Genomic DNA, 144179 nt, shown 5'->3' on the forward strand with positions numbered 1-144179 from the left:
GGAAGGATAGTCGTTGATTGTTGCAACCTTCCGTTTGGCAGCCAGCGGCATGGAGGCATGGCTTTGGCGTGGCCAAATTAGGGCTTTGGCACCGTGGCCAAATTAGGGTTTTGGCACCGTAACCAAGAGATTGCCACAAGTCGTTTGGTGGCAAGTTTGTACGGCTGAGATATGCATCTCAGGAGGGGGATAGTCGTTGATTGTTGCAACCTTCCGTTTGGCAGCCAGCGGCATAGAGGCATGGCTAGCATGGCTTTGGCGTGGCCAAATTAGGACTTTGGCACCGTGGCCAAGAGTTGGCTCCGTATCCAAGAGATTGCCACAAGTCGTTTAGTGGCAAGTTTGTATGGCTGAGATCTGTATCTCAGGAGGAAGGATAGCCGTTGATTGTTGCAACCTTCCGTTTGGCAGCCAGCGGCATGGTTGCATGGCCTGCATGGCTTTGGCGTGAAGTAGAGCCGCTGGAAGCGTGCGGCTTGGAAGAGAGATGCTGGAAGCGTGCAGCTTGGAAGGGAGTCGCTTGCGGCTTGTAAAGTAAGCGCTTTCGGCTTGGAAGGGAATCACTTGCGTCTTGGAAGGGAGCCGCTGGCAGCGTGCGGCTTTGTCTAAATTAGGGTTTGACATGCCGAAACCCTAATTAGCGCCGTTTACTAGAATCGTTGTAGAATTCCCGTACAGACTTGGATTTTGACGGTCCGCCCCTCCATTCTGATCGGAAAAGAATTATATATCTCTCCGCGCTAGAATATTTAGGTATAAGTCCTATTCCTTGAACCAAAGTTTGCGAACTTTGTTGATCAAGAGAACCGGAAGAATGGCATGAGCCAAGTCCGTGAACTCAGTCCGCGAACTGCCGAAGTTCTCAAACCCGAGAATTTCTGTTGGAGTTGACAAACTACTTGCGTGAGCCAAGTCCGCGAACTCAGTCTGCGAACCCAGTCCGCGAACCAGCGAAGTTCTAAAACCCGAGAATTTCTGCTGGAGTTTGTAAATTCTGCCTGGTAACTTAAGTCCGCGAACCTAGTCTGCGAACTTGAGAAGTTTATATATCTGAAGATGATTTCTGAACTTGAACTTAAAAAGACTAAGGAATGTAGTTTGTAAACAGTGGCTATAAAAGTTCATGAACCGATTCAAGTGAATCAAATCATCTTTGCTTCAATTGTGTCTTGTGTATTTGATGTAGGACATCTCTGGTTCTCTGCCTTAGTCTACAAGTTATCTTCATTTCTTTTTTAGTATTCCTCTTTATTTAGAACTCTTGTTATTTTAGTTATCTAGTAGCCTAAATAATCATGCATATGATTGTCTTAGGGTGATGATCTTATTTTTATCAATCAGTATTATTATCGTTTAAACACGATTCTTTTTTATCTCTTATATCTTTTTCTTTGATCTCGTGATTAATATCGTCAATTCTTATCCTTTCCGTCTCTTCGCATCCCTGGAAATTTCCGTATTGCGTTCTTTTCTTATCGTTCTATATTAGTTGGTACCACAACCAGCGTTTCTAGATCCTTATCTAGAAACCGATCCATAATCGCTTCCGCAAACTCAAAACCCTATCCCATATATATAACAAAAAAAAAACTAGTTTTCTTATTCTCGTTTATGATCATGGAAGAAGTACCTGTGAAAGATCTTCTGCAGTATAAACTAGAATTATCAACAAGAATTCAAAGATACACCGAAAAATAACTGCCTCACTCTTATGAGACTTTCATGTACCGGGTGTAGTGTATGTCGTACGTTGTAACCCGCCAGACCAATACCCTGATGAGCATCCTCCAGTTTGTGACATGTTTTGATGTCTCGAGTGTTTTAGTGGAAAACATGTAGCATGTTTCTATTTTTTGGAAAGTTAAGATTGAGAGGCTTGTCGGTTAGGTGGTGACCTTCGACGGCCGAGATTTTGCATCTTGAGAGGAAGGTTAGTCGTTGATTGTGGTTACCTTCCGTTGGTAGCCAGTGGCGTGGCCATGGTGCTGGCATGGCTTGCGCATTCTCTTGGCGTGGCTAATTAGGGTTTGGTGCCGTGACCAAAGAATTGGCATAAGTAAGTGTGTGTCGTGGCTAAAGAGTTGGAAGCGTAGCCAAAGGTTGCCATAAGTCGTTTGGTTTAGTGCCGAGCTTGTACGGATAAGATTTGGCGTGGACAAATTAGGGCTTTGGCACCGTGGCCAAATTAGGGTGTTGGCACCGTGGCCAAGAGTTGACACCGTAGCCAAGATATTTCCATAAGTAATTTGGTGGCAAGTTTGTACGGCTGAGATCTGCATCTCAGGAGGAAGGATGGTCGTTGATTGTTGCAACCTTCCGTTTGGCCGCCAGCGTCATGGTTGCATGGCCGACATGGCTTTGGCGTGAAGTGGAGCCGCTGGAAGTGTGCGGCTTGGAAGAGAAACGCTGGCAGCGTGGAACTTGGAAGGGAGTCGCTTGCGGCTTGGAAGGGAGCCGCTGGCAGCGTGCGGCTTTGTCTAAATTAGGGTTTGACATGCTGAAACCCTAATTAGCGCCCTTTACTAGAATCGCTGTATAATTCCCGTACGGACTCGGATTTTGACGGTCCCCCCTCCATTCTGATCGAAAAAGAATTCTCTATTTCCCCACGCGAGAATATTTAGGTTTTGGGCTCGTTTAGGGGGTGAAAATAGCCCGACAGTAAAACTCAGGAAGAATTCAGGAGGGATGGCGGCGTGGCCAAAGGTAGGTTTTGGTGGCACAAGCCAAAGAATTTGGCGTTGTGGACAAAAAAGTCGTCACAAGTCTTTTAGTTCGGTGGCGTACTTGGACGGATGAGATTTATATCTCAGGAGGAAGGGTAGCCGTTGATTGTGGCTACCTTCCGTTTGGCAGCCAGCGACATGGAGGCGTGGCCGTCATGGCTTTGGCATGTTTTAGGCGCGTCCAAATTAGGGTTTTTGCATAAACCGTGTAATTTGGCATTGGGCCAGAAGTTGCCACGCATTTGGTGGAGAACTTGTACGGTTGATATTTGCATCTCAGAGGGAAGAGTAGCCGTTGATTGTTGCAACCTTCCATTTGGCAGCTAGCGGCATGGAGGCATAGCCAAATCAGGGTTTTGGCATAAACCGTGGAATTCGGCATTGGGCCAGAAGTTTCCACGCGTTTGGTGGCGAACTTGTACGGCTGAGATTTGCATCTCAGAGGGAAGGGTAGCCGTTGATTGTTGCAACCCTCCGTTTTGCAGCCAGCGGCATGGAGGCATGGGCAGCATGGCTTTGACATGTTTTAAGCGCGGCCAAATTAGGGGTTTTGGCATAAACCGTGGAATTTGTCATTGGGCCAGAAGTTTCCACGCGTTTGTTGGTGAACTTGTACGGCTGAGATTTGCATCTCAGAGGGAAGGGTAGCCGTTGATTGTTGCAACCCTCCGTTTTGGCAGCCAGCGGCATGGAGGCATGGCCGACATGGATTTGGCATACCGTTGGCATGGTGGTGCGGCTGGCATGGTTGGGCCTTTGGCGCGTGAGGTGTGGCTGGCATGGTTGGCATGTCGTTGGCACGGTGGTGCGGCTAGCATAGTTGGCATGCCTTTGGCGCGGAGGTGTGAATGGCATGGTCGACATGTCTTTGGCACGGTGGTGCGGCTGGCATGGTTGGCATGCCTTTGGCGCGGAAATGTGGCTGGAATGGTTGGCATGCCGTTGGCACAGTGGTGCGGCTGGCATGGTTGGCATTCCTTTGGCGCGGAGGTGTGGCTGGCATGCCGTTGGCACGGTGGTGCGGCTGGCATGCCTTTGGCGCTGTGATGCGGCTGGCATGGTTGGCATCCCTTTGGCGCGGAGATATGGCTGGCATGGCATGCCATCGGCACGGTGGTGGGGCTGGCATGGTTGACATGCCTTTGGCCCGGAGATATGGCTATTAGGGTTTAGCATGTCGAAACCCTAGTTTAAAATATGTGGCACGCGTGATTGGCACGTTTGGATAGCATGCGCGGCTTGCATGTGCAGAGATGATGCCAGTCAGTACCGAGGGCTCTCCCGTGGAGCATGGCATATAAAAAAGGTACCCCGATAATTTTACACAGACATGTTGAATGGTTCAATAAATGTGCTAGTGGCGACATTATTACTCAAGTGTGACGTCACTGTCTGACTAAGATTTTACGATTTAACCCTAAGCTAAAAACCACCATCAACATTAAGTCCCTTGCTTAGCTCGGAACATGGGAATTGTTGCGAGGTAAGCATAAGATGGTGACAGACAATGACAAAATCGAAATGGCAAGTTATGAAAAAACGGTCAGGAAGATCCGGCTAACCTTTTTCGAGAGGTTAGGAGAATTCGTGATTCTTGTGTTGGTGGATTTGCGTAGATTCTTCTCGTGGTGCTGCTAGCTAGGCCGCGGAGTGGTATAGGTGGAAACTGTCTTCGGTCCAGGTGGAAACTGGCTTCAGTCCGCGGAATTGTGGAAACTGGCTTCAGTCTCGTGGAAGGATGACGACTGGCTTCAGTTCCGTGGAAGGATGGCGACTGGCTTCAGTTCCGTGAAAGGATGATGACTGGATTCAGATCCGTGGAAGGATGGGAACTGATTTCGGAACTTCGGATACCAAATGGTGGTGATGGCGCCTGACAACTTTGTCTAAATCAGGGTTTGGCATGCCGAAACCCTAACTAGCGCTCCTTACTAAAGTCGTTGTAGAATTCTCGTACAACCTCGGATTTTGAAGGTCCGCCACTCCATTCTTAACGGAAAAGAGTTTCCTATCTTCTTACGCGAGAATATTTAGGTTTTGAGCTCGTTTAGGAGGTGAAAACAGTCCGACAGCAAAACTCAGGAAGAATTCAGGAGGGATGTTGCGGGCCCGAGGTGGCATAGTCGCGCCCAGTCATCTATTCCCGTTCATGGAGAAAGAAGGAATCTTTTTTTTTGTTCAAAGTCTAGAAACTCCATCCGCACGAAAAGAGGTATCGACCCTCTTCTATTTTCTGTTGCTCGTCTGGATCCGTGCTTTCGCCTGTAGTGTCTCTCCAGTGGATTCCAAAATTTGACGAACTCCATTGCATTCTTGGGATGGATGGATGGATGAAATATATGCTCGGTAACGATCATGTCAGGGCTAATCTTGGGGATTGTGGTTGCATTATCGGTCCATCCTTGACTTTAGGTTGTTCAATGTCTGGACTTTCTGATCGCGATGATGATATGTTGTGGATGATTGTATGGTAGAAATCTTCCGAAGCCATAGGATGAAATAGATGAGTTGGGAGACATTATGTTGCCGATGTGCTGTTATCAAGTCTTCAAGGACTTTGTTCCAAGAGACATCCTTCGAACCAGCTTCTGAATCTTGGACTATCGCATGGAATGGGATACGGTGAGTAGTCCCCATTTATATTTCTGTTAGATCCGATGGTATGGCCGAATATGTGAATGTATCTTTGTGGCGAGATTTTGGAGTCTTCGATGCACATGTACGGTTTCATGTTGAGAAATTCCTGCGGCTCGTAAAACTTCGGCAGTGATTATGTTGAAATCAGAAATAACCAGGTTGAGGGGAGTGAAAGCGTCCCATGCTGGTAGTCCCCATGTGTATCCTACTTTCATTGCATCTCCTTGAATCCATGTTCACGGGATTTGATACAAGCTTATTATACTCTTATGGATGTGACACTGGGATGCTCAGGATATCACATGGACGAAATATTCTGGATAGCGACGAGGTAGGAGTGAGAGAGTTATGTTGTTTATTGTGGCTCCCTCTGTTTCTTCAAGAAAATGTTTCAGCCGCGTCTCTGGAGTTATCTCACGAGTCTTTGATGGTCTTCGGGATGGACTGGGATGAGCAGTCCCCAGTCGCATTTTTCTTTAGTTTCTGAAGTTGTTTTCCTCTGAGCAGGCTTGGGATCCACCGCGGACTCGTAAAGTGTTGAAGGCGTCTTATAGACAGAGAGGTGATGATATTCTTGCGCTACACCCTTGAATAGTAGATGACCTTGTTGTGGCCATGGCCTTTGGTTGACTGTGTCTTCTGAGCTTTGACAATGAAAGGATTCCGTGTAGATCCTCAGTCCCCAAGTATGGTTTACATGTTTCCATATTGTATGGTCAGTGGGTTGACCATGATAAAGAAATCACCATCATGCATTCTTACTGGTGATTTTGTTACTTCTTCCACATGAAACTAAAATACGGAGGAGTACGGGTTACCTTTGTAGTGATTGCTGCTGCGGTGAAGCTCTGGCTGGTATCAAAAAATGAGCGGCAACAGTTCTTGGTAGCAGATGTAATCAGAAGAGACTACATTGTCATGGGAACAAAGTAGGTTGGCTGGAATTGTATGGGCATCCATGGAAGTAAAAGGATTGGCTGGATGTGTAAGCGAGCAAACTGTCCGTGATCACAAGTTTTGGCGGAATTGATCAAAAGGTAGCCATGAATACGAAGATTGGCTGGATGCCATCATGATCCTTGACATGGGGAGTGTGGTGGCACGACCCTTTGCAGGAAGGAGTGGCGTCCACGGTACGATCCTTGGAAGGAGGGAGCGGCGTTGAAGCGGCATCAGCTCTTGGAGAGGACGTTGAAACTTAAGGAGCCAAACGCTGAAGCTTCGGCTTCGGATCCTGGAGCATCTTATGGAGAGAATGCTGAAGCGGAGCGGCTGCTGGAGCGAACGTTGAAGCGGAGACGCTGCTGGAGGACGTTTAAGCGGAGCGGCTGCGTCAATCAGCGTGTTGTCAAACTGGACACCCTTCAAGCGAACATTGGTTAGGAGTCCCCAGTTCCATCTATCAATCGTGCTTTCCAGGAGAGGTTGGGGTTTGAGAACGACTTCTCTGGCTGGAAACAGCTTCTTTACTGATGTAGTGCGGTTTAGGGTTTAAATATGTCTTGACGCTGCACCTTGGGGAAATATAGAATCTCATATAAGTGTTTCATCATAGACAGCACGATTTTGTGGGCAAAGTCCCCAGAAATCATGCAGCTCCTGACATGAAGAGAGTCTTTGTGAACTCAGGAGGGCTGCTGATTTTCTTTGCCTAGACTTTGGAGAACTCGTTCCTATCACGTGTGATGAAATTGGATTGCTGACTCCCTTATACTTGATGTTCAAGAGCAAAGCGAGCCTCTTCGTCTATAAATGCACATCCTGCTGAAGTGCCTGCACTGGATGTTAACAGTATTCCTTGCCATCTCCATCTGTGGTTGACGTGACTCTTGTGGTGGACGCTCCGTTAGTGTCTTGAGGAAAATAGGTATCTCTTTCTGAGTTGTAGCCATGTCTGTCTGAGCCTTACGAGATCCTTTCATCTTTCCATCAAAACAACAACGGTAAAAGGAGGTCGGCTTCTTCTGGCTCCTCCAATCTCTCGCCCTGATGGTGGAGTAGCAGCGGCTCTGGTGACAGTTGGAGCTGTCACACTTGAAGAAACGTTGGGGGTGGCGGAAGCGGCTCTGGCTCTGGTGATCGGAGGTGTAACGCCTGAAGGGATATTTTCTGCGTCGCTGGTGTTGACAGGTGGCATATTAATGTCACTTTGTTAGGAGGCATGAAGAATTTGTGATCCTTGCATTCACGGCTTTTCATAAATTTGGTTTGGCCACTGAGTGTTGGCGTCAGCGCCGCAACTTTGGCTATTGATCGGTACCGGTGGCACTGCAACTTGTTCCGTGAGACGGTGCTCTAGCTGGCTATGGAAAGGAGGATGGCGCTGTCCCGTCCGGCTAAAGAATGGCCCATGGCGCTGCTGGCTAGGACGCGAGCTATTGGCGTCGGCTTGACATGGAGCCTCCGGTGTTGGTTTTGAAGTGGAGCCGCTAGCATTGGCTCGGCGTGCGCCATCTTGGATTGGTAAGACGTCAACGTCATTGGCTCGGCTTGGACGCGGATCTGTTGGTGCAATCGGCTATGGACGGAGAAGTTGCACTGGAAGGGTGCAAGTTGCTGGCGCTGGAAAGATGTAAGTTATTAGTGCTGGAAAAGATGCAAGCTGCCGGCGCTGGAATGACACAAGTTGTTAGCGCTGGAAGAGATGCAAGCTGCCGGCGCTGGAATGACACAAGTTGTTAGCGCTCGAAAAGATGCAAGTTGCCGGCACTGGAAGGACGCAAGCTGTTAGCGCTGGAAAAGATGCAAGTTGCCGGCGCTGGAAGGACGCAAGCTGTTAGCGCTGGAAAAGATGCAAGCTGCCGGCGCTGGAAGGACGCAATCTGTTAGCGCTCGTATTATTGGCTTCGTTTCTATGTCTTGGTGCTAGAGGTAGAGTGGTAGCAATAAATCAGGCAGACATATTCCAGGTACGTATCTCCATGTTTCTTCTTTATGTTTGATCTTCTATTGTTGGTGCAAACCCTAGCCATAGGCATGTCCGCCATAGTTTTATGGCGACGCCGTCCTGACCGCGAGAAGTCCCTAGTCACTCCTTGTCGTGTGATAACTGGTAACTGAGTCGTTTGGTGACTGAGCCATTGATCCCCGAGCGGATCGTTTTCTTTCACCATCTTAGAAGTCCCCAGTCACCCCTTGTCGTGTGATGATTGATAACTGAGCCATTGATCCCCAAGGGGATCATTTTCTTTCACCATATTAGAAGTCTCCAGTCACCTCTTGTCGTGTGATAACTGGTAACTGAGCCGTTGATTAATGATTTTTTATTGTGATTGTAGTAAATAGGATTCGTTTCAGACTTGTGAAGGAAATTGAATTTTTAGATTTAATAAAAATATATATACAAAAATATTAACAATGGGCGAGAGGTACTGGGACTAAGAAATTGGCCGAATTCACTACACAGGGTTCATTCATATATTCTTTGAAAAATAAAACTCAATAAGATTAACATGGACTCTGATTTTGCCAAGATAGATTCTTAAAACATTGATTGTAAGTCCTAAGCATGATGTATCAAAACAACTAAGCTAAGCATACATCATCAAATTAAATAACAACCAATTAATTCAAATCATATTTCAATTTTAGATTAATGCAAAAGTCATAAAAAAGAATAAAATAAATTACCCCAAGGATGAAATTCAGCCTCATCCATCGTCCCAGTGTTGGGTTTTAGCTCCTCATGATGAAAACACGCTCGAAATATATTTTTATAGCTCAAATGGTGTTTACAATAGAGAGAAAAGGAGAAAATGGTGTAAAACTGTAATCTGCGACGCACAAAAAGCGTCACAGAATGAACGATAAAATACAAGTGATGCTGATGTTTAGACTGCACTGCGACCCACGGATGTGCGTCATAGACACTGTTGATAAACCACTGTCCTTGCGAGTCTGTTCTTCGTGTTCTTGGTGTTCTTCATCATCAGCAGCAGCAGAAACAGAGTTTCATCAACTCTTGATTTCTGCTTCTCTGGACCTTCTCTCGACCCCAAACTCTCGACACACATTCTCTGTGATACCAGAAATCTATTTATACTCCTCAGCCTCATTTAATCACGCCATAACTCAAGATAATTCTCTCTTTACTCGGCTTAAAGAGAAAATATTTTTTGGATATTTTTTTCCTTTAATTAGCTCTCCACGCGCTGAAATGATGTATAAACACTCCAAACATGATCTTACACGCTGTAGAATTGATTCAACACTCTCCAAACACATGAGTACACGTCTAAATTTGATGTGATCGTGTGATATTCATTTCTTGAACGTGCTTCCTGATTTCTTGATTGCGATGATTCCAGCCAATTATGATCGATCCTAACACCCAAAATGTCTTCCTCTATCCATATCACAAATACCCATTGAAAATCAGAGGTTTAGTCGAACTCTAACCCCTCCAAAAATCGATCGACCCAACTGCCAGTGAGAAGAAATATTTTCCCGCCTTTTTCCAAAATTTGAATTATGAGAAGAAAAGTGTCCTCCCCCTAATCATGTACGGGTGTCCCTTTAGCAATTGGGGTGGAAATAGTAATTTTTCTGGGTTCCTCCGGTACATTTCTGGGACGCTTCCGGTGCATTTCTGAGGTTCCTCCGGTACATTATCCTGGGGTGTAAAACACTACTTTTCGAGCTCATTTCGCCGCAGAGGCTTATTTCTCTAAAAAAATCTACAAAAACAAAAAAATAACACAATAAGTACTTAATCGAGTCTAACAATACATAATATTGAAAACAAAATAGACACATAAATGCGTCTATCAGCCGTTTGGTGACTGAGCCCTTGATCCCCGAGCGGATCATTTGCTTTCACCATCATAGAATATGGGTTGAAGAATGAAATCGGGAATTGGAAATTGATATTGTAATCGAGAGATTAATCTCCAACCGTGGTCGCCAATTGTTCGAGAGTGAAAACAGTTTCTGTTGATTTTGGTAATTTCGAGTGTGTGGGTGAGAAACGAGTCTAAACCCTAAACAATGTACTGCAAGGGAGTACTTTGATTCGAGAAAACAATCTGTACAAATCCGGCCTAAACCAAGAAATGGCCGTTCCAGACTTGCTTCGATCAAAAAGTGAAGGAGAAGGTTGGTCTAGGGAGGGAAGCGAAGAGAGTGTTGAGACCAGAATAGTTTATTCGGAAAGAGTAGTTGTTTGAAGATTTGTATCAGAAAGTGGAAATCTAACAGATGGCAAAGCTAACAAGTGATTTCTGAGTGTTGTATTCTCTTGACCAAAACTTATCTTTGGTGGAAATAAGTGAGGCCTATTTATACAAGTCGCAACGAAACGTACCCCGGTCTCGTAAGAAGTGGAAACGGTTGAGTAAATGGAAGAAAGCGGTAACGGGTAACGCCTGGAATTGATGTTTCCATAATGAAGGAAACGTTTCACCATTACTCTTTGTATTTACTAACCGCCTCACTCTTATGACACTTTCTTGTAATGGGCGTAGTGTACGTCGTACGCTGTAAACCGCCAGACCAATACCCTGATGAGCATCTCCCAGTTTGTGACATGTTTTGATGTCTCGAGTGTTTTCGTGGAAAACGTGTAGCATGTTGCTATTTTTTGGCAAGTTAAGATTGAGAGGCTTGCTGGGTCAGTGGTGACCTTGGACGACCGAGATTTTGCATCTTGAGAGGAAGGTTAGCCGTTGATTGTGGTTATTTTCCGTTGGTAGCCAGTGGCGTGGCCACGGTGCTGGCATGGATTGCGCATGCTCTTGGAATGGCTAATTAGGGTTTGGTGCCGTGACCAAAGAATTGGCATAGCTAAGTGTGTGCCAGGGCCAAAGAGTTGGCAGCATAGCCAAAGGTTGCCACAAGTCGTTTGGTTTAGTGGCGAGCTTGTACGGCTGAGATTTGCATCTCAGAAGGAAGGATAGACGTTGATTGTTGCAACCTTCCGTTTGGCAGCCAGCGACATGGAGGCATGGCTTTGGCGTGGCCAAATTAGGGCTTTGGCACCGTGGCCAAGAAATGGCATAGTTAAGTGTGTGCTGGGGCTTTGGCATCTTGAGAGGAAGGTTAATCGTTGATTGTGGTTACCTTCCGTTGGTAGCCAGTGGCGTGGGCACGGTGCTGGAATGGCTTGCGCATGCTCTTGGCATGGCTAATTAGGGTTTGGTGCCGTGACCAAAGAAATGGCATAGTTAAGTGTGTGATGGGGCCAAAGAGTTGGCAGTGTAGCCAAAGGTTGCCACAAGTCGGTTGGTTTAGTGACGAGCTTGTACGGCTGAGATTTGCATCTCAGAAGGAAGGATGGACATTGATTGTTGCAACCTTCCGTTTGGAAGCCAGCGGCATGGATGCATGGCCAGCATGGCTTTGGCGTGGCCAAATTAGGGCTTTGGCACCGTGGCCAAGAGTTGGCACCGTAACCAAGAGATTGCTACAAGTCGTTCGGTGGAAAGTTTGTACGGATGAGATATGCATCTGAGGAGGGGGGATAGCCGTTGATTGTTGCAACCTTCCGTTTGGCAGCCAGCGGCATGGAGGCATGGCTAGCATGGATTTGGCGTGGCCAAATTAGGCCTTTGGCACCGTGGCCAAATTAGGGTTTTGGCACCATGGAAAAGAGTTGGCACCGTAGCCAAGAGATTTCCACAAGTCGTTTAGTGGCAAGTTTGTACGGTTGAGATCTGCATCTCAGGAGGAAGGATATCCATTGATTGTTGCAACCTTCCGTTTGGCAGGCAGCGACATGGTTGCATGGCCGGCATGGCTTTGGCGTGAAGTGGAGCCACTGGCAGTGTGCGTCTTGGAAGGGAGCCGCTGGCAGCGTGCGGCTTTGTCTAAATTAGGGTTTGACATGCCGAAACCCTAATTAGCGCCCTTTACTAGAATCGCTGTAGAATTTCCGTACGAACTCGGATTTTTACGGTCCGCCCCTCCATTCTGATCGGAAAAGAATTCTCTATCTCTCCGCGCGGGAATATTTAGGTATAAGTCCTATTCCTTGAACCAAAGTTTGCAAACTTTATTGATCAAGAGAACCAGAAGAATATCATGAGCCAAGTCCGCGAACTCAGTCCGCGAACTGCCAAAGTTCTCAAACGCGAGAATTTCTGTTAGAGTTGACAAAGTACTTGCGTGAGCCAAGTCCGCGAACCCAGTCCACGAACCAGCGAAGTTCTCAAACCCGAGAACTTCTACTGGAGTTTGTAAACTCTGCCCGGTAACTTAAGTCCGCGAACCTAGTCTGCGAACTTGAGAAGGTTACATATCTGAAGATGATTTCTAAACTGAAACTTCAAAAGACTAAGGAATGTAGTTTGTAAATAGTAGCTATAAAAGTTCATGAACCGATTCAAGTGAATCAAATCATCTTTGCTTCAATTGTGTCTGGTGTAGTTGATGTAGGACATCTCTGGTTCTCTGCCTTAGTCTACAATTTATCTTATTTCCTTTTTTAGTATTCATGTTTATTTAGAACTCTTGTTATTTTAGTTATCTAGTAGCCTACATAATCAGGCATACGATTTTCTTAGGGTGATGATTTTATTTTTATCAATCAGTATTATTATCGTTTAAACACGATTTTTTTTATCTCTTTTATCTTTTTCTTTGATCTCGTGATTAATATCGTCAATTCTCATCCTTTTCGTCTCTTCGCATCCCTAGCAATTTCCGTATTGCGTTCTTTTCTTATCGTTCTACATTAGTTGGTACCACAACCAACATTTTTAGATCCTTATCTAGAAACCGATCCATAATCCCTTCCGCAAACTCAAAACCCTATTCCATATATATAACAAAAAAAACAAAAAAAACCTAGTTTTCTTATTCTCGTTTTTGATCATGGAAGAAGTACCTGTGAAAGATCTTCTGCAGTATAAACTAGAATTATCAACAAGAATTCAAAGATACACCGAGAAAATAATGAGGCTTCGTTCTAAGTTTTATTTTGGCGAAGAAGATAGAAGGGAAATAAAAAAACTTCGTCTTGCCAGAGAAGAGAAAAAGCAAATATTGGACGAGCTTGAAGAATATATAGGGAAGAAGTTTCAAGAATTTCTGAAAAGAAAGAAGTCTCAAGAAATTCCGAGTATTATCGCTAAAGCTAAATGTGTCAGTAAAGAAGTTCAAGAGAATTCATCATCGTCTAAAGGTGTTGAGAATGTTTCGGCTACATATGTTCGTAGCGTTGTTCCTAAAGAAGAAGAAGAACATCAGGTTAAACAAGTCTCGTCTTCAACTCAAAAAGTGTTGTTGTCATCTAAAGGTGCCGGGGCTGTTCTAGCTGCATCAGTTGATGAAAATATGAAAACTACATCACAGAAGGACGAAGGGAACGTTAATTCTCAAAAAGAGGATGAAAATCAGCTCAAGGTTTCACATGAGTCACAAGAGTTTATTGATTCATCGTTGACTCAAGAGGATTCTTCTTCAACTGAAAATAATATTGTTATTTCTGTTGGCCTGGACAGTATTGAATCAACTTATGAGAAGGACGAATTAAATCATGTTCATAAGAAAGGAAATCAGGTCAGCGTAGTCTTGCATGAATCGCATGATTTTTCAGAGAATGGTAAGTCATCGAATCTCAGTTTAATAGCTTCTGATATACCTGTTTTGTCTAGGGTTGAAAATAATCAAGTTATTATTCATGAGAAAGCACGAATGATATCTTATGTAAACCCTAACAAGGTTCATCTTGTTGAGTTAACTTGTGAGAAGTCTTTTGTGGTATATCCGACTAGAGAAGTAATTTATAAACCATTCTTTTATACTATGTCTATAAGTTTGATTACATATCTCAAGAAGACGTAACACTGGAAAATTATTCCGGAAAGATTCGTGGTCGTATGTTCTCAAAATCCGAGAGAGTATCGTTGGCACAAGGTTCAGAAAAATATTTTGTAAGAAGCAACATGCCTTTCAATCAAGACGTTACTCTATTGCGACCAACAAGAAGTATAGGTTGGACAGCTGCACCTCTAGCCCTTTCGGTTTCAAATGGAATTCATTCATCTCTGTTTGAGCCTGCACTTTTAACACAAAATGATGAATACGATGCTAACACTAAGTTAGATTTAGTGGACTGTAACTATGAGAATTATGCTCTTCTTTTAGCAAATATTCCTGGAATTATTGTGCACATACACGATGTTGTTTCTTATTACAATGAAGAATTTTACAAGGAAAAGTCTTGAAATTACACGAATGTACTGGTAGAAGCCAACAAAGTTGGTTGTCAAAAATTGGTGATGGACATGCATTCAGTACTATATTCGGAACCATTTCTTTCATATGCAAGTTTTGAGAAGAACAACAGACATAATTATGTTGGACAGGAGCCCGCTAACTCACTGATTACACTACAAGTACTGCAATTACAAACAGCTGCTCAGAGTTCTGGAATTTCTCTTTATATAAAAGATCCATATATGAATTTTTCAGCTATAAAATGTGCAGATAGTAACATAGCTTTTGAGTAGAAGGCATATGAACCTGATATTTGGAAGTCAGTTTTATGTGGCATCGTGAGTCAAGAGTTTCCAAACCTTAATTATGATATAAAAGGAAAAGTTGAATTCCTTCTTGGCGAAATTTTTATTGCTCAAGACAGAATGGTGAGAAATGTTATCTTCGTTATTGGAGTTGCTACAAAGAATGATGGTAACATGGATATTCCTAACCGTATTTTCGGCAAATATTACTTGAAGGGACTCCAAAGACGAACTGTAAGGAATATCGACAGATTACACTTGATAAAATTTTGAAAATAAATACAACATCTAAGTCATCTTTGGCTCAAGCCGGGGTTCCATACAGTCTTCATACAAATTGCACTCTTCTGCATCCTAAGTATGTAAACAATTATCACGAGAGAGGGAAAGTAATTTCAATGATAACCAAGAAACTAGTTCGGCTTTTCGCAGAGAGAGTCACCAAACATTTTAAACCCAGTGAGAGGTTGTTTGGAAAACAAGTTTTGATGCATACAGAGGTTGCTAATCAAGATGTTGATAATTTTACGGACCTCTTGAACTTTTCTATCTAGTCCGTTAAATAAGTTAGCCCGCTATGCTCCCGAGGGATTAACATTAATTCTATAAGAAGTGATGACGTTGTAATGGATTTATACTCAAAAGGAATTTATGCAGTCAGATATATGGGTACTTCACATTCTTCTCAATATCAACGAGGATGCCAGTGTGAATGCCATGCAAACCTCAGGGGAATTACCATATTACTACATCAAAAGTTTGGAAACATTTCCATGGATGGTGCTCAGCTTCGTATCAAGACTGCCTATTCACAACTTCATAATAAGAATGGTGCCAGGATCGTTATAGGAATATTGGTATTCGGTCTTAACACAAACATAGAACTCAAATGTGATGAGTTTACAAGGAAATGTGTTCTAGCAGATGGTGATGTTGTAAAGAAGAGATTTCCAAGCTTTGATAGAAGCTATGTAGTGCAGATCTGCATGTCGACAACTGTTGTTGCGGATATTCAAGAATGGAGTTTTAGAGATGCTTATGCTGATCACCTGTAGAAAGAACAAGGGTTGGCTGGAAGAGAATTTGCATTGCAAAGTTCATGTTACTCTCACGATATTTCCCAGTTTCGCAAAATTGAGAAGTACCCTTGGGTACATTATTCTTTAATGACTGGGTTATTTAGTTCTCACGCTACTAGCTCGTATATTTGTCACTTTGAGAGTGTTGATTCACCTAGCACCGTGGATAATAATAAACTACGGAATTTGTTCTCCATAATGGGACCTGCTAGTGAACTTCACGTGGAATACGAGAAAATATTTCTAGAGTTTGTGAACTCATGTAGTGGGTATACAATTTGCACCTAGATGGAATACGAGAAGATGTTACGGACGAATTAATTAAACGTGCTTCCAAAGGTGTCACTCCGAATTTTGGAGAAACATTTTTGTGTGCTCGTGTGATTGACTCTGTCACTATTATTATTGATATAACTTTTGTGTTTGATCGCGGGAAGTCTAAACAAATATCTCATAATGATTCGAGAAGCATTTCTGCCTTCCTACTTCGATTTATGATCTCAATAGCTGTGACATTGTGTTTGATCATGGTAAGCTGTTGAATGTTGAATACTCGGTTTTCATGGAAGAAAAGAATTCATGATTTCTATGATGAAAACTCGAGGTCGAGTTTTTCTCAAGAAGGGTGGACTGATGTAGGACATCTCTGGTTCTTTGCCTTAGTCTACAAGTTATCTTATTTCCTTTTTTAGTATTCCTCTTTATTTGGAACTTTTGTTATTTTAGTTATCTAGTAGCCTATATAATCAGGCATACGATTATCTTAGGGTGATGATCTTATTTTTATCAATCAATATTATTATCGTTTAAACACGATTCTTTTTATCTCTTTTATCTTTTTCTTTGATCTCGTGATTAATATCGTCAATTCTCATCCTTTTCGTCTCTTCGCATCCCTAGTAATTACCCTATTGCATTCTTCTCTTATCGTTCTATATTAGTAGTACATGAGATTTCCTTTCAATTGAACAACTCTCTAACTAGTTCATTTTGAAGTCATTTGAACTAGTTATGGTGAAGAAGAACATGGTTGATATGAAATGCTCATATGGATAACCTTTTGGTTAACTATTGTTGAACCAACAAGTGCATACGTTTGGGTACGGTTAACAAACCTAGAAGCGTGCATTGTCAAGTGTGTATAACAAGCTAAGTTTTTGATCTAACGGTTGAGAGATATTAGCTTGAATCTAAATCAAGTTTTCATCTAACGATGGATATTGATTGCTTTGTTACCAAGGTAACCTATTTGCAAACCCTGATTTGAAAGACTATATAAAGGAGACATCTAGTATTGTGCAAAACTAATCCCCACACCTCACGTGTGATACTAGTTTGCATACTAGAGTCGATTCTCCTTTAACCTTTGGTTTTCTTCTTCTAAAACCAGGTTGACGACTTAAAAACTTCATTGGGATTGTGAAGCCAGACCGTAACTACTTTTATCGTAGTTGTGTGATCTGATCTTGCATCTTCTATCGTACGAGTACAATCAGATTGATTGGCTTGAGATTGGTATCTCTGATAGGCAAGATATAAAAAGTAATCACAAACATCTTCGTCTCATTGTCTGTGATTCAGCAACATCTTGTTTCGCTACCATACGATTAAGATTGTTGTGAGGTGATTGATAACTCTAGGCTGTTCTTCGGGAATATAAGACCGGATTATCAATTGGTTCCTGTTCACCTTGATTATTATCAAAAGACGTAACAAAGCCTTTAGGGTTTATCCGTTGGAGACAGATTGATCCTTTGATATACTTGTCTGTGGGAGACAGATTTGTTTATTGTCAAAGCCTGCGATTTTGGGTCGTAGCAACTCTTAGTTGTGGGTGAGATCAACTAAGGGAATCAAGTGCGCAGTATCCTGCTGGGATCAGAGGCGTAGGGAGTACAACTGTACCTTGGATCAGTGAGAGATTGATTGGGGTTCAACTACAGTCCAGTCCGAAGTTAGCTTGGAGTAGGCTAGTGTCTGTAGCGGCTTAATACAGTATGTGTTCAATCTGGACTAGGTCCCGGGGTTTTTATGCATTTGCGGTTTCCTCGTTAACAAAATTTCTGGTGTCCGTGTTATTTCAATTTCCGCATTATATTGTTTTATCTTTATAATTGAATTAATACAGGTTGTGCGTTAGATCATCAATTAGAGTAATCCAACCTTTGGTTCTTGATTGTCATTGATTGATCCTTGGATATTGGTCTTTGGTACCATCCAGGTTATTCCTTGTGTTTGATTAAAGACTCGCCGATTTCTATTAGCTTGAGTAAATCAAAACAAGAGAGAGATATTAACTCCTTGAGATACTTATACCTAGATTGAGTCTGACTGTCTAGTTGATTCTCTAGAAAGTATTTTGGAGTTAGTCCATACAGATTGCTAAGCGAAATATTGGGTGGTGTTGTTAGACCCCCGCTTTTTAAATTGGTATCAGAGTGCGCAAACACGTTTAAGACCTTACAAGTCTGTGTTTGTAGCGATCTGACTCTATGGATGGTAGTGCTATCTCAATAAATGCACCACCAGATCCAGGGATTTCAGAATTCTCTTCCATGAATGATTTAATAAAATATGTAGAAGAAATTCTATCTAAACCTCCACCAGGTTTAAAATCCCATGAAGTGTTTTCAGGGCTTGAAAAGAAGCTTGAAAGCTTATCTCTAGATGTTGAGTTATACCTCCAGAAAGAACAAGAATATCTTGACAGGCTAAATCAAGTTATGATGAATAATATTCATGTTGAGGTTGATATTGATTTACTAATCAGTGAGAGTAATGCTCCTCCTCTGCGTAATCCAATTAGTTGTGATAAACTAAACGAATTATAAGAGGAGTTTAATTCTCAGTCATCTGAGTGTATCACCTCAAAGCATGCATTGATTCGTTGCTCAATTCCTGGTACTTCATATCAAGATAGTAGTATTGTCTTCTTTTATGAAGAATCTTGGACGTCTCTTTTTATCAAAAGGTTTCCCTTCACAGTACTAAAAACTATCTGCAGAAACTGTTTTTTATAAGTTGGAAAACAAGAAATCAGAAACACAAATCTCTTTGGGTTCTCTTGAAGTTCTTTGATAGACTTATAAAAACAGTTCCTTGGGTGTTTCTCAACACTACAAGATTTAAGAGTTGTTGGAAAGAAACTCTTTCTTGGTGCCATGGTGAGCAAGAGATTGTTCACCTCAACACAACTTGTTTGTGTTGAAAGTGCATCCTCACCAAGAAATGTGCTGCTATGTATAAGGTGAGGGAAGCACAACAAGGTATGTCTATAAACTTGAGCAAGTTTTATGTTTTTATTACTTGTTTGAGTACTTATAATGATCCATGTACCTTGATTGTCGTTCATTTCTACCTAACTTGATCCGTGTTTAAGGTTCTTAAATGTTTAGGTTTGAAAATAGTAGTTTGGGATGTTTGGACTTCATGGTACACCTACCAGGTATGCATAACATCTTTTATCCAGGGGTTCAAGTTCGTGGACTTGAAAATTCGTTTGCAAACCCGTATGCATACTTGACGACGATATTCGGTAAACTTGTTCTGGCCGTAACTTCTTCGTCCAAACTTGGAATGACCTCGTTCTTTTTGCAGTCTCTTCCTCTTTGAATTCTCTTTAAAATGGAGGTGATAATTATTTAATTTGGATGATTTAAGATTGGTATTTGTCATGTCTCTTTTTTTTTGAGTGTTTTGCTCCATTTCGTTGCACTTGTTCCACTTCTCTTGAACTTGGGCACTTGGATTCATGGAGTAGTACTCTTCTAAGCTCATTTGTAGCTTTTACAAGAATGTTGTTGGTTAATCACAAAGAAGGAAGTTCAAAAATGGGCAGTAGTACGCATTACTATGGGATTCTTGAATGTTCGCAATCATTTTATGTGAACTATGGTGCATGGTTTTTAATGACTTTGTATGTTCTTCTTTGAAAATAATTTTATACGCCTTTGGTAGCTATTCTTGGTATAAATCCAGGAGAAAAGGATTGATTCTACTCTCATAAGGACAAATCATCTTATATGTGCATTACGAGTTTGTCTTGATGCCTAGGAAACTTCTTGTGAGAATTTATTCTTGCTTTTGATAAGGATTACTAGAGTTTGGAATAGCAATTATTGTGATTACACATATCTATGTCCATTATTTTCATCTTCATGTCTTAAGATTTATTGGTTTAAATTCTAAAAACTATTTGGAAGATGATGTCTTTGCAGTATTAATCTTTATGATTTGTTATATTGCAATTTGTTATGGGATATTGGTGTTTACGTCCGTGAACTATGTTTGTCCCATACTTTGTCAAAGTAAAGTCATTCGTGATCGGTATTCACGTATTGATAAAAGAATGAATGTACTTTTGACAAATACAAAAGTTAAGCCTATATTGTCAAATATTTGATGGAAGATAGGTTAAAATCTTTTGTTTTCAAGGATTATGTCTATTAAATATCCTTATACAAATAGTGATGGAAAAAATAGAATGAATCCTTGTGTATTCCGCAGTATTGATCATCCCTGATCCATATTTTTATGTATTACTGTGAGGTTCTGTAATGTATCTTATGTTGAGCACTATACAACCAAGTTGATTTATTAACTTAGTTGGTGTTCCGTGAGATATGTTATGTCGAGCATATTAAACTAAATTAATCATCTTGTTTGGTTATTTAGTTATCGCTCCGTAAGTTTTCTTATGTCGAGCAAAATAAAGGACAATTAAATTGATTACTTTTGTGATTAGTTTGGTTGTGTATTCCAATTAGATTAATTATGGGATCTCTTGTAATTAATCTAGTTGAGTATTTTCGTGTCTCCATAAGTTCTCTTATGTTGAGCATAATCAATTGAATTGATCACTTTGTATGTTTAATTTGATTGCATGTTCTGATTAAATTAATCATGAGTTTACTTGTGATTAATTTGATTGAGTTTTTGGATATAGAAAATCATTCTTATGGTTTTTGGTGTCCAATAAAAATCCTCATTTTCTTTTGAAATTAAGGTCGCTCTTGTTGTTCTTTCGGGAATGACATCAAATGGGGGAGAGCTCTTTTGAACTTGTGCTTAATGGTCATATATTGAGGGGTGTGCGGCTATGGAATTTTAGAGGGGTTATCTTGTATATTTAAACTCCTTGATGAATGCATTTAGCTTCGGCTTTATGATTGCATTTAAATTAGTTGGTATATATTTATTTTTTTTAGTCATGAAAGTCTCTTTCGGAAATTTCATTATGATCCCATTCTTGTACCTTTGCCTATTTTATTGACAAAAAGGGGGAGAATTAATATGTAGTTCACACTACAAATACATATAGTTTTCGGATCATTGTGTAAGGGGGAGTGGTTTCCATGTGAGATGGAGTATTGACTAAGGGGGAGTGATACATATCACCATAGTATTATTGTTGTATTTGTGATACAATTGGACTTTGACATTGTGTAATAATACTATGACTTTGTATAACAATGATCGAGACCGATGATTTCTCATTGTTATATCTACGGATCTTCAACAGCGGTGATGCTAAACTTACAACCTTTGGGATCATTGGAGTACTTGGAAGTGACGAAGATTTCGAGGAATGTTGAAGATTATACATGTGGAATGGGAGCTACTAAAGTTTCTTTATCTTTTTTTGTATTCCGTATGTATTGATAGTTTTGTCACTAAAATTGACAAAGGGGGAGATTGTTAGAGCATTGTTGGGTCGAACTCGCATGCGTTGCTATCTCAAGCATGTTTGTCAATGTTAGTGATCAAAACTATAAGTCTTGATTTCTAGTCTATTATAGCTAAGTCTCGGACTAGGATAGAAAGCATAGTTGAGCTCAAGGACTTCATGGAAATTCATCATACAAGTAGAAGAACTACTCATGGAACCGGTGGAACTTCTCGACAAAAAGGCATGTGAAGACTTGAACTTATATGTCACTCAAAAGTCTATCTACTCTATCTCCTACTCTTTGAGACAAGAAGTCGTATGCTATATATATAGACTTGGATTATACACACTTGGTATTTCGAGCCGAGTATACCTAGCCTATCCATATCTAGAAATATGTGTTGGTAAGATTTTCGCTTCGATCAAGTTTATCTTTACCATGTGACAAAAGTCATGATATGTTTCAATCATCTTTAAATTGCTTTGACGAGAAATGATGTAACAACTGTATAACGTCCTCTAAGAATGTTTCAATGATTGAAATGAGAGTTTAGATTACATAACCAATGGTGGACATAAGCATTGTTGTGGAAACACATTTATGTATAAGTCCTATTCCTTGAACAAAAGTTTGCGAACTTTGTTGATCAAGAGAACCGGAAGAATGGCATGAGCCAAGTCCGCGAACTGCTGAATTTCTCAAACCCGAGAATTTCTGCTGGAGTTGAAAAAATACTTGCGTGAGCCAAGTCCTCGAACTCAGTCCGCGAACCGGCGAAGTTCTCAAACCCGAGAATTTTTGCTGGAGTTTGTAAACTCTGCCCGGTAACTTAAGCCTGCGAACCGAGTCTGCGAACTTGAGAAGGTTATATATCTGAAGATGATTTCTGAACTTAAACTTAAAAGGACTAAGGAATGCAGTTTGAAAACCGTGGCTATAAAAGTTCATGAACCGATTCAAGTGAATCAAATCATCTTTGCTTCAATTGTGTCTTGTGTAGTACGTGAGATTTCCTTGCAATTGAACAACTCTCTAAATAGTTTATTTTGAAGTCATTTGAACTAGTTAAGGTGAAGAATAACATGGTTGATATGAAATGCTCATATGGCTAACCTTTTGGTTAACTGTTGTTGAACCAACAAGTGCATACATTTGGGTACGGTTAACAAAACTAGAAGCGTGCATTGTCAATTGTGTATAACAAGCTAAGTTTTCGATCTAATGGTTGAGAAATATTAGCTTGAATCTAAATCAGGTTTTCATCTAACAGTGGATATTGATTGCTTTGTTACCAAGGTAACCTAATTGCAAACCCTGATTTGAAAGACTATATAAAGGAGACATCTAGTATTGTGAAAAACTAATCACCACACCTCGCGTGTGATACTAGTTTGCATACTAGAGTCGGTTCTCCTTTAACCTTTGGTTTTATTCTTCTAAAACCAAGTTAACGACTTAAAGACTTCATTGGGATTGTGAAGCCAGACCGATACTACTTTTATCGTAGTTGTGTGATCTGATCTTGCATCTTCTATCGTACGAGTACAATCAGATTGATTGGCTTGAGATTGATATCTCCGATAAGCAAGATATAAAAAGTAATCACAAACATCTTCGTCTCATTTTTTATGATTCCGCAACATCTTGCATCGCTACCATACGATTACGATTGTTGTGAGGTGGTTGATAACTCTAGGCTGTTCTTCGGGAATATAAGACCGGATTATCAATTGGTTCGGTTCACCTTGATTATTATCAAAAGACGGAACAAAACCTTTAGGGTTTATCTGTGGGAGACAGATTGATCCTTTGATAGACTTGTCTGTGGGAGACATATTTGTTTATTGTCAAATCCTGCGATTTTGGGTCGTAGCAACTCTTAGTTGTGGGTGAGATCAGCTAAGGGAATCAAGTGCGCAGTATCCTTCTAGGATCAGAGGCGTAGGGAGTACAACTGTACCTTGGATCAGTGAGAGATTGAGTGGGGTTCAACTACAGTCCAGTCCGAAGTTAGCTTGGAGTAGGCTAGTGTCTGTAGCGGCTTAATAAAGTGTGTGTTCAATCTGGACTAGGTCCCGGGGTTTTTCTGCATTTGCGGTTTCCTCGTTAACAAAATTTCTGGTGTCTGTGTTATTTCAATTTCCGCATTATATTGTTTTATCTTTATAATTGAAATAATACAGATTGTGCGTTAGATCATCAATTAGAGTAATCCAATCTTTGGTTCTTGATTGTCATTGATTGATCCTTGGATATTGGTCTTTGGTACCATCCAAGTTATTCCTTGTGTTTGATTAAAGACTCGCTAATTTCTTTCAGCTTGAGTAAATCAAAACAATAGAGAGATATTAACTCCTTGAGATACTTTCTGACTGTCTAGTTGATTCTATAGAAAGTATTTCGGAGTTAGTCCATAAAGATTGATAAGCGAAATATTGGGTGGTGTTGTTAGAACCCTACTTTTTCACTTTGGCATGTTTTAGGCGCGGCCAAATTAGGATTTTTGCATAAACTGTGGAATTTGGCATTGGGCCAGAAGTTGCCACGCGTTTGGTGGCGAACTTGTACGGCTGAGATTTGCATCTCAGAGGGAAGGGTAGCCGTTAATTGTTGCAACCCTCCGTTTGGCAGCCAGCGGCATGGAGGCATGGCCGACATGTTTGAGGCGCGGCCAAATTAGGGTTTTGGCATAAACCGTGGAATTTGGCATTGTGCCAGAAGTTTCCACGCATTTGGTGGCGAACTTGTACGGCTGAGATTTGCATCTCATAGGGAAGGGTAGTCGTTGATTGTTGCAACCCTCCGTTTTGGCAGCCAGCGGCATGGAGGCATGGACGACATCGCTTTGGCATGCCGTTGGCACGGCGGTGCGGCTGGCATGGTTGGGCCTTTGCCGCGTGAGGTGTGTCTAGCATGGTTGGCATGCCGTTGGCACGGTGGTTGATTATTGATTTAATGGGGGTTGTAGTAGTAGTGGTAAGGATGGTTCGAACTCTAAGACTTGTGAAGGTGAAGGATTTTTAGATTTATAAAAATTATATACAAAAATATTGACGAATTGGTAGAGAGGTACTGGGACTAGGATTCCGCCAAATTCATTTCTTAAGGTTCAAATAATAATTCTTTTATAAATAATAGCTCGAAAAATATATTAAATATATCGACTCTAATTTATTGCCAGGATAGATTCTCAAAATATTAGGTGTAAATGTTAAGCATGGGACATCAAATCATCTAAGCTAAGCATGACCCATCAAATCAAATCACAACTAATTAATTTAAATCATAATTTCAATTAAAATTAATGCAAAAATCATGAAAAGAATTAAATATAATTACCCAAGTGTGAAATAAGGCTTCATCCATCGCCCCAGTGTTGGGGTTTAGCTCCTCATATTAATCATAATCTCAAAATACATGTATAAAGCTCAAAAGTTGATTAAAGGGAGTAAAAAAATTGAACAGAAAAATCGCAATAGAAATAACTGTTGCAAAGGTGTTGTTCAACCGTTACAAAAGGAACGATAAAAAGCTGAAGTGTCGTTGTCGCGCGTTGTAACTACGACTGTCAATAAACGACGGTTCTTGCAAGTCTGTTCTTCGTATTCTTCATCTTCATCACGAACAGCAGCAGCAGCAGAGAGAATTGGTGATTCTTCCTCTGCAGCTTCCTCTCTTCTCCTCCCCACTCTCGACACCCCCTCTAGTAGACCCAAAGAGCCTATTTATACCCAACAACAGCTCCAAATCTCGCCAATAACTCCAATATAATTCTTCATTATGCGGGCAGTGAATAAGAATATTTTCCGAATATTTTCTTACCAAACTTGGAATTTCTTGCGTAAACTTCCTCCCTCCACGCTCCAAATCGATTCTTCACGACCCAAAGTGATGCTCGAGCCATTCCACATCATCAGAACACGTCCATAACTCTCCATGACGCGTGATTATCATCCTCCAGTGCATGCTTGCCCTGTTTTGAACTCGAGAATCAAAACACGTATTCCAGCCAAATTTGATCGAAACCACCACCCAAACTTTGTTCCTTATGCCAAATCACATATTTCTGCCAATTTTCAGCGATTGAATCGCACTCTAACCCATTCATTTTGACAATCAAAATTCTGCCAGTTGAAAACTTCATTTCCCCCCAAAAACACAAATTCAAATTGTTGAAGAAGGTTCCCCTTATCCAGAGTGCTGGGGTGCGAATATCAATTGGGGTGGAAATAGTAATTTTTCTGGGTTCCTCCGGGACATTTCTGGGACGCTTCCGGTGCATTTCTGGGGTGCCTACGGTACATTTCTCTGGGGTGTAAAACACTGCTTTTTGAGCCCATTTCGCCGCAAGGGCTTATTTCTCTAAAATTTCCTACAAGAACACAAAATAACACAATAAGTACTTAATCGAGTCTAACAATACAGAACATTGAGAACAAAATAGACACATAAATGCGTCTATCAAATACCCCCAAACTTATTATTTGCTAGTCCCGAGCAAATCAAAACTACAAAATAAAATGACTACACTTAGCACGTGCAGCAAGCCGTTAAACCACTAGGTGGACCTAGTGGCGGAGTGTTGTCTCCGGAGGGTTTACCAGAGGTGTACCCACAAAACCTTTACTCCAGACCCTAGCTATCTACAACGAACCTTGGAAAGCACTAAAGAATCTCCTTGGTTGGCATACTTATTGACTACAAGAGGAAGTACCCTGATGCGAAATTCCAATTGATGTACACGAGTTTGCACTTAAGCATACTAAAATTCATATATAAGTGACAGATCTCTACTCAGATAGTTGCACTATGGACATCATATTCAGAGTCATACTAATCACATGGAAAGATTAAGAGATGGATATATAGAAAAACATAGATGGTTTTGATGTTTACTAAGTGAACGGCGTTTCCCATATCTGTCTGAAGGCCTCTGTCAAAATGAACCTATCCTAATGGATTGAGATACTAGTCTGACTAATATCAACAAACTGGCATATACAAGGGTACCAGTGGTCGATAACCTAACTCTAGGTCAACACAACTGGCATATACAAGGGTACCAGTGGTCGACTTTATTGAATTTATTCCTTTTGGTCAAATGGTCTGGTCTCAATATTTTTTTATGGTATCTCAATCACTCTAATTCACCCTAGCATCGGTAACAACTTGAATCGTGAGCCCCACCTATCACTTAGAGAAACATAGTTTAAAAACAAAATAAAAATAGAAGTGAAAAGGACTCAACGAGATATGGTGAAACTATCATGTTATTTCTAACACCTGAGCTCTGTGCTTTTATGAATAGAGTCTATAGATGTTTCCATCTAATCAGATTGGTTCCTCAACTCCTAAAACCAAAATGCTTCCATCCACTTAGATTGGTTAATGCCATCCTAAATAAGCATAAATTTCTAGGCTCTGGAGTTTATTTATTATGCAACTAAAAAGTTTCTCCCATACCCCTAAACTTAAACCTAACAATGTCCTCAATGTTCTAAAGATAAAATTAAAAACATGAACAAGGAGAAACTGTTACCATTTGAAGCAAAAGAGTTAAGGAAGGATATTACCGTGTTGCATGAGATTGGGTTACCTCCCAAGAAGTGTTAAGTTTAAAGTCTTCAGCCAGACTTAGAAAATGATTGGTCAACTCGAACCATAAAGTAACAGTCGAAATAACTGTTGGTCTTCAAAATCAAATAGAGCTGACCATGGAAACTGCAGTGAACCAAGAAAATGGACAAGAATAGCATGCCCTTACCTAGTTTCCTGATTAAGAAATTTATATCTAATTGTGGTTCAGGTTCAGGTTCTATGAAAGGGTCTAAATAGAAAATTTTCAATGGCTGCGTTTCTTCATAGGTGGGATCCGAATCATTAGGTCCTAGAGTCTGGAAAAACTCAAATATGATCTTAGAAGCGCACAATAATAACCTAAATAACTGAGGATCCTCTAAGTCAATAAGATTTGACTTACATAATTGACCACAATGAAAGAGGTGGTCTTCCTTAAGAAAATGTGTCGACCCTAATATCCTAAAGTGATTAGGTTTAGTCTCAAAACTTAATAACCGACACATCTTAAAATCAAAAGTTCCCACAATTGGTTGAAAAGTTTTTGGTGGGAAAACAAATTCAATCTTGGTATCATAGCCTGGGTTAACCACATCAACCAGAGGATGGGTTTCTAACAACTGAGCTTCTTTCTGGACATCATTAGGTTCGGGAAAACGTGTATGAAGATAATCTTGTAAGATGGTTGAGGCACAAATGTCAAGTCCTACAGGAGGGTACTTAAGAGTTAAAGCAAACGGAGAATGATAATCACCCCCAAACTTAGAGTTTTCTATGTCTCTAGAAAGACTAGTCACAACTTCCCTAATTTCTAGGTCATCAGATTCCTGGAAATGGTCAATAGATTCTTCTAAGTTAGGTTCATCCTCACTCATTTCTACGAGTTTATCATCTTCTAAGACTAATGTTTCTAAATCTCTAGATTCTAAAACAGTATTCTCAGGGTAGACTCTTTCCTCTAAATCATCATCACAATCATATAAAGGATTATCAGAGAAAGTTTCATATAAAGGCTCATTAACTAAGGTGTTAATCAAAGTTACTTCCTCCGATCCATTAATAAGTTCATCAAATAATGGATTGTCCAATACTCTGTAGGCTAAAGGATCATGAACTATATCGTCTAAAACGGTGGTATCTCTAGTCAGATCCACATCCTTTTGAATAGGTGAATAATCATTAAAATTATTGGGATCTGAACCAGAAATAATATTATCATTATGAAGCTCAAATGGAGTAACTAGTTCCGGATCACTATGCCTACAAATGTATGATTCTTCATCAATATTATCTTCATCATAATCATCATGAACCTCATCTAAAGTAGTGTCTTTTATTCTAACCTCGTCTTCTAGATTGAGAAAATATTCACTATTGATATCAAGGGTAGAATTGGAAACACTATTTTGGAAATTTAGATTATTTCGAGCAGCATTAGCTAACTGTTCATTTTCTGCCTCTAAACGTGCTTGAATTTCACTGAGCGTAACACTTATACGTTCACAAGTCTCATTGAATATCTTAGACCGTTGTCTACTCTTTTTTCTTGAACTAACTCTACGTTCATACTCCCTTCGAACTTGTTGGTAGGTTTCTTCTAGATATTGAACAGGTTTAGAAATGTCATAATCAGGACTAGTTTTTAAGTAATTTTCCAAAAACGCATGACTAGTACTATAATATTCCTGATTTCTTCCTCGTAAGACCAATTCGTGTGTGGATAGTAATTGGGCTCACTATGGTATGAACCATAACCTTGAAAAGGTTGGCGTTCCTAACTACTATTCCCACCATGGTCATAAAGCTGATGATGTCCATATTCAAATTCAGGTCGATACTCATTGTATTGGCTTTTATCATACCAGTTCGACATTCTTAATTGCAAGGGAATTCTACACAACCACAAACAAGGCCGACTCGACTCCACCAAAACAAACCTAAAGATTTCTAGCAAACAAAAAGCATGATGGCTCCACCTAGATTGTTTTCTAGACCAGCTTCTATTCCTTCGAAAAGGAATTCGTTACAATTTGAGCAAACCCCTCTGGAATCAATTTGAGTCAAAGTAAGTTGAATTGAGGCGAGGGAAGCTCAGTGGAGCTTTGATACCCAAGGCCTCACCGCATTAGAAGGCGGCGCAGTCACGCATTCAACTCACAGAAACCATCATGAACTTTGAAGTGTGCTTAAAGAGCAACCAATATTTTTCGAACAAGTTTCCTATTAAGCTCGTTACCCTATCGGTCTCGTTCCACTATCGGTCTCGTTCTATTCCAAATTTTAAAGATTGGGTTCGCGTTAGGTTTCTTTTTCCTAAAGCGGGCAAGAAGGGAGCGGTGATGAAATCCGAACCCTTATCTTGTATTGGCCAGGCCTTGCCCTTTACTAGGAATTTAAAAACAGTCCAAATTCGTCCTCAATCAATGAATCACCTTAAGGAATACAGTAAACCCGCTGACAGGATATTCGCGAGTGTTTCGATGGACTTACCTCCCGTACCATACGGGGGATGAACCGTTGAAGTCGACTCGGGCCACGAATCCTATGTCATGTACGAACCCGAGGGGCCGAGACGATATAGTAATCGTCGTCCTTCCCTGCACACAGTTTATATAATTTTTTTTTTTAATAATACCCTTCCGTAGGGTTAAAAAAAGAATAAAGTCCAATTGTCCAGAATAAAGTCCAAATAAAAAGTCCAAAAATTATAAAAATTATGAAAAATAAAGCCTATTTACAAATCCTAAAAAAAAAAATTATGTCTTTTTTTTTTCTTCTCTTTTAGCTTTTATCTTTAAGCTTTTTGTTCCCAAGTCCTTAGTATTCCACTTCGAACCTGTAAATCAAAGACACAAAAAGAAACGTAAAAAGGAACAAATAATAGTAAAAAAAATAATAAAAACCTAAAAATTCTACCTAAGCACAAATCCGCGTCGGCGGCGCCAAAATGATTATTGATTTAATGGGGGTTGTAGTAGTAGTGGTAAGGATGGTTCGAACTCTAATACTTGTGAAGGTGAAGGATTTTTAGATTTATAAAAATTATATACAAAAATATTGACAAATTGGTAGAGAGGTACTGGGACTAGGATTCCGCCAAATTCATTTCTTAAGGTTCAAATAATAATTCTTTTATCAATAATAGCTCGAAAAATATATTAAATATATCGACTCTAATTTATTGCCAGGACAGATTCTCAAAATATTAGGTGTAAATGTTAAGCATGGGACATCAAATCATCTAAGCTAAGCATGACCCATCAAATCAAATCACAACTAATTAATTTAAATCATAATTTCAATTAAAATTAATGCAAAACTCATGAAAAGAATTAAATATAATTACCCAAGTGTGAAATAAGGCTTCCTCCATCGCCCCAGTGTTGGGGTTTAGCTCCTCATATTAATCATAATCTCAAAATACATGTATAAAGCTCAAAAGTTGATTAAAGGGAGTAAAACAATTGAACAGAAAAATCGCAACAGAAATAACTGTTGCAAAGGTGCTTTTCAACCGTTACAAAAGGAACGATAAAAAGCTGAAGTGTCGTTGTCGCGCGTTGTAACTACGACTGTCAATAAACGACGGTTCTTGCAAGTCTGTTCTTCGTGTTCTTCATCTTCATCACGAACAGCAGCAACAACAGAGAGAATTGGTGATTCTTCCTCTGCAGCTTCCTCTCTTCTCCTCCCCACTCTCGACACTCTCTCTAGTAGACCCAAAGAGCCTATTTATACCCAACAATAGCTCCAAATCTCGCCAATAACTCCAATATAATTTTTCATTATGCGGGCAGTGAATAAGAATATTTTCCGAATATTTTCTTACCAAACTTGGAATTTCTTGCGTAAACTTCCTCCCTCCACGCTCCAAATCGATTCTTCACGACCCAAAGTGATGCTCGAGCCATTCCACATCATCAGGACACGTCCATAACTCTCCATGACGCGTGATTATCATCCTCCAGTGCATGCTTGCCCTGTTTTGAACTCGAGAATCAAAACACGTATTCCAGCCAAATTTGATCGAAACCACCACCCAAACTTTGTTCCTTATGCCAAATCACATCTTTCTGCCAATTTTCAGCGGTTGAATCGCACTCTAACCCATTCATTTTGACAATCAAAATTCTGCCAGTTGAAAACTTCATTTCCCGCCAAAAACACAAATTCAAATTGTTGAAGAAGGTGCCCCTTATCCAGAGTGCTGGGGTGTGAATATCAATTGGGGTGGAAATAGTAATTTTTCTGGGTTCCTCCGGGACATTTCTGGGACGCTTCCGGTGCATTTCTGGGGTGCCTACGGTACATTTCTCTTGGGTGTAAAACACTGCTTTTTGAGCCCATTTCGCCGCAAGGGCTTATTTCTCTAAAATTTCCTACAAGAACACAAATAACACAATAAGTACTTAATCGAGTCTAACAATACAGAACATTGAGAACAAAATAGACACATAAATGCGTCTATCAGTGGTGTGGCTGGCATAGTTGGCATGCCTTTGGCGCGGAGGTGTGGGTGGCATGTCGTTGGCACGGTGGTGCGGCTAGCATGGTTGGCATGCATTTGGCGCGGAGATGTGGCTGACATGTCGTTGGCACGGTGGTGCGCTGGCATGGTTGGCATGCCTTTGGCGCGGAGGTGTAAGCTGGCATGCCGTTGGCACGGTGGTGCGGTTGGCAGGCCTTTGGCGTGGATCTGTGGCTGGCATGCCGTTGGCACGGTGGTGCGTCTGGCATGGTTGGCATGCATTTGGCGCGGAGGTGTGGCTGGCATGACGTTGGCACGGTGGTGCGCCTGGCATGGTTGGCATTCCTTTCGCACGGTGATGCGGCTAGTATGGTTGGCATGCCTTTGGCGCGGAGATGTGGCTGGCATGGCATGCCATTGACACGGTGGTGCGGCTGGCATGGTATGCATGCCTTTGGCGCGGAGATATGGCTATTAGGGTTTAGCGTGTCGAAACCCTAGTTTAAAATATGTGGCACGCGTGATTGGCATGTTTGGCTAGCATGCGCGGCTGGCATGTGCAGAGATGATGCCAGTCAGTACCGAGGGCTCTGCCGTGGAGCATGACGTATAAAAAGGTACCCCGATGATTTTACGCAGACATGTTGAATGTTTCAATAAATGTGCTAGTGGCGACATTATTACTCAAGTGTGACATCACTGTCTGACTAAGGTTTTACGATTTTAACCCTAAGCTAAAAACTACCATCAACACTTGTATTCTTCTTACACATTCAAATAGCAATAATTGTTTTCTCTTCATCTATTTCTTCTCTGAAAACATTCTTCAATATCATGAGAAGTATATCAATTCTCATGGGAGGAATATGTAGCCTTTCATCTACTCATCAGTTGTGATCATTCTAGAGCTGTTGATTGACATAAGTCTTCAGACATTGTGATATATATATATATGTAACAATGCTCTAAATAAGTCTTCAGACATTGTGATATATACATATATATATATACATTCAGAGGAATCTCATCATTCATATGATCTGACTATTTGAGATGTTGATAAAATAACCAATTAATTTCGAAGCAGAATATGAAAAGAGTCCATGCAGTAGATTGACGACGAACGTAGAGAGTATACAAATGTAAACCAACAAGCTTACAGATTCCTTCAACATTAAACAATCAAATGTATTATAATTGCAAAAACAATAATTTCATGCAGTCATAAGTATAATAGAACCAGATCCTCTTCAAATGAAAAAATCATATCAGGCTCACAAGAAAATTAAATCTTTTAGATGATTTTTTGAATGAAGATGCAATGTTAGATGATTATGATTGAACTTTTGTTGGTATTCAAAATTCATCAGCAGATTCTAGTTCTGTTAGTCGGCATTTTTCTTTGTATTGTTCTTGGAGGATTTTACTTTGGCTTCCGTTTTTATAATTTTGAGCTAGCTTTTGTGGTTTGCTGAATGTTGGTCGGCATTTTACATGAGTGGACAAACTGGAACAATAAGGATAAATGATAATTTTGGGTGTGGAACATTTGCGGCATGAGTTCTTGTTGTATGTTTGTATGTACATATAGAAATTATGTTATAGGATGTTATGCAACGTTAAGATGTTTTTACGTAAATCTTTTTATCCTCTCCCTAGATTCTCGCTTTCAAATGATATTGGTTTTCGCCAGATTGTGAGGAGTATGTTGGTAGGATGGTCAAGGACTAGATTAGGAAATCTAGTTGGTTTGGGAAACCAATTACTAGTGTCCTAAGTATAACAACTTAAGAGGTTTGTCTCTTAAAGTTAAGTTAGGAAACGCTATACTTGTAGGAAAATAATCCTTGTTAAGGAATGTGTCCAGCCCTATTGATATGTATAAATAGCCATAGAGAGAACTAGAGAAAACATACCAGAACTAAGTAAAAAGTTCTCTTCTTCTCGTCTAAGGCTTTCTATATTCCAACCTATACGGTGATATATAAAATTGCTTATTTCTTCCCGAGGATTCAACCTCGTTAAATACTTGTTCTTCTTGTGTGTGTGATTGTGTTCTTGGCGATATTGAGATACCTCGTAGTAGTGCAAACCTAACGCTTCCGCAGGCTTTGGCGCTATAATTGGTATCAGAGCAAGGAAACGCTCTTGGATACGGGTACTCAGATTGAAGTTGAAGTGAAGGTATTTTTTATGAAGATTACTTGAGGTAATTCTAATCTCAAAGGTTATGTTTTTTATCTATATTAGGTTGTTTAAGAACAATGGTTGACGGGGATAAACCAGTTGATCCGAAAGATCCTTCAGGAGAACATTCGGAGTCCACAAGTAAAGATAAAGAAACAAAAGAAGAAATATTTCATTCCCATAGATCACAACTCAAGGTAGAAAAGTTTACATGAACCATTAACTTTGGTTTATGGAGAACGAATATAATGGATGCTCTTGTTCATCTTGACCTAGAAGAAGCTTTAGAAGATCATCCAGTTGAGATGTCTGATAAGCAGTGGAACAAGATGAATAGATTATGTCTTGCTTCGATACGAGGGTGTTTAGCAACTGCAGTAAGAGTTAATTATCAGCACGAGACTTCAGCTAAGGATCTCTGGGAAAAACTAGAGAAAGAATACCTTGTGAAGAACTTGGCCAATAGAATACATCTTAAAAGGAATTTGTATCGCTATAACATGAAGAAAGGTGCAACCCTAACTGAGCACCTAGATTCATATAATAAACTTCTTGCTAAGTTGGTTAACTACGATGAGAAGATCAACGACGAGGAACAAGCTTTCTGTCTGATAAATTCTCTTCCTGAAAAGTATGAACTCGTGATTAAAACATTAATGAACGACAAGGATAAGATGACATACGCTGATGACACTACAGTATTGCGTAGTGAGGAGTTCAGGAAGATGGACCGTGAAGACCTTGCAAGTGAAGCTAATAATGATGTGCTTCTTGCAAGAGGTCGTTCAACAAATAGGAGAAACAAGACTGGTGGTTATAAAGGTAGAGGGCATTCTAAGAGTAGAACACGTCTGCGTAAATATGAGTGTGCTTGGTGCCATGATTTAGGTCATTGGGCTAAGGATTGTACCAAGCATAAGGCAAGAGAAGAAGATAATAGTAATACCAAGGTGAACATTGCTAAAGGTAATGAAGAATCAGATGATGCTTCTGGTTTCTCGCTGACTGTGACACCATCAGCTTGTACTATTACGGATAGTACATGGGTATTAGATACTGGAGCAACGTATCATATATGTCCATATCGGGACTGGTTCTCAAGTTTTGAAGAGCTTGATGGATAAGTATGTATGGGAAACAATCATACCTGCAGGGTGATTGGAATTGGTAGTGTTCGTATCAAGATATATGATGGTATGGTTAGAGAGCTTAAGGAGGTAAGATTTGTACCTTCCATAAAGAAGAATATGATTTCACTCGGAACTTTAGAAGCTAAGGGCTATAAGATAGTTGCTGAAAATAGTGTTCTAAAGGTAATCTCTAGATCGTTGGTAATTATGAAGGGAACACGTCATCATAACTTTTACTACTTGATTGGGAGTACAACAACAGGGGATGTGTCTTTTTCTGAACACATCGAGAGTGCAGCTCCAGAGAAGACGAAACTATGGCACATGAGACTTGCACAACCAGGTGAGAAGTCGTTGCATAGGTTGATTCAACAAGACTTGTTAAAAGGTGCTATTGCCTGCAAGTTAGCATTTTGTGAACATTGTGTTAAGGGCAAGAAAACAAGAACAAGATTTGGCACAGCTATCCACAATACTAGTGGAGTTCTTCACTATGTTCACTCAGATGTTTGGGGTCCTTCCAAGAATACATCATTGGGAGGGAAACATTGGTTTGTGTCGTTCATTGATGATTATTATAGGCACGTATGGGCGTACACCATGAGGCATAAGGATGAAGTCCTAGAAATCTTTATGAGGTGGAAAAAGGCAACTGAGACTCAAACTGGCAGAAAGATCAAAATACTACGTTCGGACAATGGTGGAGAGTACAAGAGTGATCCATTCTTGCAAGTATGTCAGGATGAGGGGATAAAGAGGCACTTCACAGTTAAGAAGACACCGCAACATAATGGGGTAGCTGAACGCATGAATCATACTTTGGTGGAGAAAGTACGATGTATGTTATCTAATGCTGGATTAGATAAGGTGTTTTGGGCTGCGACAGTTACGTATGCGTGATTCCTCATTAATAGGTTGCCATCAACTGCATTAGAAGGTAAAACTCCTATGGAGAAGTGGTTTGGTAAACCAACTTATGATTATGACTCAATTCATATCTTTGGTTGTCCTGCGTGGTATCATGTTAGTGAAAATAATCTTGATAGCCGTGCTGTGAAAGGAATATTTGTGGGTATGAAGAGTGGAGTAAAAGGGTTCAAGATTTGGAATCCAGTTGAGAAGAATATAGTCATGAGTAGAGATGTCACATTTGATGAGATGTCTATGGTAAAGTCTTGGGGTTCTCGGCAGGTGGAGAACAGAAGCACCAATACTAATGAGCCTTTGCAGCAGGTGGATATTGATGCAACTCCACCACTTACAATTAAGTTTGTATCTGTTCAGAATACATCTGAAGACAATGGGTATGCAAGAGAATTAGCTACTGAATTTCCAAATGATAGTGACGCTGTTGAGGAAGAGGAACAAGAGTCAGTAGAAGATACGGAAGCTACGGTCACGGAGACCATAGCAACCAGCAAACCAAGAAAATCAAACAGGAATCCTGGTTGGATGAATGATTACATTGCTTATGCATTACCAGTTGTAGAAGATGGTACTCCTACTTCCTATTTAGAAGTTGTACGTAGTTCATAGTGTAAAGAATAGGAAGGTGCAACGCAAGACGATACTGAGTCTCTTTACAAGAATGGCACATGGATTCTTATGAGGCTTCCGAATGGTAAGAATGCCATAGGGTGAAAGTGGGTATATGCTAAGAAAGAAGGATCTTTGGTGAATCAAGTACGCTACAAGGAAAGGTTAGTTGCAAAAGGTTATGCCCAAAGAAAAGGGAATGACTACAATGAGGTGTTCTCTCCGGTGGTAAAACACTCATCAATCTGTATTTTGTTAGCCTTGGTAGCACAATATGATTTAGACCTAGTTCATCTAGATGTTAAGACAACATTCTTACATGGTGATCTAGAAGAGGAGATCTATATGACTCAGCCGAGTGGGTTTAAGGTTGCTGGAAAAGAATATTGTGTATGTAAACTGAAGAGATCGTTGTACGGGCTGAAGCACTCTCCAAGACAATGGTACAAGCGATTTGACCAGTTTATGATAGGCCAAACATACACAAGAAGTCACTATGACCATTGTGTATACTTAAGGAAACTACGTGATGGGTCTTTCATATATTTGCTATTGTATGTCGATGATATGCTGATAGCATCGAATAACAAGAAAGAGATTGATAATTTAAAGCACAAGTTGTCATCTGAGTTTGAGATGAAATATCTGGGAGAAGTTAAGAAGATTCTTGGTATGGAGATTCAACGTAACAGAGAGAAGGGTAAGGTTTGTTTGTCTCAAAAGGCATATTTGAAGAAAGTGTTACAGAAGTTTGGTGTCTACAAAGGAACTAAATTTGTAAGTACTCCCCTTGCTGCTCATTTTAAGTTGAATGCACGTATGTCTCCCATTACTGAAGAAGAGCGAACGTATATGGCCCAAGTCCCATATGCTGAGGTTGTTGGTAGCTTGATGTATACGATGGTGTGTACAAGGCCGGATATTTCCCATGTTGTTAGTATGGTTAGCCGTTATATGCATTGTCCTGGTAAGGAACATTGGAAATCTGTGAAATGGATTTTGAGGTATCTTTACGGTACGGTTGATGTTGGCTTGGAGTTTGTGAAGGATAGAAGTAATAATCAGTTGTACGTTGGATATGTAGATTCTGACTATGCTGGTGATTTGGACAAGAGACGTTCAACTACAGGGTATGTATTTACTGTAGCAGGGGCACCAGTAAGTTGGAGATCAATCTTGCAGTCTACTGTGGCGCTTTCAACTACGGAGGCGGAGTATATGGCATTGACTGAGGCATTCAAGGAGGCTATATGGCTACAAGGTTTGCTAGATGACTTAGGAGTTGTGCAAGACCAACTGCCTGCGCATTGTGATAGTCTAAGTGCAATTTATTTGGTTAAGAATCAAGTGCATCATGCTAGAACCAAACTTATAGACGTACGATTTCACTTTGTGAGAGAAATTCTTGAAGAAGAAGACATTCTACTTGTGAAGATCGATAACAAACACAATCCAGCTGATATGTTGACTAAAGTAGTATCTGGGATCAAGTTTCGACATTGTTCGAAATTGATCCACATCCTTCCGGTTTGGTGAAAGGTCGTTTTGGGGTAGAGGTTCTTCAGAACCTGGTGGAGGTCTTCTAGCAAGGCCATTTGAGAGAACTACGGTCGGGTTTGATTCCTATTGAGGATACGTAGGCATCCAGTGATGGTTCAATCGACGTTGGAAGATGGAGGTGATTTTATCTATTAATCGTCTCATGCATGAATGCATGATCCTAGGTGGATAATTGTTGGTAGGATGGTCAAGGACTAGATTAGGAAATCTAGTTGGTTTGGGAAACCAATTACTAGTGTCCTAAGTATAGCAACTTAAGAGGTTTGTCTCTTAGAGTTAAGTTAGGAAACGCTATACTTGTAGGAAAATAATCCTTATTAAGGAATGTGTCGATCCCTATTGATATGTGTAAATACCCATAGAGAGAACTAGAGAAAACACACCAGAACTAAGTAAAAAGTTCTCTTCTTCTCGTCTAAGGCTTTGTATATTCCAACCTATATGGTGGTATATAAAATTGCTTATTTCTTCCCGAGGATTCAACCTCGTTAAATACTTGTTCTTCTTGTGTGTGTCATTGTGTTCTTGGCGATATTGAGATACCTCATAGTAGTGCGAACCTAACGCTTCCGCCGGCTTTGACGATATTGCAGTTATCTCCTCATCGTGGTTCCATAACCCGTTCAACTATGTCATTACAACCGGGAGGAATGTGCTGAATTCGCCTGTAAAGATTTGCAAGAACCTTTTACAACATGAAAGTAAATTTAGCAAGTATTAGAGATACGAAGATTTAAGTTTTTTTTTTTTCTTTTTTCTTTTGGCGGAATCAAACGCCAAGATGGAAATCTCTATCGCCATGTTTGAGAAGGCGTGGAGAAGTACCGGTGTTTGGTGTTTTGTTTACCCACTTCTTCTTCTTCTTTTTTTTTTTTTGGCTCCTTTCCCTTTTTCTTTGGGCAGCCGTTGTATTTTATTAGGCTGAGAGCAACTGCAGTGGTGCGAGTATAACCAAAGACCAAAGAGGGAAAAAAAGATCAAATTTTGGGTTTAGTATGGTGTGTGACGCTACGGTGGAAAGACTAAATTTGGTCAGACGTACATTATACGTTCGCCTGGTGTGGGGCGTAGACTATACCAACGCCTGATTGGGTAGATTCTAAAAAAAAAAAAAAAAAAAATGAAAGAAGTGGGCGGAGGTATAAAGCCCGCCCCACTAAAATGGTTTTGAAAACAAAGAATGGGGCGGGGTATAATGCCCGCCCCATACAAAAATTAAAAAAAAAAAATGGGGCGTAGACTTTACGTACGCCCCATGTGGAGCGTAGACTATACCAACGCCTGATGTGGGACGTGAAATATACGTCCGCCTGATGTGGGACGTACACTATATGTCCGCCTGGTGGTGGGGCATGAAGTATACCAATGCTCGACTATATTTAGGTTTAGTCTTGGTCCCAGACCAAATATACTCTGGGTTTTAATCGTTGATCAAAATTTGATCGATAGTACGTTCCACTACGTCTGTTCAAAAGACCAAATATTTAGGTTTACTCTCCCACTATGGACGCTCAGAGAACTTGAAACATTCCTTTAAACTTTCTATAATAAATTCTCATACCGTCTTGCCCCCCTAAGCACAACCAAATACTTCCATGCAAATCCAGAAAAAAATAACCCAAATCCTACTTGGGCAATGTTCCGTACATTTGTGCTATTATGCAGTGATTAGTCACCGATCAGCTCAACTGGTTTTCTCATTGCTTGCTGTTTGTAGCTACAGAGCTACTTATCAAGTCTTCAATGGAGACCTATTTTTTTTCAATCCAGATTTTGTAGCTACAGAGCTACTCATCATGTCTGTAATGGTCCCAAATCTAGCTTTCTGGTGAACGTTGGACTCATTTCGAATTTTAAATCACTGTATGATGAGCCTAATTAACCACCTATGTCAATATTCGTTGGTTGAGATCAGACAACGTACGTACTCGAGTCGATTCCGGCTGCACTGGTAATGAATACTGACCATTTCTCTTAGTCTCTGAGTGTGAATTCGACACCTTGATGCCGAGCACAGTTAACAAAGATGAGTAAAAAACTAAAAAATATTAATGTTAAGGTTTATTCACAATTACATTTTGGTTACTTATTACATTTCCATATGATAACTACTAAGACACTGCAAAATCTGTAAATTCACCAACTTCTGTTACAACTTCTTGCAGAAGACGGTCGAGAATTTCTTGTCCAAACTCGGCTGCAATCTCTACCCATTCTTCCATTCTCTGTACTTGCTTTTTTAGCAGCCAACTTGTTGTTTCCATGTCATCTTCTGTCAACTTGCATACTTGTTGCCACATTTCTTTGCAGTTACCAGTAGCACTGAATTCCGCCTTTGTTAATTCAACACTACCATTTGTTCTGAACTCCAAAATGTCGGTCACCGGAAAATGCTGCGACGTGGAGTCTGAACTTGCAGTATCCGTCGACAGTTTCCATCTCGAATTTGAATTCCTCTCCTTCAATTCTTCTTCTGTTAGAACATCACATGAAATTGCTTAAAAAGATTGAATTTTTATAAGTTAAAGATTTGAATTCTGAAAAAAAGTAAAAGAAAAGAAAAGTTACCTGAGAGGGAAGAAGAATCATTGTCAAGTTGGAATTCGTCGAGATTAAGAACAGAATTGGGACTCCAATTTTCCAACTCTGGCACTACTTCATCAACATTCTTCTGTAAACCACTCTTTCGGTTTTTCGCTTTCGTTGAATTCGATCCGTTGTTATCAGATATGATTTCCTTGAGTGGATGAACTAAACCCAAATCGTTTCTAATCTTATTCCTTCTCTGCAATCTTTCATTCTTGTTGACATCACATTTCACCCTCTCCTTATGTTCTTCCTCATCATTTTCGAACGTAAGGAGCAAGAATTCATCATTCTCAAGCTCAAAACATTCCGGCATTTCTAGAAACGACAACGAAGACTTAACCCGCCGGTGTTTCCGATGATGATTCTGGTCTATTTTAGCCGAGAAATCGACTGAGTTTGTCGACCGGCTTCGTCCAATCGACTCTGGATTCTTTTTCTTCTTCTCAGTCATCATCAAATCCAACTCTGGCATTGTTTCTAAACCCATTAGTCTAGCAATCAACCCTGGTGTTGATGGAGTCTTCTTCTGATCAAGCAATGTGAATTCATCATCGTCACGTTGGACTTGGTTCGGTTCTTTAATGCAGTCGAACGGGTGCGTTCGGAAACCGCCGACGCCGAGAAAACGTCGTATAATACTAGAGAAACACTTGGTTGTGACATTCTGAGAGTTGCTCAAGTTTGTATCTGAAGAATTTGAAGTTGAAGGAGAAGATGACAGGGAAAAAGATATCTTCATTTGGAAACAGAGTGAATGTGAAAGAAAAAGAGTGGAATGGGGTTTTTTTGGGGTTTAAATTGTTGTGAATACCAAGGGATGATAAAAAGGTAAGCAACAGAGATTTGAATTAAAGAGACACTGAGGAAAAGCATGCCATCACTGTTTTGTCATGGAAAATGAGTGTCTAGGACAGTTGAGCGGGCTTTTACTATCCCAATACAATTTGAATGTCATTAACTAGTACTAGTACAAGACGGACTACTCTTGGTGTTGCTAATAATTTAGCTAAATCTGCTCGTAAAGAGTGTGGTCGGGAAGGAGATCCTCCTATTTTCCTATCGAATGCGCACGATTGTGATTATCATCATATAATATTTTTGCATCAGGAAATAGAAATTAATTAAACCATAACAAAAACTACTAAAAGGGAAGATATTCGAGCCTATAACTACATAATGAACATCTGCTTTTAAACCAATCATCAAATTTTACGTTTATTTATCCTCACTTGATTGGGGATACCCAAATTAATTGGAGTATATTTAATGAGACAAAACCCAGATCATTTTGAAGTAAAAGAAGCTATCCTTTAATCATGTTTTTTCTAAATGGTTAACATAAACTTGTTTAATTAACACTAAAAAAATCGATTAGTGTAATTAATTGAGTTTAGATTGATTAATCGAGTAGATTAAAATTTATGAATTTAATTTATGAAATTTTGTTTTTGATTGAACTCATGTCGGAAGATTTTTGATGAAAATAATTGTTTTGAGAATTCTTTTTGCAACAGAAATGAAAACATATTATCCAAACACTTCTAAAAAGGGGATTGTAAAGCTGATGTATGAATCATACTCAAAACTAAAGAATTTAATCAATACTTTCAATTCTGAAATTATGAAAAGTCGGCAGGGTCAACGAATGAAGAAGATGCCGACTAACTTTGGCCGGCATGCTTATTGATTTCTTACCTTGCCGGCTAACTTATAGTCGACAAGATCGACAAAAAATACCATGTCGACCATAGGCTCTTTGACATACAGAGAAAGGTGTTACAAATGCATGATTAGTCGGCAAGGTATAAGGATGAATACCGTGCCGACCCTGTAAATGCTAATTCAGAGATGAAAAGTCGGCAAGGTATAAGGATGAATACCGTGCCGACCCTGTAAATGCTATTTTCAGATATGAAAAGTCGGCAAGGTCGACAAAAAAACACCCTGTCGACTGATATTAGTCGGCAAGGTCGACAAATAAATACCCTGCCGGCTGTTTGATAAGAATATGAAATCATACCCAATCTCAAATTCCGTAGCCAATTTTTTTTCTTTTTAGTTTCGTTTTGATTTTTAATTTCTAAAGCATTTGAGAAAAAAATTTGTTTTGGACTGATTAGGCAGGGTATCAATATAAGGGTGATTTCGTATTTTAACATCTTTTAAACATCTCTTAGCACACTGTTTTGGATGGGAACAAAATGAATATACCCCAATTAATTTGGGTATAGCCCAATCTCGCCAGGTTATTTATGTATATCTCAATAATAATAAATTTGACGACTTAGAATGTGTTTTCTTTTTCCCTTCTGAAGGATATGTTTTTGTCCATTGTGCATGTGGATAAGTGATAGCGCTAGTCTTTTATATTTTTATTTTCTAGTAATAGAAAATATTATAAAAATAAATAGTTTTGCCGAAAAAGATATTAGGAAGCTTCAACGGGAAAGAAAAGTGACATAGAGGGGTTTTGAGTAAGGTCCAGCCATCTATCTTCAATGTGGTGGCCTCCAACTTACTGGTTTTGTTTGAATTTTCCACGTAGTACCATCAAGGCACTTGGGGGTAAAATTTAATAAGTGAGGCGACCAACTTTTGTAGGTGTCAGGGAGTAGGGGTAGGACCGTGTTTTGTTCGATTGAAATAGAGATAGAGAAAGCGGGTAATCAAGGCCGGATTTGCTGACTTTCCTAAGGCTTTGTGTTGGTTATTCAAAGTATTAATGTTGGATTCTCTTCTCTTCTTCTTCTCTGACTAGAAAAACTGTTAAGAGTCAGGTCCTGTTCTAAAATTCTAAAACACACAATAATTACTGAATAGGCATGCATGCCTGCGTCACTGTGGTCTACTGTTTTAGGGAGAGAAATGCTGAGCTACAGTTATAGACCGACCATCCACTGTATGTTTAGTCGTTTTTATTAAGACCAGTTACCAAATTGTGTTGTTGGGCGTCAACAGTAACTTCAAAACTTTGACCAAACATTTTCTGTTTTCGAATCAATTGCAAGTTGCGTTCCAGAACCAAACTAGAAAGCATGCCTGATGCATTTACTGATGTGTTTTACGTTCGTTCACTACCGAATCCAGTGAGAGACAAAACGTAAGAGTGTTTTTTGCATTATGAAAGGAGAAGAAAATAAACTAAAGGCAGCTTAAAAAAAATAATCACTTAGACGGCGTTTCTTTAGCCGTTTTAGATTTATTTAGTGATTTTTATTAATAAAATTAGTGTGGGACCTGTTTTCAGAATTTAAAATAAATAACAAAGCTAAAAAAATGTTTGATAGGATGATCATTAGCTTGTTCAAGGTGTTTTTTTTCCCTTCAACCGGCTGATTTTCAGCCGCTTAGTGTCCACTGTGGCCCACTCCTTCGATCCAGTGAGTGTGTGAATGATTACTGAGGAATGAGTGAGTGTTCTCACTCCATCGTAGCACCTAATTTGGTCAAATCCAGTGACACTCATTTATATTGAATGAGAACCCTCACTCCATAGCCTTTGCTCTTATGAGTTCAATTTTGTGCACACTCTTCGAGTGTGCAAGTAACAAACCAATTATGTTGGCTGGGTTTAAAGCCAATCACTTTTCTTTGAAGACAATAGGAATTTCATAATTACTTGGGACCTTTTTAGCTTTTAAAATTGAGGATTCGTCTTTGAGGATTCATAATTACTTGTAATTTCATTCTTGCATTTCTGAATGTCGCCACGTTCATCTTTTTCTACATTTTATAATGGTGGCTGGCTTGATAAACTGTTAAAATACTCGCTTTCAATATGCCGAAAGAAAGATACAACATATTATAAAGATAAAAATATAATGCGGAAAAGGAAAAACACAAGAAGTTTTGTTAACGAGGAAACCGCAACTGCAGAAAAACCTCGGGACCTTGTCCAGATTTGAAGACCGAGTTGCATTAACCAACTACAGACACTAGACTACTATCAGGCTTCTGGATGGAATGTAGATGATACCAAATCAACCCTTCAAGCGATTCAGTTACAACCGCGCTCTTTACGTCTCTTGAACCTCGCAAGGCTCTACGCACTTGATTCCCTTAGCTGATAAGCCTATTTAATTTCCAGTTAGATCGAGAGATCAAGGTGCGGAAATATGTTGCAATAGACAAGCTAGTAAACCTCACAAATCCGGAACTTACGACTCCCGAAGAGCAGCCTAGATTCTTAACCACCTCTCAAGTAAAATCTTCAAAAGATCACTTAAGGCCAATTTTCAAATATCAATCTCGAGGAATCACAAAATCTGAGACGAAGAGAACTTTGCAATTTCTATCTATCTTGCCTTAAAGAGATTACGAAAACCTCGATAGCAGAAAAGCAAGATTAGGATACACGAACTATCAAGGTAGAACATAGTCCGACCTGGATCCACAAATCCCCAAAGCGAAGTCTTTTAGTCGCATACCTAATTATATTTCTCAGAGGAAACCTAGGTTTATAGAGGACGACTCTAGGTCAACTAGGACACAAAGTGTCAGGGATTGAATTTCCTAGTTGAAAGAGCATCTCTATTTATATATTTTAAAGACTGAGGGTTGCTTAGAATTCAAGCTAAGATAACTTGGGAATCAAGCAAACACTTTAGGCCTTGAAAATACAATATAAGAGTATACTCAGTGGTCAGGTTCTGGAACCGTGTATAATGACTTGTTCGGACTGGCAAATATGCCATGTGAACAATAAGCAATATGATGTTCATCAAAACACTAAAGAGTTTAATCATGATGCACACACATAAGTGTTTAAGTGATTTATGAAGTCTTAAAAGTGTTTAAGAGAGTCATAGCAATTCTAAACATATTTGAAAAATAATTCTTTGGCATCTGCTAGATTTTAGTGGCGCAGTTGGCGAGACTATTCGAGAACCGTAAGGCTAGTGTACGAGTCATGCAGCTACGGTTCGTGAACCAGGTTCGCAAATCCTTACTCGACTCGAGAACTCGATGGACACATTTTGCGAACTTGGTTCGCCAACTGTACTTGGCTTATGAAATCAGATGGACACAGTTCGCCAACCAGGTTCACCAACCTTAAGCCTTATATACCAACATTAAAAAATCAGTTCACTACGATTTTCCAATCGGGTTCGTGAACCGTTCCCAATTAGGGATGACAATTTTCCCCACCCAAACCCATCCCCGTGAGGACCCGCCCCTATGGGTTAGGGTTTTACCCGTATAGACGGGGAACGGGGCGGGGTATGGTGAATCCCCGAAGTAGTGATGCTGGGATGGGGTGGGGATGGGATTCAAGGTCCCCACCCCATACCCGCCCCATACCATAACCTATTATATCTGAACGGGAAATATACAGTTAGATTCATGACATTAATATAGTTTGTAGAAAACATATAGATAATTTAGGAATTTTTGAGGTGTTTGGTTGGAGTGTTGTCCATGCCACTTTTATATTTATATACGTATACAAAATGTGTAGGCCCTATAAGAAGTCCTCTATGTCGGTTTTATTTTTGGATTATGATTTTAACTAAAACAATCTATTGGATTATCCGTACTCAATCCGTTTATCCGTGAATCCATTGGATGCAAATCCGTTGGATGTTGGATTGGATGCAGATGCAAAATTTTAAATCCGTAATTAATTGGATTGGATGCGGATGGACTAAAAACGGGTCCATACCGGCCCATGCTCACCCCTAAAATAATAACTTGCCCAATTCAGTTTGAAACTCGCACATGAACTCAAAATTAGGCCCATATCACCTTCTTCCTCCTCTATTTCCTCTCTGTAAGAAAGAAAACCATAGCAAACTTCTCAGTGTATCAAAAGGAGAAGAGTTGCCCTAAAATTGTAGCAAAGATGATGCTTAAAGGCAAGTACCCCATCTCTATTCATCCTATTTCTATACTTAAAATATTTCGCTGATAATTTGAGTTCTTCAAATACATTATCCTCATAGTAGGAAATGAGGTTGAGAAAATAGTTGAACGTTAACTGTTTGATAAATTGCTTCTTAGAAAGCTTTAACGGCGCATACCACTTCTACAATTCGATGATGTGAAGCTAATATATCTGTTTGATATTGCTTCACATATCATGGTTGTTTTCTGGAGAATTGTGTGACTAATTGATTCTTTTGGAAACTCTTAATAATTTGGTATTGTGAGCTTGATTATGTGGTAAGCTTACTCTTGTTTGGATTGCTTTTCAGGATCGATATTAGCAAATCATGTTCAACCCAACATTCTTAACTTCCAAAAAACACCAAAAAATGGTATTGTTGATTTCCTTGATTCATTATTATTATCTATGCAAATGTGCTAAAGAGTCGAACAGTTTATTGATGCTTGTTATAATTCGTTGTGTATATAGTAGTATAGAAGAAGAACTCCTTATCCCTACACCAATGCATTAAACTCGCCAAATTACTCATGGAATGCGGCAATTTTGCAGGTTATCATGTGAGACAGTTGGGCTTCTCAACAAACAAGTTGAGATTAGGTATAATAAGATCAGGGATATCCGAGTCTTCCAGTATTTCACCTGTTCAAGAAAACTGCAGACGCGATCTACCATTAGTGAAGATGTGTGGAATCACATCTGCTAGAGATGCTGCTATGGCTGCAGAAGCTGGTGCAAATCTTATTGGAATGATCATTTGGCCCAAGTCAAAACGTTCAGTGTCACTATCTGTTGCTAAAGAGATTTCAAAAGTTGCAAAGACTTATGGGGCAGAGGCTGTTGGTGTATTTGTAGATGACGACGCAAACACGATTTTAAGGGCATCTGATGCAGCAGAACTTGACCTTGTGCAGGTAAAAAACCGTCAAAGTTAAAAGAAGGTGTTGCATATATGAATAAATTAAGATTATGACTATGTGAAAGATATGCAGCTTCATGGAAATTGTTCTAGAGAGGCTTTTCCGATTCTGCAGCAAGAAAGACGAATTGTCTATGTGCTTCATGCTAATGAAGATGGAGATCTTCTAAACCAGATTGCTGATGAAGATTGTACTTTAGCAGATTGGATCCTGGTTGATTCTGCCAAAGGTGGCAGGTGAGAAATAATTCTCGTGCTTGTAGTTTTTCCCCCCTTTCATTCATCAACCAATTTGTGCATAGGAGAGAATACTATTTATGAAAAAACAATAGCGAATGCCATTCTATGTTCTCTCTTCCAACTAATTAAAAGTACATTTTCTCTGGCGGCTCCCTGTGAATACTATGTATCATCAAGTTCAATACAGATTCAATAGGTGGATTATACCATTAGTTTTCTTGGTTTGGTGATGTGTGTTCAGGTATCCAGATGGGTAGTCTAAATTGTGGTTATGACGATTTTGTGGGCTATTTCACTTCATTATTTAGATCCTATAGTATGTGGTTGTTCTACCTAGAAACAATCCTATAGTATGTGTTCAGGATAATACTTTTGAATTTCTTTTTGGTCTTCCATTCTTTATAATCTTCCAATGAACTGAGTGTTGATTGTTGTGTTTACAGTGGCAAAGGATTCAATTGGACTAAGTTTCAGCTACCACATATTACAAGTAAACATGGATGGCTCTTAGCTGGAGGGATTCATCCAGAAAATGTCTGTGAAGCCCTTGTTACTCTTAAACCGCATGGAATTGATGTCAGCAGTGGCATTTGCGGCTCCGATGGCATCCAAAAGGATCCATCTCGGATATCATCATTCATGTCTGCAGTGAATTCTGTGAGATATTGATCTCACTGAGAGAACCAGTAGTAATATATCTCCATTCATTGCAAACTAAAAGGATATCAACAATCTGAGGTTCAAGCAGATAATCCACTGATGATGAGCTCCTAATGCAATTCGGGCACAAATATGGCAATATGTTGTTGTCCCATTGTAGTAACTTTCTGATGAGCTCATAAAATGCTTAAATCCTAAACTACCCAATCTAATCGTGTCAACAGACCAAGAATTGCAAATTTCAATTACTTATCCCCCTTTGTTCGTTGCGTATTTCTTCACAATTTTTATCCTACATTTATTGATAGGCTCCAGATGAAATGATACATGCACCTCCGCCGTTGCCTAGAGTTTGCATAAGTCTGCCCCAAGAACCTATCAGTCTTGGATATCATCACCGGTGCATGTTACAAACGAATAAGAAGACAGAAATCCAGTTGTTGATACTGTCCATCGCTGAAGAGCTTCATATTTCAGTTGGGGTACAAAGATGTGACCAAGTATTATCCTTTTCCTATTGATTTTTTCCGGGAGGTTATTGTCGTTGTGGTTGTGGAGGCTCAAGAATGAAAGTGAATCTCCTCCACAACATTTACATACTGAGATGGAGACATTCTCTGAATATTGTAATTGATGTCTTTATCTAAAGAAGAAATACAAACAATAACGATTTGCTGTAAAACACCCATTTTGTTAAAATACCACTTAGCATATGCTCTAATAGATAGTATTACAAAGATTTGCTCTAATCTGAACAGAAGTATATGTATTACAAAGATTGGTAGATTGATCAACCCTAGTCACATTTATACGAAACAATTACTTTCTCCTGTCCATGTTTTGGAAGGAAAATGACTTATTTCGGACTACCGGGGTAGAAGAACAGGAGCTTCCTCATCGAAGAATTTCATCCATAACTGTTGAAAAGGATTTTGATACATAATGTACGAACAGGAGCTTCCTCATTGAAAAATCTTGCTTGTCTTTGCAGCTTTAAGCAGACTTCTCTTCTGAAGTACCAGCAATTTGAGGGTCAGTCTGGTAGAATAGGATATCCCCTGTGTCACTAACATAGTGATCTTTTTTCAAACTTTCTACTAAAGTATCGACTAAATGAAATGGTATGGGTCCAGATTTCTTCGGTTCTCGGTAGTACTTCCCGAGCACTGGTTTAGCTGCCTCTGTCTACAGTGTCAAGAATAAAGGAACATCTTAGTATTATAAAACTCAAATTTTCGTTCAGCATTCATTTTGTGTTTCAGAAATGATACTCACTGCTTCTATAAGGTTATAATGTGGTATTTGTGGGAAGAGGTGATGTATCACATGAGTTCCAATATCATGGTGGATGTTGTTAATCCAACCATAATCACGATCAATTGTTGTAAGGCCTCCTCTCAAGTAACTCCATGCCTGTTCAGTGCAAATTCAAATATTACTGACACTTTTCAAACAAAATTCCACAAACGCTGCAAGCATGCATTTATCCACTGCCTAAAACTGTAAGTTCTTCCACAATTTATGTATACAATTCTTGGTATTTCAGTTCCATAAGTTGGTAATTCTCAGCAAACTTCGGTTATTTAAGAGAAATTCTGAAAATAAATAAATAAATAAATACCTTTCCACGATACCATGGAAGCTTTTCCTCATGGCCATGGTGATGTAAGTAAGTTACGAAATCCAACCACATGACAAAGATCTGCATTTGAAATAAAATCAAAGTGAGATCATTTAATAACCATGCATAAACACTAGCAGAAGTAAGAAGGAAGCCTCTAAACTTCAAATATACAACAAGGAGCCGAGAAGGCGAGCATACCCAGTAGGGAACCCCGTAGAGCTTAAGCACTTGCATAGGACCAATTGTACAAGATAAACCCACAAGCAAACCAACCATAGCTGTCCAACACGCTGTGGAGGTGATAATATCTTTCCTCTCATTTGGAACAAATAAATCGCTGTTAGGGTTATAGTGAGAACCCGTCTTTCCAGGACTTCTACTCCACTGCATCAAACAACAAGAATAATCAAACTTTATCCATTTAATTTCACCGCTGAACATCCGTAATCCACATTCATCCATGCAACAATAAACTCACCAAGTAGAATGGATAAGCAAGGAGGGGAAAAGGCACTGTAAACCGCAAACTCTTTGTAGCTGCGTTTAGGCTCCTATAGATCTTCTGAGGCAACTGAGACAGAACAAGAAAAAAAGGTTACACAAGGCATTTTCATTAAGCAGAATTCATTTTCATAAGAGCAATAATAGACAACAAAGTACTAACCGGGTGCCATGATTCATCATTCTCGACGTGACCGTGGTTTTGATGGTGAGTCCTATGACTAATTCTCCTGTATGTAGACGAATACGCATTTGGTTAACACCATACTTTCTAAATTTCCTAATCCTAGACACTACAGCATGCGCTAACAACAAATACATGAATAATACTAGAATTGAACATACCATCCATTGTATGGTACTAGAATTGACGAGTGAAGAATATGCCCCACCACGCTATTTAACTTGTGGTTGTTAGAAAAGCTTCCATGACCACTGCAAAAATAGATTTCAAACCAATCCTTTTCAATCAAAACCAAGAAATGAGAATTCAAAATTCAACATCTAAAAAAAACAAGAACTCATCCTAAATTAAGGTTACGAGTAATCAAAATTCAACATCGGAAAACAAAAGATAAGTATTAAGGAATTCAATCTTACCAGTCATGACCAAGAACAAATAATGCCCAAAACATAGTTCCCTGAGCCGCCCAATAGAGCGGCCAAACAATCCAATTATTAAGAGCAGCGGCAGTAGCAGCCAAACCAAAGACAATAACAACATCTCTAAGTACATAACTCATAGACTTCCATGTATTCTTAACCCAACAATGTTTAGGAATAGCCGCCCTTATATCAGCTAATCCAAATGGTGGTGGTGCACTTGGGTCAAATTCTGAATTCTTCATAAACCCATTCACCTTTTCTTCTTCTTCTTCGCCATCTAAAGATGCAACCTGTAATGGCACACTAACTTTCAATCCCCAATCTTTACTTCTGCTTCCATTATTATTAGATACTGCTGCCCCATTGAACCAAATCTGATTAAGATCTCTTGAACCAACTGATTCAATCTTTTTATTAACAATACCCAAAGGCAGCTTAATACTACTTCTGTTGCTGTTTGATAACAATCCTGTTCTGGGTTTTGGTATTAGACGAGGCAAAGGTCTTAAACCACATTCTGATAAGACCCAAGTTGCCATTTTTATCTTATTTTTTCAAGAGAGAACAGAAAACAAGTTTTGTTTTGGGTTCTCTCCTTCTCACCAAACCCCCAGAAACAGAAAAAAAAAAAAAAGGTGAAGAGGGTAAATGAAGAAACCAAAGAATCTATCTTTATACTAATAACTAATGAATATGAATTCAAGAAGAGAAGAAGAAGAAGATAATGTTAGAGAGATTCTCTTAAATTCTCCTCCTCTTCTTCTTTTCTGTGACCCCTAAACCCCCCTCTCTCTTTCTATCTTTTCTTTCTGCGATATAAATATGGTTGGATTTACCAGCAGCCGTCTGATTATGGAAACTCCTCGTGTAAAACTATTAACTAGACATTTTGCAAGACTATGGTGGTGGGACCTACGGGTGAAAAGGGCCTACGTGGTCAAATGTGGAACGTCTATAACTTTGTGGAGCTTTTTGGGGAGTCTTTTTTTTATGTATAGTAAGTTTTGGTGCTAGAAAATCTCTCTTTGGTCTGTTTGTTTGGTGTAGGGGTGTAAATAATACCCGAAAATACTCGGTCTGTTTATACCCGCCTGACTCCGTATGTACCCGAATTAGTCCAAAGTCTGTTATGATCCGTCATGGGCCACTCGGCCTGGCCTGGATTAATTTATTGGATGATATCGGGCTTTGCAATTAGTTATGATGTCCGGCCTGGTGCCCGGCCAGAAAGCCTTCTATGTGCCCTTAATCATTTAATATCCTCTTAAAAAGACTTAAAAGTTACCATTTTATAATTGTCAATTTTCTATCAAGAAAAATAAAATATATAGTTGTTTTTACTTATAATTAGCATTTTAAAAACATTAATGGTAATAAATTTTCTTATTAGAAAGTTTATTGTAATTAATTATTTATTGTAGGCTAAAATTAAAAGTTTGTCATTGTAATTTAAATATAAAATAATACTATCATTTACAGTATGCAATGTTAGAAAGGAAAGGATATTGTATTAAAAATAAATACATTTAATACCATTCATTTGAAAATTTAAACTTAAAATAAAAGAAAAAAAATTCAAAATAGTGGCCTATCCGGCCCGATCTGACCTGCCTGTATAAAAAACGGACTTTGGACGGTCTTTGGATAGCAAATTATCTACTTTTACCCGACCTGCCCGGCCTGAATTTGTTTACGGGCTCACAAATGTTAAGCCTGGCCTGGCCGGCCTGTCTTAATTTTTGGGCTGGGCGGCTTGGCCTGCCCGAATTTACACCCCTAGTTTGGTGTGTAAGGGACTGAGGGTGGTGTTCTTCTTATATAGAGTCAATGGTACCGACCATGGACGAGGCTTGGGTAGGTTGAGTCAACCTAAGTCAAGTTTTATTCAGATGTTAATATGGACGGTGTCTCGTGATATTGAGTTTCATTTGACGTGTGTTCGTTGGAGTTTGGCAGGCTGAAACTGAGTCAGTAAGGCCGTCCATATGTACTTGATGATTTTTAAGACAAGTTTTCGTTTTTCATCTCATCATTTTGCCATCTTATAATCATGGGAAATGAAAATTTGGTATAATCACGTTTTCCCTAGCTGAAAGTGGATTCGTTTAATGTCTTATGGTGTGACCCAAGTGGGGACGTATTCCGGAACCCATATTCAGGAATTCCCCACTGCTAGATTTTTTTTTCGTTGTTATTGAAAAATCAAGCTGATTGCAATAAAACCTAGCAAATTTAACGTTTGTAGGTTTTATTTTAGGCATGTCAATTTCTTCTCACAACTTATGTAAATGGCTATGGGGTGTCTAAATTTGACAAAAAAAACTAATCTAGTCTCAGATTATCCCTAATTCTAACTCATGTATATAAATACAAATCATTTTTATTTCAGCCAAAAACTTAAACTTTTAAAATAAAATAAAACTTTTATATATTTTTCTAATCTTACCAAATCTATAAACCCGAATTAGAAAGATTCAATCTTTTTGTCCAACTATTAGTGATCCATCAAATGTAATGCAAATCCCCATCGAACCCGTCATATTATTAACATTTATTCATTGTTTTACACATTTAATTTATTCATTGTTTTACATATTTAAAACAAAATCTTTGATCTCTACCCAGAATCTAGCTCAGTGGATTCTAGGTAATGTTATTCACCCCATGATGAAGCTGCAGCAGAATCGGTTTATAAGATGCTTATCGTAGACCGATGCTGCGTAGAAATCAGAATTTATAATAACATAACACGAATCGTTTTATAATTGCATGAACATAAACCGATTCTGGGTAAAAAAAAATTTTATGCTTCTACAATCGGTTTTTATATTCACGGTTCTTTTATCGATTGTTTAACTTGTCTTTTGAGATTCTCCTATCAGAATCGGGGTTATATTTATATGTCTTATCCACCGATTCCTATGGTTTTGTTTTTTTGTGAAGTTTTCTAGACATAATCGGGTTACATATATTGTCTTATGCACCAATTACCTAACTAGATTTTTGTTTTGATTTTGCTTTTCGTAGTTATGGATTTTAGTCACTTGAGGGTTTTTTTTACCGTAGATTTTCCAGAAAAAGAAGGGATGCAATTGCAAGTGGAGGGCACACGACAAAGAGATGAATATTATTTATGCAGAAATGGATGAAGCTTTAGCAGAAGTTGTTGTTGCTTCCAATGCAGGTGATGTCATTGCTCCAAATATTGCAGCTTCCTGATGTTGATGCTCCCTGGTGCTTAGTGATGATCTAATTATAAGTTTAAGTTTTTAAGGCTTTCAATGGTTTTGTAATTATCGGAAAAGTTGTTTTGATGATGGTTTTCTTTATTTAGGGCACAATGAACTTATGGGTTTTGTTTATAATTATTGTATGTAATAGGTTTATGGTACAATGAATTTATGCATGCTTCAAACTATGTTTTATAAATAAAAGCACACAATCAGTCTATATGACTATACCTATGAACCGATCTTTAGGTTTCATCATTGAATCGGTGTATGTAGGTGTCCGTATAATCATATTATTCAAGCCTTAGAATTTTCAGTTTTATGTATCTTTTTCTAGACAGAATCAGATTAGTGTGCAACAATATGAACCGATTATGGTCGGTGGAAAGTGCATTTTTTTATTATTCTCAGAGCTACAACAGGTAAGTGTTGACAATGACCGATTCTATTTGGCATCAATCCATAATCGGTTTTCATGGGCTTTTACGAGGGGGAATTGTGATCAATTATTTCACTTTTTAAAAAGAAAAACTAGTCGTTCGGGTCTTTCGCTATGTAAAGAGACCTCATTTACGGACCCAATTTGCGTCAAACTTGCATCTTCAATTCACTCCTACTGCATCCACTACTCAAACAACACACACCTACTTTCATATACTCTACAAGCATGGCATCATTTGATTCAAGTGAAGGTTTGGACATCATTAAAATATGGTATGCCGAAAGTCAAGTTGTATATGTCTCTTCCATAAGGGTAGATACCGAAACCTTTTGGGCGAAGATATATATCAAATATTTACAAGAGTATGGGAATACAAACAAAAGAACTCTTCCACGAATTCATGATAGGTACGTAGTATCCAAAATGCGATATATGCTTTTATAGCTATCCAACAACGAATCTTTAGAAATATCCATTTAAGGTTGTCGCTGCAACTATTTGCAAGTATTTTTAGAATTTATTTTACATAACTTAAGTTATTTGATCTTCTAAATGAAAAACATTGACAAGGTAAGTTTGTTTTGTGTTATTGTAGGAGGAAGTCGTAAAAGCACAATACTTGGAGGAAAGAGGAGAAGCATTCATATTTGATGAAAGCTATCACTTTGCAGCGTGTTTGTAAAATCATATAGAAATTCCTCTGATTCCTCTGATAATAGATTTAGAAGTTTTGTGTAGATTTTGCAGGTAGATCTCTTGTATACCTCACGAGACTACAACTCATCCATTATGGTCGCCTAGGGGTTCAAAGGATTGATGGAGTTAGATTGATTTGAAATGAATAAATATATGAATGCATTTTTTCTATGAAAAAGCATAAATTGGCTTATATATGACTAATAAGAAACCGGTTATCGTAATCGGATTTTATGTATACATACATCAACCGATTTTTTGTGTCCTTCATGACTGAAGAACATCAATCCATAATCGGTCCACGAATGCGTCCATCGATTCTTGTTGGTGTTTCGGAATAAAAATCAATTTTTTTCGACTGTTTAATGTTTTGAAGCTTGATTAACATTAGTTGATTTTACATCTAACACGGTTAATTAATACCTAAAAAAATTAATTAACACTAACTAGTCAAGGATAAACTAGACATTTTTTAAAATTATTGGCTAAGGGGTTTTTGGAATTACGTCCTAATGATCCCTTTAGTCTTTTAGTAATATGTCTCAAATAAAACCTATAAGCCCCAAATTCCCCACCATATTTTGGAGATAATACCAGTTTAATCAATTTTGAGTATTCTGAATCATAATCTATCTTAAAGTGACGATGTAGATCCGATTCGTGGGAGATAATTTTAGCGGCGGATTTGATCATAACAAAATATTTTAGATCACCAAGTAAATTTTAGATAGCATCGACATATTTTAAGTTTTTTTTTTTAATATAGTAGCTTGGGAACCAGAGCCGAAGACCCAATATAATTTTAAAACTGGTTACAACTCATAAAAACCTCTCAATTGAGAACTAAGTCTCAAAATGAATATGTATGAAATCAATTTTAAAGTGATATCCATTAATAAATCAGTCTTTTGACCTCATTTATAATTGTCTTCATCTCCTTGTGTCTCTTCTTAGCCACCATTCTTCGATTTCGTTTTAATCATAAAGCCTATATATATTATTGCGGAACGGAAAACCCCTTCTTTCTTATTTCTTTTTCCCCATTTTCTCACCTAAATGCAGAGACCATTGTATTAACTGCTCCTTAATATTATTCTTATATACCTATATATTTTGGACATAAAATAGTCCCATATTCTGAAAAAGCAAAATATAGTATTAAATGATTCACTTTCCCATGGGCATTTAATTATAGACAACATTGAGTTTCTTTGATGTATCCTCTCTTCAATACATTGCCTATGGTGGGAATTTTGCACCACTACCTAAGCAAAAAATATGTTTTCTTAGGTACATATCTCCTCCAGATATACTTAAAATTTTGTTGTAGAGGCCTCTGCATTTGCATTCATCAACCATTCATGATAATTTTTTGTTATGTACTTTGTGTTGGTGATGTAAGCAATTGTGCCTTCTTCCAGATATTGTAGAAGATTTATCATCTCTTATCCTGTATTAGATCAACTATCTTTGCCTCTTTGTCAGCTTGAAAGCTTTTTGATGAGAAAATTATTAAGTAGTAGAACCCACCCGTTGAAGGTGGAATTTTGACAAGGAAGAAAATTGTAGTATTTTCTCTGCCCAGCTGCAGAAACATGAAATAAAGTATACATAAATTCCTAACCCGGCATCGCAAGAGAATTGAGAATGTGTATCCAGTTAATGGCTATATTGGCCTTGAATATGCCTGCAAGTTTTAGAGTTTCACTCCATTGAACTCTCATTATTTCATGCACGGCCATACGAACTGTCATGTATTAATCAGTGTACACTGATGGTACAAATTAGAAATATTCGAATTGAGCTACTATGCCAATTTGAATAAAAGTACATTAGAAGCATATTATTTAGTACGAAATTACATTGAACATCACATCGAGTCAAAGAACTTCCGCGGATGAATTTCTTGAATATGTTTTATATGATACAAACAAAATGTCAACGCCAATGTCAGGCCAAATAGCCAAGATAAGTTTCCAAATCAACATGAACAACGCGTCTGGTCAACATGAGCTACGTCCCATAACCATGCCAACATGGCCAATTTCCCGGGACAACATGTGCCGCATCCCATAGTCAGACCAACATGGCCAGTGTCCTAGCATAACATGGACAAGGTCCCGGGACAACATGGGCCGCGTCCCTGGTAGGCCGGGGATGATGTATAAAATTAAGAGCAAAAGAAATAGGCCTACGGTTATACCGCAAGTGCACGGTGTAGTTGTAGTGAGTGTGCAAATACGGGTCGTATCCACAGGGACTGGGTGTGTGTTGAGATTCTCCTAAGCTAATTCTATATGCAAGGCAGTGACAAAAAATAACTGTGAGATGTTGGCAGTGAGGGAAGGAAGCAAAGCAAGTGACTAAGAATGACAGTGGAAAAAGTAGTGAAGAAAATGAAAACAGTGAGAAAATGATACTAAGGTTCCCAACTCCACCACTAACTTATATTATGCATTCACTGAATACACACTCCTTTCCTTGTGATGACATGGGTTAAGATGTTGGTCTTACCTATATCTAAGAAGTTTCCCCGCTAGAGAAATCAAAACCAATTAGAGTATTGCTCCATAGTGCTAATTGTCTACCTAAAGAACAACTAGCCTAAGGCTCAACAGTGGCCCGGTTTAGCATGATTGGTGGCTATGTCCACATAGAGTAATTCTAACTACAATGCATACATGGCATGTATTGTGAAAGCTAAATGCAGACATGCTAGTTTGATTATCTCCTAGGCATTTTTAACATTCAAGAATGCATTATCAGTGTACACAAAACAGCAGGTTAGGGCTTCATTGAGACCCTCAGCCACAGAACTAGAACATGAACTGAAATTGAAAAAACATTGCATTCAAATTTAACATGAACTGAAAATGTGCAAAACAATTGAAAATAACACAGTTGAGGAACTGGCTAGTCCAGTCCTGTTGGATGAAGCTCTGGCTAACCCAGGCATGCTTTACAACAACACCCACAACCCATATTTATACCCAATTACATAATTAGGGTTCATACACCCAATTCCCCAAAATCCCCAAATACAGTTGAAATTAGGGTTTGTAGAAACTTACCCATACTTCTCGAATTTCACTCCTACGCTTCTACCCACTCTGTATCTGCCTCTCCTGGTCCTTTTCCTGCTCTAGCTCGACCTAATTCACTATTTTCACATGCTTAGGGTTTTAGAGAAACGTGTGAAATTAGTGAAGTAGATGGCTCAAGAGAAGGGGCGAGATAGTTGGTGATGGGATTTGGAAGAGGGGTGTGGTGGTGGTTGGATTTCTCGTGGCTGTAAGACAGAGTTGGTGGTGGTGATGGAGAAGGTGGTGGTTGTTTCTCTGCAGAGGGATGTGGGAGGTGAAGTCGATGGTTTTGGGAGAAGGGTGTGTTTGGCGATGGGTATAGGTGTTCGATACCTATGGTGTGTAGCGGGATCATCGAGTTCTATGTTTGGCGAATCTCGACCGTGGGATATGGAGATGAAAGATCAATCTGACGGTGAGATGAAGTGGATCCTGCAGCGACCGTTGGATTATATAATACAACAAAATTAACGACACCAGATGGAGTTAGGTGTTGTAGTGTTAAGCGGAAGTATCGAGGTTTGATGCGCAGGCAAAGAAGCGACCGTAGGATGCAGATGCGATCCAATCTGACGGTCGGGAATGAAGGCGGGTATGGATATAGAAAATGGGTTTGGGTAAGGGTTTTGGGCCTTGGGTATGCCAAGCCCATATCTTCTTTAAGAACAATTCTTCCTTCTTGAGCCCATTCCTAGCTTTTTTGAACGTGCGCTCCATTCTTTGCGGCTTCCTTGCGTAATTCTTCCCGGCTTTTCACTACTTTTCTGCTCTTTTCGCTCCGCGACTCATCCGAACTTCATTTATTACCTAAAAATGCAAGATTAAGTAAGAAAAATATTTATTCTTGAAAACAATGAAAATACAGAATATGGGATAAAATGTAGAATTAATGCACAAAAGATGAGTTAATTGCCAATAAAAAGGGACAAGTATATACAATATTTGGCACTCATCAAATACCCCCAAACCTGAATTTTACTTGTCCTCAAGTAAAACAAAACTAAGGAAATCCTACCTATACCACTGTCGCTGGTCTCTCGAATGCATTTAGCATATGCACTAAGCCTTTTAAACCACTAAGTGTCCCTAGTGGACGAGTTAAGTCTCGTGAAGGTTTGCTTAGAACGTACCTACAAAGTTCTAGGTCAAAATATAAGCTCAGATTCCATCAAATGTGACATGTGCAAGTCAGTTAAGCTCACAGCAAAATGGAGATGTCAATCTAGCTATCGAAGGCACAATCCTAGCACTGATAACAAAAAAAGACATGTGATAAGAGTGTAAAGTGTATCTACACATGTGTAAAGAAAGATCGGATGTTATGACTACTAATCACCAAGAGATAGTTTCTCAGGCTAAGAACCAAGGTCGAAATCTAGCTAGCTGTCCGGACTTTACGAGAATTGTGAATGAGTTGGAGGTATTTCACAATTACTCGCGTTGTACATCAATGGCATACACCCTCCTTGCTTATTACAATGAAACAACAAAATGACTATTTACATGACTCTTTTTTACATTGACTATTCTCTTTTTATTTTTGGAACAAGAGATGATGGAATTGATAAATACTTGATTTTTTTGTATTTTTCTGATTTTTTTTTAACAAGGAAACACTTTTGATACATATACAAAAGGAAACAAAAGATTACATGACACTTTGCAAGAGGTAGCCCTTTTTGATGCACCCAGTTAAATTCGATGGTTGTCTTTCTTAATGTAACCTCCACCTTCTATCCCAATCAACCAAAGAACAAGCTAGTCAAGTTTCGTTCAGTATTCTAAAGTGATTGGCAATCGTAACTTCCTATCAAACACCTTGAAGATCGAGGCTATACATGTATTGGTAGATCGTGCGCGTGCAAATTTCTTATCACTATGTGAATTGTGCTAGAATCAGGGTGCCTAAATATCTAGACTAAGACTCCTAGTAATTACATATTTGCACAAGAGTCATCATTTCAAGGTAAATGAGCTCCATTTTTATGTTTTTTCATTTTTTAATTTTTTTGAATTTTTTTCGATTTTTTCAAAAGAAGAAGGAGTTCGCTTTCAATTATAGCATATTATCGTGGTATCTACTCTATACCCCCAAACCTAAACTAAACATTGTCCTCAATGTTTCAAAATATGAACAAAATTATAATACAACATATGAAGAGGATCATGTTGAGTAGAGAAAAAGAAAAGAGAATACCCGATTTCGGCGAAAGCAATATTAGAACTCCGTTATTCAAGGCAAGAATCCAACATATTTCAGCCGAGATCATATTGGATTAGCAAAATATATACAAAAGGAACAAAAGGGTTTTAAGAAATTTTATCTACTGGATTATATACAAAAAATTCACCATACACTAACAATCTAAAGAGTTGAGGATCAACCCAAAAGACAAAGTGTAGCGGTTTCAACAACTTCACACATGAAAGAAAGCAGTGAAGCTGTGAAACCAAATGAGCTACCCCCAAACCTGGATTTTACAGAAGATATAATTTTGAAACAAAATCGCGCAGCTTTGGGGGTTCATCATGCACAAGATCTAACTCAAAGTGTACTTTGCTATGGACGGGCAAACATGCAATTTCCAACTGTGGTTCCTCAAAGATATTATATTTAAATGCAAAATAGTCCAAAAGGACTTGGGAAGCACACAGTTCCAAACCTAGATTAGGGACTCTCAGAAAAGTCGGTTTGACAATATGGGTACAAACCAAATCTAGGTTGGGTGGAAGGCCATCAGATTGTGACTTATGTAGGACGATAGGCATCATTATTAATCACATCAACATCTCCTAAGTCTTCTACAAGTGTCACAACATGTTCACAATCATCAAACAAATTGGCAAGATCACAATCAGAGTCATCAACATCATCAACAGATTCATTCTCATGCATCGGCAAATCAGGAGAAATATCACAATGTGACCTAGGTAGAGAATCAGACACATCACTTATATTTTCATGCATAATATTAGTGTCTACAGAAGATTCAACTATTCCTATGTCATGTTCATCTTCACAGAATAATTGTACGAATCCCATGTCAATATCAAAATCATATGAATTACAATGAGTATTAGAAAAAACAACATTCATGAAGGTCGAGGGCGAGAAGCCATATGTTATTGAACCAACAGGTTCCACAATATTTTCATGTTCTTCTAACATATCATCATAATCATCATAATCATCATCATGGTAGCATGCATATTGGTCCTCATTAAAAGTGGTGTCATTAGTCGATTCATGTTCCTCTAAATTAGGTTCATTTCAACATCATTTACATGAATGGTACTAGACACTTCATTAGGGACAACATACATTTCCTCATGAATTTCCTCCTTTTGTAGGTGAAGCAAAATCTGATCTAAATATGCCTGAATTCGTGATGTAGATCTATCGAAGTTTTGCTCACTGAGTCTGAAAGCTTCTGTGGTGGAGTCTAAATTCATGGGAGTACAAAATTCTTCATGTTCAAATTGTGGTGATTGGTACATGTGTGCATGGTCATTAGGGTTTATAAAAGATTGATCGCAACCCTCAAAGGATTGATTATGGTCCCAATGACTACCATTCTCACAATTTATGGGCATTTCATACCTTGGATTTTCTCTAGATTGCCTAAAATTATGCAAAATATGACAATTCTCAACAGGGTGGTCTAAACTACCACATGCGGGACATGCATAGATTTCAGGTTGCCTAAGAAAATTAGATGTGACAGATTCCTCATGTGATTGCATTTCTAAAGCTGCGATTCGAGCTTCTAATTGATCCACAAGAGATGATTGTGTGAGTGAGGCATTAGCAAAATGTTCATTTTCACGTTGTGGCAAACGATGCATGTGCGAATAGTCAGTAGGGTTCATGTATTGAAGCTCGGGACTTTGAAAATGTCCATAATAATTCCTATAACTATTGGCATCATGGTCTATGGGAGGCTCATGACGTGAAGTATGTCCATACGCAAGTTCTCTAAGGGATTTGTTGTATTCCCCAACTGTAGACCAAGATCTAGACATGATTGGGCTCAAAAGCTAAGTAACTATATTACAAAGCCAAAATTTGGTTTTTAATGGGTTTGGATTTTTGGGAAAAATTTGTTTTTTTTTTTATTTTTTTTTTATGGGAAAATTTTGGTTTTTATGGGTTTTGAAAACTTTGGTTTTTATGGGATTAAAAATTTGGTTTTTGAAATTAGGAGCATTTTTTTTTTGTGTTGGGTTTTGAAGCCCAAATTTTAGTTTTAAAGAAACTACAAGCCTAACAGACAACTAAATTACAAGCCCAAATAAAGAAAAAGAAAAAAATAAAAATAAAAATAAAATTATTACAATCCCAAATAAAAAAATAAAATTAAAATAATTATTACATGTCCAAAAACATAATTACAATTACAAGCCCAAAAGAGAATAACAATACAAACCAAAAAAATTACTAGCCCAAAAAATTTGGGTTTGGGTTTAGGCTTACCTTTTTGGAGGGAAGCCCAGTTGGGCTTTTATCCCTTTTCTTAAGTTGCACAAGCCCAGTTGGGCTTTGGATCTTCCTAAACTTTTGCTTCAACACTCAAGGCCCAGTTGGGCTTTGGTCTTTCTTCTGTGGCTTGTATTACAGACCAGTTTGGCCTGGGTTCTAGCTGCAGCTTTGGTTCAGCAGGTTTCACTCTTAGCAGCACAGCATCCAGCCCAGCAGCTCACAGGCTTCAAATTCAGCTAGAACAGCAGGCAGCAAGGGCAGCAACAAGGGTAGTTCAGCAGCAACAGGATGCAACAGCAGCCACAGCAGCTCAGCAGCAGTCTTGGCCTGGCACAAGCAGGAGCACCACAGCAGCACAAGAGCACCAGCAGCAGCAGGAGAGCAGGAGTACATCAGCAGAGGATGGCAGCAACAACAGGAAGCAGCAGCAGCAGCAGCAACACCTGTTGGCTCAAAAAGAGAAGTAAGTTTCTCTTGAAAAAGAAACAATCAGGGATCAATACAGCAGTGATATGCAAACTAAGATGCAAACTAATATGCAATATGCAAGATGCTAATGCAAGTTACACTAAGATGCAGTTAACCTAAGATGCAATGCAAAACATTAAGATGCACAGCAAGTTATGCAAAAACAGCAAAATAAGATACAAAAAAAAAAAACTTAACACACAACGCCAAGTCCCCGGCAACGGCGCCAAAAACTTGGTAGGCCGGGGATGATGTATAAAATTAAGAGCAAAAGAAATAGGCCTACGGTTATACCGCAAGTGCACGGTGTAGTTGTAGTGAGTGTGCAAATACGGGTCGTATCCACAGGGACTGGGTGTGTGTTGAGATTCTCCTAAGCTAATTCTATATGCAAGGCAGTGACAAAAAATAACTGTGAGATGTTGGCAGTGAGGGAAGGAAGCAAAGCAAGTGACTAAGAATGACAGTGGAAAAAGTAGTGAAGAAAATGAAAACAGTGAGAAAATGATACTAAGGTTCCCAACTCCACCACTAACTTATATTATGCATTCACTGAATACACACTCCTTTCCTTGTGATGACATGGGTTAAGATGTTGGTCTTACCTATATCTAAGAAGTTTCCCCGCTAGAGAAATCAAAACCAATTAGAGTATTGCTCCATAGTGCTAATTGTCTACCTAAAGAACAACTAGCCTAAGGCTCAACAGTGGCCCGGTTTAGCATGATTGGTGGCTATGTCCACATAGAGTAATTCTAACTACAATGCATACATGGCATGTATTGTGAAAGCTAAATGCAGACATGCTAGTTTGATTATCTCCTAGGCATTTTTAACATTCAAGAATGCATTATCAGTGTACACAAAACAGCAGGTTAGGGCTTCATTGAGACCCTCAGCCACAGAACTAGAACATGAACTGAAATTGAAAAAACATTGCATTCAAATTTAACATGAACTGAAAATGTGCAAAACAATTGAAAATAACACAGTTGAGGAACTGGCTAGTCCAGTCCTGTTGGATGAAGCTCTGGCTAACCCAGGCATGCTTTACAACAACACCCACAACCCATATTTATACCCAATTACATAATTAGGGTTCATACACCCAATTCCCCAAAATCCCCAAATACAGTTGAAATTAGGGTTTGTAGAAACTTACCCATACTTCTCGAATTTCACTCCTACGCTTCTACCCACTCTGTATCTGCCTCTCCTGGTCCTTTTCCTGCTCTAGCTCGACCTAATTCACTATTTTCACATGCTTAGGGTTTTAGAGAAACGTGTGAAATTAGTGAAGTAGATGGCTCAAGAGAAGGGGCGAGATAGTTGGTGATGGGATTTGGAAGAGGGGTGTGGTGGTGGTTGGATTTCTCGTGGCTGTAAGACAGAGTTGGTGGTGGTGATGGAGAAGGTGGTGGTTGTTTCTCTGCAGAGGGATGTGGGAGGTGAAGTCGATGGTTTTGGGAGAAGGGTGTGTTTGGCGATGGGTATAGGTGTTCGATACCTATGGTGTGTAGCGGGATCATCGAGTTCTATGTTTGGCGAATCTCGACCGTGGGATATGGAGATGAAAGATCAATCTGACGGTGAGATGAAGTGGATCCTGCAGCGACCGTTGGATTATATAATACAACAAAATTAACGACACCAGATGGAGTTAGGTGTTGTAGTGTTAAGCGGAAGTATCGAGGTTTGATGCGCAGGCAAAGAAGCGACCGTAGGATGCAGATGCGATCCAATCTGACGGTCGGAATGAAGGCGGGTATGGATATAGAAAATGGGTTTGGGTAAGGGTTTTGGGCCTTGGGTATGCCAAGCCCATATCTTCTTTAAGAACAATTCTTCCTTCTTGAGCCCATTCCTAGCTTTTTTGAACGTGCGCTCCATTCTTTGCGGCTTCCTTGCGTAATTCTTCCCGGCTTTTCACTACTTTTCTGCTCTTTTCGCTCCGCGACTCATCCGAACTTCATTTATTACCTAAAAATGCAAGATTAAGTAAGAAAAATATTTATTCTTGAAAACAATGAAAATACAGAATATGGGATAAAATGTAGAATTAATGCACAAAAGATGAGTTAATTGCCAATAAAAAGGGACAAGTATATACAATATTTGGCACTCATCAGTCCCGAGACAATATGGGTCGCGTCCCATAACCAGGACACCACTGGGCCACGTCCCACGCCACACTGGCTAGTGTCCCGCGCCACCAAACGACACATGGCACCACTGACAGTGCCCCGTGCCACGACTTGGTTAGCTATCAACTTGGTCGTGCCCCGCGCCACGACTTGGCTAGTTACCAACTTGGCAGTCCCAAGACACGATCTGGCTAGCTATCAATTTGGTCTCCCCGTACCACGATTTGACTAACTACCAACTTGGTTGTCCCGCACCATGATTTGAATTGATACCAACTTGGTCATCCAGCACCACAACTTGGTTAGGTATTAACTTATGGCCTTTTTATGCCAAACTTTCTAGCTATCAAACTTGGCAATTTTATGCCAATTTGGCTAGCTATCAACTTTGGTCGTTTTATGCCAAATTGAATAGTTATTAAATTGGTGCTGCTTCGAGCCACTTCGTGTCTTGCGCCACCAAATGTCCCAAGCCATCTTGGCCACGCCTCCCAAGACGTGGATATTGTTATGGTACATGTGCACATTATTGTGTCTATCATAATCAAATATGCCATGAAATACGTCATTGTCATAAGCTTACAAACAATGTCATCTTACGGTAAACTTCTTATTACATACAGATAACCTTGGATCTGAGTTATCTCTTCAAGCTATGTCACTTCGACAAGGTCTGGCTAGCTTAGGCCGATTACTCAGTCAAATACATCGTACAAACCTAGTTAAGACACGAGATAGTCCATGATTCTACTAATTAATTCCTACGAGAAATCAAAACATGTCACATGGGGGAATTATTCATGGGTATTGGTCGGTGGTTTACATTAACATGCGGCGTGACAACACCCCATGATAAGGAAGTAACAAGTAGTTTTGACAGTTAGTAGCGGTTAAAGGAGTAATGGCTTACAAGCTTCTAGAAACTTCCCTAGCATAACGGGAGTAACTTTACCATTACCTCCACTATCTCCATCTCCTCATCTCTTCACGACTTCCACTACTTATAAGGAAACAATGAGTTTTCCCTACAACTATAAATAGGCGCCTTTGCCTATTCAGAAGAACATAACAAGCTTATCATTTTTCAACTCTGCTTCTTTCATAGTTCGACAATCTCAAACACAACAATTCAATCTCCACTGATTTCCTCAACTTTCTTTTTTTTCCCTCCCTTAAGATCAACCCATCTTGTCTCTTTGTAACTGAAGCAAAACGTGAACGACCAATTTCTTGGTTTAGGCTCGTTTTGTATGATTTTGATTTTCAAACCTAAAGAATGTACTTAGACAGTACATTGTTTTACCTAGGAGTAATTATTGGGTATTAACACCACCATTTATCCTTCCAAAATTTAACTGCCTTGCTGTTGACAATTCTGATAGAAGAGTTCATATGTAACAATATTTGCTTTTTTTCAATGGATTTCGAATACCCTTTACCGAGTGGTTTTCAGTACACTTTATCCCACACGTCACGTACATATGATTTAGTTTATATTGCAAAAAAAAATCTCCATAGAGCATTCTTCTCCACTGAGTATCTCAAACCCTATTTATTTAGCAATATTTGTTTGTAGCTCTGAGATTTCTCAGTCTAATATCCCAACTCCTTTGTATTTCTAAGTTTTATTTATGCTACCAAGTACATTTTATTTTTCTCAATGGTTGCAACCAATAAAAAAAAATCTCATGATCTTAGTCATTCTCTGAACCCACATAAGTATCTACATATGTATACATACAGCCTTGCAAATGATGAGTTGATGAGAGTGATTTTCTGAGTCTTGGACATCAACCTCCTCCGCCACGTTGCTAAGTTTGCATTTCTCAATTATTAATTCCTATTTTGAAGTTTGTTTCCATGAACATCCAAGAGGCATTCCTAGATATTTAAATGAAATACTCTTTATTCTGTAATGCATGATCTTTGATTTTGCTGTCTTTTATACTGGTTATGGTATTTTTCGCCGGATTCACTCTCAATCCAGTAAATGATTCACAGATTTGCAACACAACCAACAGATTCTTAACAACTTTTTTTTTTGCATCTAAGAATATGATAGTGTCATTTGCAAATTGCAGATGAAAGGCGCTAGTTTCAGAATTGATGTGGAAGCCAAAAACGATGTTAAAAGTTTCTTCTTTATTAAGTAGTTTTGTGAGCACCTTCTACTAGAATAAATAAGAAAGGATACAATAAACCTCCTCATCTAAGTCCTTTTTAGTGTTGAAATTTTGTCTTGGAGATTCCGTTTAGCATAATTGAAGATTGACCAGTTAAAATAGGATGGTTCAGTGTTCATGTACCTCTTTATTAATGAAGTTCTAGCAAATGTATTCATTTGTTCTCCAGTCTTCAATCTTCGAGTTCAATGATGTTTGATACTCAACCACCATACTCTAATCCTAGTCCGGGACTTGACTTTAGTAGACTTAAAATCAAGATATATATATGTATATACAGTTTTGTGAATCTCACATTGACAACAAGCTTGACATAGAAAAACTTGCGTTTTCAACCTAACATAACTCTAACACCTATTGTAATCCAACTAATGTACCGAAATCACTCTTAGTTGACAACTAATATTTGCTAGCATACATTCATATATTTTACTAGTATAGTAACTAAAGATATACAAACCTATGTATATGATTTTGGGATATCTAAAAGATATCAGAATATCTCAGATTTGGGGTATCGCCTTGAGAGTAAAATACTTGAAATTAAATAATATGAGTTATGCACATGTTCCAATGACTATGTCGATATTGTGTAAATATTCCAAGTTCAATTCGTGTATATATCGATTTTTGTACAAATCCGAAGATCACCAAACATATCGAAAATACTAATACAAATTAAACTCTAAACATGATCGGACATGAACAGTTCTGCACCTAGGATCGGTCCTTGCCACAAGGGATCAATCCCGAACTCTCTTTCGACTATGAAACAGAATTCCTTGACTAATCTTAGGGAAAAATTCAGAGAGTTAACTGATATCTCTGAATACCAGGAAGAACTAAATGATCTTCTCATGTCCCATCAATGAGATCGAAATAATTCTCCTCTCAAGCTCCTAGGAGTGATTTGACGCGTTTTTAGTTAACTCCTTGTAGGAATTTTATTCTTATTGTTTTAAGGAGGTGTTTGAGGGTGAAAACGATTTCTGCTGATTTTGGTAATTTCGGGTGTGTGGGTGAGAAACGAGTTTAAACCCTAAACAATATACTGCAAGGGAGTACTTTAGATTCGAGAGATCCATATGTACAAATCCGGCCTAAACCAAGAAATGGACGTTCCAGACTTGCTTCGGTCACAGAGTGAAGGAGAAGGGTTATTTTTGGGGAGGGAAGCGAAGAGAGTGTTGACACCAGAATAGTTGATTCTGGAAGAGTAGTTGTTTCACGACTTGTATCAGAAAGTGGGAGCTAATAGATGGAAAGCTAGCGAATATTTTCTGAGTGTTGTATCCTCCTGACCTGAACTTGATGTTCGGTGGAAATAGGTAATGCATATTTATATAAGTCGAAGTGAAACGTACTCTGGTCTCGTAAGAAATGGAAAACGGATGAGTAAATGGGAGGAGGTGGTAACCGGTAACGCCTGGAATTGATGTTCCATAAAAGAAAGCGTTTCACCATTACTCCCTGTATTTACTAACCGCATCATCCTTACAACACTATATTATAATGGGCGTAGAGTACGCCGCACGCTGTAAACCGCCAAACCAATACCCAATGAGCATCCCCCAGTTTGTGACATGTGTTGATGTCTTGAGCATTTTCGTGGAAAACATGTAGAATGTTGTTGTTCGGCAAGTTAAGCTTGGGAGACTTGCCGGCTCGGTGGTGACCTTCGACGGTCGAGATTTTGCATCTTGAGAGGAAGGCTAGCCATTGATTATTGCAACCCTTCGTTTGGTAGCCAGTGACATGAAAGCATGGCCGATACGGCTTTAATATGGCCTAGTTTAGGCCCGGCCAAAAGTTAGGGTTTTGGCTTTGTTTGGGCGCAACCAAACTAGGGCTTGGCGTCGGGCCAAAGGTTGCCATGCGTTAGCTGGTAACCTTGGACGGCTAAGATATGCATCTTAGATGGAAAAGTGGTCGTTGATCTTCGCAAGCCTTTGTTTCGGTAGCCACATAGGGAAGGCCGACATGGTATGGCGTGACAAGGTGGTTGGAATGCCATTGACACATGTGGCATGGCTGGCATGCCTTGGCGCGGTTTGGACGTAGCCAAAATAAAGGTTTTGGCATTGGGACAAAGGTTACCATACGTTGGTTGGCGACCTTGGACGGCTAAGATTTGCATCTTAGTTGGAAGGATGGTCGTTGATCGTCGCCAGCCTTTGTTTTGGTAACCGCATAGGGAAGACCGGTATGGTATGGCGCGACAAGGTGGCTGGCATGCCATTGGCACATGTGGCATGGCCGGCATGCCTTGGCGCGGTTTGGGCGTGACCAAAACTAGGGTTTTGGCGTTGGACCAACGGTTACCATGTGTTGGTTGGTGACCTTGGACGACTGAGATTTGTATCTAAGATGGAAGGGTGGCTGTTGATTGTCGCACGCCTTTGTTTTGGTAACCGCATAGGGAAGGCTGGCATGACATGGCGCGGCAAGGTGGCTGGCATGCCATTGGCATGGACGGTATGCCTTGGCGCAGTTTGGGCGTGACCAAAACTAGGGCTTTGGCGTTGGGCCAAAGGTTACCATGTGTTGTTGGTGACCTTGGACGACTGAGATTTGCATCTAAAGACGTTGATTGTCGCACGCCTTCGTTTTGGCAGCCGTGAAGGGATGGCTGGCATGGCATGGCTTAGGCGCGGCAAGGTGGATGGCGCGGCATGCCATTGGCACAAATGGCATGGCTAGTATGCCTTGGCGCGGTTTTGGGCGTGACCAAAACTAGGGTTTTGGCGTTGGTCCAAAGGTTACCATGTGTTGGTTGGTGACCTTAGACGGCTGAGATTTGCATTTAAATTGGAAGCGTGGTCGTTGATTGTCGCACGCCTTCGTTTTGGCAGTCGTGAAGGGAAGGCCGTCATGGCATGGCTTAGGCGCGGCAAGGAGGATGGCGCGACATGCAATTGGCACATGTGGCATGGTCGGCATGCCTTGGTGTGGTTTAGGCGCGGCCAAACTAGGGTTTTGGCATTGGGCCAAAGGTTACAATGCGTTGGTTGGTGACCTTGGACGGCTAAGATTTGCATCTAAGATGGAAGGGTGGCCGTTGATTGTCGCACACCTTTGTTTTGGCAGCCGTGAAGGGAAGGCGCGGCAAGGTGGATAGCGCGACATCCTATTGGCACATGTGGCATGGTCGGCATGCCCTGGCGTGGCCAAACTAGGGTTTGGCGTTGGGACAAAGGTTACCATACGTTGTTTGGAGACCTTGGACGGCTAAGATTTGCATCTAAGATGGAAGGGTGCCCGTTGATCATCGCACGCCTTCGTTTTGGTAGCCGCGAAAGGAAGTCCGGCATGGGTTAGGCGCGGAAAGGTGGATGGCGCGGCATGCCATTGGCACATATGGCATGGCCAGTATGCCTTGGCGCGGTTTGGGAGTGACCAAAACTAGGGTTTTGGCGTTGGGCCAAAGGTTACCATGTGTTGGTTGGTGACCTTAGATGGCTGAGATTTGCATCTACATTGGAAGGGTGGTCGTTGATTGTCGCACGCCTTCGTTTTGGCAGCCGTGAAGGGAAGGTCGGCATGGCATGGCTTAGGCGCGGCAAGGTGGATGGCGTGGCATGCTATTGGCACATGTGGCATGGTCGGCATGCCTTAGCGTGGTTTAGGCGCGACCAAACTAGGGTTTTGGCGTAGGGCCAAAGGTTACCATGTGTTGGTTGGTGACCTTGGACGGCTGAGATTTGCATCTAAGATGGAAGGGTGGCCGTTGATTGTCGCACGCCTTAGTTTTGGAAGCCGTGAAGGGAAGGCCGACATGGCATGGCTTAGTCGCGGCAAGGTGGATGGCGCGACATGTCATTGGCACATGTGGCATGTTCGGCATGCCTTGGCGTGGTTTAGGCGCGACCAAACTAGGGTTTTGGCGTTGGGCCAAAGGTTACCATGCGTTGGTTGGTGACCTTGGACGGATGAGATTTGCATCTAAGATGGAAGGGTGGCCGTTGATCATCGCACGCCTTCGTTTTGGTAGCCTCGAAGGGAAGTCCGGCATGGCATGGGTTAGGCGCGGCAAGGTGGATGGCGTGGCATGCCATTGGCACATATGGCATGGTCGGCATGCCTTGGCGTAGTTTAGGCGCGGCCAAACTAGGGTTTTGGCGTTGGGCCAAAGGTTACCATGCGTTGGTTGGTGACCTTGGAAGGCTGAGATTTGCATCTAAGATGGAAGGGTGGACGTTGATTGTCGCACGCCTTCGTTTTGGAAGCCATGAAGGGAAGGACGGCATGGCATGGCTTAGTCGCGGCAAGGTGGATGGTGAGACATGCCATTGGCACATGTGGCATGGTCCGCATGCCTTGGCGTGGTATAGGCGCTGCCAAACTAGGGTTTTGGCGTTGGGCCAAAAGTTACCATGCGTTGGTTGGTGACCTTGGACGGATGATATTTGCATCTAAGATGGAAGGGTGGTCGTTGATTGTCGTACGCCTTCGTTTTGGCAGCCGTGAATGGATGGCGGGCATGGCATGGCTTAGGCGCGGCAAGGTGGATGGCGCGGCATGCCATTGGCACATGTGGCATGGTCGGCATGCCTTAGCGTGGTTTAGGCGCGACCAAACTGGGGTTTTAGCGTTGGGCCAAAGGTTACCATGCGTTGGTTGGTTACCTTGGACGGCTGAGATTTGCATCTAAGATGGAAACGTAGCCGTTGATTATCGTACGCCTTCGTTTTGGAAGTCGTGAAGGGAAGGCGAGGCATGCCATTGGCACATGTGGCATGGTCGGCATGCCTTGGCATGGTTTAGGCGCGGCCAAACTAGGGTTTTGGCGTTGGGCCAAAGGTTACCATGCGTTGTTTGGAAACCTTGGACGGGTAATATTTGCATCTAAGATGGAAGGATGGCCGTTGATCATTGCACGCCTTCATTTTGGTAGCCGCGAAGGGAAGTCCGACATGGCATGGCTTAGGCGCGGCAAGGTGGATGGCACGGCATGCCATTGGCACATGTGGCATGGTCGGCATGCCTTGGCGTGGTTTAGGCGCGGTCAAACTAGGGTTTTTGCGTTGGGCCAAAGGTTACCATGCGTTGGTTGGTGACCTTGGACGGCTGGGATTTGCATCTAAGATGGAAGGGTGGCCGTTGATTGTCGCACGCCTTCGTTCTGGCAGCCGTGAAGGGAAGGCTGGCATGGCATGTCTTAGGCGCGGCAAGGTGGATGACGCTGCATGCCATTGGCACATGTGGGATGGTCGGCATGCCTCGGAGTGGTTTAGGCGCGGCCAAACTAGGGTTTTGGCGTTGGGACAAAGGTTACCATGCGTTGTTTGGCGACCTTGGACGGCTAAGATTTGCATCTAAGATGGAAGGGTGGTTGTTGATCATCGAACGCCTTCGTTTTGGTAGCCGCATAGGGAAGGCCGGCATGGTTTGGCGCGACAAGGTGGTTGGCATGCCATTGGCACATGTGGCATGGCATGGCTTGGCGCGGTTTGGCGTGGCCAAAACTCGGGTTTGGGCCAAAGGTTACCATCCGTTGTTTGGCGACCTTGGACGGCTAAGATTTGTATCTAAGATGGAAGGGTGGACATTGATCATCGTACGCCTTCGTTTTGGTAGCTGCATAGGGAAGGTCGGCATGGTATGGCGCAACAAGGTGGTTGGCATGCCATTGGCACATGTGGTACGGCTGGCATGGTTGGCATGCCTTGGCGCGGAGGTGCGGCTGGCATGGAGTGCCATTGGCGCAGTGATGCGGCTTGCATGGTTGGGATGCCTTGGCGCGGAGGTGCGGCTGGCATGGTTGGCATGCCTTGGCACGGAGGTGCGATTGGCATAGAATGCCATTGGCGCAGTGGTGCAGCTGGCATGGTTTGCATGCCTTGGCGCGGAGGTGCGGCTGGCATGGTTGGCATCCCTTGGCGCGGATATGTTGCTGGCATGGTATGCCATTGGCACAGTGGTGTGGCTGGCATGGTTGGCATGCCTTGGCGCGGTAGCATGAGAATTAGGGTTTGGCATAGATGATGTCAGTCAATGTTAAGGGTTCTGCCGTGGAACGTGACCCATGTAAAAAAAATGGTACCCCGATAATTCTTACGTAGGCAGGCTGATTGATTCAATAAATGTGCTAATGGTCATAGTGACGCCATGTCAGATGTACAGTTTTACGATTTTGACCCTAAGCTAAAAACCACCATCAACATTAAGTCCCTTGCTTAGCTCGGAAAAGGAGCATTGTTGCGAGGTAAGCATAAGATGGTGATAGGCGAGGATAAAAATCGAAATGACAGGTCGTGAAAAGATGGTCAGGAATTTCCGAATAACCTTTTTCGAGAGGTAAGGAGAGTTCATTATCCTCATGTTTGGCGGCCTTGCGTAGATTATATTTGTGGTGTAGACCGTGAAGTGGTGAGATGAAGATCGTCGGCTTAGTATGGCCATGTATCACCTTGGTTGGGTTAGGGAACATCATGACGCTGGCTTGGCGAGTTGTTGGTGTTGGCGCGGCAAGTCATGGCGTGGACGGCTTGGCATGGTGGGACCAAGGTAATGGCGTGGACGGCTTGGCATGGTGGGTCCAAGGCAATGGCACGAACGTTTTGACATGGTGGGGCCAAGCAAGGCGCGGTTTGGTGAGGCAAATCATATGGACGGCTTGTACAAGGCATGGTGCGGACGGCTTGGCATGGTGGGGCCAAGGCAATGGCGCGGTTTGGTGAGGCAAAGCATGCGCGGACGGCTTGGCATGGTGATTTGTCTTAGCGGGCCCGGTTGCCTCTTTTCCTTACTTGACACAAATAGGAAGTCATTTCCTTATTCAAACTCCCAAGTACCACGTCTATAAAAGGGGGCCGACCTCTCCTTTTATTTCACACCTTTATATTTTATTTTATTTTTATTCTGGCCGTGTGGTAACAGTAAAGTGGACGAGCGAATCACAGGTATGTCTTCCAGCACTTCCTCTTTAACTTGTTTTTCTTGTTTTCTTGTGTTAGTGCAAACCCTAGCTGTAGGCGTACCTTTTCATGAACTTGTAAAAATATTGTTCTTTTGTGTTGGTATGAATCCTAGCCGTAAATATGCTTTGCGTGAACTTATAGTAACATTTAGGCGTGAATACCGTAGTAATGTTGGTCGCCTCAATTACTGTGCAAAGTAGGCATGCATGAGCTAGTAACTGTCATTCCCTTCCCGTGAAAACCTAGCTCCTAGGGTTTCCTTCCTTCTCCTGATGTGTCCGAGTGTATTGTTCCCATGGTGGGGCGCGCCTCCTCGTCCGGGCGTAAATTTCCTGCTGCAGGGTACGACCTTGGCATGAGGTGGTGATGCAGGGTATGTAAGTCCCCATTTCTTTGCTCATGCGCATTATGACTTTGCAACAAAGCCAAACATAGTAGTTATTTCGAAGGTAAAAGTAGCGTGAGAGAATTTCGTTAGGATGTCATTTGAGAAAAGTTCTGCCATACCGAAAAATATTGGCAATTCCAAGCCAAACATAGACGATGAGTTCTTTACAACATCCGCCACAATTAGGAAAAATCATCCTAAGTATGTGTCAATTCTTCTGACTGGTCCGGAAAGTGAAGGAGAGACCCGGTCAGTTCGGCCTGGAGGTGTAATAAGGTTTTGTCTTCACAGGAAAGGGTATTCTGCTTCTCCCATTGAATTTAAAATCTGTGTGAGTCCGTTGCATCCCTTTGAGAAATAGATGAGATTCATGATGAGCCAGGAATGTGTAAAAGCCAGTTTGACCAAGGCGCAGATTATTGATGCTGTCGCGGCTTCCGCAGTGTTTCAAATTAGGAAAGATATTCCAGGCTTGGTTGCTTTTTTTTCAGATGGTGTCCAGACACTCACACGGCCATATGCAGGTGGACTGAAATAAATAATTCTTTAGAGAGCGTGGCCATCTTGCTGAACCTTCCCGTAATAGGAAACCTCGATGTCAAGTTGTCTGTAGATGAAAAAGAAATGCGCGCCGCGGTGGTTGCGAAATCAAAAGGATTCGTTCGGAAAGAAAACGAGACGAGGTGCTTCTATGGCTGGTGGGTGTCTCAATGGATTCCTGATGAGTTGGAGCCAAATCAGAAAAATAGTACACTTCATGTCCCAGTGTTCTTGGCTCTTTGGTTATCCATAGATATTTTCGATGACGGCTCTGGTAAGAAGGAGATAAGACAGGAACTTTTCAAGTTTGCCATAAAATTGGAAAAAGGTGTCGTTCTCCCTATTGGCGGATTGTTTCTTGGTTCTCTGTACACATACTTGGATCATCTGGTCGTGGACATGTGCGCTTCAAATGGCTACATGAAAGTGGATTCGTATATTCATGACGCCTTTCTCCAAGCGTGGCTGTGGGAGCACTTCGAAAGGTATGCTCCAAAACCGTTGTCCGTACTTCCCGAGTCTTGGGGTGGTTCTAGGATACTGCGCTGGTCGAATAGGCGCCCAAAGATTGGTTCGAACCTGGTTGGATTCCTTGACAACTCGCACACGGTCAATTTTCGTCCATGGGCTCCGGTGCATGCGTCCATAAATCAGATCAAAACCTTTGCTCCTGCTCCGAGCATGTCCTTGTCTTCTGATATAGAGGATATGAGTGTTTGAGAGATGGTGTTCATGCGAAGCTGCACGCCCGGTCATGTGCCATCTTTCTTTCGAGGATCTTGCAAAGCAGTTTCTTACAATATCGATAGGGCGGCTCGGCATATGGGTTTTGACCAAGGGGTCCTACTCGTTCGTCAGCCGGTTGTTCCAGAAGACTCGTTGCCAACTGTTCTCTATGCTAGTGTTCTTGTGTCGGGTAAAAGTCTCCCTTTTCCGCTCGCGGAACGAAATCCATCAACAACCTCCAAATATAACATATTTTGGGCAGGATGAGTTTGTCGCTATCCATGGATTCATGAATGATGTGGTAGAAAACCGTCGCGGTAAGCCTTCTCTGCGGTTTTAGCGGAACACCCACTGCTGAGGGATCCTTCTTCAACCAAGCGAAAATCCTTTAGCCCAAATGAAAATAGTCCTCAAGCGAAGGAGCGAAGGTCTAAAAGCTGTGCAGATGGTTCCCAGTCAGATTAGACAGCCATACCGACTTTCAGTTCGTCTAATATGCGGGTACGTATGCTTTTCCTCTTGATTTTAGTTGGATCGCGTATATCCTTGTTTCTTTTCTGAGTATCCGTCTTTGTATCTTGCCCAGGGTCTCAGCAGCGTGAACACCTTTACCAAACTTGCAAGTAGTCAGAAAACATCGTTTCTCGAAACGGAGGGTGGCGGTGCTGAGCCTATCCATAGTGATGGGGAACCCGAGAAGGATGAAAATTCAGAGTCCAGTGATGGCGAGAGTAGTTCTTCCGACAGCAGTGCTGAATCTTCCTCTAGTCGGTCTGAAAGCGAATCAGTGAGTCTCCCGCATGTTTTTTCTTTTTTCCTCTCTTCCTTTCTCTTTGGAAACTATCTAATCCGTGATATCATAGGGGGAAGCCGTTTCTGAAGATGGCCCTAAGACAGAGACTGGCGGAGATGCAGCTTTGTCTCCAACTGTGACAGCCGCACCAGGCGACCTTGAAATGGATGTTGATCGAGATGAAAACGTCGTTGTGACTCAGACAATGGAGAGTACTCCAGTGGCCGCAGGTGCAATTGTCGTTAGGAATCCCTTGTCGGTTGCTGATGCAGTCACGGGCGCCACTTTCAACCCTCCATATCTGGTTCCTCATCCGGATCATGTGTTGATCGGGGGATTTAACGTGCCAGCCAAACATGCGGCGCTATACACCAGGATATGGGAAATCTACGGACATATCGCCACGACCAAGAAAATTACTAGTCGAATTACGTTGGTTAAGCGTGTGGAGGAAGCTTTGTCTTCGATTGACGACATGTGCAACGTGACTGGTAATACTGTTTCTGAGGATGTAGTCTCGAGCTGGAGGTTCCATCGTGACACTGTGTAAACTTCGAGTTCAATGTTCCTTGGTTCATTCAAGGTTTCTCTGAGGTTGAAAAGTTGCTGGCCGAAACAGTCGAAGGTCCTTCTGCGGATATGGTGAAGAAGCAAGAAGCGGAAGTCGAAAAGTTTTCCAGGAAGCTGAAGTTGAAGAGGGCGGCTCTCCAAAGAATGAAAGAGGCTTTTTCCAAGAAGAGAAAGCCATTGTTGAAAAACTTTCCTTGAACAAATTTCTGTCTTCTGAACTTCTTATTTTAGGTTTCTTTTTTTTAAAGGAAAATGAAACGCCTAGTTTACGGTTTTGATTACCTGGATTTTTGGTTTGACAGACAAATGTTACTTTGAGGGTTTTGGATTATTATTTGGAAAGAACTGTTTTTAGAATAACGATGCTTTTTGGTTACGATTGCGAATGGTGCAAACATCCCAGGAAAGCCACTGAATCGTGAGCATTGCTTGTCGACAGAGAGCATGAGATGAAACATAACATGGCTATTGGTTTCATCATTCCCGTGAAAACCTGAAGTAGTAAACCACGTATTTGTCTAGGCAAGACTTACTCGGTTTTTGGATCTTCTGGTGAAAAAGGAATCTCCCGGATGTAAGACCTGGTTTTGTGGGAAACATCGCCGTGCTGTGGAAAGTTCCCAGTCATTCCTTGTCATGTTGCCGATCCCTGGGCGGATCGTTTGCTTCTAACCCTTCGGAAGTCCCCAGTCGTCCCTTGTCGTGTCACGACTAGTAATCGAGCCGCCTAGTAGCTGAGTCGTCGATTCCTGAATGGATCGTTTGATTTTACTGTCCTGACGTCTGGGTCGAGGTATGAGATCGAGGATTGAAAATTGACATCATGACTGAAAGATCAACCTCCCACTGTGGTCGCCAATTGTTTGAGGGTGAAAACGATTTCTGCTGATTTTAGTAATTTCGGGTGTGTGGGTGAGAAACGAGTTTAAACCCTAAACAATGTACTGAAAGGGAGTACTTTAGATTCAAGAGATCAATCTGTACAAATATGGCCTAAACAAAGAAATGTCCATTCCAGACTTGCTTCGGTCACAGAGTGAAGGAGAAGGGTTGGTTTTGGGGAGGGAAGCGAAGAGAGTGTTGAGACCAGAATACTTGATTCTGGAAGAGTAGTTGTTTCACGACTTGTATCAAAAAGTGGGAAGCTAACATATGGAAATCTAGCAAATATTTCATGAGTGTTGTATCCTCCTGACCTGAACTTGTTGTTCGGTTGAAATATGTAATGCCTATTTATACAAGTCGAAGTGAAACGCACTCTGGCGTAAGAAATGGAAAACGGATGAGTAAATGGGAGGATGTGGTAACCGGTAACGCCTGGAATTGATGTTCCATAAAAGAAAGCGTTTCACCATTACTCCTGTATTTACTAACCGCCTCATCCTTATGACAATGTCTTATAACGGGCATAGTGTACGTCGCACGCTGTAAACCGCCAAACCAATACCCAATGAGCATCCCCCAGTTTGTGACATGTGTTGATGTCTCGAGTATTTTCGTGGAAAACATGTAGCATGTTGTTGTTCGTCAAGTTGAGCTTGGGAGACTTGCCGGCTCGGTGGGGACCTTCGACGGTCGAGATTTTTCATCTTGAGAGGAAGGGTAGCCGTTGATTATTGCAACCCTTCGTTTGGTAGCTAGTGGCATGAAAGCATGGCCGGTACGACTTTAATATGGCCTAGTTTAGGCGCGGTCAAAAGTTAGAGTTTTGGCTTTGTTTGGGCGCGACCAAACTAGGGATTGGCGTCAGGCCAAAAGTTGCCATGCGTTACCTGGTAACCTTGGACGGATAAGATCTGCATCTTAGATGGAAAAGTGGTCATTGATCTTCGCAAGCCTTTGTTTTGGTAGCCACATAGGGAAGGCCGGCATGGTATGGCGCAGCAAGGTGGTTGGCATGCTATTGGCACATGTGGCATGGCTGGCATGCCTTGGTGCGGTTTGGGCATGACAAAAACAAAGGTTTTGGCGTTGGGCCAAAGGTTACCATGCGTTGGTTGGCGAACTTGGACGACTAAGATTTGTATCTTAGATGGAAGGATGGCCGTTGATCGTCGTCAACCTTTGTTTTGGTACCCGAATAGGAAAGGCCGGCATGGTATGGCGCGACAAGGTGGATGGCATACCATTGGCACATGTGGCATCTACGGCGCGCCTTGGCGCGGTTTGGGCGTGACCAAAACTAGGGTTTTGACGTTGGTCCAAAGATTACCATGTGCTGCTTGGTGACCTTGGACGAATGAGATTTGCATCTAAAATGGAAGGGTTTCCGTTGATTGCCACACGCCTTTGTTTTGGTAACCGCATAGGGAAGGCCAACATGGTATAGCACGGCAAGGTGGCTGGCATGCCATTGGCACCTGTGGCATGGCCGGTATGCCTTGGCGCGGTTTGGGCGTGACCAAAACTAGGGTTTTGGCATTGGGCCAAAGGTTACCATGTGTTGGTTGGTGACCTTGCACGGCTGAGATTTGCATCTAAAATGGAAGGGTGGCCGTTGATTGTCGCACGTCTTCGTTTTGGAAGCCGTGAAGGGAAGGCCGGCATGGCATGGCTTAGGCGCGGCATGCCATTGGCATATGTAGCATGGCCGGTATGCCTTTACGCAGTTTGGGCATGACCAAAACTAGGGTTTTGGCGTTGGGTCAAAGGTTACCATGTGTTGGTTGGTGACCTTGGACGGCTGACATTTGCATCTAAGATGGAAGGGTGGTCGCACGCCTTCGTTTTGGCAGCCGTAAAGGGAAGGCCGACATGGCATGGCTTAGACGCGGCAAGGTGGATGTTGCAGCATGCCATTGGCACATGTGGCATGGTCGGCATGCCTTGGCGTGGTTTAGGCGCGACCAAACTAGGGTTTTGGCATTGGGCCAAAGGTTACCATGCGTTGGTTGGTGACCTTGGACGGCTGAGATTTGCATCTAATATGGAAGGGTGGTCGTTGATTGTCGCAAGCCTTCGCTTTGGAAGCCGTGAATGGAAGGCCGGCATGGCATGGGTTAGGCGCGGCAAGGTGGATGGCGCGGCATACCATTGGCACATGTGGCATGGTCGGCATGCCTTAACGTGCTTTAGGCGCGGCCAAACTAGGGTTTTGGCGTTGGTCCAAAGGTCACCATGCGTTGATTGGTGACCTTGGACGGCTGAGATTTGCATCTAAGATAAAAGGGTGGCCGTTGATTATCGCACGCTTTCGTTTTGGCAGCCGTGAAGGGAAGGCCGTCATGGCTTGGCTTAGGCGCGGCATGCCATTGGCACCTAAGGCATGGCCGGCATGCCTTGGCGTGGTTTAGGCGCGGCCAAACTAGGGTTTTGACGTTGGTCCAAAGGTTACCATGCGTTGTTTGTCGACCTTGGACGGCTAAGATTTGCATCTAAGATGGAAGCGTGGTCGTTGATCATCGCACGCCTTCGTTTTGGTAGCCGCGAAGGGAAGGCCGACATGGCTTAGGCGCGGCATGCCATTGGCACATGTGGCATGGTCGGCATGCCTTGGTGTGGTTTAAGCGCAGCCTAACTAGGGTTTTGGCGTTGGGCCAAAGGTTACCACGCGTTGGTTGGTGACCTTGGACGGCTGATATTTCCATCTAAGATGGAAGGGTGGTCGTTGATTGTCGCACGCCTTCGTTTTGGCAGTCGTGAAGGGAAGGCCGGCATGGCATGGATTAGGCGCGACAAGGTGGATGGCGCGGCATGCCATTGGCACATGTGGCATGGTCGTCATGCCTTGGCGTGGTTTAGGCGCGGCCAAAATAGGGTTTTGGCGTTGGGCCAAAGGTTACCATCCGTTGTTTGGCGACCTTGGACATCTAAGATTTGCATCTAAGATGGAAGAGTGGCCATTGATCATCGCATGCCTTCGTTTTGGTAGCCGCATAGGGAAGGCCGGCATGGTATGGTGCGACAAGGTGGTTGGCATGCCATTGGAACGTGTGGCATGGCATGCCTTGGCGCGGTTTGACGTGGCCAAAACTAGGTTTTGGGCCAAAGGTTACCATGCGTTGTTTGGCGACCTTGGACGGCTAAGATTTGCATATAAGATGGAAGGGTGGTCGTTGATCGTCGCACACCTTCGTTTTGGTATCCGCATAGGGAAGGCCCGCATGGTATGGCGCAACAAGTTTGTTGGCATGCCATTGGCACATGTGGTGCGGCTGGCATGGCATGCCATTGGCGCAGTGGTGCGGCTGGAATGGTTGGCATGCCTTGGCGCGGAAGTGCGGCTGGCATAGCATGCCATTGGCGCAGTGGTGCGGCTGGCATGGTTGGCATGCCTTGGCACGGAGGTGCGCTGGCATGGCATGCCATTGGCGCAGTGGTGCGGCTGGCATGGTTGGCATGCCTTGGCGCGGAGATGTGGCTGGCATGGTATGCCATTGGCACAGTGGTGTGGATGGCATGATTGGCATGCCTTGGCGCGGTGTCATGGCTGGCATGGTCTTCCATTGGCACAGTGGTGTGGCTGGCATGGTTGGCATGCCTTGGCGCGGTGACGTGGCTGGCATGGTCTTCCATTGGCACAGTGGTGCGACTTGCATGGTTGGCATGCCTTGGCGCGGTAGCATGAGAATTAGGGTTCGGCATAGATGATGTCAGTCAATGTTAAGGGTTCTGCCGTGAAACATGACCCATGTAAAAAAAGGGTACCCCGGTAATTCTTACGTAGGCATGCTGATTGATTTAATAAATGTGCTAATGGTCATAGTGACGTCATGTCAGATGTACAGTTTTACGATTTTGACCCTAATCTAAAAACCACCATCAACAGGAGGAACACTAGCTTTTGTAATATTCTATTTATGTGTTTACATTAGCTATTCTAGGTACTATCATCTTGAAATGATTAGTTTATTTATTTAAATTTTATTTTAGCCTGTAGATGAATGTAATGTGTATGTTTATCGATTATCATGTGTGTTGTTTATATTGTGAGATTTTTTTTTGCGCACATATCTTCTAGTAATTAGAACGAATATCCCATATATTCTTATAGGTTAAGCTTTTAACTCTTTCTGTTCATCACTACAAGAGAAGTAAATTATTTTGAGAATTGCAATATTGATCTTCCCATGGTTACATTTTATGAATATATTGTAGGGACTCCGTAAGATATTCTTAGTTGTCACATTTCCTCTCAGAAACCATATATAACTGGAAGGGGATAATATCGAGAACTTTAATCACTACGTTCGTACATGGCTTGAAAATATATAATTCTTGAGTCATATCGCTAAAATTATACTTTTTGTTCGTAACGGGCCTAGAGAATAGTTTTTGTCGGTGATTATTTTTCTCATGAAAGTAATGTATCTTAGTGCCTCTAATATTAAGATTGTTGTTTTTACCTTCATAACTGGTGAAAAGAAAGAAAAGTATTTGGGATATAGACTTACTTTGTTCCTAACTAGAGCTGGCAATCCGAGCCAAAACCCGCGGGTTGGCCCGTCCCGTCCCGTGAAAACTCGTGCCCGTCCCGGATCGTAACTACACAAGACGGGCGCGGGTTGTATAATTAGTGGCTTGTGAAGAAACGGGTTAACCCGTCCCGTCCCGTGCAACCCGCGGGTAACCCGGCTCGGTCCGCACCCACTGCCACTTAGGCTGCTGCGTGTCACACAATGACACAGTTATCTGTTACGTGTCATGTAACATGTTCGTTCCTCTTCATATAAAAGGAAAAAACCCGAGCTCGCCTTCCTCTTCTTTCTTCTTCCCTGACCCTGCTGCAGCGCTGCTGAGTCTCCTACTCTCCTGAGTAAACTTCACAGATTCACAGAAGTGACAGAAAAATTATTAGATTCATCTAAAGATCAAAGACAGGTAATCAGATTTTCTTATTTGTTTTCTTCTTTATATAAATTTTTTGATTAGCCTGCTTGAATAACAAATTGTTTGAAGTCTTGAAGAGAAATACAAGAGCGGATTGATTTTCTGGGCTCGTGAAGATCGGAGGAATACAACAACGAATTGATTTTCTGGGTTCGTGAAGAGTGAATTGATTTTCTGTTCGATTAATAATATGTAAGATGTTTTTTTTTTCATTCGATTTGAGTTCAGTCTTCAGTTTGACTTGTTCTTAGTAGATCTGTTATTCTGTTTGATTTTGAATTTGATTTGATTAAGATTTTTTTGAATTTCACATGTTTTAGTTTATTGTATGATTGTAATTGGTGATGAATCTGATGATTATATATACAAGATCTGTTTGATTTGGTCATGTACTCATGTTGTTCAGTTCCATACTTCCATGATTTATTTGTTGTATTCGTATTCAACAGTTTTGCTTGTGAAATTGAAATGATAGTAATGGTACTATGAGTAATGGGTTGGAATTGAATGAGCAGTTTAGAGTTTGCTTGTGAATTTGAGATATTAATTGTATGAGCTTCAAATTGAATGAGTTTAGTTTGAATTTTGGTTGAGATTTAACATGCTTGATGTGATTGAAATCATATACAAAAGGTCTTTCTTTATTTATCTTGTTTATCTTTTTCGAAGTATCATTCATATTACCAGCATTTTTCTACATTTAAACCAGTGCTGTTACTGCTGTACTTGCATCCTTTTTGTTTTGTAGATTGGAGTTCTAGTGAAATCTTTAAATTTTGGTTTGAGCAGTTTGGATAAGTGGTTGTCCCCTAAATCTGTAAGTACATTTTGTAAATTTAAATCAAATAAAATTTGACTTCTTTATCTTTTATGGTAATTTTCATTCTTTCTGTACACAATCACCATCTGATCGTGTGTTTGGGTTGCAGTGGAGGATGGGGCAGTGGAGGATGTGGAGGAAGTAAGTTCTTATGCGTCTAGTTAGTATGCGTACTTCTTCAATATAAAGCGGGGTAATTATGCAAATTCCATGTTTTTGACTTGAATCTTTTTTTTTGCTTGGTTTATTTTTTCTTGAAATTACAGATTCATATTGAATAGTTGGAGCAACTCAAAGAGAATGTTTTTTGGACAGACAGTTATTTATCACTTACCAATGTCTCCAATTTGCATAGAAAAGAGATTGGAGATGTTTTTTTTGACAGTTCACACTTTTTTGACTAACCACACAATATATATTTTGTGCAGGAAGTGGTTATTAATATGGTACAGTCTCGGAGGTTTATTTTCATTGTTGGAAACTATGTTTATTTTCATTGTTGGAAACTTGGAAATATCATCATGATTCATGAACTGTAAGTCTGTAAGTTGTAACTAAAGTACTTAAGTACTAAACTACTAATGACTAGTATAGTAGTATCTGTGTTTCTTTAAAGGAAAAATTAGTTTAGTTTTGTAATTTTGAGTTTTTGAATTGATATAAAAATGAATTGGATGAATGTTAGGTACTTAGGTTGTAGGAAAGGAACTTTAGATGGGCTGAATATGGCCGGAAATATCCCAAAAATCGGTTTCTGGCGAGTTAACTCAACAAAAACCAGTTCACCCGTGAGCACCCGTGAACCCGCGAGCTTTACCCGGGACGGGCGCGGGTAGGATAAATGACCACCCGTGAAGAATTTCAACCCGCGAGCTCAGGCTGGTATTAACCCGTAACCCGCGGGTTGGTCACAAGCCAGACCCATCCCGCCCGTTTGCCAGCTCTATTCCTAACTGGCGAGTAAATTTGTAATTATCTAAGAAAATACTTCTCTTATAGTTAGAGAAATGTCGCTCATGTTGTTATTTTAGGAATGACGTCAAATAAGGTATAGTTTAATTTGAGCTTGTGGTTACTTAATATATCTTTGTGGGGAGTGTAATTGTGGAATTGTAGGAAATGACTATACATGTATGTCTTCTTGATGAAGACGCTAAGTTTACTTGGTGGAATCATCTAAATAAAAAGCTGGTATGTTATCCCTAGTCTCGATAACTCTTTTGTGTAGTTTCATTACAATCCCTTTGTAGATGGGGAAAACGGTTTACTGGTTTTCTAGGAAAGTGGAGAGTCGAGCGTGATGTCGAGACTCCTCAACCGGGCGAACTGCTGAACCTCACACAGATGCACCGCTGCGAAGGGGGTGCTTAGATTCGGGAAATCAATCTGTATGACTCCGGCCTAAACCAAGACAATGGTCGTTTCAGAGTCAATTCGGTCGCAAATAGGGAGATGGGTTGATCTGTAGGAGGGAATCTGAGAGTTGTGTGGGATCAGTGATGATCAAGGATTGTGGGTGTGTTGAAGGTTTCTACAATATTGCTGAACTGCTGAAGTTGAGTTCTGTGAATAAGTTTATATCGAGTTGTTGACGGATAATGATGATGATTGATGATATCCTGATGTCCTCGATTTAGACTTATTTATATTGCCAGAATGATGTACCACTGATCCCTGTAAGTGTGACGGTTTCTTGAGTGAAAGAATGGGAAAATGGGAGATCGTGGTAAAGTCACTTCCATGTCGTGCGGAGACTTGACTGATCATGCACGCACTACTTTTCTAACTCCTTCAACCGTTTACATGACTTACGCACATTTCTCTTTGTGGATGAATCCACGTGCCGTAGACCGCCATACCAAAACCCTAAGTGATATCCCCCCATTTGTGACGTGATTGATATTTCACGAATCATGGAGTCTGCAAGGAAGACATGTATTAGTTAGTCAGTTGTTGACTGATTTATACTGTGAGTCTAGTTTTATTGAATCGAGCATAAGTGGTGAATGCTCAGTGATTCATGGATTGAACATGTAGTTCTTTGAGATGTCAATGAATTACTGACTAGAGCGACTGATCTAGTGTTGATAAACTCGAAGAATTGCTGAATATTGAGAGTTTGTCGAGCAATTGAACAAGTATTGCTCAATTCGACAAATTTGATAATTTTGGCGTGCAACTGAGCAAGTGTTGCTCAATTCAACAAACTACTGATAAATTACTGAACATTGATGGTTGGATCAATATTCGAGCAACTGAGCAAGTATTGCTCAATTCGACGAATTATTTACTGGTGTAGTGACCCAATAAAATATTAATAAAAAATATTGGTGAATTATCGAATATTATTAATTTGGATTTTGATTGTTGAATCAACATTATTTTGTGTTTGAACTTGCTTAGAATGGTGATTCGTGGAGCGTTTGTTCGAAACCCTAATTTTTATCAATTCTTCATCAATTGGTGATTTGCTGAAAATTGGTCATGAGTGAGGAGGGACCGACCACATGGGATGATGAGCGTCCATGGGTTCCTAGTGCTTGGGTGAGCACGCACCAGGGTTCTCAGTTTGAGAGTTGGTGAAAGAACGATGATTATATGTAGGTTTCATCATTTATTGAAATATTGCTGGATTCAGCATTAGGTGATAAAACCTAGGTATGAGAGATGAGGACTTACCAAGAGAGCATGGAACCGGCTCTTGGTGGTCACGGGACCAGTTGTTGGTCATTTGGAGAATCCTCCTATTGGTTGGAGAGAGTTCGGTCCCAGTATGAGCAATTGAGCAAATTAGGTCAGAATTATGAAAACCTGTGAGACCGGCTTTGAGCAAGACCTAGGAATGACTCTGTTCGGTCATGAAGGCATGAACATGTTGTCGTGGTGTCCGTGTTTCCATACTGAGAGTTTCAGTATTTTTTGATGCGCGTTCGAGCAACATAGTGAATTTTCAGAAGAGTTTCATCTTGACTGAGAATTCTCGATTTTTGTTGGAATGAGCATGTATGCTCAATTCATCAATATTTTGAGAATACTAAAACAAAAGTGTTTTAATATTTAAAATTTCCGTGAGAGGCTAGCCAGTCGTGTGACTATGTTGGCTTTTGGTTTTTCGTGATTTGAGCAATATTCGAGAAAATATGGAGAAATCATGAATTTTGCTCAAACCCCAGGAGTTTCATGAATTAAGGAAAATAATAATTATGAAAGATTAGGGATTGCAAGATGTGGGACCAGCCATGGCTAAGGCACGGCCGGCCGGCTAGGTTGCCCGGTCTCGCACACCTTTCCCTATTTTATTATTTTTCATGAACTCTTGAAGTTATGGAGAATCCTTGAAGTTATGGAGAATCCAAGAGTTTTTGTTGAAACGGAGGAGTTTCGTGAGATTAGGGAATAATAATTATAAAATGCTATGGATTGTGAGGTGTGGGACCGGCCACGACTTAGGCATGGCCGACCGGTTAGGTTGCCCGGTCCCGCACACCTCTCCTTATTTTATAATATTATTTCGTGAATCCACCAAGTTATGGAGAATTCACGAGTTTTGCAAAAACAAGGAAAGTTGTTAAAACCAAGGAGTTTTCGTGAGTTCACGAAATAACAAAAAATAAGGAAAATAATGGGAGAGGCGGCCGGCTGGTGGGCCCGTCCCTGGGTGTCTCTTATTATTTTATTAATATTTATTATTTTCTCCTGTTTTACGAAGGATTCCTCATTATTTCATATTTTTGGACACTTGTTCGTGCATCCAGGTGCTCAGTCGTGCATCATTGTCGAGTACACTCGCACTATTTTTATGGGGCTTACTCAGTGATGGTCCAGATGCCCGGTTGTTGAGTATCTATTAATAATCTATGAATACATTGGAGAATAATCCATGAAACTGAGTAATAAAAATGAATAGTTGTTCATTATTAATTCACAGGATCATCTGTGGATTCGACTACGAATTCAGAATAATAAAACAAGCATTACCATCCTATGGGATCGTGGATTCGACCATAGAATCGGAATAATTAAGATTATCTATTACCATTTCATGAGATCAGTGTATTCGATCATGAAATCGGAGTAATGAGATATCACAGTTGGTTTATTGCCATTCTATGAGATCAAGTCGTGGATTCGACCATGGAATAGGAGCAATTGTTATTGCCATTCCATGGGATCAGGCCGTGGATTCGACCATAGAATAGGAGAAATTGTTATTTCCATTCCATGGGATCAGGCCGTGGATTCGACCATGGAATAGGAGCAATAATAGATGTTGTCACGGCAGGATTAATGTATTACAGAAAAGATATTAGCCAGTTAAAGCGTCACATCTATTCTGAATGGTGCATAGTCAGGGAGTCACGATGTTGTTTACGACCTGAAGGCCTTATTGTTCTCAATCTACGGAGAATCGCCTGCATCTATGCACGGTCTCTCCACATAATCAGGGAACGGTGAGTGTCACCAACGTCCTGAAGGCGTCTGCCGCCCAACTATTCTTCTAAATGGAGGTGGGTCTCTCTCCTGCAGTCAGGGAACAATGAGTATCACCGACGTCCTGAAGGAGTTAAGCTCTCAATCTTCGGGGAACCGCCCAAATACTTTATTCTGCATAGAGGTCATGACGAAATGCCAGTGATCGAACGTTTAGCTGGTGGAGGCTTTTCGAAAACATATTCATCATGGCTTCGTAAAATATGAATCGTTGCATGCCTGAAAGCCGTGTCAAAAACATGCCTCATGATTTTACGGATTTTGCCCTTTGTTAAACATCCACCATCTACATTAAGTCCCCTGCTTAGTGAGGAACATTCATGTTCCGCAGTAATCATTAAATGGTGATTTTCAGTCGACGATATCAGTGGTTGAACTCGGTCTACAAAGGTATCGTCAGAATCCTCGATTTGCTCCAATGGTGTCATGTACGAGCAAATGTTTGGGTGAGGACCCTGATGGTATGATAGAATGTGATTCCGTGAGCACGGAGATGAAGCATCGCTGATTTGGTCTGTTGAAAGTCCAGTTTTGGTCAGTTTAGCATTTATGGGCTCGGCCAAAAAAAGGAAATCCTTGTTTTAGGAACAGACGTTTGTTCGTTAGTTTAAGAAACAAACAAAATAGACCTGAGTCTAATGACCTCATGAAAATTTTTATTTTTGAAAATATGCTCTTGTTTCAAAAACGGGTGCTCGCACAAGGGAGCAAAATATATATTTTCAAATTTACGTGAGTTTCACGTTAAAAATATTTTCTGTAAAATCAATGTTTTGATTTTGAACAACTGTTGAAAGTAGATAATCATACATGGTGAAATAATGTCTGAGTTTTCACAGTTATAGAATGGACGTTTGTCCAATTTTGGAAAATCAGTCGATGTTCACAATTTACGTGGGTTGTTCACGGTTTTATGAAAAACAATTTATGATTTTTGAGAAATTGCTAAAATCAAACAATTGTATATGTGATGAAATAATGTATGTATGAGTTTAGTGATTTTATAGTGTATGCACACATGTAGAAAATCAGCGAATGTTCACATGAAAGGTTATGTGAACTATTCATAGTTTTGTGAAAAGTAAATGTTGACTCTAGAATGATAAGTTTTGCTCGTCTTCGCAGGTTTGAAGGAGTGAGCAAGTTTTCGAAGTTTCGTGTCATCACTAAAGTCTAGTGAAATCGTAAAATAGGTAAGAGTTGGGGATTACCATTTTTGCAGACGCTGATGTGAGCATCTCTATTCCATGATTCATTGTTTTGTTGAATCCTGGGCTTTGTATGAATGATGTGCTGAATGTTATGCATCTGTCATAGACACTTTGAAAGATTGACCGACTCCCATGATGACACTTTCAAAGACGACGTTTCTAGGGATGACATCTCTAAGGATGAAATTTTAAGAAATGGTACTCCTGGGACCTCTGATTGATGGTGAGAGATCCTTCATATCGAGTTGAACTTCTGGTTATTTTATTAGCTTTACCGCAGGATGATCGTATAGTGAAATCCTGGATCAATTTAGACTCCACGGAAATGGAAGAAAGTCTACGGGAGCAGAGAACCCAGAAGTAAGGACTACAAGAGGTTAGCAAATGACGTGCAGTCCCAAGCCGTATCTTTAGTGAGTTGTTAGTGCTCCTTGTGTCATGAATTTGACCGTCAAATTAGGATCACGATATCAAGGTTTGTTATTTCTTTTCAGACTTTTGCTCCACCGATTGATGGTCTTCAACTTGTTCCCGGGAAAAATTCAGGAATCCAGCACTGATGAAGAAGTCGATGTAAGTATCTTTTTTGTGCGCATCTCCTTGAATGAAATAATAATAATTGTTGTTGATGAATCCAAGAAGAAATCATTGTAGATAAGCAGCATGTTGATGAAGCGTACTCTTCTCTGGGACATGGGAATATGGAGAATTCCCGAAATCCCGAACCGAATGGAGATAACGGCGTTGCCAATGGAGATCCCGGTATTGCTGAGCCTTCAAATGATTTAGAGACTCCGTTAGTAAGTATATCTCCTGTAATTTCTTCATTGAAGTATGAAATTGTTGATTTGTGAATGAATGAATGAGAATCCATGTAAATTTATGGATAACTTTGCCGAAATACGTCACCAGAAAATTTCAGACTTCAGATTTTACTAGAAATGTTGTAGAATCCTCGTCCGAAATCGTATTTCCGCGGTCTGCGTATGTATCTTTAAGCCCAGGAAATTTCCAAGCTTCGAAAAATAAAACCTTTTTGAATTTTGAGCATTTTTAGGGCCTGAAAAAGTAGTAATAGTGAACTTCCAGGAGACCTTCAAAACTTTTCCAGGTTGCATATTATCCGATGTTTTGGCCACATATGTTAGCTCGTTCATCCGATTGCTATGAAATTTTGATATGTTGTAGACAACATCCATACGAACAGAATGGTATATGATCCAACCTTAAATTCCTTACCAATTGCTCCCAGTTCGTCTTAATATAGGGAAGTGTAGAATCTCTTCAGATGAGCTTGTCTGAAAAACGTATTTCATGGCTTCTACACTATTTGCTCATGTTTTATATGCATAGTAAAGAACTTAGATGATGTTAGTTCACTTACATGCTGGATTTTATGGTTGTGTTGGGTTTCCACGCTTGAATGATTCTAATCCCATGTAATCTTCACATTAGGTGCCAAATGCTGAAGTTAGGAATAATGGATCCAACAATGATGACTTGAGTAAGCATGGTGCCGTTGATAATGAGACCTCCATCCCTGTACCTAAAGTTCATGTAACACTTGTTGTTGATGCCGTGGAGGTGACTGAAACTCCAATTGTGTGTGAGATGGTGGAACCCGAATCGAGAATGAAAGAAGCTGCTCCAACCGAAGTTGTTCCTATGATTGCTGATGTTGTTCCAGCGACTGAGAACCGAATAATAGTGCATGAGTATCCCAACGCAGGGACTGCTTTTACTCCTCCATTTGGTGAGATACTCCCATATCACAGGTTTCTTGGTGGATTTAGCGTCCCCATTGGATATGTTACTATGTACAAGAAACCGTGGAAGATGTATGGGCACATCGTCGTTACCAAGGATCCAGATCATAGCTATTTCTTAACAAGGCAAGTAGAAGTCATCTTGCGTATTATAAATGATATCCGTATCACAGCTAGAAATACTGTAACCCGGGACGTACTCTTTGATTGGGAGTACAACTTGAAGAAAGCTGAAGAACTTGGCTTCAATCTGAAGTGGCTTCGTCAAAAGATTGATGCTATCAGGAAAGCAGTGGAAGGTGACACTCCTTTCACCACCAGTGATGCCGTGTTGAAGAAGATGGATGAAGTTGCTGATCTGACCAAGAAGCTGGAGGCGGAGAAAGATGCTTTGCAAGTCTTGGAGGATGCAGAAAAACAGAAATCTTATTTTGCTGACTTTCTTTAGTTTTCTTTCCATGATATCTTGAATCTTGGACTTCTGAGAGATGCGAGGTTTTATTTTGGTTTTGATTTCTTGATTGGTTTTGGAGTGTGAAATCGATCGTCTTGACCAACGGACCATCAGTCCCCAGTATTTTGTTAAGTCTCTCCCTTTCGTTTTCCCTTCTTCTGGTAAGACCTAGATAGAGGACCCAGGTTGAAAAATTGATGTAATGACTTAGGTGGTCGAAGTTGGAGGTACCTTGATGAAGGATTTAGCGGAAGGACCTTGTGGACATCGATCGACTGTGGAGGTTATGAATCCCGTCTAAGAATTGCTACTTGCATGTTGTATGCTCTGGAAGCTGTAGGAACCTCATATGACGTCAGAATTCGATGCTTGACCCCAAATTTTGAAGCTAAGAGACTTAGTTATCACATGATAATATAATCACTCAATTTGGAGTTGCATAGGTCAGCCAACTAAGCGTTCACATTTGTAATTTGTAATCTCGTACAAATTTTTCAGATGTCGTAGACCTGACGGTAAAGGCCATATCTTTCAGCTCGTATGCCCGATTGATGCACCCTTTTGGTATGTTGTAGAATAAACGTAGATGAACATCTTTTGTTGAGGAAGTATTGTCCCATTCCTCACCCATTGGTACGTTTTTGTAAACCCATGGCCTGGATCATGTCGTATCTCACTTGTAGAGGCGATGAGAACATCTTGTAGAAGATTTTGGTTTTGTGCCCGTCTGCCGGGCAAGCTTTGGAAAGACGTTCATGTTAGCATGTTTTCATGTTTACACATCTTGATATGAATCATTAAGGATTGAAGAAGTATGATTCATAGAGAATGGATAGTTGATGAAGCCAGATGTTGCGCCCGAGAGTGATGTTGAGATTACAACTGGAAGTTCTCCATAAATTCTTGTTGATGCTGAGACCATGAATAGATTTCCTCCACATGCTGATGCCGATACTATGATTGGAGTTGATACAGAGAACGAAGATGATAGTCTTTTCTCTTCCGTCCAGTGAGCATGCACGAACTAATTGGTGAGTTGAAAATTCCTAAGATGAAGGTGTATTAGAATTTCAACCCAAATCCTCCTGTTATGACTTTACTGTGAAGTGGCTTCGTCGTGGAATTGATGTTGTTGCGCGGTAGATAGCAGCAACAGTCTTCATTCTGGGTATGATTGGTGAAGAGAGGAAGTTCCCCAGTCGTGCAGGGGATTTTGATGTAGAGAGGTTCCGTTTGACGCCGTTTCATGGAATCACATTAGGTTGCAATAACTTGTTATGTGGATAACATTTTTTGAAATATATTAAATTGATATTTCCAATAAAATCAAGTCCCCAGTGCATCCCTCATTCACTTAGTAGAGTTGAAGGAGTTTGTAGCATCCATTGATGAACGGTGTTGCATCTACTTCAGAAATCTTATCATGGGATAGTGAAGGCTTATCGATTGTAATTCAGCTATACTTTGATCGTGTCAGTGTTGAACCAGTGTGTCACATCGAGATACTGTGCTGAAGCTAGAGGCGTTATTATTGAAGGTGTACTCTTTGATTGGGAGTACAATTCGAAGACTTGTTATGTGCTTGAGCGCTGAAGCGTCGAATGTCTTATGCTTGATCGTCTCGGCTTCGTGTATATTCTGTCGATTCAGCATTCCACTGCGAGAGATTCAACACTTGTGCATACATCAGAGATTTCTGATTTTGTGGCACTCGTGGACATTCCTGCAAGTCTATGGAGAAATTACCAAAGTGTTCTTTGCCATGCTTCCGTCATCTCTCAGTGGTGAATTTCACGGTGAGATGCTCGATTCAAAGCGGTGTCAGGTTCAACCACTTGGTAAAATATTGCTGGAGTGAGATTACCCACTCATAGCATCTTGTAATAACAGAGATGCTAGATGAATTGAGTCCCCATGCTAGAATAACATGTGAGGGAATGGAAGACATATACATGGAAGGAACGAGACTTGCCTGAATGCGAAACCTCTTGATGATTTCTATGTATCTTTTGTAGGTTATTGTTTCAACCTCTTCAGAGTTCGAATTTCCTCCAAGTGCTCGAATTTCGCGTTAGGATTTGTAACTGAACCTGACCTAAGATCAACCATTTTGCGATAATGTGAGATTGCAACCGAGAGATTAATCTCCCACTGTGTTCGCCAATCTGTAGATGGGGAAAAACAGTTTGCTGGTTTTCTATGAAAGTGGAGAATCGAGCGTGCTGTCGAGACTCCTCAACCGAGCGCACTGCTGAACCTCACACAGATGCACCGTTGCAAAGGGGGTGCTTAGATTCGGGAAATCAATCTGTATGACTCCGGTCTAAACCAAGATAATGGCAGTTCCAGAGTCAATTCGGTCGCAAAGAGGGAGATGGGTTGATCTGTAGGAGGGAAGCTGAGAGTTGTGTGGGATCAGTGATGATCAAGGATTGTGGATGTATTTAAGGTTTCTGCAATATTACTGAACTGCTGAAGTTGAGTTCTGTGAATAAGTTTATATCGAGTTGTTGACGGATAATGATGATAATCGATGATTGATGATATCCTGATGTCCTCGATTTAGACTTATTTATATTGCCAGAATGATGTACCACTGATCCCTGTAAGTGTGACGGTTTCTTGAGTGAAAGAGTGGGAAAGTGGGAGATCGTGGTAAAGTCAGTTCCATATCGTGCGGAGACTTGACGGATCGTGCACCCACTCCTTCAACCGTTTACATGACTTACGCACATTTCTCTTTGTGGATGAATCCACGTGCCGTAGACCGCCAGACCAAAACCCTAAGTGATATCCCCCCATTAGTGACGTGATTGATATTTCACGAATCGTGGAGTCTGCAAGGCAGACGTGTATTAGTTAGTCAGTTGTTGACTGATTTAGACTGTAAGTCTAGTTTTGTTGAATCGAGCATAAGTGGTGAATGCTCAGTGATTCATGGATTGAACATGTAGTTCTCTGAGATGTCAATAAATTACTGACTAGAGCGACTGAGCAAGTATTGCTCAACTCGACGAATTGCTGAATGTTGAGAGTTTGTCGAGCAATTGAGAAAGTATTGCTCAATTCAAAGAATTTGATAATTTTGGCGTGCAACTGAGCAAGTGTTGCTCAATTCAACAAACTACTGATGAATTACTGAACATTGATGGTTGGATCAATATTCGAGCAACTGAGAAAGTATTGCTCAATTCGACGAATTATTTACTGGTTCCGTGACCCAATAAAATATCAATCAAAAATATTGGTGAATTACCGAATATTATTAATTTGGATGTTGATTGCTGAATCAACATTATTTTGCGTTTGAACTTGTTCAGAACGGTGATTCGTGGAGCGTTTGTTCGAAACCTTAATTTTTATCAATCCTTCATCAATTGGTGAATTGCTGAAAATTGGTCATGAGTGAGGAGGGACCGACCACATGGGATGATGAGCGTCCACGGGTTCCCAGTGCTCGAGTGAGCACGCACCAGGGTTCTCAGTTTGAGAGTCGGTGAAAGAACGATGATTAAATGCAGGTTTCATCATTTATTGAAATATTGCTGGATTCAACATTAGGTGATAAAACCTAGGTATGAGAGATGAGGACCGACCAAAAGAGCATGGGACCAACTCTTGGTGGTCACGGGACCAGTTTTTGGACATTTGGAGAATCCCCCAGTTGGTTGGAGAGAGTTCGGGCCCAGTATGAGCAATTGAGCAAATTAGGTCAGAATTATGAAAACCTGTGAGACCGGCTTTGTGCAAGACCTAGGAATGACTCTGGTCGGTCATGAAGGCATGCACATGTTGTCGTGGTGTCCATGTCTCCATACTGAGAGTTTCAGTATTTTTTTATGCGCGTTCGAGCAACATAGTGAATTTTCAGAAGAGTTTCATCTTGACTGAGAATTCTCGATTTTTGTTGGATTGAGCGTGTATGCTCAATTCATCAATATTTTGAGAATACTAAAATAAAAGTGTTTTAATATTTAAAATTTCCGTGAGAGGCTAGCCTGTTGTGTGACTATGTTGGCTTTTGGTTTTTCGTGATTTGAGCAATATTCGAGAAAATATGGAGAAATCATGAATTTTTCTCAAACCCCAGGAGTTTCATGAATTAAGGAAAATAATAATTATGAAAGATTAGGGATTGCAAGGTGTGGTACTGACCATGGCTAGGGCATGGCCGGCCGACTAGGTTGCCTGGTCCCACACACCTTTCCCTATTTTATTATTTTTCATGAATCCTTGAAGTTATGGAGAATCCTTGAAGTTATTGAGAATCCACGAGTTTTTGTTGAAATGGAGGAGTTTCGTGAGATTAGGGAATAATAATTATAAAAAGCTAAGGATTGTGAGGTGTGGGACCGGCTACGGCTTAGGCATGGCCGGACGGTTAGGTTGCCCGGTCCAGCACACCTCTCCTTATTTTATAATATTATTTCGTGAATCCACCAAGTTATGGAGAATTCACGAGTTTTGCAAAAACAAGGAAAGTTGCTAAAACCAAGGAGTTTTCGTGAGTTCACGAAATAACAAAAAATAAGGAAAATAATAGGAGAGCGACGGACCGATCATGGATAGGGAACGGCCAGCCGGCCGGCTGGTGGGCCCGGCCCTGGACGTCTGTTATTATTTTATTAATATTTATTGTTTTCTCCTGTTTTGCGAAGGATTCCTCATTATTTCATATTTTTGGACTCTTGTTCGTGCATCCGGGTGCTCAGTCGTGCATCATTGTCGAGTTTACTCGCACCATTTTTGTGGGGCTTACTCAGTGATGGTCCAGATGCCCGGTTGTTGAGTATTTATTACTAATCTATGAATCCAGTGGAGAATAATCCATGAAACTGAGTAATAAAAATGAATAATTGTTCATTATTAATTCGCAGGATCAGCTGTGGATTGACTACGAATTCAGAATAATAAAACAAGCACTACCATCCTATGAGATCGTGGATTCGACCATAGAATCGGAGTAATTAAGATTATCTATTACAATTTCATGAGATCAGTGGATTCGATCATGAAATCGGAGTAATGAGATATCACAGTTGTTTTATTGCCATTCTATGAGATCAAGCCGTGGATTCGACCATGGAATAGGAGAAATTGTTATTTCCATTCCATGGGATCAGTCCGTGGATTCGACCATGGAATAGGAGCAATTGTTATTGCCATTCCATGGGATCAGGTCGTGGATTCGACCATGGAATAGGAGCAATAATAGATTATTCTGGGAATTCAGTAGTGAATGTCACGGCAGGATTAATCTATTGCAGAAAAGATATTAGCCAGTTAAAGCGTCACATCTATTATAAATGGTGCATAGTCAGGGAGTCACGATGTTGTTTATGACCTGAAGGCGTTAGTGTTCTCCATATATGGAGAACCGCCTGAATCTATGCACAGTCTCTCCACATAATCAGGGAACGGTGAGTGTCACCCACGTCCTGAAGGCGTCCGCCGCCCCACTATTCTTCTATGTGGAGGTGGGTATCTCTCCTACAGTCAGGGAACAGTGAGTATCACCGACGTCCTGAAGGCGTTAAGCTCTCAATCTACGGAGAACCGCCCAAATACTTTATTCTCCATAGAGGTCACGACGAAATGCCAGGGATCGAATGCTCATCTAGTGGAGGCTTTTCGAAAACATATTCATCATGGCTTCGTAAAATATGAATCGATGCATGCCTGAAAGCCGTGTCAAAAACATGCCTCATGATTTTATGGTTTTTTCCCTTTGTTGAAAATCCACCATCTACACCCTTGTTTTTCTCCTTTGCCAATTTTGTTGACAAAAAGGGGGAAGAATTATTTAGTAGTATTCTACTATAACATATGGATTTTCTGAGCATTATGTAAGAGGAAGTGGACTATAATTAAGATATAGTTTTACCCATTATGTATAAAAGAAGTAAGTGAAGACTAAGGAGGAGAACATATCATTGTAGTATTGATTCAAAGTTTTAGTACAATTTCATTTTGAGGAAGGTATCAATATGTACTATGCACCAAGAAGTTTGTTAAGTTTATGTACAAAACTTCATATAACTATTTGTGGGTGAAAACTGTTTCTGCTGGTTTTGGTAAATTTGGGTGTGTGGATGAGAAACGAATCTAAACCTTAAACAATGCACTGCATGGGAGTACTTTTGATTTGAGAGATCAATCTGTCAATCCTGGCCTAAACCAAGAAATGTCCGTTCCAGGCTTGCTTCGGTCACAAAGTGAAGAAGAAGTGTTGGTCTTAAGGAGGGAAGCGAAGAGAGTGTTGAGACCAGAATCGTTAATTCTGAAGATGTGGCTTGTTTTATGACTTGTATCAGAAAGTAGAACTGGCTTGCGGAGTGAAAAGATATCAGCTCTTGGTGATTTCTGGATACTATGTTGTTGCCGACCGAAAACTTGTGTTTTGGTGGAAATAGGTGAAACCTATTTATACAAGTCGTAATAAAACGTACCCTGGTGTCATAGGAAGTGGGAACGATTGAGTGATGGAAGAGTGTGTAACCGTCAGAAATCGTGCTTTCATTATGAAGGAAGTGGATCCGTTTACACCCGTTACTCCTTTCCACCATTAACCATCCCGCTTCATGACACTTTCTTGTAACGGGCGTATTGCACGCCGCACGCTGTAAACCGCCAGACCAATACCCTGATGAGTAGCCCCCAGTTTTGTGACATGTTTGATGTCTTGAGTGTTTTCGTGGAAAACATGTAGCAGTTTGCTACGGGTGGAAAGTCAAGGTCAAGAGACTTGCCGCAAGAAAAATAGCATGCGGTGTTATTAGGTTTATCTCGGCTGGTCGCCTAAAACTCGCCACAAGCCTGTCAGTTCGGTAACGAACTTGACGGCTGAGATTGCATCTCACGAGGAAGGATAGCCATTGATTATGGCCACATCCTGTCGGCGCTTGATAATGGCACGGTGGCGCTTTGAGCGCATGCCAACGATGTAATGGCACCTTTAACGCACACCAGTAGCACTGTGGCATGGCTGGCATAGTTTCGTGCATGCCAGTGGCGCGGTGGCATGGCTGGCATAGTTTGTGCGTGCCAGTGGCACGATAGTGCAAGTAGCGCCTGGCGTAGCCATGACCGCTAGACTTTGGCACATTAGTGTTAAGACTCAAATGTGGTGTGTCAATATCAGTTTCAGTCGCCTCATCAATCCCAATGCTTTGTGGAATATTATTTGGCTTGATTGGCATATCAACTTTTCCTAAATTAGGATTTACGGTTCAAAAGTTAAGTCGACACACCAACCGTAGGGTAGTTACGATTGGTCTCAATTCATTAGTTACCAACCGTAATTTAGTTACGATTGTTTTCCAAATTTAATTACCAACCGTAACTGGTTTTACAATTAGATCTTCCCCAAATTTAACCAGTTACGGTTGGTATTCGATAACTTATGAACCGTAACTAAGAGTTACGGTTGGTCACGAGAAAAATTGCAACCGTAAGTTCTTCTGAAAATTTAAAAGTTTTGATTTTGTTACGTACTTTAGATAATTTTGAGCGAGAAAAAGCTAATGCGAACTAATTTAGAAGTATACCGGGTCACTGGAATCACTCATTTTGGTTGAGTGAATCAAAATCTAGGGTTTACAAATATCACAAAAGTTTTTCTTTTTCTTCTCCTCTAAACTTTTTTCTTTTTAACTCTAAAAATCTGATTTTGTTTTGATTTTGAGTTAATATAAGTGAAATTAATCATTAACACTAAACTTGATTATCATCACTAAACTAGGTTATCAATAATGAGGGTTAATTTGTCATTTCTAAATTTTTTTGATAAGGGACACCTTAAATGATCATGTAATGACCCTTTTTGTCCTATTAGAATGCTGCCCCTCTAATAAAACATGCCGCCCCTATAATAAGATTGTTCAGTTAAATCCTTCAGTTGGGGGTAAGAGAAGTTTCGAAACTTTGTGGCCCTTTTTGTTATATGTCCTCAAGCCCTGCTTTGTTTGCTTTAACTTACAGGGTCGGCCCTGTCGAGATCCGCTGTCGATAACTTTTATCAACGAACCTTTTCTTTTTCTTCTCTATCGTCTGGTATCTATTTCTCAAGCTCTCGTCTGGAATTTCTTCATCAATCGTAAGAAACAAAAATAGAAAAAAATTAGAGGAAAGAGTTCTAGTACCAGTAGCAAATCAGGTGACGCACCACCTTCATTAGATGCTTATCGTGTTCAAGTTTCTTAATCAATGGTAGATTTTCTACAAATTTCGTCAGATCTCAGTTTTTAGTCTGTATTGATCTCTAATTAGGGTTTTGATTTCTACCAGTTGTCTCATCTTCTGTCGATTTTTTCCTTAGGGATTTGATTTATAATTAGAGTTTTGATTTCTAATTAGGACGCCGATGCCAATATCGATTTTTAATAAGGGTTTTGATTTCTTCCTCGGGGTTATGTTTTTAGAGTACATGACTTCATCACTGCAATTCGATGGTTTTGTGTATTTGTTCATCTTTTCAATTTGATTGTTTTATTGGTTTTGTTTTACTGATTTTGTATATATTTTTTTTTTAATTCAGCCACCAAAGAAGGAGAAATCTCCATGACCATCTTCAAAGCCAGCTAAATCCGGTGGTGGGTTTCATTCATATAACTGTGAAGAGTCATATATGAATGGAGGACCACAAAAGGCTTCCTTTCATTATTCCCCCTCAAATACTATTAGCACTAAAGGTTTTTTCTTCTTTTACCTAATCATGTTATCGGTTTATTATGTCTAAAATTTATGCTTCATGTGCCTTAAACATGCTTTTCTTTGCAGAGTTGATCAAACACTCAACTGATATGTAGCTGGTCAGGTGGCTGCAAGGTCGAGATGGGTACTGGTCTTCTTGTAGATTCGTAGACAAACTTTATATTTCAATTTAGGCAGATGAAACTGCGTTAGCTTATGAGGAATGGTGTTTGGTGTATTCCTGTGTAAGTGAGAATTGTTTCTGACTCTCTTATATTGCCTGCATTTTGTGTTGGGGATGATGTTATGATATGGAGTGGCAACCTGAGAGTAGTAGTACTCTTTCTGTTGTTGGGGCTGCTGAGAAAAGGGGGGATATTAAATTTGGACTCTAAAGTATGGAAGTCCTTCATTCATCCATGTATAAATAGTAATTTGTGGAAATTGCAGTGTGGAGATTATGTAAATGCTAAAACATTGGTCTCCAAGGGTTTTAATATGGAGAATAATTGGTTGCAACACCTAACAAAATCTTTCGGTTGTTGCATCAGGTGATTTTTGTCTTGTGAGCCTTGTAAATTTTCTTGGTTGTATTTTGATCTTCGACCCCACCTCCGGATAAGAATTGACCATATCATACTTTTGTGAGGTGTGACTGAATCCGACAGTTTGTTAGTGCTTTTAATAATAATGTCCATTCTATGTACATTTATTAATCGGACAATTTGTTGGTCCATATCATTCACTCGAGGTTCTATCACCTGTCCCAGCTCCGAAACTGGCTTTAAGATGTACCTGCAAATGCGCAGTAGGTATATCATAGTTTTTAAACTATCATCACCATTTTTAGGAAAGAGCAAACCATCAGAAGGGCTCATATCTGTTTCTATTGTTTTCTTTTTATCTTGCAGGCCAGTGTGATCTTGAAGTATTCATAACATTTGAAGAAGAAGCGTCAGATATTTACTCGAAATGCTCATTTTTTTAGTTAGACAATTCTGTTCGAATTGGTAACTGTATGATGGAAATTGAATTGTGTTGTATAAATTCTTATCTATATATGTTTGTTTCAGTTTTTTATTAAACTCAGTATCTCACCTGCTCTCCTTTCTTTGCAGCCGAAGAGAAGCCATGTGCTTCTGTTCTATTAGCTTAAAGATGAAGATCGATAAAATTTGTGAGCCACACAAAGTTATATAAGCTTTCTTTGGAAGAGAAGCCGAGTGCTTTTGTTCTATTAGCTTAAAGACGAAGATCAATAAAATTTTTAATCAACACAAAGTTATATTAGCTTGATTTTTGTCTAATTATTTTTCCTAGTTTCATCGACCTGTAAACTAACATGTAATTTTTGTGTAGGATAAGATGACTCAGCTCCAACAACAAAGCATCATTGAAGGAGAGCAAAGAGACGAAGTTGATATTTTCAATGAAAAGATATATTATGCCTTCTGGAGATTTGGTTCAAAGCCAAGGAAATGGAATCCTGAAGAAGCGAGCAGACAATGCATTATTCCAACAAGAGACATTGATTCAAATGTTGAACCAAATGAACCTGGCTGAATAGCTTTGAAGATAACTGGGGATGACTACTGGAGTGTCACTTGTTTAATATCTGTGAAGACGTGCATATTAAACAATAGTCATGATGACAGTCGAGATGGTACAAGCATAGCAGGGTCAAGAGATTTCATTTCTACATGAATTTCAATTTCTGGTAGTTTTATTGTTTTTAGGTTGTTTGCCATAGTAATGGTAATGTATTTGATTGAATAGAACCGAAATATTTTGTTCTCAGTATCTATTATGATTTTATTGAATGAATTTTTGTTATTATTGTCGTTTGCATTAATAAAAAGCTTGTAGAGAGGAATAATTTTGTCTTTGAAATTCTTTTCTAAGGCAAACAAAGAGTCCTTAATAAAATATTTAGAGACCCAAAAAACCTCTTTAACGAACAAGAAAGTTGTCTAGGAAAAATCAACGGTCATTTATTAAGATATTTGGAGGCGATTTGTTTTATCTTTAGATAGGAAGTATTTGTCCTTGATAGGATATATAGGGACAAAATGTGTTGTTTTTTAGAGATGAAAATATTTGTCTTTGAAAGTTTGTTTTAAAGGAAAAATGAGTTGTCATTGATAAAAAATTTAAAGACAAAAATAAATCTTTCAGGGAGGAAGAATTTTGTCTTCGAAAATTCTTTCTAAGGCAAGAAATTTGGTCACTAATAAAATATTTATAGACGAATAAGTTAGTCTTCAAAATTTGGTATTCAGAGGCTATTGATATTGTCTCGGACTAAATTAATTAGAGACAAAAAAATTTGTTTCAGATAATTACTATCAAAGACAAATTAAATTGACACAAAACTCTCGCTTTTGAGACAATTTTTTTGGTCTTAAATAGTTATCATTAAAGACAAATCAAATTGACACGGAACTTTCGTTTTTGAGACAATTTTATTGGTCTTAAATAGTTGTCATTAAAGACAAATTAAATTGACACAAAACTTTCGTTTTTGAGACAATTTAATTGGTCTTGAATAGTTATCATTAAAGACAAATTAGTTTGTCATGGAATTTATATTTTTGCGACAAAATCTTGCTCGCAAAAAAATGCCTTTCAGTGTCGAATTTTTCCGTCATTAAAATAACTTTCGCAGACAATTTTATTTCGTTGGTGAAAGAGACTTTTGTTGACAATAATTTTTTAGTTGTTAATTAATTTTTCTCGTGACCGTTTGTAATTTTGTCCAGAAATACTTTCCCAGTCGGGGTATTTCAGACAACTTCGTGACAAAAAAAAATCCATCTCAGAAAATATTTCGAGACAAAAACAGGGGATTTCCTGACAATTTTTTTTGACACTAAATCCCCATTTTCTTGTAGTGACCCTAATTAGCGCACATGGTATGCGGCATGCGGCATGGGGCCATGGCACATCGGCAATTTTATATAAACGGTGCCAGAGCCATGCCAAAAGAACCATAGCCAGACCATTGTGTGAAAATGGCCACGGGAGTCAATATTTCCACGAGTGGCATGTTGTGATGCTTTTATCAAGGTTTTCACGGCTCGTGGCATGTTATGGGCCCGGAGTGGCATAGTTTGTGCCGCGACTAGAAATTAGGGTTTCATCCACTGCCACTAGAGCATGGTCGCGCCTAACGGTTAGGCTAGCCAAATTGAAGTCCGTTGTGATGCGGGTCACGAACAGAGAGTGGGCTGGCACGTTTTGGCATGCTGTCGCGGTAAGTGGCATGTTTGGAAAGTGCACTTAGCATGTGCAATTGGCATTGTTTTGGCATGTTTGGCGTGCCGTTTGGCATGTGCGCCTGGAATGCTTGTTTTGGCGTGTTGGCGTGGTTTTGGGAAGCCAATTTGGCATGGCGACCACTTGACGCAATTTCCCCCTATTTTAAAGTTGTGGCGGGAGGGAAGCCTGATTGGTCAATAAAAGTAGAAGCCGGTCAATCATGGGTGCGGTTACCCTTTTGGTGCGCGTGGCGGGTTTAATGCGACATTATTGGTCGATGGGGAATAGGGCCGACAAATATGGTCCCAGCCACAACTCATGGGAGTGTGGAAGGTTTAAAGCGACCTGATTGGTCGACAAAGGAGTAAGGGCTGGTTAGGTAGCATGGGACATGGCCAAGTGGCGTCGGTTAGCATATGGCATGGACACGCTTCCCTCATTCTTTCTCCTACTCTGCAGCTCTGTTTATTCTTTGCTTTCTGGCTGAGTATTTTGTGCAAGGGCCTTAACCTTGGTACTTGGAGGTCTGTGCTACTCTGCTGCGAGCGAACACGAATCCGTCATGCCATACCAATATTAAGGGTTCTGCCAGGGAACATAAGCACAAGAAAAGTACTCAGCAGGCTCCGGCTTTTGTGAGTAATGCAGCTAGGAGCTTATACACTCATTAGGCTCTATACTAGTAAACAGTTCATCCAGGAGCTTGAGTTTCGATATAATATGAAGAGATACATAGGTACTCGTCAGATTTTGATATATTCTCCAAATTCCCCGCGGAATATAGACATATCAATGTCTACTACATCTGATGTCGGGTCAGGTAGATAGACTTTTACAAATTTAGCCCTGAGCGAAAAACCACCATCAACAATAACAAACAGTGAATTGAGTATCATTCTAGAAAATCTCTGAAAGAGTTTTCTCATAAGTTGTTATACCTACGGATCTTCAACAACAAAGTTGCTGAAGCAATCACATGCAGAACCATAGAAGAACTTGAAGAACGAATAATTTAAGACCATGTTGAAGAACTAAAGAAATCAAGCATGATGGATTTTAATCTGAAAGGTTTATTTATTTTGGATTCACATGTATTGATATTTTTGTCACTAAAATTGACAAAGGGGAAGATTTTTAGCGCACTACTCGGTCGAACTCGCAAGTTTTTGTATCTCAAACTTGTTGTCAATGTTAGATGTACAAAACTATATCTTGATTTTTAGTCTACTAATGTCAAGTCTCGGACTAGGATTATAGTATGGTAGTTGAGTATCAAACATCACTGAATAACCCTCGAAGATTGAAGAGTGAAGATCAAACGAATACATTTTGGGAACTTCATCGACAAAGAGGTATGTGAAGAAATGAACCATCTTGAAAAAGCAGGTGTCTAACAACCGCACCCATTATTTCGTTTAGGCAATATGTATGGACTAACTCCAATATATTTCCAAGAGAATCAACTAGATAGTTAGACTTGTTGATGATAGATTTTCTTCAAGGGCTAAAAGCGTAAAATCATGATACTGCATGTTTCTGACCCGGCTTTAGGAACGCATGTGACGATTCATATTTTACGATCGTGAACCGTTTCACGATTTCTGACTGAGTGAGCATTCCTCTCAGAGACATGATGAATATGTTTCTCGAAAAGCCTCCTTGACTGAGCGTTCGATGCTGCGCAATTCATCATGCCCTCTATGTAGAATAAAATGATTGGGCGGTCCTCTGGACATAATTTTTTGTCAGAGGGCTTAACGCCTTCAGGACGTCGGCGATACTCGTTTTTCCCTAACTACATAGAGAGACTCACCTCTACATAGAATAATGATTGGGAGGTTCTCTAGACATAATTGTTTGTTAGAGGGCTTAACACCTTCAGGACGTCGGCGATACTCGTTGTTCTCTGACTATGTAGAGAGACCGTGTATAGATTCAACCGGCTCTCTAGACATAATTGTTTGCTGCAGAGCTAAACGACTTCAGGACATCGACGCTGCACGTTGTTTCCTGACTATGCACTCTTCAGAACGAGTATGATGCTTCAATTATCTCATATCTCTTCTTCAATAGATTAATTCTACCGTGACATTCACCGACTGAATTCCTAGAAAATAATCTATTTTATCTTATTACTATGTTCCATGGCTATCCCTGACTGATTCCATGGATTAGTAATAGATAACCATTTTATCTCATTACTTCGTTCCCTGAATCCTCCGACTAGATTCATGGATTAGTAATAAATACTCAATTCATTTTATTACTATGTTTCATGAATCATTCTCCGTTGAATTTTATGAATTAGTAATAATTACTCAACAATCGGACATCTGGACTATCACCGAGTAAGCCCCAAAATGGTGAAAGTGTACTCAACAATGATGCACGAACGGCCATTTGAAAGTATGTACAAACGAGGAATCCTACACAAAACAGGAGAGAGAAAATAATAATAAAAAATATAAAAGAGGCGCCTAGGGACCGGGCCCACCGGCTGGCCGGTCATGCTGCGGTCCCCCTCGCCTCTTATTTTTTTTCTTATTTTTTATTTTCATGAACTCATAAAGACTCCTTCATTCGAGCAACTTTCCTTGTTTGAGCAAAACTCACGGTTTCTCCATATTTTCAAGGTTTCATGAAAAATAATAAAAATAGGGAAGGTGTCGTGGGACCGGGCTACCTAGACTTGGTCGGTCCCACACCTTGCAATCCCTTGTTTTCATAATTATTATTGTTTCCTTCATCTCATGAAACTCCTCCGTTTGAGCGAAAATCATGGTTTCTTCATATTTTCTCAAATATTGCTCAAACCATGAAAAAGCCAAAAAGTCAAATGGTCACATGACCGACTATGTTATTCACGAAAAACATTAAAATATTATTATTTTAATATTCTCAAAATTTTGATCAAACGAGTAAAGTTCTACTTGCTCATTCGAGCAAAATCAAGAATTTCAGTCAAAGATCAAACTCTTCTGAAAATCCGAAATATTGCTCAAACGCACACCAGAAAATACCAAAACTCTCAGGACTGAGACACAGACATCATGGTGACACGTGCATGCTTCCTTTACCGACCAATGCCAGCCCTAAGGCTTGCAAGGAGCCGGTCCCATACGTCTTTACAATTCTGACCTAATTTGCTCAATTTCTCATATTGGGTCCTACGACCACCAATGTCCGGTTTCATCCCCTTTTGGTCGGTCCCTCACTTTTTCATAATTAGGTTTCATCACCTAATGCTCAGACGAGAACTATTCTAATAAGCGATTAAACCAGCATTTAATCATCCTTTCACCAACCAGTCAACAAATGACTCTGGTGCATGCTCACTCGAGCACTTGGGCACCACATGGTCGTTCATCATCCCATGTGGTCGCTCCCTCCTTCACTCAGTGACCTATTTTCAGTAATTAATCAATTGACGAACAATTGATCAAAAATTAGGGTTTGCTCCACAAATCATAATTCTGAGCAAGTTCAAACACTAATAACTTTAGGGATATTTAACGTCTGGTACCCGGCAAATGACCAACACATTGGTTTGGTACCCAATATTTCAAAAATTAAGGGTTGGTACCTACACCTGCCATTGACTGTTAAAGTCTTCGTTTAACCGTTTTTTATTTTAAATTTTAAATTTTTTATTACGAATATATTTGAAGTTACCAATTTATCCCTAACTTGTTTGGTAAATGAGATCTAAGTACAGATAAGAACCTGAGAAATGTCCGTCTGAATAGTGAATTTGGCGTTGATTGTCCGTAAATGGGAGATATATTATGCAATATGGAGTATCTTCTTTAAATTCAGGATGCAGTCCGATCCCAAACCGCCATTGAAGGATTAAGGTTTCCTGTCAACTCTTTAATCTCTACTAAATCACACCATTCACAGCCGGCATCTTAATATGTTCTTCTTCCTCATCGTCCTCGTCCACATCCCAATTCAAATAAGTTGGTATTGCATACAATGTATTTTCAATATATTATACTTCTTCGAATTTAATAAATACAAATTTGTAAATTGTCGATAGAATTTCCATGATTTGCTAAATGGTTTCTTTATGGTGGTTGATTGAGAAAATGTTTCTGAATTTTTTATGGATTGGGAATGATGCGCAGGGATAGAGCTGGCAAACAAGCCAAAAACCCGCGAGTTCGCCCGGCCCGGCCCGTGAAAACCCGCACCCGGCTTGGCTGGTTTCTAAACAAGCCGGGTTAGGTTTGGAGAAATATCGGCTTGTGAGAAAACGGGTAAACCCGTCCCGGACCGTAAACCCGCGGGTACAACCCGTCAACCCGTCTACAGTACCTAATTAACAAGTTATAATTAATCTTGTCCGTCAGATTATCTAGGGTTAATCATATCCCTACGATTAAGGTATAAAAGGCTAAACCTAAAACTAAATGAAGAGACATCTTTCTCATTTCTTATACTCTTTTCTTCTTCTGCTCCAACTTCTTTTGCGTTCTTCGGCTGGTGGAGAATTAGAGAAGATGAAGAAGTCGTGAACCGAAGTTGATTTTATGCTACTCTTCCAGGAATCCAGGTATTGAATCAAATCTATAATCTTCTCTAATTCTCTCAAGCTCAAATTATAGATCGAAGGAAGGAATTTGATTTTGCATTAAGTTAGTATTGTAGAGTTAGGGTAAAATTATTACAGAGAATGAAGAGACATCAATGGGGGGTAAATACAAGAAGGTGAATAAATTTTATTTTTTTTCTTCTATTGTTGGATCCGAATTGAGTGTTGGAATTAGAAATTTGGGTTTGATTTGGATTTGTAAATTAGGTTTTATGGTATTGGTTTTTGGATCTGGAGTTTTATTTGGGGGAAAATCAAAGATGAGATTTTTATGTGGAATTTTGATCAGTGATTTATGGATTCAGACCTGATTTTGTTTCAATTTTCAATTAATAGTAGAAATCAATGGGGGTTTTAGTTTTTTTTTGTTTTTAGTTTTTTAACTTTTCATTTTTGATTGATAGGGCAACAGGCAGGGACCGCAAGATCTCTCCGAGGAAGAAATTAAAGCTGCAGCAGAGATGGGTTTTTGGTAGAAAAGATAGTGTAAATTGTTTAAATCATTAAATGAAATTCGTTAATTAAGTGATGTATATATAATCATGTCTATAAACTGCGATTTAAATTCTGAATTGTGGAATGAGAAGCTGGTAGATTAAGGTTGTAAGGATATTGAAGTTGCTGGTGGAATGAAGTTTGAGTTTCAATATGCCCAGAAGTTGTTCTCGTCCTTGTATTGGTTCTGGTGTATTCCAGTTTGAATGAAAGTTGTCGCAGAAGCACGACTAAATACACAGCTTGAAACTAGCCAGCACTATTTAAGTCATAAATTAATTTTGCGCTAAAGCTAAACCCCTTTAATTAATTTGGAAATAATGTCGTAATCCTGTAATTAAGTTAATTAAATTTTAATTTTTAACATTAATTTACGGGCTAACCCGTGAGCCCGCAAGCTTTACCCGCTACGGGTGCGGGTTGAAGAAAAGACAACCCGCGAAGAATACTAACCCGCAAGCTTGGGCCTGTTTAAACCCGTAACCCGCGGGTTGGTACAAGCCAATCCCGACCCGACCGTTTACCAGCTCTACGCAGGGAAGAAGCTTTTAGAAAGGCCAAGCATGTACGGCAGAATCCCACAAGATCCATCACCAGTTTTCACCTAACACTTATTCGACAAAAAACCCGAAAGAAATTCACCCCCTACATGATCTATTTTGAACCACAATCTCCAAATCCTCCGGGAATGATGATTATATTAAACGCTAATGTTCAAAGCAATTACAAGCTTCATAATATCCAGTTGCAATCATTTAGAAAATAAATGAAATTGCATCATTGTTTTGTTCCATCATTTTAGCACCAAGATGATAAACATATCTTGTGGATTTGAAAAAGAAAATGAATAGGAGGAATGGGTAGTGAAGAATACGAATTTTGTGCATGTATGATATTTTTTTCCCTTGATTTCGCTTTACAATGGCGGGGGTTGCAGAGTGAGTAGGAAATGCAGGAAGAAGACATGCAATTGTTTTTTTTCCGGGTAAAATCGTAATATTAAATAATTTTTTAATTTAAATAAGGGAAAATAAAATAAAGATTAGTCAAGCATTCACTTTAACAGTCAGCGCGTAGGTACTAACCCTTAATTTTAGAAATGGGTACCATATCAATGTATTGGACATTTACCGGGTACCAAAAGTTAAATAATCCATAACTTTATAGTTGATCCAGCAACCAACATTTGGATTAATTATATAATATTTGGTAGCCACCAATATTTTAATTAATATTTTATTGGGTCACGTTACCAATAATTCATCGAATTGAGCAATACTTGCTCAGTTGTTCGAATATTGATCCAACTATCAATATTCGGTAATTTATCGAATTGAGCAATACTTGCTCAGTTGCTCGAATATTGATCTAACCATCAATCATGAGTAATTCATCGAATGAGCAATACTCGCTCAAATGCTCGAATATTGATCTAACTATCAAAATTGAGTGATTTACTGCCGAATATTGATTCAACTCAATATTCAACAATTCATCGAATTTACAATATTTGCTCAGACGAGCAATATCAACATCATTCAAGAACTATAATATGTTCAATCCATGAATCACTGAGTATTTGTCAATCATGCTCAATTCCACAAAACTTAGACTCACTGTCTAATCAAGTCAACGAATGACTAGTCAAATACACGTCTGCTTGCAGACTCCACGATTTGTGAGACATCAATCACGTCACATGGAGGATATCAATTAGGGTTTTGGTCCGGCGGCCTACATCATGTGTGTTCATCCACGATGAGAAATGTGAGTAAGTCGTGCAAGCGGTTGAGGGAGTTAGCAAACTAGCGGGTGGGCGGTCGACCAAGTCTCCACATGACATGGAACTGACTTTACCACGATCTCCCACTTCCCCATTTCTTTCACTCAAGAAACATTCACACTTACTGGGATCAATGTGTTTACTATTCTGACAATATAAATAAGTTCTGAATCGATGACTGAAAACAACATCTGTGTACAGAACAAGTCTCTCGATCGAAACTTATTCACAGAACTTAGCACTCAACAGTTCATCAATTTGCAGAAACCCACAACACATCCACAATTCTTGATCATCATTGATCCCTGGTAGACGCGTTTATGTGTCTATTTTGATCTCGATTATCTATATTGTTAGTACCCATTTTTGTAATTATTTTGATATTTTATGTCTTTGTAGGTGTTTGTGGAGAAATAAACATTTTTGGAGAAACCTGCTCAAAAAGTTGTTAAAGGCACCTTGGGAGGATATTTGCTATTCAGATTCTCACTTTGGATAAGGGGTAACCTACTTACTAAGGGGCACCCCATTTTCAGGCAACTACTAAACGCAGACCCGTACAGAATAGGGGAGGTCGTCTTCTCCATTTGAATAAAGAGAATTGGCGGGAAAAGTTTGTTTCTTACGGACAAAATTAGGGTTGAGGATTTGATCGACTTTTGTGAAGATTAAAGGGCTGAAATTGATTGGGTTTATATCTTAGGCCAAAACAGGCCTGGTAAAGTCGTTGGATTGAACCCAAATTGGTTAGAAATCGAGTTGAAGCAAAACAGGGGAGTGAGTTTACACGGGTCCCTGCATGATTTATTTTTGGAATTCCAGGGAGACTAAAGGCGAGATATTCTTTCCAAAGATACGTATCTATCTAAAGAAGAGTTTGGGAGGAGTTGGAAAGTTCAGAAACGTGTGAAACAAGTAAGGGAAGAAATTATTGCCGTGACTTTCACGAAAAGAAAAGAAGAAATTTAATCGGGATTTTGAGATTTTTGAATGTTATAAAAGGCGTAGTCGAGTTCCAGAGGAGGGGATGGAAGTTTAGAAGAAGTTAGGGGAAGTTTAGAACACCACAGAGCCGAGAAATCGAAATTGCAGGAAACCGGGTTCTGCTGCTGAAGAACACGGAGAACATTAGACGCACTAGAAAAGTCGTTATTTGACATCATATCCCTTCTATCGTTTCTTGTACTTTATTGCAACAACCTCTGTAACTGTCAGTTTGTAACGCTGATAAAACGTTGCAAACTGTCTGCTTTATTAGTTTCCTCTCTTTTAATCAACTTTTGAGCTATCAACCGATATTTTGAGAAAGTGATTAATATGAGGAGATAAGCATTGACTTGTTTTAGGCCGGAGTCTTACATATTGATCTCTCGAACTCAAAGCACTTCCGTACATGCATCTGTTTAAGGTTAAGCAGTTTGCTCGGTTGAGGAGTCTCATCCGCACGGTCATCTCTTCACTTTCCTAAAAAATAAGCAAATCATTTTTCCCCATCTACAAGACTCAATCAAGGAAAATACATCCAAGATTTATATCTTTGTTTCTCAATGTAATCGGAAAATCAAACAGATAGAAATCCACGAGCCTGAATATCATGATAAATAACTTGAACGGTGCCAAAATCCAATGTTCACGTGTCAATTAATTTATTTCAATAACCAAAGGTTGGATTATCTAATTGATTGAACTACGCACAACCTGTGATATTTCAATTATATAAACAAATATAATGTGGAAAAGAAATAATACGGACACCAGAAATTTTGTTAACGAGGAAACCGCAGATGCAGAAAAATCCTGGGACCTAGACCAGAATTGAACACCATACTGTATTAAGCCGCTATATACTCTAGCCTACTACAAGTTAACTTCGGACTGGAATGTAGTTGAGCCCTAACCAATATCACATTGATTAAGGTACAATCGCGTTCCTTACGCCTTTGAATCTCAGCATGACTCTAAGCGCTTAATTCCCTTAGCCGATCTCACTCACAACTAAGAGTTGCTACGACCCAAAGTCGAAGACTTTATAAAAAAATCTGTCTTACACAGAAAAGTATATTGAATAGATAAATCTGTCTACCACATAAATACCTACAAGTTTTTGTTCCGTCTTTTGATAAATCAAGGTAAACATGAACCAATTGATACACCAAACTTATATTCCCGAAGAACAGCCTAATAATATCAATCACCCCACAATGATATTAACCGTGTGAAAGTGGAACAAGATATTGTGGAATCACAAACGGTGAGACGAAGATGTTTGTGATTATTTTTTATCTTACCTATCGGAGATTGAATCTCGAGAAAATCTTAGAGAAGATGATACTCAATACGATAGAACAAAGTAAGATCAGAACACGCAACTACAGAGAAAATAGTTGGGTCTGGCTTCTAGATCCCAATGAAGTCTTTAAGTCGTTAACCTATAATGGTTTTAGAAAAACCCAGGTTAAAGGAGAATCTAATCTAGTCGCAACTAGTATCACACAGGAGGTGTGGGGATTAAGTTTCCCAGTTGCTAGAGTTCTCCCTTATATAGTCTTCAAATCAGGGTTTGTAATCAATGTTACCTTGGTAACAAATCATTCAATATTCACCATTAGATGAAAACCTGATTATATTGAAGCTAATATCTTTCAACCGTTAGATTGAACTTAGCTTGTTACACACAAATGAAATCTACCAATATTTAGATATGGGTAACTGTACCTAAACGTGTACACTTAGTAGGCTCAACAATAGTTAAACGTGTACACTTAGTAGGCTCAACAATAGTTAACCGAAGTTAGCCATTTGAAAACTTTCATATCAACCTTGTTTATCTTAATCACAAGTAGTTTAAATGACTCAAATGAAACTAGTTATATAGTTGTAAATGTTTATATTCTCATAGTAGGATACAAGACACAATTGAAGCAAAATCGATTTTGACTCACTCGAGTCAATTCATGAACATTATAGACACGGTTTGCAAAATATTGCATTCCTTATTATAAAAATGTATTTGTTCAAGAACAAACCGGTTTTAGAACTTAACCCACTCAGGTATGCAAACGGGTACGCATACCTAGAGTTCCCGAACCTGGTCAGTTCGCTAGTATGCAAACGGGTACGCATATTGTCGCTCACGACCAACATCAGTTGAATTAGTATGCAAACGGGTACACATACTAAATTCCCTGAGTTGAACTGTTAATCCAGTACGCATAGTAGTATGCATACTAAGTTCCCGGTCTTCGACTGTTAAATCAATACGATACGGGTATGCATATTAAGTTCCCGGACTTGGAATAACTTGCAACATTTAGCATACAAGTACGCATATTGTTCTATATCCAATCAATGGTTAAAATTTCTAAACTCCCGTTTTAATAATTGAAACATTCTTATAAGGAGGGAATTTCTATCAATACATATGGCTTACAAAATAAATAAACTTTGTAGCTTCTCATCCAAATGCTTGATTTCCTTGGTTCTTCAACATTACTCGAAATATTCGTCACTTCCAAGTACTCCAGTGATTCTGAACGTGTTCAACTCAGCATCATAGTTGTTGAAGATCCGTAGCCATAACAATAATTTCACAAGATTGTTTTCTTATTGTTATACAGTGTCATAGTACTATACAACATCAAAGTTCAATTGTATCACAATTTTGACAATAATACCACGGTGATATATTTCACTCCCCCTTAGTCAATACTTCATCTTACAATGAAAACCACTCATCCTTACATAATGATCCGTAAACCATATGTATTTGTAGTGTGAAGTACACAATAATTCTCCCCTTTTTTGTCAATATAAATTGGCAAAGGTACGAAAACTAGAGGGATCATAATTAAATTCTCATAGAGATACTTTATGACTAAAAGAAAACATATCAACTTTGTTTCGATGATTTCACATAGTCGAAACTTAGTTTATTCATCAAGGAGTTTATAAAAATACAAGAAAACTCCTACAATATTCCACAGTCACACTCCCCACAAAGATTTGGCAACTAAGCACAAGTTTAATTAAGAACTCTACCCCATAAAATGTCATTCCCGAAAGAACAACAAGTGCGACCTTACTTTTACAAGAAAATAAGAATTTCTTTGGATATTAACAAATTACATGAAACATGAATTTGTATCCAGAAAACTCAATTAAATTAACCACAAGAGAACCCATGATTAATTTAATCGGAAATGCTCAACATAAGAGAACTTATTGAGCCATACTATACTTTCACATAGAAGTGGATCAGGGAAAGATCAATACTGCGGAATATTTAAAGACTCTGTCTATTTTTCATCAATATTTGCATAAAGACACAATAGACTTAATCTTTGACATCAAAAGTTCATTCTATTTTCCATCAACATTTGCATGATGACATAATAGACTTTAACTTTTGACATATATGGGACAATCCTAGTTCACGAACGCAAACACACATATCCCATAACAATTTTTTCAATATATAAAACCAATAAAGATTAATACTGCAAAATCATCTTCCAAATAAACTTTAGAATTGAAATAAATAAAATCTAAGAACATTGCAAGATGAAAATCGTTGGTAATAGCAATGTGTAATCATAATATAGGCTATTTCGAGCCCTAGTTATCCTTCTTAAAACACAAGAATAAATTCTCATAAAAAGTTTCCTAGACATTGTAGAGCTTTCTCAGGGCATCTAATGAGAATTCCTTCTTATTATTGAAGAACTCATTGATTATAGGATCATTTAATTCTTCTAGATCTTCGGAAATATCAGTTAACTCACTAAGTTCTCTTTTCAGTTCACACAAGGTGATCTTTGTCAGAGATAACATTTGTTCATAGTGAACTATCCTTCCCAAAGAGAACATGATTTGAGTTTTTAAATCATTTCTTTTGCTGATGAAATCCTTCACCATAGCCCTAAAGATATTATCATCTAGACAAATTGACAAAAAACAGTTATAGGAAGAACCTTTTTCATCATTTGTAGATTTCTCCTTTTTCTTCCTTAAGGGTAGAATTCCTTCACATAGATACTCATTAACTGCTTCTACTGCATCCCCTTTTGTGGTTCCTCTAGTTACAGGAGCCATGAAACTGTATCTTTCAAAGAGAAAGGAGTGAAAGGCATTTTGATCTCAAATGAATATAAATAGCATACCATATAAGTAAATCCTAAACAAAACTTTGAAAAAGTCTTCATGGTTCACGATCCATTATCTATTTTTGATAAGAAAATATTCAATTTGCAAATCTTAACTTAAATAATATTAAACTGCCAAGGATAAGAAATTAACAACTATAAAAGACCTGAGAAACCTTGATTCAATCCTCATATTCTCAAGTTAATAATGAGGATGCAAACATCACTATAGTTAAATAGTGATGGAGTGAGCAGAATGCTCACATCTTGTGTCACCTGGTGACTTATCAAGGTTTGTTGCAAAAACAACTTTCTTACCTCGCCTGGCTCTGGTTCTCTTAGACTTTTTCTTTTCTTAGGGAGTTCCATGTTGATTATCCAAAGCCAGATTCATCCTTTGCATGTCATTCTGATGTTTGGAAATTCTCTTGTTGTTCCTCTTGAATTTCCAACACTTACTTTAAACATGATTTGCATTTCCACAAAACATACACTTCATAGATGAGTTTTCGTTTTGCAGATTTGACTCATGTTTATCACAACTTTTAATATCCATAGTTCCAGAACCGGGAAGAACGAAGGAATTATTTGTGCTCACACTCTTGCTTTTGAACCCTAAACCATTTGTGTTTCCAAAAGACTTCTGACCGAATGATATTGCTGAAATCTCGTCAGAACTTCCAGATAATCTATGTAGGTCACACTTGAGAGTATTAATCTCTTTTTCTTTTAAAGATAGGGTTCTGGTGAATTCATCATTAAGACAGTCAATCTCAAGATTTTTCACCTGAAGTGATGATTCAAGTTTCTTCAACCTTATTTTTAGTTGAATATTTTCTTGGTGAATTTCTTCATTTTTATCCAAGAATTCAAAAGTCTCAGAGTCAGACTCGCATTCTGAATCAAAATTTGAGTTAGAAGAAGTTTCTGCTGTGAAAGCTGAAATTTCTATGCAAACTTTGGAAGTACACGGATTGACCAACTGAATTGATTTTATTTGTATTGAATCATCTGAAGCATTAGAGAGAGAATGGTGTTCCTCAGATCTTTTTATTATTCTAACAATATCCTTGATCTTTTGTAAAATCAATGACCTGTCAGGATCAATATGATTTGAACAATATTCATCAGCCCAAGACAAGCAAAGAGAACTACTTGAGTTGGTCACAGCATTGAATGCAGATGTTTTGACTGTGTACTGATCATGATCAAGAAATCTTAACTTTCCAATGAGTGAGTTTCTGGAAAGTGTTTCAAGGTTATTTCTTTCAATGATGGCATGCTCCTTAGAATCGTATTTAGCTGGCAACGATATGAGAATTTTCATCACAATGTCCTTTTCAGGAATAGTCTTACCCAATGCAAAATATGCATTAACAATTTCAGACACTTTGTGGTTAAACTCATCAAATGAATCTTCATCAGCCATACGAAGGTTTTTCCAATCAAAATTTAGGTTTTTGAAGCCTAGCTTCTTTCTCAGAGGATTTCCCTTTGAATATAGTTTCTAAGATATCTCAAGCTTCTTTAAACTTAGTGCACGTAGTCACATGGTGATGAAGATCTGGTGTAATGGAATGGATGATAGCATTTAATCCATCATAATTTTGCTCTGCAGTAAGAATCTCGGCAGGATCATAAGCACCAATATCCTTCGGAACAGTTACATCGCCTTCTGCAACAACCATAGGATCGTAGCCATTAACTACACGAACCCATGATTGAAAATCACGCGCTTGAAGAAAGGCACGCATAGAAATTTTCCACCATAGATAATTCGATCCATCGAAGACTGGTGGTACGTTTATAGAGATAGCGTTTTTGTCCATAGAGTCAGATTGCTACAAACAAAGACTTATGAGGTCTTAAACGTGTTTTCCGGCTCTGATACCAATTGAAAAAGCGTGGGTCTAAAAAACCACACCCAATATTTCTTTTAGGCAATCTGTATGAACTAAATCCAATATATTTCCAAGAGAATCAACTAGACATTCAGACTCGATAAAGGAAAATACATCCAAGAGTTATATCTCTGTTTCTCAATGTAATCATAAAATCAAACAGATAAAAATCCGTGAGCCTTATTATTATAAGAAAAAACTTGAACGGTACTAAAGACCAATGTTCAAGTGTCAATCTATTTATATCAACAACCAAAGGTTGGATTATCTAATTGATTGAACTACACACAACCTGTAACATTTTAATTATATAAACAAATATAATGCAGAAAAGAAATAACACAGAAACCAGAAATTTTGTTAACGAGGAAACCGCAAATGCAGAAAAACCCCGGGACCTAGTCCAGATTTCATCGCACTGTATTAAGCCGCTATAGACTCTAGCCTACTACAAGTTAACTTCGGACTGGAATGTAGTTGGGCCCTAACCAATGTCACACTGATTAAGGTACAGTCGCGTTCCTTACGCCTCTGAATCCCAGCAGGACTCTACGCACTTGATTCCCTTAGATGATATCACCCACAACGAAGAGTTGCTACGACCCAAATTCGAAGACTTGATAAACAAATCTGTCTCACATAGAAAATTCTATTGAACAGATAAATCTGTCTCTCACAGAGATGTCTATGAGATTTTGTTCCGTATTTTAAGAAATCAAGGTGAACAGGAACCAATTGATACACCAGACTTGTATTCTCGAAGAACAGTCTAGTAATATCAATCACCTCACAATGATCTTAACTGTATGGAAGCGGAACAAGATATTGTGGAATCACAAACGATGAAGCGAAGATGTTTGTGACTAGTTTTTATCTTACCTATCAGAGATTGAATCTCGAGCAAATCCTAAAGAGTATAGTACTCAATACGATAGAACAACGTAAGATCAGAACACACAACTATAGAGAAAATAGTTGGGGCTGGCTTCAGAATCCCAATGAAGTCTGTAAGTCGTTAACCTATAATGGTTATAGAAAAACCTAGGTTAAAGGAGAATTGACTCTAGTCGCAACTAGTATCACACATGAGGTGTAGGGATTAGGTTTCCCAGTTGCTAGAGTTCTCCCTTATATAGTCTTCAAATCAGGATTTGCAATCAATGTTACCTTGGTAACAAATCATTCAATATTCACCGTTAGATGAAAATCTGATTAGATTCAAGCTAATATCTATCAATCGTTAGATTGAATTTAGCTTGTTACACACAAATGAAATGTACCTTTATTTAGATATGGGTAACCGTACCTAAACGTGTACACTTAGTTGGCTCAACAATAGTTAACCGAATTAATCCATATGAACACTTTCATATCAACCTTGTTCATCTTAATTACAACTAGTTCAAATGAATCAAATGAAACTAGTTATAGAGTTGTTCAATTGTTTATATTCTCATAGAAGTATACAAGACAGAATTGAAGCAAAATTGATTTTGATTCACTCGAATCAATTCATGAACATTATATCCACGGTTTGAAAAAGATTGTGTTCCTTATTATATAAATGTATTTGTTCATGAACAAACCGATTTTAGAACTTAACCCTCTTAGGTATGCAAACAGGTACGTATACCTAGAGTTCCCGGACCTGGTCAGTTCGCCAGTATGCAAACATGTACGCATACGGTCGTTCACGACCAACATCAGTTGAAGTAGTATGCAAATGGGTACGCACACTAAATTCCCGGACTTGAATTGTTAATCCAGTACTGATACGGAGATGCATACTAAGTTCCCGGACTTCAACTGTTAAACCAGTACGCATATGGGTATGCATACTAAGTTCCCGGACTTGGAATAACTTGCAACCGTTAGCATACAAGTGCACATACTGTGCTATATCCAATCAATGGTTAAAAGTTCTAAACTCCCGTTTTAATCATTGAAACATTCTTAGAAGGCGGGAATAGCTGTTTCACAAAAACTATTAGTTTCAAAGCAATTTTCAAGTGATCAATAGATCAATGCGAAACATTCTGTTAGAGCATATCTCGGTTGAACCCACCAAGCGTTGGTACGTCAAGTTTGGTTGTCATATTTTAGTGACTCAAAAATCGTTTAAAGAGTCCCTTGATTATGTACTAGAGTCAAACTTCGTATAGGTTAGATTGAAAGTATTAGGATATGAGACATTACAAGTATTGCGAAGACTTGAAGAAGTGAAGAAGCAAGGATATACAACGACAACATCATCCTTCCGCTTGAGGTTAGTGATATTTGACTTGAAATGTTTCATTCCCTAACGTATCTTTCAAGTCGTGCATATTGAAAACAAAACTGCGAAGCATGATTGAACTCTAGATAGACATAGTATTAAGGAATACAATACGAGGTTTATTGCTTAACCATTAAACTTTGCAGATAAGGCATTGACATAATCGTTTAAATACTATTGTGATTATGTATGGGTATGAGGTGAGGATTTCATCCTAGGAAACAATGTTTTATATGTGTTTTAAGGAAGTAAATTCATGAACTTGTTTTGTGAATCGAAAAGGAAATCGCCAGGCGTTATGGGTATTTTTATTCATTACATATCTTGTGAATAACCAATATGTGTGATTAGTATAACCGCTCATGACATGTTTATGTTCTTGGTAAAACTATTCACAAATTCCTGACTTTTGTATTAGTATGACTTTTATTAATGAAAATCGATTTTTAGTAATCACCTGAGATGGTATGATCGAGTTTGTGATTTGTGTATGACCAACTCTGGGTAAAGGAGTGAAACACATCACAAAGGGGAATCGATCCTTGTATGAGGTGCAGCAAGTTTATAGCAGAAAGGGGAACTGATCCTATGGACATGTGCAACACGTTTTTAGGCAAAGTGGAACCGATCTTATGGACATGTGTAAAGCATTCAAGTTAGATACCATATATATGTGGGTAACCTATCCTAGTACCTAGTCAACTGAATTTTGGAAAGCTAGTGTGATTATGCACAATACTCACATGGAGGTAGAACCAAAACTTGTTTTAGTAGAACCGTTAAACCCATGATTTGTGATTGAGTGTTCTTGATCAATCAAATAGTTCTTGAAAGTCAGATGAACCAATTCTAAACTTGTTTGGAAGTGTGGAAAATCGGTTTCAAGATTGTAAGTATGAAAGAGGACTTACAAAGTAAGGACGTCGACATACTTTGAACATGTGTAGTAACGCTTATCTTTAATTGTTCAAAGTTATTCATTAATAGCTAAAAGAAGAAAATACCAGGATTGAAACATAAATAAGTTAAGAATCTTTTAATTAAGGTTTTTAATTTTATTTTAGGAAAATGATAATTAGTAATGTGCATTTACTAGTTAGAGATTTTCCAAAGAGATTTTCGGTCAATATTTTGGACAGAGCATTTCCAGGAATTATTGAAACCGCATCTGAGCTTTAATGAATATCTTGAGAATATTTTCGATTTTGATAATTCCTTGGTGTCCTAACTTCCTTGTCTATAAATACTTGAAGTTTGCATTTCTAGCAAACTAATCCTTCGTGACAGCAAACTTCCTCGGTAGTGTTGTTACTGGTGAAGCCGCCTATTCGGAGAGGAGAGTAACCTAATTAGGCAAAATCTCTTACGGCCGCTCAGTTGGGATTAAGAAGCTCAATTAGTACCGTTGGTGGGAAACTAGATAATTACGGTTTATCTTGTATTTTCGATTGATTTGATTGAATAACGGTGGTTGAACTTTGATTGCACCTAGTTTAGTTATGCTTGAGAATCTTCTCTTCTGATATAAGATTCACTCAAACTAAGTCGAAGTTTCGACATGGATCTTTAGACTGTTTGTAGATCTAAAGACGTCTTGTGATAATCCATTGTTAACAGACTCCGTTCTGTGCGTGATTGATCACAAGAGATTCAAGTTGTTGTATGCAGGTATTTATTGAAGATCTATGAAGATTTGAAGATAAAGAAGATATTTAAGGTTTCTGATTTGGGGTTCATAATCTTTGGTGTGCACGATACTTGTTTCGATATAGAGGATCCAACTATAATCGGTTTATCCTTGTGATAGACTAGATTGATTAGTTGAGTAGATCGGCATCAATAAAATTCTTTGTGATTAAAATTATTGATTGCAAAATCTTAACAACTACTTCGGTAGTTGAGAATAAGATAAATCTTAGCACCCGACGAAGGAGTTTATTGAGATAAACAGAAGAGCCTTTGTTGAACTCACATCACTTGGTTGAAGAGAGTTGCTACCAAACAGATTTGTTGTTCCTTTACTGTTTGGAACACGAACCAAAGGAATTGTTCCAAGTACGTGACTTATTCATAAGTTGGAGGCGTGGGAATACAGACGGAACTAGGTGAACTATAGGTTTAGTTTCTTGGTCTCAACTATACGAAGTTGGTTTATTTTGTATAGCGGCTTAATCCTGAGAGTATTCAATTCTGTACAAGGTCCCGGGGTTTTTCTGCATTTGCAGTTTCCTCGTTAACAAAATCTTTCCGTGTCATTTACTTTTATTGTCTGCAATTATAATTGTTTGTTATTATAGTTTAAAGTAAATTACATAAACGTTAATTCCTATTTACTTTATAAGTAATCCTATTGTGTTTGGTTAAGTCCGAACCTTTTTATCACATAAACATACTTCATTGTTGTATTGTCTCGATCTCGTATCCATAGACGATCACACGAACCGATTAGTTGTATTGTGATAGACACATTTTTGTGTCTGAATTGTCCTCAGTGTCTCTATTGCTAGTGCTTGATTTTGTACTTATTATGGTGTTTTTATGTTTGTGTAGGTGTTTTTGGAGAAATACACTTGTGCGGAAAAAGTTACTCAAAAAGTGTTATTTGGACCCACGGAGGACATTTGCTATACGGACCCCAGATTTGGCTAAGGGGCACCCAAGGTTATGCGTAGCCCAAATTCATCCTCAGCACCCAAATTCATCCTTAGCACCCATCTTCTTCTTTTGAATTTCATTTTGGCGGGAAAATGAAGAACAAAACTGTGTAATTTTCGATTGAAGTTTGAAGGAGTTCTGGGTAGATTAAAGGGCTGAAATTTGTTGGGTAGTTGTGATATGTCCCAACAAAACTATCACGAGTGATTTAATTGGCTAAATTTGGCTAGATAACTCGCGAGAAGAAAACAGGGGAGTTTATTCTCGGAAGAGGATATCACGGGATTTGCACGAGCAGCAGAGGAGTTTGCACGTGTTTGGAAGACCCTAACAACTATTTGGAGTGTGAAGGAGTTAAATATGGCAATTTGGAAGCTTCAAAACACGTGTAGAGATCAAAAATCTGAATTATTTCCTAAACTGGCCGTGAAGAATAATGGAGAATTATATGAAGTTATTACGTGAGATCTTGCTGTTGCTGGGTTATAAAATAGGTGTTGGGATATCATAAAAGGTTTACGGAGATTTTGGGGAGATTATAGAGCATCACAGAGTCGAGAAAATCAATTTCCAGAAATATTTTTCTGTTGCTGCTCATCTGAAGAACACGAAGAACATACCATCCAAGACAATCATTTTTTCAACAGTGGAAACGACACACAGGCGTGGGTCGAGAGCTACAGAATCAACGACAGTACTATTCTATCATTCTTTTCAGTTTGTAACACTTATAACTGTTGCAAACCCGTTTTTTAATAGTTTTTCTCCATTTCATCTTTGTAAACACCCTTTGAGCAATAAAAATGAATTTTGAGTGTGTTTCCAACATGATGATGAGCTAATTCTCCCACAACCAAGGCAATGAGGAAGCTATTCACGCATGAATAATGGGTAACTATTTCATTTTCTCTAATTTTTAATTATAATTTACTCAATCACTGCTCTTGCAGAGTTTTTAAATGTTTACATAATTTTCTTAATTACTTGTGATTCAATTTGATAGATTATACTTTGTTTAATCAATTGATAGTCTATGCTTGGGGAATACAATTAATATTTGACAATATGTTTGATTAATTGTGAATTAAGAAATAATGGACTTAAAAGATAATTAGAGTTTGGATTATTTGCCATAATTTATTCATGTGTGATAGTGGAATCAGTGTCTAGGTTATTCCTAATAATCTTGAATTAAGTCTTGTTTGTTTTTAAATTTCATTAAATCTAAAATACTTTGCTTTCACAAGTCTCAACGAACTTTTTACTACAACTCAATTAAAAATCGCATCATATTGTCTCGACTCAGTCCATAGACAATCACTTTCGGAGAAAGGACTTATAGGTAGGAAAAGTTTTAGCTTGAGGTATATTTGGGTACCCTTTCCTTTTAAATTGGTATCTGAGTAGGCAAACACGAAAAGATCTAACAATCTGTGTTTGGTGCGATCCAACCTATAAGAAATTGAATCTATGTCTGGTCAAGTTAACGTAGAGAAGGTAGATGATATACTTCAATAAGGATGTTTGTTTTCAAAACCTGATAAACAGGTCAGCACTGTTAGTTCTCAGGTAGAACACATCTCAGGAAATATTAACCATGATGAGTTAATACGAAAACAAATACTTGTGACAAACAAGTCAAATTCAGAAGACAATAATGAGATTAAATTTTTCATAAAGCTTGCTGAAAAATATAATCTAAAGGATAATGTATTTTATCCATCTGCCGAGAAGCTCGCCAGAGAATCATTGATTCATAAAGATGCTGAATCTAAAAGACTTAATTTTGTTCAAGCCAAAAAGGGTATATTAGTTAAAACAAGGATATGTGATTCTAATCTCCAGAATGTCTTAACTAATATACAATGGTCTAACCACTCACAAGAATCATGATGTATGTGTTTCGAGGGATAATCCTATGACTAGTATCCAGTCAAGACCATTTGTCGTCCATAATTACAATGATTATCTCTTAGACAGAGGAAAAGATCAACTTTTGTACTCAAAAGAAAATGATTTCCGATTATGCCGTTTTGTTGGTGATCAGCTGTCTAACATAAAATCCAGGAAACACTCTCATCAAATGATGTTGTCATATTCCAAGAAATTCCTGGGTATATATAAGAGTTCTGGTTATATCAAAACTCAAAAAACTTCAAGTCACGCTTATGATCTTGTTCATCGAACTGATCATTCTGTTAAATCAGATCACTCCATATGTGACACAGTTAAAGAAGGTTATTCTTGTAAGAATCCCATGAGGAAAGATATTCGAAAATATCATGATGGATCATGTTCCACGAAAGCTGAGCTATCACTAGCTCAACCCAACATATGATGTTGGTAATCAGAATTTCCCTAAATGTGCTCAACTCAAATAACATGGGAAGTTCTTAAAAGGAGCACAAGAATATGAAGGTTGTATATTACTGTCTATCTATGAACATCTAAAGTATTTTTCTATGTTTGGAATATCTTTTCTATTTTTAGAAAAATACTTTCGATCCTTGTAAAGTCCATGAGTAACGTTGGGAAGAATATTTTTAGAACATCCAGGTCATACTGGTTCGGAAAAACTTGTATGATGTTTCCGAAAGTGTATATTTTCACAAATAAAATACCGTGAATAGGTATTTCAATCTTGGAATCCAAGTTTGAACTATTATATAAATCATCTATAGGACCGATACTCTTCTGTCTTCTGGTTGCGGTCAAAGATGGGTGAAAATACTATTGACATTGAATCTCAACTTCTAAAACTTGAAACCTTTCCGGTTGAGTTCAAGTGCTATTTCTTAAACGAACATAAAAAGAATCATATTTCTTTTGAGCTTATGATTATGTTAATTAGAGATTTTGAAGTCGCTCGTGAGCTTTTGGAAACTGCAGTAGTGAATGAAAAACTGCTCGAGTCAAACCTCTTGAAATCGATTGTGGAATTGAATCTTCTGAAACAAAGACTCAATCATCTGAATGAGAAGAGAAGACTCAAGAATCAAAACACCGAAGAATCTTCGGTAAATAATGGGAAGTCTTCTAGGGATTAAGTTATATTCTGTAATACTTAATCCAGAAAAATAGACATCAATTTTTGATTTCTTTCAATGATTGTATTAGGTCTATTATGAATAAAACTATCTTATTATGAATAAAATTATTTGATTTATAATTTTTCTTGTGATAGTTTTCGATTTACATAGCTTGTGCTTGAATGCTTTATACTATTGCTATGTATGCTTATGGGATGTTTGATTTCGGTTTTATTACCTTGATATTCGATCTCATAATGTTGTGAACCCTTATGGTTTGACTGACTTTTTGATTTAGCAGGATTAAGTTCTAGCCCATGTTGGTAAGCTTTATCAAAGGATCATGAAGGATTTTGTTAGAAACAATATGGGAAAAAGTCACAATATGTTGAATCGGTTTTGGTTTAGCATAAAAGCGTATGTGTTTCGGCGGTTTTCAACTTTTGCTTGCAATAGTTAAAAACCGATTTTCAACCTTTCTCTGGTAAAGGTTGGTTGTTGTTATTCTTTTGTTTTGCATAAGGATGACAACATAATGATATTTCGATATCAATTCTCCCCGGACGAAGATGCAAACATATTGGAGAAGTAGATGCGAAATTGGAGGTAACAATCTTGTTATTTAATTGTATTCCTGTTTAAGAAAAGCCTGATTTTATTTCATATATTTTGCTTTTGCTTAACAAAATTTCGGTACAATTGATGTTTCCATTATTTGTGTATGGATGTTTGTGTGATTCAATTATTTCTGGTTAAGAAAAACTATTGTTATCTTGCTTTATTGTGTGGTATCAATTGTTTCGGCTTACAAAATTTCGGTGCAATTGCGGTGCTTTAATGTATATATTGTTTCAATTGCTTCCGGTTGAGGTGAATAATTGTGCAAGTTGATTTTTTTGGCTTGTATGAATTATTTACGCCTTAACGAAAGAAAAAGTTTACGGGATGAGTTGTTTAGTCCAATTCGATTCCGGATAAGAGAAACTAAGTTAATTCTGATCTTAGTTAGACTTATCAAAATGGAGGTTTCGGTTATTCAAGTCTAATCGAATGCCTTAACAAGAAATACTAGTGTTTGTGGGTGAAAACTGTTTCTGCTAGTTTTGGTAATTTTGGGTGTGTGGATGAGAAACGAATCTAAACCCTAAATAATGCACTGCATGGGAGTACTTTTGATTCGAGAGATCAATCTGTAAAATCCTGGCTTAAACCAAGAAATGGCCATTCCAGGATTGCTTCGGTCAGGAAGTGAAGGAGAAGGGTTGGTCTTAGGGAGGGAAGCGAAGAAAGTGTTGAGACCAAAATGGTTAATTCTGAAGGTGTGGCTGTTTTATGACTTGTATCAGAAAGTGGATCTGGCTTGCAAAATGAAAAGCTATCAGTTCTTTGGTGATTTCTGGATACTGTGTTGTTCTCTGACCAAAACTTTTTGTTTGGTGGAAATAGGTGAACAGTCATAATAAAACGTACCCTGGTCTTGTAGGAAGTGGAAACGATTGAGTGATGGAAGAGTGGATGGCCGAGATGATTGGCTCAAAGTAAATATACACCATTTAATGTGGCTAGCCAAGTTGGATGGCTGAGATGATTCACATAAATTTGTGTTAACTCATGAAATTTCGTAATCAGAAAATTCAGATGTGGAACCCTCACTAAAATCATTGTAGAATTCTCGTACGAACTCGGATTTTGACGGTCCGCTCCTCCATTCTAATTAGAAAAGAAGTTCCTATCTTCCCACGAGGGAATATTTACGTTTTGAGCTCGTTTAGGAGGTGAAAATAGCTCTACAGTGAAACTCGGGAAGAATTCAGGAGGGATTCTGTCAGTTTTCAACCATAACCTAGCTCTCCTTTTATGTTGTATCTTTTAGCTCGTCACTCCAGTAGATTTGAATTTTTATTATATTATGCTAGACATCCATACGAAACTTTTGGCATGTAGCTCATACTAAAATTGTTTACCAAACATTCCCAGTTGTTTGTACAATATTTGGAAATCCAATTTGGCATGGTGACCACTTGACGTAATTCCACCTCTTTTAATATTGTGGCAGGTTTAGAGAAACCTGATTGGTCAATAAAAAGAGGGTTCCGACCAAGTACGAGTGTGGATACACTTCTTGTGACGGACAGGAAAATTATGCCTTTGGCGCGTCGCCCCGTAGGCTGTAATCTCCCTGACGCGTCAAGATGATTCTACGATCCGGGCCTTCAAAACTGGGCAAATGCACACTCATTTGCCCTCGCAGGCATTCTCGACGAGCATGGTGCAGATAACTTAGGTTCCACACCTTTCCAACTTACCCTTATTCTGCGAAGGGTTTATTAAGTAAACCAAAAACTTTCTTAAAACGGAAAAAACGACCTTTTGAGGCCCTAAACGATGAAATTTGGCTAAATTCTGGTGAACATGTAGATCTATAGATCAACATGTCTTGATCTTTGGGTCATTTCCCATCAAAATGGACTCTTGTTGAGCTAAATTACGACATTCGGGTTTTTAGCCTATGTTGAACGCCTTGATAAGAAGTATGAGCATCCAATGAATGGAACGAAAATTTCCAAATAAAGTTTAGCCACAATCATCTCTTGCATCGCATCACCGAGCTTAGATGATATGAGAGGCCAATATGTCGCAATCATCTCCCAAATAGATGATATGAGCGACAAAGTGCTGGACCGGCAATGCTGAAACTCATTGCGGTTGCCTACGTGCCCTTCCGTACACTAAATCGATCAAGCACAGACCGTAGTTCATCCTCGATGGTACAGAAACTTAAACCAACTCGTTTGTGAGGCCGTGGACAAGCAATAAAGGTAATTGCCTAGTCCGTATAGGTTGTTCCGTCAAAATGCATCCAAGTGATGCACGTTTGGTCTGCCATATGGCATAACGATGCCTAAGCATCAAATTCCCTCTTCACGAGGCTATGCAACTATAAATGAGCCTTAGGCATCATTTATACTCTTCCGGCTGAACTATGAAGCTTACTTGGTGCACAGTCCACATATGCACCATCAACCAACTACCCCTCCCTATATATGTTAATTTGACATTTTTAAAACTCAAATTGGGGAAGCAAAAATTATTCATCAACTCCTCAGGCCATGATGGATGCACCTTACCATTTTGGCCAACTGCGATGTACGGTCGTAATGGCTGTACATTCAGTTCTGGCTCACAGACTAGTTTCAAAGTCCGACCATGACGGCTGAACATTTCCTGAACCAGGTCCCGTGTAAGGCCGTGATGGTTGTACTTCCGGCTTTGGCCCATAGGACACTCCAATGTCCAGTCGTGATGGCTGTACATCTCTAAGGTTATCTCACTTGGTGCATGGTCCGCATATGCACCTTCAACCAAGTACCCTTCCCTATATATGTTAACTTAACATTTTTACAACTTCGATTAGGGGAGTAAAAATCATTCATCAACTCCCCACTTTTACTATTCATGGTCGTTGCCATATACCCGGCCATGTTGGCTGTCCATTTCCAACCCGATCTCCATCCATGTTGGATGTTAACTGCCAACCCGATGTCCACCCATGTTGGCTGTCCGCTACCAACCCAATCTCCATCCATGTTGGTTTTTCATTGCCAACCCGATGTCCATCCATGTTGGCTGTCCATTGTCAACGCATTGGCCAAGGGACAATGTTCCTTCTCCTACGCAACAAAAGCTTTGGATGAAGCTTCATCTTGGGCCACGACGCATCTTTTAGCATGTGCCATGCTAAAACACGGGGTGTTACATTATTCACCCCTTTAAAGAATTTCGTCCCCGTAATTCAAAACAAAAAATATTGTGGACAATCTCTTCGGTTTGGATTTCTTGAGCAAAAGTCTCATACCAGATGCTCAGAAATCACAGGTATCTTCAAGTTGTCATGGACATCAGTTTAGACCTTCTGAGAAACCGTCCCATATCGCCTGCCCAGGAATCCAAAAGTTCCCACAACAATATCAAGAATCGCAATTGTCCAGTGCCAAGAGGATATCTCGACCAGGTATCCTTGATGGAATCCCTTACTACCACCCTGGAATACTTAAGGTTCACAAGTTGAAAGGGGTTATCGATATGACAAGATTTTAGTACAGTACCGTGTGGAACAGTTTCCAGTTGACCACCGTCCCTGACGGTCATCCAGGTTGCTACTTGTAAGTGGGACGCTAGCCGGGCCTGACAACGCACACCCTTGCCCAGTTGCCAACGTGTGGGGATGATCAGTCCCATTGTCTACCCATCGTCCCAGACGGTCTTCCGGATATCCACTCGTAAGTGGGGTGCCACTTAGGCCAGGAAAACTCACAACACTTGAACAAGCTCAAATCGATTCGCAAGTAACTGACATAGCAGTTACAAACTCTTTCCCGCGCAAAAGTTGGCCTACTCTCCAACTTTAAGTTTTCCTTTTGAGGAAAATACTCTCCAATGAGCCCACTCCGCACAGTCCCTAATGATTTCTCGGAACTTGCTCTGATACCAACTATGACATACTGAAAAATTACGCCTTTGGCGCGTCTCCCCGCATGCCGTAATCTCTCCGATGCGTCAAGATGATGCTACGATCCGGGCCTTCAAAGCTGGGAAAATGCACGCTCATTTGCCCTCGCAGGCATGCTCGACGAGCATGGTGCAGATAACTTAGGTTCACACCTTTCCAACTTACCCTTATTCTGCGAAGGGTTTATTAAGTAAACCAAAAACTTTCTTAAAACGGCAAAAACGACCTTTTGAAGCCCTAAACGATGAAATTTGGCTAAATTCTGGTGACCATGTAGATCCAAAGATCAACATGTCTTGATCTTTGGGCCATTTCCCATCAAAATGGACTCCTGTTGAGCTAAATTGCGACACTCGGGTTTTTAGCCTATATTGAACGCCTTGATAAGAAGTATGACCATCCAGTGAATAGAATGGAACTTTCCTAATAAATTTTGGCCATAATCAGCTCTTGCATCGCATCACCGAGCTTAGATGATATGAGAGGCCAATGTGCCGCAATCATCTCCCAAATAGATGATATGAGCGACAAAGTGCTGGATCGCCAATGCTGCAATTCATTGCGGTTGCCTACGTAACCTTCCCTACTCTAAATGGATCAAGCACAGACCAAAGTTCATCCTCGAAGGGAAATAAACTTAAATCAACTCATTTGCGAGGCCGTGGCCAAGCAGTAAAGGTAATTGTCTAGTCCATATAGGTTGTTCCGTCAAAATGCATCCAAGTGATGCACGTTTAGTCTGCAATATGGCATAACGATGCTTAAGCATCAAATGCGCTCTTCACGAGGCTAAGCAACTGTAAATGAGCCTTAGGCATCATTTGTACTCTTCCGGCTGAAGTATGAAGCTTACTTGGTGCACAGTCCGCATATGCACCATCAACCAACTACCCCTCCCTATATATGTTAATTTGATATTTTTACAACTCAAATTGGGGAAGAAAAAATCATTCATCAAATCCCCAGGCCATGATGGATGCACATTACCATTTTGGCCAACTGCGATGTACGGCCGTAATGGCTGTACATTCAGTTCTGGCACACATGCCAGTTTTAATGTCAGGCCATGACGGCTGAACATTATCTGAGCCAGGTCCCGTGTAGGGCCGTGATGGTTGTACTTCCGGCTTTGGCCCAAAGGCCACTCCAATGTCCAGTGGTGATGGATGTACATCTCTAAGGTTATCTCACTTGGTGCATGGTCCATATATGCACCTTCAACCAAGTACCCCTCCCTATATATGTTAACTTAATATTTTTACAACTTCGATTAGGGGAGGAAAAATCATTCATCAACTCCCCGCTTTTACTATTCATGGTCGTTGCCATTTACCCGGCCATGTTGGCTGTCCGTTTCCAACCCGATCTCCATCCATGTTGGTTGTTGATTGCCAACCCAATGTCCATCCATGTTGGCTGTCCGCTGCCAACCCAATCTCCATCCATGTTGGTTGTTCACTGCCAACCTGATGTCCATCCATGTTGGTTGTCCATTGTCAACGCATTGGCCAAGGGCCAATGTTCCTTCTCCTACGCAACCGAAGCTTTGGATGAAGCTTCATCTCGGGCCATGGCGCATCTTTTAGCATGTGCCATGCTAAAAACACGGGGTGTTACATTATTCACCCCTTTAAATAATTTCATCCCCGAAATTCAAAACCAATAATATTGTGGACAATCTCTTCGGTTTGGATTTCTTGAGCAAAAGTCCCATACCAGAAGCTCAGAAATCACAGGTTTCTTCAAGATATCATGGACATCAGTTTAGATCTTCTGAGAAACCGTTCCATACCGACTGCCCAGGAATCCAAAAGTTCCCTCAACAACACCAAGAATCGCAATTGTCCAGTGCCAAGAGGATATCTCGACCAGGTATCCTTGATGGCATCCCCTACTACCACCCCGGAATACCTAAGGTTCACAAGTTGAAAGGTGTCATCGTGATGACAAAATTTTAGCACAGTACCGTGTGGAACAGTTTCCAGTTAACCACCGTCCCTGACGGTCATCCAGGTTGCCACTCGTAAGTGGGATGCTAGCCGGGCCTGACAGCGCACACCCTTGGCCAGTTGCCAACGTGTGGGGATGATCAGTCAAACTTAGGCCAGGCAAACTCACAACACTTGAACAAGCTTCACTCGATTCGCAAGTAACTGACATAGCAGTTACAAACTCTTTCCCGTGCAAAAGTTGGCCTACTCTCCAACTTTAAGTTTTCCTTTCGAGAAAAATACTCTCTAATGTGCCCACTCCGCACAGTCTCTAGTGTTTTCCCGGAACTTTCTCTGATACCAACTGTGACGGACCAGAAAATTACGTCTTTGGCGCGTCTCCCAGCAGGACGTAATCTCCCCGATGCGTCAAGATTATGCTGCGAAGGGTTTACAGATCAACATGTCTTGATCTTTGGGCCATTTCCCATCAAATGGACTCTTGTTGAGCTGAATTACGACACTCGGATTTTTTGCCTATGTCGAACGCCTTGATAAGAAGTATGAGCATCCGGTGAATGTAATGAAAATTTCCTAATAAAGTTTGGCCACAATCATCTCTTGCATCGCATCACCGAGCTTAGATGATATGAGAGGCCAATGTGCCGCAATCATCTCCCAAATAGATGATATGAGCGACAAAGTGCTGGACCGGCAATGTTGTAACTCATTGCAGCTACCTACGTGTCCTTCCCTACTCTAAAGGGATCAAGCACAGACCGTATTTCATCCTCGAACGGACGGAAACTTAAACCAACTCGTTTGCGAGGCCGCGGCCACGCAATAAAGGTAATGGCCTAGTTCTTATAGGCCGTTCCGTCAAAAATGCATCAAAGTGATGCACGTTTGGTCCGCAATATGGCATAATGATGCCTAAGCATCATATGTCCTCTTCACGAGGCTACGCAACTATAAATGATCCTTAGGCATCATTTGTACTCTTCCGGCTGAACTATGAAGCTTACTTGGTGCATAGTCCGCATATGCACCATCAACCAACTACCCCTCCCTATATATGTTAATTTGACATTTTTATAAATCAAATTGGGGGAGCAAAAATCATTCATCAACTCCCCAGGCCATGATGGATGCACCTTACCATTCTGGCCAACTGCGATGTACGACCGTAATGGCTGTGCATTCAGTTCTGGGTCACATGCCAGTTTCAATGTCCGGCCATGACGGCTGAATATTTCCTGAGCCAGGTCCCGTGAAGGGCCGTGATGGCTGTACTTCTGGCTTAGGCCCATATGCCACTCCAATGTCCAGTCGTGATGGTTGTACATCTCTAAGGTTATCTCACTTGGTGCATGGTCCGTATATGCACCTTCAACCAAGTACCCCTCCCTATATATGTTAACTTAACATTTTTACAACTTCGATTAGGGAGGAAAAATCATTCATCAACTCCCCACTTTTACTATTCATGGTCGTTGCCATATACCCGGCCATATTGGCTGTCCGCTTCCAACCCGATATCCATCCATGTTGGTTGTTCACTGCCAACCCGATGTACAGCCATGTTGGTTGTCCGCTGCCAACCCAAACTCCATCCTTGTTGGTTGTTCACTGCCAACCCGATGTTCATCCATGTTGGATGTCCATTGCCAACGCATTATCCAAGGGCCAATGTTCCTTCTCCTACGCAACAGAATCTTTGGATGAAGTTTCATCTCGGGCAATGGCGCATCTTTTAGCATGTGCCATGCTAAAAACATGGGGTGTTATATTATTCACCCCTTTAAAGAATTTCGTCCCCGGAATTCAAAACCAAAATTATTGTGGACAATCTCTTCGGTTTGGATTTCCTGAGAAAAAGTCCCATACCAGATGCTCAGAAATCACAGGTTTCTTCAAGTTGTCATGGACATCAGTTTACACCTTCTGAGCAACCGTCCCATACCGCCTGCCCATGAATCCAAAAGTTCCCACAACAATACCAAGAATCGCAATTGGCCAGTGACAAGAGGATATCTCGACCAGGTATCCTTGATGGCATCCCCTACTACCACCCCGGAATACCTAAGGTTCAAAAGATGAAAGTGATGAGTGCCAAATAATGTATATATTTATCCCTTTTTGTTGGCATTTAACTCATCTTTTGTGCATTAATTCTACATTTTATCCCATATTCTGTATTTTCATTGTTTTCAAGAATAAATATTTTTCTTACTTTATTTTGCATTTTTAGGTAATAAATAAAGTCTGGATGAATTGCGGAGCGGAATAGAGCAGAAAAGTAGTGAAAAGCCGGGAGAAATCACGCAAGGAAGCCGCGAAGAATGGTGCACACAACCTCATTTTCTACACACAAAAACGCCTCCGTTCTCAGCCATCAGATCAGTTCTCAGAAGCATCCGATGGTCGCTCCTTCATAGAGCATCAAAATCTGAAGTCTCTGCCAAGCACCACAGCGCTGAAATTCCAAGCCTTCAGATTAGATGGTAGTTGAATCCAACGGTTATTCCCTTGCTGTTCATCAAAGTTTGATATCTCCGCCTTACACTACAGCACCTAACCTAATCTAGCACCGTTCGTTTCGTTGTATCCCTTCATCCGACGGTCGCTCCTCGCTTGCCTCCGCATCACCGTCCGATCTACCTACCAGCTCCACATCTCACGGCTTAGTCTCGCTGAACATCAAAAATCGATGAAGCCGCCACACACTGGAGCACCAAACCCTATACCAGCTACCCAAACGCACCCTTCTTCCCAAAACAGTCGAGCTCTCCTTCACCACCATACCCTGTTTGCAGAGCCTTCCCCTTCCACCGTACACCACCACCTTCTCCACCTCTGTCACCACCATCTCTACCACCTAACCTCCACCAAATCACCACCAAACACCACCTACACGCCGTAGCTACCTCCCCTACCTCTATAGCCATCTAACTTATTGATTTTTCACCACTGAAACCCTAGGTGATAAATCAATAAACTAGGTGAGGCTATAAGACGTAATTGAAGCATGGGAATGGAGCAGGAGACTGAGGAGAAGAATGGGTCGAAAGAAGACTCGTCAAATCACATGTTAGGTGAGTTTAATTTCAAGCCCTAATTTCTCTGTAATTTGGGGGTTTTTTCTAGAAACCCTAATTCATGTTGGGACCGTACCAGGAGAGGATTAGAGTAGGGGAATGGGCTCAATTAGACCCATGACATTAGAAAAACAGTAAACCTAATTGTACTGTTTTATTTTGGAATTTTGGGAAAATGGGTGATAACCCTAATTTGATGTATTGGGTATAAAAGGGAATTGTGGGTGTTGTTGTAAAGCATGCCTGGATTAGCCAGTGTGTCCAGAACCAAGTTCTGTTAATGATCATTTTTGTGCTGTTCATGTTGTGTTCATGTTTAGTGTAATATCCTGTTGTGTTCTGTGTGTGATGTTTGTTCCTGTGATGTTTTGTATCCATCTGTCATGTTATGTTTGTGTTAATTAGCATGTTTGTAATGTCTCTTCACATGATCCTGTAATTTCCTGTTTAAATCTCAGAGAAGACAACTGAACCATGATGGTTAGCTATTAGGATGGTTTTTGTGAACTCAAAATAGCTTAGGCTAGTTAGATTCCTAAAAGCCCAACTGATTTGTGATTAGTGGTGCTGTAAGAAGACCACTAATGCTAGGGGTCAGTGGTGGCTCTAAGGAGTTAATCAGCTACATTAGTTAGTAAGCCACTGCCTAGTTAGTCTGTGATTGGTTGTGCCTTAAACAGACAGCCAATACTAGGGGTTAGCTAAGGCTGTAAGGTTAGTTAGCTAGACATATGACAAAAACTTAACCTAGATGAACTAGCTAGGTGAAGGGAATTCTCATCCATCTCCTTACACTTCCCATCCACAATTTCTTTTCCATGTTCTGTTTTGGTTAAGTTGTTCTTAGTTTTTCTTATTCTTTGCCACTGCCTTTGGCTCACTGCCACTGAATTTTCTTTGTTTCTTTGTCTCTTAACTTCACTGCCTGTCACTAGCTCAGACTATCTAGGAAACTTCAATACACCCCAAGTCCCTGTGGAATGATCCCTTGCTTACTTTCTATACTAAAACTTGGCCTTGTATACTTGCAAGAGTTTTTGTGTGTTTTCTAACCACACCAAGTTTTTGGCGCCGCTGCCGGGGACTTGGCGTTGTGTTTTCGAAGCATTCTTATTTGCTGTTCTCCTTGCATTTAGTTCATCTAGCCTCACTTGCATATTCATCTTGCATATTCTCTGCACTGCATATCTTGCATCATGCATTGCATTCTTGCATCTTAGATTAACTTGCTGTTTTAGTAGCTGCTGTGTAGTGCAGCTGAAAGAAACTGATCTTTGCTGAGTCCAGGTACCTGCTGTGAAGTGCTCCTGTGGAGCTGATGCTGCTGCTGACTGCTGCCTTGGCTGCCAAGCTGCTGTGCTGCTGCAGCTTTCTTTCCAGCTACCTCAACTGAGCTGCTTCTCCTGCTGCTTCTCCTGATCCTGCTACTGCCTTGCTGCTGAGCTGCTATTGCTGAACTTGTGGTGCTGCTATTGCTGCTGAACTGCTTCTCCTGCTGCTGCTCCTGGTCTTGCTGTTGTGCCTCAGCTGTTGCTGCTGTGCAAAAGCAAGCTGCTGCAATTGAACAAGCCCACTTGCTGTTGAACAATTCTGCTGGACTTGCTGTTTGAACTGCAGTAGTGACCCTGCTGCCAAGCTTCTGTTGCTGGGCTGTGCAATAAAGAAACCAAAGCCCAACTGGGCTGTAAGCTGCAGAAGGAGAAGAAATTGAACCAAGCCCAACTGGGCCTTGAGTGTTGAAGCCAAAGCTTAGGATGATCCAAAGCCCAACTGGGCTTTTGCAACCTAACTGAGCAGCTGGGCTGTGCTTAAGCAAGTAAGCCTAAACCCATTAAGAGAACCCAACCTGTGGGCTTCCATTTTTAATTTGTGGGCTTGTAATAATTTTTCTTTTTCTTTATTTTTTATTTGGGCTTGTAATAATTTTTCTTTTTCTTCTTTTTCTTTCTTTTATGGGTTTGTAATTATTATTGTTGTTTTTATTTTCTTTTATGGGTTGTGATAATTTATGCTAGGCTAAGTTTAAAAAAAAAAAAAAAAAAAATTTACTTTACTTGCTCCCAAATTCTAAAACCAAATTTTATTTTGCTCCCACATTAACAACCAAATTTTTCTTCTTCCTCCTTATCCCGACAAAACCAAAATTCTCCCATAAAAACCAAAAAGTTTTCCAAATCTTTCCCTAAAAACCAAAATTTTTCTTTTTCCCATCAAAACCAAATGTCTCCCGCCAAAACCAAATTTTTCCCAACAAAACCAAATTTTTCCAAAAAGTCCAATCCCTTAAAAACCAAATTATGAGCTTTGTAAACTCTTTACTTAGCCTTTGAGCCCAATCATGTCTAGATCTTTTTCTACAGTTGGGGAATACAACAAATCCCTTAGAGAACTTGCGTGTGGACATACTTCACGTTATGAACCTCCCATAGACCATGATGTCAATAGTCATAGGAATTATTATGGACATTTTCAAAGTCCCGAGCTTCAATACATGAACCCTACTGACTATTCGCACATGCATCGTTTGCCACAACGTGAAAATGAACATTTTGCTAGTGCCTCACTCACACAATCATCTCTTGTGGATCAATTAGAAGCTCAAATCGCAGCTTTAGAAATGCAATCACATGAGGAATCTGTCACATCTAATTTTCTTAGGCAACCTGAAATCTATGCATGTCCTGCATGTGGTAGTTTAGACCACCCTGTTGAGAATTGTCATATTTTGCATAATTTTAGGCAATCTAGAGAAAATCCAAGGTATGAAATGCCCATAAATTGTGAGAATGGTAGTCATTGGGAACATAATCAATCCTTTGAGGGTTGCGATCAATCTTTTATAAACCCTAATGACCATGCACACATGTACCAATCACCACAATTTGAACATGAAGAATTTTGTACTCCCATGAATTTAGACTCCACCACAGAAGCTTTCAGACTCAGTGAGCAAAACTTCGATAGATCTACATCACGAATTCAGGCATATTTAGATCAGATTTTGCTTCACCTACAAAAGGAGGAAATTCATGAGGAAATGTATGTTGTCCCTAATGAAGTGTCTAGTCCCATTCATGTAAATGATGTTGAATATGAACCTAATTTAGAGGAACATGAATCGACTAACGACACCACCACTTTTAATGAGGACCAATATGCATGCTACCATGATGATGATTATGATGATTATGATGATATGTTAGAAGAACATGAAAATATTGTGGAACCTGTTGGTTCAATAACATACGGCTTCTCGCCCTCGACCTTCATGAATATTGTTTTTTCTAATACTCATTGTAATTCATATGATTTTGATATTGACATGGGATTCGTACAATTATTCTGTGAAGATGAGCATGACATAGGAATAGTTGAATCTTCTGTAGACACTAATATGCATGAAAATATATTTGATGTGTCTGATTCTCTACCTAGGTCACATTGTGATATTTCTCCTGATTTGCCGATGCATGAGAATGAATCTGTTGATGATGTTGATGATTCTGAGTGTGAACTTGCTAATTTGATTGATGATTGTGAGCATGATGTGACATGTGTAGATGATTTAGGAGATTTTGATTTGATTAATAATGACGCACCTATTCTCCTACATGAGTCACCATCTATTGGCCTTCCACCCAACCTAGATTTGGTTTGTACCAATATTGTAAAACCAATTTTTCTGAGAATGCCCAACCTAGGTTTGGAACTGTGTGCTTCCCAAGTCCTCTTGGACTATTTTGCTTCTAAGTATAATACATTTGAGGAACCACAGTTGGAATTAGCATGTTTGCCCGTCCCTAGCACAGTTCACTTTGAGCTAGACCTTGTACATGATGAACCCCCAAAACTGCGAGATTTTGTTTCCAAAATTTTATCCGTTGAAAAATCCAGGTTTGGGGGTAGCTCATTTTGTTTCACAGTTTCACTTGCGTTTCTTTCATATTATTATTGTGTGAAGCTGTTGAAACCTTTACACTTTGTCTTTTGGGTTGATCCTCAACTCTTTAGATTGTTAGTGTATGGTGAATTTTTTTGTATATAATCCAGTAGATAAAATTTTAAAAACCCTTTTGTTCCTTTTGTATATATTTTGCTAATCCAATATGATCTCGGCTGAAATATGTTGGATTTTTGCCTTGAATAACGGAGTTTTAATTCTGCTTTCGCCGAAATCGGGTATTCTCTCTCCTTTTACCCTACTCAGCATGTCCCTTTCCATATGTTGCATTTTAATTCTTTCCATATTTTGAAACATTGAGGACAATGTTTAGTTTAGGTTTGGGGGTATAGAGTAGATACCATGATAATATGCCATAATTGAAAACGAACTCCTTCTTCTTTTTGAAAAAATTGAAAAATTCCAAAAAAATTAAAAAATGAAAAATCATAAAAAATGGAGCTCATTTACCTTGAAATGTTGACTCTTGTGCAAATATGTATTTTTATTAGGAGTCTTAGTCTAGATATTTAGGCACCCTGATTCTAGCACAATTCACATAGTGATAAGAAATTTGCACGCGCACGATCTACCAATACATGTATGGCCTCGATCTTCAAGGTGTTTGATAGGAAGTTACGATTGCCAATCACTTTAGAATACTGAACGAAACTGGACTAGCTTGTTCTTTGGTTGGTTGGGATAGAAGGTGGAGGTTACATTAAGAAAGACAACCATCGAATTTAACTGGGTGCATCAAAAAGGGCTACCTCTTGCAAAGTGTCATGTAATTTTTTGTTTCTTTTTGTTATGTATCAAAAGTGTTTCCATGTTTTAAAAAAAAAAAAAAAAATACAAAAAAATCAAGTATTGTTCAATTCCATCATCTCTTGTTCCAAAAATAAAAAGAGAGTAGTCAATGTAAATAAGAGTCATGTAAAGAGTTATTTTGTTGTTTTTTGTAATAAGCAAGGAGGGTGTATGCCATTGATGTACAACGCGAGTAATTGTGAAATACCTCCAACTCATTCACAATTCTCGTAAAGTCCGGACAGCTAGCTAGATTTCGACCTCAGTTCTTAGCCTGAGAAACTATCTCTTGGTGATTAGTAGTCATGACTTCAGATCTTTCTTTACACATGTGTAGATACACTTTACACTCTTATCACATGTCTTTTTTTGTTATCAGTGCTAGGATTGTGCCTTCGATAGCTAGATTGACATCTCCATTTTGCTGTGAGCTTAAACTGTTTTGCACATGTCACATTTGATGGAATATGAGCTTATATTTTGACCTAGGTTTTGTAGGTACACCTCTGGTAAACCTTCACGAGACTTCAACTCGTCCACTAGGGACACTTAGTGGTTTAAAAGGCTTAGTGCATACGCTAAATGCATTCGAGAGACCAGCGACAGTGGTATAGTTAGGATTTCCTTAGTTTTGTTTTACTTGAGGACAAGTAAAATTCAGGTTTGGGGGTATTTGATGATTGCCAAATATTGTATATATTTATCCCTTTTTGTTGGCATTTAACTCATCTTTTGATCATTAATTCTACATTTTATCCCATATTCTGTATTTTCATTGTTTTCAAGAATAAATATTTTTCTTACTTAATTTTGCATTTTTAGGTAATAAATAAAGTTTGGATGAATAGCAGAGCGGAAAAGAGCAGAAAAGTAGTGAAAAGCCGGAAGAAATTACGCAAGGAAGACGCAAAGAATGGAGCGCACGTCCAAAAAGCTAGGAATGGGCTCAAGAAGGAAGAATTGTTCTTAAAGAAGATATGGGCTTGGCATACCCAAGGCCCAAAACCCTTACCCAAACCCATTTTCTATATCCATACCCGCCTCCATTTTCAACCGTCGGATTGGATCCATCTCATCATCCGATGGTCGCTCCTTCATCGCGCATCAAAATCTGAAGCTCCTATCACACACCATAGTAACTAAATTCCAAGCCTTCAGATTAGATCACATTTAGATCCTACGGTCGATTCTTTGCCTGCGCATCAAACCTCGATACTTCCGCTTAACACTACAACACCTAACTCCATCTGGTGTCGTCAATTTTGTTGTATCCCATAATCCAACGGTCGACACATACCTCTCCATCGTAGCCGTTCGATTCAATCTATATGGGATCGTCCAACGGATTTTCATCGCCGTACATCAACTCTTGAGGTCTCCGCCTCACACCATAGCAACACATACCCTATTCCCAACCAAACAACCCCTAATCCTAATCCCATCGATCTCTTCCTTCTCATCTTCCCAAAACCAGTTTCTCTCTTCCCCATCGCCTGCAACTCCACTGCCACCACCAGACCTCGAGTTCCACCACCACCACAAACACCCGACAACACCACCATCTCCATCACCCGACAACAAAACCCATCATCCTATTTCACCCATTTCATTAACCCTACCCACTGTTAGGGTTTTGACATGAGAGAACTAGGTTGATGGGAACTGAATTCGTAGCAGAGGAGCAGAAGAAAGCATGGGTCATCGACAAGAAGGACAAGGAACAAAAAACACCAAAATTTTGCTCCTAATTTCAAAAACCAAAACTTTTCTCCCATTCAAAAACCAAATTTTACTTGCTCCCATTTTAACAACCAAATTTTTTCTAAATTATCCCATTAAAACCAAACTTGCCAAAAAAAAAAAATGTCTCCCACCAAAACCAAATTTTTCCCAAAAATCCAAACCCTTTAAAAACCAAATTCTGAGCTTTGTAACATAGTTACTTAGCTTTTGAGCCAATCATGTCTGGATTTTGGTCTGCTCCTGGGGATGGAAATAGAACTCTTAGAGAACTTGCTTATGGGCATATGCCACGTTATGAACCTTCCACGGACCATGATGTCAATAGTCATAGGAATTATTATGGACATTTTCAAAGTCCCGAGCCGCAATACATGAACCCTAATGACTATTCATACATGCATCATTTATCGCAACGTGAAAATGAACATTTTGCTAGTGCCTCACTCACCCAATCATCACTTATGGATCAAATAGAAGCTCGAATCACAGCTTTAGAAATACAATCACATGAGGAATCTGTTACATCTAATTTTCTTAAGCAACCTGAAATCTATGCATGTCCCGCATGTGGTAGTTTAGACCACCCTGTTGAGAATTGTCATATTTTGCATAATTTTAGGCAATCTAGAGAAAATCCAAGGTATGAAATGCCCATAAATTGTGAGAATGGTAGTCATTGGGACCATAATCAATCCTTTGAGGGTTGCGATCAATATTTTATAAACCCTAATGACCATGCACACATGTACCAATCACCACAATTTGAACATGAAGAATTTTGTACTCCCATGAATTTAGACTCCACCACAGAAGCTTTCAGACTCAGTGAGCAAAACTTCGATAGATCTACATCACGAATTCAGGCATATTTAGATCAGATTTTGCTTCACCTACAAAAGGAGGAAATTCATGAGGAAATGTATGTTGTCCCTAATGAAGTGTCTAGTCCCATTCATGTAAATGATGTTGAATATGAACCTAATTTAGAGGAACATGAATCGACTAACGACACCACCACTTTTAATGAGGACCAATATGCATGCTACCATGATGATGATTATGATGATGTGTTAGAAGAACATGAAAATATTGTGGAACCTGTTGGTTCAATAACATATGGCTTCTCGCCCTCGACCTTCATGAATGTTGTTTTTTCTAATACTCATTGTAATTCATATGATTTTGATATTGACATGGGATTCGTACAATTATTCTGTGAAGATGAACATGACATAGGAATAGTTGAGTCTTCTGTAGACACTAATGTTAATATGCATGAAAATATATTTGATGTGTCTGATTCTCTACCTAGGTCACATTGTGATATTTCTCCTGATTTGCCAATGCATGAGAATGAATCTGTTGATGATGTTGACGACTCTGATTGTGATCTTGCCAATTTGTTTGATGATTGTGAGCATGTTGTGACACTTGTAGAAGACTTAGGAGATGTTGATGTGATTAGTAATGATGTGCCTATCCTCCTACATGAGTCACAATCTGTTGGCCTTCCACCCAACCTAGATTTGGTTTGTACCAATATTGTAAAACCAATTTTTCTGAAAATTCCCAACCTAGGTTTGGAACTGTGTGCTTCCCAAGTCCTCTTGGACTATTTTGCTTCTAAGTATAATACATTTGAGGAACCACAGTTGGAATTAGCATGTTTGCCCGTCCCTAGCACAGTTCACTTTGAGCTAGACCTTGTACATGATGAACCCCCAAAACTGCGAGATTTTGTTTCCAAAATTTTATCCGTTGAAAAATCCAGGTTTGGGGGTAGCTCATTTTGTTTCACAGTTTCACTTGCGTTTCTTTCCTGTTATATTTGTGTGAAGCTGTTGAAACCTTTACACTTTGTCTTTTGGGTTGATCCTCAACTCTTTAGATTGTTAGTGTATGGTGAATTTTTTTGTGTATAATCCAGTAGATAAAATTTCTTAAAAACCATTTTGTCTCTTTTGTATATATTTTGCTAATCCAATATGATCTCGGCTGAAATATGTTGGATTTTTTCCTTGAATAACGGAGTTTTAAT

The 144179-nt window shown here is 39.8% G+C and overlaps 3 protein-coding genes and 2 long non-coding RNA genes across 5 annotated transcripts; 3 read left to right on the forward strand and 2 right to left on the reverse strand.

Moving 5' to 3' along the window:
* Positions 1–40117: 40117 nt before the first annotated feature.
* On the reverse strand, positions 40118–41106 carry LOC113324987. The gene is made up of 2 exons (XM_026573240.1): positions 40599–41106; positions 40118–40503 (listed from the first exon to the last, which is right to left on the reverse strand). Exons 1-2 carry the CDS (start codon positions 41104–41106, stop codon positions 40142–40144), a joined length of 870 nt encoding a protein of 289 aa, XP_026429025.1. The 3' UTR covers positions 40118–40141.
* Positions 41107–46342: 5236 nt separating this feature from the next.
* On the forward strand, positions 46343–48525 carry LOC113320194 (N-(5'-phosphoribosyl)anthranilate isomerase 1, chloroplastic-like). Its single transcript, XM_026568131.1, has 5 exons — positions 46343–46474; positions 46814–46876; positions 47056–47417; positions 47496–47659; positions 48106–48525. The coding sequence occupies exons 1-5, from the start codon at positions 46462–46464 to the stop codon at positions 48329–48331; spliced, it is 828 nt and encodes a 275-aa protein (XP_026423916.1). The 5' UTR covers positions 46343–46461; the 3' UTR covers positions 48332–48525.
* Positions 48526–48977: 452 nt separating this feature from the next.
* LOC113320193 (omega-3 fatty acid desaturase, chloroplastic-like) lies at positions 48978–51835 on the reverse strand. The gene is made up of 8 exons (XM_026568130.1): positions 51048–51835; positions 50793–50882; positions 50611–50677; positions 50425–50517; positions 50145–50330; positions 49944–50024; positions 49598–49735; positions 48978–49507 (listed from the first exon to the last, which is right to left on the reverse strand). Exons 1-8 carry the CDS (start codon positions 51590–51592, stop codon positions 49316–49318), a joined length of 1392 nt encoding a protein of 463 aa, XP_026423915.1. The 5' UTR covers positions 51593–51835; the 3' UTR covers positions 48978–49315.
* A 31586-nt stretch (positions 51836–83421) lies between these two features.
* LOC113320985 lies at positions 83422–84372 on the forward strand. Its single transcript, XR_003346392.1, has 3 exons — positions 83422–83536; positions 83615–83737; positions 84294–84372. It is a non-coding gene; the product is annotated as an uncharacterized LOC113320985 (long non-coding RNA).
* A 100-nt stretch (positions 84373–84472) lies between these two features.
* Positions 84473–84904, forward strand: LOC113321668. The gene is made up of 2 exons (XR_003346827.1): positions 84473–84558; positions 84794–84904. It is a non-coding gene; the product is annotated as an uncharacterized LOC113321668 (long non-coding RNA).
* Positions 84905–144179: the final 59275 nt, after the last annotated feature.

The sequence above is a fragment of the Papaver somniferum genome, chromosome 11 (genome assembly GCF_003573695.1).
Source record: "Papaver somniferum cultivar HN1 chromosome 11, ASM357369v1, whole genome shotgun sequence".
NCBI lineage: Eukaryota > Viridiplantae > Streptophyta > Magnoliopsida > Ranunculales > Papaveraceae > Papaver > Papaver somniferum.

Bases quoted from the DNA above. Each gene is read 5' to 3' on its own strand.
- LOC113324987 (XM_026573240.1), bottom strand. From the start codon at position 41,106: ATGGGTTTAGAAACAATGCCAGAGTTGGATTTGATGATGACTGAGAAG. The intron at 40,504-40,598 runs GTAACTTTTCTT...ATGTTCTAACAG, and splicing joins TGATTCTTCTTCCCTCTCAG to AAGAAGAATTGAAGGAGAGG.
- LOC113320194 (XM_026568131.1), top strand. The intron at 46,877-47,055 runs GTATTGTTGATT...GCAATTTTGCAG, and splicing joins CCAAAAAACACCAAAAAATG to GTTATCATGTGAGACAGTTG. The intron at 47,418-47,495 runs GTAAAAAACCGT...AAAGATATGCAG, and splicing joins CAGAACTTGACCTTGTGCAG to CTTCATGGAAATTGTTCTAG.
- LOC113320193 (XM_026568130.1), bottom strand. From the start codon at position 51,592: ATGGCAACTTGGGTCTTATCAGAATGTGGTTTAAGACCTTTGCCTCGT. The intron at 50,678-50,792 runs GTATGTTCAATT...GTCTACATACAG, and splicing joins CTAGTACCATACAATGGATG to GAGAATTAGTCATAGGACTC. The intron at 50,331-50,424 runs GTGAGTTTATTG...TGTTTGATGCAG, and splicing joins TTGCTTATCCATTCTACTTG to TGGAGTAGAAGTCCTGGAAA.